The sequence below is a fragment of the Melanotaenia boesemani genome, chromosome 20, assembly GCF_017639745.1.
Source record: "Melanotaenia boesemani isolate fMelBoe1 chromosome 20, fMelBoe1.pri, whole genome shotgun sequence".
NCBI lineage: Eukaryota > Metazoa > Chordata > Actinopteri > Atheriniformes > Melanotaeniidae > Melanotaenia > Melanotaenia boesemani.
This window is the reverse complement of record NC_055701.1, coordinates 27,296,771-27,409,121: the sequence shown is the minus strand read 5'-3', so window position 1 is coordinate 27,409,121 and position 112,351 is coordinate 27,296,771. Positions and strand designations below refer to the sequence as shown.

Below are 112,351 nucleotides of genomic sequence, written 5' to 3'. Positions count from 1 at the left end.
GGAAACAAAATCTTCAGGATCCGTCCACATTAGGAGCCGCCTCACCAAGAACCACCATAGAAAACCACTGAGGTCCGAGCAGGCAGGGGCCTCACACCATAGCCAGGGCTGCAGTGCAGGACCCCACCACCCACCCCGACCAGGACGATCTCCACAGCAACGACCCGCAGACCGAGTAGACCTCGCCCCCGATGTGGAGGATCCCCATTAGATAAACTCTGAAGGTAACAAGTTAAAACAAGATAAAAATGAACCTAAAATCAGTAAGAACAAATAAGAACCATGAAAAAATAAAGGTAAAATAATAAGTACATAACAAATGAGTACACAATGGTGCGCTGCACGGCGGCTGCTGCCTCAGTCTGCTGCCTCAGTCTGCCTGATGCTGTGAAGGTTTGGACGGGTTTGTGCTGGAAAAAACTTTCGTTGCACCTGTTGGAATGACAAAGTTTTATTCGTTCATTCGTTCACAATAAGCAAAACATATAAATGATGATAAATAGATAAAAAACAAACTTGTGTAAACTGGGTTACTGTCCAAATGTTTCTGGACCTAACTGTATGTTACTACAGTAGCTCAGAAAGGACAAACCAAACTCTGACTCTGGAGAGTGACCATTGACCCTTTTACTATTATTATATAATTAACTGTCATCTCAACAATAAAAAAAACTGAAAAAACATTGATTCTTGTGATTATTGTCCAAAGGGAAAAAAAGAGCAAAGAAACATTTTTCTGTTGCTTTTTTTGTGAGAACTTTAAAGGAGTGAAAGACTGTTTTACATCAGATTAACCAGTTAAGTTGTTTGCAGAAGCGCCTCTGAACAATCATCCTATCAAACCTGCTCCATTTTAGATAAACGTTGTGATTGGTCCGGCACGAACGAGGCTCGGTGGCTCGGCTGGATTCATCCAGAGCAAATGAAGCATGAACTTTCAGAAGCATCCATTCCTCAGCCAGCACCGCTGAAAACGCGTTAAATAAGACAAAGTTTAAGATAAACTGCTCTTTTTCTGGTCAGCTTCCAGAAAACTGAGTCATGTAATTGAGTACTTGACTGTTTAACGAATCATGAAGCCCGTAGACCAAAAGCGGCCTGTCCCAGAGGGTCTAATCTGCAGGCCGAGGCCTGGAATAGCAGCTCTGAGCTGCTGGAAATCCTGCCCCGTAATCAGATTGTCCTCTGAACTCATGAGCTGAGGGTTGAAACCCTGCAAGCATCCCGGCCTGAAAGCGTGCAGCCATGGAGCGAGGACAGCGACATGGGACGCTACGGCACGCGACCGGATCAAAAGGAGGCGAGAGGGCGTGTGAGGCCAGCAGGTCTGCCTGGTGAGGAGGAGGAGGAGGAAGAAGAAGTCAGCCTGGTCATTGTTGTCAAACAAAAATAGCAACTGAACCAGTAATACAAAGACCACAAATTCTTACTTGTTTTAGTCGATTAAAATAAAATAAAGAACAAATGGAGACATAAAAAGTGTTTTTAACAGTTAAATAGTTTGATCACTGCCAGACTTCACTATAAATACAACAGATTACACCTCTTTAAGAACAGTAAATCCATGATTTTTGTTGCTCTTACTCTATAATAAGCCTTAAATTTGTGCCTTTGCTGCTATTATTTGACTCTGTGTGCTTTGCAGAGGCTTCTTGGGTTTTCTTTTAACCCTTTAATCCTGGTGGGACTAAAAGAGTCGGAGAGGGAGATTAGCGATGATCAGATTAGAGGCTGAGATGGGTAAAGCTGTGTTGCTGCTTGGCTGTTTGAATAAAGCTCTTACACAAGAGTCACAATCTATCAGAACAGCAGCAGAGATGGGTTTTTATCAGATCAATAACTCAGTTAATGTCAACACAAATTTGTATGAGGTGCTACAATTATGGCGAAGTGGTGCAGTCAGAGGTCGTCGTAGGCGCAGCACTGCCGGGTGTCTTTGCTCAGTCACCCATCAGCACATCATCTGCAGGCTTGACACCTGAATTAAGCAGATACAAGCTTTATCTAAACACGGGGTCAAAAACACATCCTCAATACAAACAAAACAACAGAGATTATTGTTGACTCCAGGAGGAGCAGGAGTAAATAAAACACTCTTTATATCCTGAGATCAGAGGTGGAGGAGGAGTACAAGTACCTCCGAGTCCAGCTGGACAATAGATTAGACTGGAAATGCAACACAGAAGAATCTAGAAGAAAGAAAAGAGAAGACTCTACTGCTGTAGCTGAGATCATGTCTGTACCAAGATGTTGGTTCTCTTCTGGTAAAAGATGTGGAGCTGACTGATCCGAGAAGAAAGACTGAACAAGCTGCCGAACCTAACAAACCATTTTCCTCATCAGAACACTGAGAGGTAAAAAGTGGCCTTCCTGTGTGGAGTTTGCATGTATGCGTGGGTTCTCCACCGGTACTCCGGCTTCCTCCCACCATCCAAACACACGCATGTTAGCTTAATTAGTCACTGTAAATTCTCCCTGAGAGTAAGTGTGAAAGGTTGTTAGTCTCTGTGTGTTGGCGACCGGTCCAGGGTGTACCTGCCTCGCCTACGTTCCACCCCACACCCCTCTCTGAATTAGACATATTTATTCTTATTTACAGGCCTCATCTGTCATGAATTCACTTTGTCTTTTCCTGTTTTTGTTTATTTCATGGTTCACACTTCAGTTCTTGCATTAAACAGGAAAATGTGTCCCAACCTTTGACTGCTATGTAGGATCATCTTTTTCTCAAACGTGAACCTTCAAAATGCTCAGAAAATAGCCTCCACTGCAAAGTCCTTCATGTTTTTCTTTACTGTTGACCATGACTGATCTACTTCTTCGTGTTATATATTTGAGATAATGTGCCCAAATTCCCATAGTAGGACCCAGATATGACTGGCTCCTTCTAAGGTAATGAAAATATAAGTTATTTTACAATCTGACTGGATAGAATAGAAACCTGAATTAATATTTTCCCATCGATCTTTCTTGTTGATGCACTCTGTAACTTGAAGGCTGAAAATGTTTTATGGTGAACACAGATGAAGTTGTACCGAGACTTTAATGCTTTTCAGGAAAAAAACTAAAAACAAAACGAGTGTAAAAAATGTTTTTTAATATGTGCTGTGAAAATAGAGAAAATCATCTAAAAGACAGTAACAGGATACTTTTAAAATATATCTTTTATTTTACCACAAATAACCAAGGATTTAACGTGTTTCCTCAAACCACCACTCTCATCAGGAGACTGGATTTAGCAGCTGTTTGTCAACGTTTTAGCAAACTTCAGCCACTCAGATGAATCAGGAACCAGTCAGTGAACGGGAGCCGGTGTCATTGACCTAAAACCCGTCTGTGGCCTGACGGACCACCAAATGCTCCAAACTTTTGCATATTAGCCACAAACTGATAACTTGAAGCACAATTTTCTGGGTTTTTGTGGACTCCCGAGAAACAAGCGCCCTCAGACGGGTGGCCTTTGCAGAAAATACAGTTTACAGCTTATAATTTCAGACGGGCGTAGGTCTAAAGTTACCAGTGGTTTTGGGCCTGTGTTTGTTTAAACAGTCATTTTTTTAATGAGCAGCTTCATTTGAACCCTTTCAGAGGTGCAGACACCCCCACATCAAGAGGTGCTGCAGAAAGACTTTGTGTCACACTAAGAAAAGTTTCAGAGAAGAGTCACTTTTGAACTGATATTCAATCAACTACTAATCAGAATAGAGCCCATTTCACTTTAAATTTTCATGGTGCCCTGAGGATGAACCCTCCTGTAGTGAAGTTAACCGGGGGCAGGTAGATCATACTGGAGCTCGGTACAACACTGTTTACAGTGTGTAAATAAGAAGTGAGACAGATTAGAAAAGAGAAAAAGTCTGACTGTGACGAGCAGCTCATCTAATCATACACCAGTTATAAAAGTCTGTGGCCTAGTTCCTCACACAGCGAGGGACAAAAGTTTCCATGCTGGCCTCTGTGATCTAATTACTTCATAAAATATTGATTAGAAAGTTTTTCCAGTCAATTCTTATGTTACAGTTTATCAGTTTGGACCGAAGCTGGTTCGGACACGCTTTGGACCGTGTGTATTCATCTAAATGTAACACAGGATAACACCATCTGTACACGAATGAATCATTTATCATGTTTCCAAGATGTCATAACCGTAAGCATGAAAAAATGGTCAGGATTTAAGCTGGGGGACGTTGTCTATCCTTTTCTAATGATAAAAAAAAAGATGTTTCTTCCTCCTCTGTGTCACTGAGCTCCATCGTCTTTCTGTAAAAGCATCAGTTAGCCGCACTGCTGACATAACACTTCATTAACATGAACACACTGTGTTTATTTTGCTGAAAATACTCATGAGTTTGAATTGATCCTCTGGTAAATATAACCTAAAATAAAAGGAACTGCTTCACAGCTTAAGGCATTCATTTTTTAATTGTCTTTGACATCCACACTAAAGTTTATCTTCAGTAGGAGGTGGATTACATGTATGAACTGTTCAGGTTGGAAAGAAAATTCAACAGTTATCATCCAAAGTCTCTTTAAGTTGATGCACTTGTTCTGTTAAGTGTTTAGATTGTGCATCACTTCACCCTCTAAATGTGCAGATGATGGTGTTTTTAGGAATCTGTCATTCACACCATATTGTGTTATAATCCCTTCAGCTTCCACAACCTGCAAGTCCTCTGCTCACACAGGTCACTCAGTCCCATCATGTGGACGTCAAGCTAAGCACTAAGGCACTGAAAGGTTTATGTAAGTTAATTATTCACATTTCAGTGGCATCACATACAGCTATGTTTGGACCCTTCTCACAAAGGGAAGTGTTAAGCATCCGTTTTTAATACAACACGTAACAGAAGTGACCTGCAGCTCTGCCTGATTATCCAACATGTCAGATGAACATAATGAGGACGTGCATTTCAAGCCCAAACGTCATTTTTATCTGACAGGAACCAAACAGTAAACACCCAAACCCAGCTATTCAGTTTGTAAAGAATAAACTAAAAGGTAGCTGCTTCTATTCGGTTCCCTGGTTTTATTCTACAGCACATGCATGTTAGGTTAATAAGTTTTTCCAAACTGACTGTAGGAATGAGCATGTGGGTGTGCATGGTTGTTTGTCTCATTTGTCTCTGCTTTGGTCTTGTGATGGACTGGCAACATATCCCATGATAGATGGTATAAATTCCTCACCCCCAACCCCCCTTTCTGTGGCCTTTATGGGACCAAATTTTATTCATTATTTTCCAATTTTTGGACTTGACCACAAACATTGACCCTCAATGCAGGACTGAATGTCAGCTGCCAGATCCCTCAGGTAAACTCAACCAACCTCATCTCCTTCTGACCATGACTTGTTGCTGTTAGTTGCAGAACCTCCACATGGACAGTTCTGGTTGGAAATGTGTGTTTCTGTACATAGAAAGGTAAGCTGGATGTTGTAATACCATTAATATGAAATTATAAGATCATTTGACACAGCACTGAATGGCATTTAAACACTTTCCCATCACACTAAAAAGCCAAACGTTAGTGGATGTTTTGAGTAATTTTTCCCAATAACAAACTAAACCAACCAAATTATCTCATTGAAAGAGGTTTTATGAACTACTGAAACCTTTTTACAGAAAATGCCTGCTTTTTGTTCTCCAAAAACATTTTACCATTAACTGTTCAAACTCCTCTGTTAATCTGAAAAGAAATTCTCGCAGTATATGCCCTGTTACATTAACAGAATAATACCTGAACAACAGAGAGACCAGCTGAACCCAATTAAAATGTTTGCTTGAACTGGTAACAGGTGATTGAATTAAGTTTATCCAATATTAGTTATTCTAATTTTATCCAGCATCGTTTCTATTCCCAGTAAAACATGTATTTTATTATAACACAATCACAAATTGTGTTTAATTTTCTCACATTACGATCAGAATAGTTCATTTTTGTTCTGGGTTACAGTTTTTGATAGAAGATCAGCAGATGGTGTAAAATAAGAGAAGGAAGTGATAATGTAGATAAAAATAGGCTGTCAGTAATTAAAAGACTGCTTCACCGTTTTAAACTCCCCACTGAGCTTTAAAGGACAGTTTTTGTTTCCCTGGGAACTAAGCTCATTAAAACTCAGCTCCACTCGTCCGCTCCACCAACGGCACAGTTTGGACACCAGCCAGCCATTTTAATGTGAAGTGTGGGGTCGCACTCAGAGGGGTACAACAAGGGAGGCTTAATCAGTGTTTCACTACAGCAGATGAAAAGGGAACTGGGGCACTCTGCTCGTCTTCCCTTAATGGAAGAAGTGTTTGGCAGGGGTCCACCAGCGAAAATGGGCCCTCAGCAGTGGACACACTGAGGGCCATTATGAGCCTGGGAAAAACGAGGGTGTGTTCGACAGACTCGGAAAAATACCGTGCAATGCATTTAAACTCAAACTAGTCCTCATTTGAATAATAAAGACCTCATTATCATAAAGTACAAATAAATGTTTGGATTAGTTGGTTTCGGTCAGGTTGTGCATCCGCTGCTCTGAAATGTGACGCTGAAGACACGAGGTGTCCACACCCACGGTCAGAGCAGGCTGGGGGTGTGTGTGCAGCACTATGAGCCTTTGTAAGTCAGGCAGTCCTGTGGTCACTATGTGTTATCAGTGGTTATTTCTCAGAGGTCGGAGGCGAGGCTTTGTTCTGCCTCGCTCTGACGTCACTAAGCCGTCAGCTGAGTCTTTGTCACAGTTTCTGCAGCTCTGAAAATGTCTCCTGTGTCCTGCAGTAACACTGTGTGGATCTGTAAGAGGATTTACAGGCCAGGAAATGAAATATCTCTGAAGCATATTTAGTAACATGCTTTTTAAAAACTGTGTCCTTTGAAATAAAGCCTGTTTCTCTTTTTCTGTTTCCACTGAAGGAATTTAATGAAACTGTGAAACTGTGTGGGTTAACCTGTCTTTTAGATCTCTTTTCCGATTACTTTAGGGTGTGAAACATAAATTCAATGATCAATGAGCCAATATTTGGTTTGTGACTCTGGACAGGAGTAAGGTCTATATTATGTCCTGGTTTAAAGCAAAACTATAACTTTCAATTCTTAAAACTCTGCTTCTGGCTCCTATTTATGGCACACTAACATCCAAACCTAAAAACTTCTTTTTTCCAGCCAGGGGCGTCACGTTACGGCTGTAATTTGCTTTAAGGCACAACGTCACGTGCCAGCAACTGGATATCAACACACTGGTCATTTTGAACGCACTATAGCTGATTCAGTAAAGAAACCCAAGAGTAAATTATCGGAGGAAGGGAAGAAAAGAAAGCGAGAAAGTGACAGATGAAGAGATAAGACATCAAACTGACTTTTACTGTCAGAGAAGATCCTAGAAAAGAGACAGGATGCAAGATGGATGCTGAATTAGCATTCGTTAAGGCCCATTTATGCTCGACACAGAAGATACGAAGACGGACAGACAGTTTTGTTCGTCTTCTGCCTTAGTTACGTCCTTTATTTGGTCTATTTTTCAAATAAATAGAAAAAAATCACAAGGGCAGTGCTGAGCATGCATGCGACCAGCGAAAGAAACAAACCAGAGAAGAAGAAGAAGATCAGGAAGGAAACAAAAAAGTAGAAGAAGAATGAAGATGAGGACAACTGTAGAAATTGCACAAGCTTTTGAAGAAAAACTCATGTAAAGGAGTCTTTAGGGTGTGCTGGGCTTCTGAAAACAACTTCACAGCGATGCGTTACTGCTGCCAACCGGTGTCTGAAACTGACATCGGCTCACAGGAGAGAACCCATGAACTTTGCACTGGAGGAGAAATTGACTTAACAACGATGGCAATGCAAAACACACATGGATGTATGAGGACGGCGGCGTATGACAACACTGGAAACGGACGTCGCTGTTTAAGGCAGCATAACTGGGCCTTTAGGACACGCCTCTGTGAGAAAACCTGCCACAGTTCAACAGTGAGGTCCCTAATTTCTAAAAATAGAAGTTTAATCTTTCAGTGAAAGATGTGAAAAGAAATCACATGATGTGAACCGTTTTCATTCAGAGAATAGATTGTTTTTCATTGTGACTGTGTTAAATCAACAAGCGATTTCGCTTCAAATCGATCACTGGATCCTGAATCAAAACGATATCATGACAGAAATCAATATCCACTGAACTGATAGGATATTGTATGATGACAGTAGCTATTTAACACAAATGAGATTTTTTGTAAATGCTGCTTTAAGGTCCATTTATGCTCAGCATTAAATACACATACATATATGAGTGGAGCCTTCTGTCCATCCTCTGCGCTCATGTCGCTGTCAGAGAGCTTGATGACACAAACCCAAACGCAGCAAACAGCCGGAAATCATGGGAGAGGTGTCGTGCAGGAAAGTTCACATGTGACCAGTGAAAGGAACAAAGAAGAGAACAGAAGTGGCAGGGTTTTTTTTAAGGAAAGATTTTGTGCAAATATCCATCCATCCATCCATCCACCCATCCATGAAGAAGGTCTCTGCAGGACCAAACTTGGACATGAACTCTGCACTGCCCTCTAGTGGATGGATTAACTTACAACTATGCCAAAGTAAAACAGCTACGTTTGACGTTTGAAACGGACGTGCTTATTTACATAGATAGTCATAAATGAGCCCTTGCAAATGAAAACACTTTTGAAATCGCTTCCATGAGGGTAATTTGAGTATGATAGTCTTCTTTAGATGTGTGCTCCACCCCTCTAGTTTGCATCTTTATGAAGAAGAGGATGGATAAATACATCAGTGAGCTCATTTATGGTATAAACTTAAGGCAAAGTGCTGCAGCCATCAGTATCTTATCTGAGCAGAGTGTAAATGTGAGGCCTGTCCTCCGGCTGCAGACAGAGAACATATGCAGCACGAATGCAGGCTGTTATCTTTGACTTTCTCTGCAGAGGTGACTGTGTGACGTCTGAGCCTGGGAAGGTCATTCTCAAATACTCAGGCTAAAATAATCAGTATATCCTTCTTTATTCTCATTGCTCTCAGTAGATTTTTTAATCTGAAAATGCTGCAGCCTTAAATGGAAGTTGGACGTTATTTTAAAGCTGTGAAAAAACTACTAGAGCTTTCTAAAAAAGTTGGGACAATAAATGCAAAGAGTTGCAAATATTAAAACCTTTAATTAATTTTAAGATGGAAACTATTAAACCCTGCAACAAATAAATTGTATTGTTTTAAAAACAAATAAGTATGTTTTACTGAAATTGTGAAGAAACCTCTGTAAGCTGAGGAAAAGACTGCAACCCAATGCTGAATAGCAAGCTGGGCCACTTTATGTGAACCAGAACTCAGGAAATACATTGAGGGCAAACCTAAAAACTACTCTGTAGTTTCTGGAATCACAATCTGAAATACATTTTCAATATTGTGGACATGGGAGCAGCAGGTAGCTCAGGTTTGAGTCCTTTCTTCAGCCCTTTGCCTGATATCTTGGATCACTGCGCTGATGTGACTTCCTGTCGCCTTTCAATCTCCAACCAGTCTGCCCATTCTTGTTGCCCAAATCCCTTTTCTCCACATTCAGAGGCTCAGTTTGAACTTCATCAAGTCATCTTGACCATGTCTACATGACAACATGCAGTGAGTTGCTGTCATGTGATTGGCTGATTAGATATTTGCATTAATAAGCTGTTGGACAGGAGCACTGTTAAAAGTCCAGCTAAAGGAATAGTTTGACTTCCCCAGTTAGTTTGACCTTGATTTATGTCTCTGTATACATGAATAAAAATAAATAACTTGTGTGTAATTTAAAACGTTGCTGTTGCTTCTTGTAATGGAAAATTTACACACATGTCTGTACTTTGTATTGTTACAAAACCTTGTCTTGTGAGTTACTAAGGAAGGAGGATGACTGGTACCCAGATATGAACTGAGTGAGCTCCATCTACCTCCCCTTCCAATCTTCTGATAACATTCCTTTGAAACAGAGGACTAATGATTTGTCTTGATGTGATCAGCTCATGCTAGTTTATATAAACCAAACCAAATGTATCTGTGCAGTCAAACCTCTTTGGCTGTGGGACTCTCATTGTCTGATCAGCTCTTAATAAAATACTTTGTTTGATTCTCACTTAGTGTGTGATCTTTGATAAATAAAATTCCACAACATTCTACATGAGCAGTCTGTCCTGCTGTGTCACCACAAGGTTGAACAGTCGGAGTTAACTTGTGTGTTTGCTGCCCAGAAGGCAGCGATTAGAGAGGCACTGAGCCAACATTCGGGTCAAAGGGTTCTCGTCTCATATCGCTTTTTTATAACTTAACTTCCTTGTTGGCAAAGGATTTATCAGTGTGACATCATCATCAGCCAATCAGCAAGCCTGTGACATTACTGCTCCATGGCACGATGAACTGTAGGTTGGTTAAAGCTAAAATGACTCTTGAGCTAAACCATCAACTCTTCAGTTCAAATATAACTTCATTTCCTTGTCACTCTTTTTTTTTTATCATGTTCTAACCTTGATTTTCTCATGCAAGTCACAGCTTTGTTCTGAGAAGCTTTGTTTTAACTACTCGCGCACGACTTTAGGCAATCCAAATCACTACAACAGCAGTCAAGAGATCACTGTGGCTGTTCTCAGTGTCAAATGAACTGACAGGATGTTTCCTCCCTGTGCAGTAACACTGAATCAGATTCACACATCTCCCCTCATCTGGGCGGTCACAGTTGTGCAGCCATGAGTTATAATCAGATCTATATTTTCCATGTGTCTGAGTACATGCAGCCTTTGTGTGAGTCACCGTGTCATGGGATGCAACAAGCAGCATCCAGAGCTTTGAGCTTTTCTCAGAAAATAGAAACATGGGGAGGAGTGCTCTGACTGAGGAACTGCAAGCAGAGGCAGCTGACATCTGGCTAACAATAGAAACTACTGTATTTAACCCAGCAGAGCTGAACTTTTATTTTGTGGCAGTGAGAGCAACTACATTAAGGTGGCTGATGCATAAAATCTATAGATTTATACTTTAGACTGAGTTTTTATTTCACTATCAGCATCAGAAGCTCTTCATGAACACTCACATTGTTTAATCTCACAAACTCATGAGGATTGCCAAAGATTTGATGTTAAGAAATGCTCCTTTCTTAAAGTCCCTTTAAGATTTAAGATCTCCATTGAATAAAAAATGAAAATGACGCCGATGTTTGCTGACTGTTGAAAAGTTGCATTAAACTGCTTTTGTGCTGATGGATACAAATTGTGCATTTTTGACAACGTTCAAGGTAAAGTGTTCCAGTTTAGGAAGGAAATTTTCACCAAATGTCCTTTAACACAAACTGTGGTGTTTTCCAGACCACAGACATGTAATAAACAGTTTTTCTGGTTTACACTCATGTCTACAACGACAGCAAACCTTCAGACTTGTTTACATGTTAAAGCTACCAGACAACTGCTGCTCGCTGGATATTTTTCTTCTTCATTCTCTGGAAACCCTGGAGATGGTTGTGGATGAAAATCCTAGTAAATACTCAGACCAACAACCATGACATGTTCAAAGTCACTTAAATCCTCTTTCTTTCTCATCCTGATGCTCAGTTCGAACTTCAGCAAGTTGTGTTTATCATGTCCACGTGACCAGATGTGTTTATTTGCTGCCATGTGATTGGCTGATTAGTTATTTGTGTTAATTGGCGATTGATCCTAATACAGTGGCCAGTAAGTGTTTATTCCTTTATGTATTTAAATCTTTAAAACAAAATCTTTATATGAATCAAAGATTTTAGTTGTTCAACAGGCTGGTTTCCTCTTCAAGGTGCTCCATTCATGTAAAAGAAGACAAATTCAGGCAGGTCATTGTGACATTGTCCTGCTGAAACAAGCATGGATCTCTTGGGGAAGTAAGTCACCTTGATGGTAGCATAAGTTTCTCCAGAAGTTTTATTTACACACCTTCACATACACTGATGCATCCCTGCAGAGCCGAGAACTGCAGGGATGCATATATATTCCTTCCTCACTGTTTTAATAGTCTCAGGTTACATTTCTGTCTAAAGCTGGACTTGTGTCTGCTGTCATTCTGTGTTGGAGTTTTGTAACTGTAGTCACCTGACTCTGCACCAATGTCATATTTCAGTCATAAGATCTTTATCAAAGCTACATAAAACATGTTTTATGGCTTTAAAGGTCACCTGGTGGATTTTCCTAAGAATCGGAAGACGACAAGAGGATGTACTTTCTCATTTTGCTTCCTTATTTGTTGCACATTATATTGTCCACATTTAACATTACAAATCGATTTTCAAACTCTTGGTTAGCATTTCAACTACACACAAATGCAGTCAGAAAAAATGAATTTTTCCTGGAGCATTTCGTGAACTAGTGAAACATTAATGTCAGCGGCCACATAAAGAGAACAAAAGCCTCCTCGTGCACGGAAAACAAACTCAGAAGATGTCTTGTTGAAGGTGAAACAGATCCGGCACGATGGTCGGCTGCCCCCTGCAGTTCTGCTGCACACATGCTGCTGCACTTTGTATCCTGACATAGAGACACCAGCTCAGTGTAGAGTCCATGTCTTTTTATAGCTTTATCTCATGTAATAACTCTGTTAGTAAAGGTTAATGGCTACATCTGGTTTTATTTCAGCAACAGCTGATTTTAATACCTATAATTACTTTACAACTAATATTTACAGACTGTTATACTCTAAAAATGATAATGATGTTAAGTAACTCTTTGCACCAGCCTCAGATTGTACAGCTGGACAAGTATATTGCAGATGTAATCCGTTAAAGAGGAGACACATGAAAATATCTGCAGGCTGAATGGAGCGCAGCTGATGTGGAGGACGAAGGAATTCCTGCCGCTGCCGTGGCAACCAGCCAAATAAGGCTCTGTCTCCTTCATTACCCATCAGGGTGAAAACTAATGTTGGTTCCTACACGTTATATATTAAATTCCTAACCACCTTAGTTTTTGTCTGTCAAGGGAAGGTCACAAATGAGGTCATAAACCTCCACGTAACCTCTCCTCTATCTGGTTTTTCTACCTCCAGACCTCCTCCCCATCTCCACTTCTTCCTGATAATCAATGAGTTTCAGCAAAAGTCTTCAAATCCTGCTCATCAACCACCAGGGTTTAGACTTCAGGAGATTTTGTCTTCATTTATATCTCCTCTCTAATAAGGTGATACATCAATCTGACTACCAAATATTTAAATATGACTCTTGTAGATCAATAAATTCTGTTCCATCCTTATTATTGATCTCTCCGTTTATTGAACCACAGTGGGTTAGGGTTAGCCTCTTCCTGTTTGTTCTGGTTGGCCTGTTGTTGTGCACCTCACACATAAAGACTTCTCCAGGCTCAGATAATGATGCTCCAGTCTCTGGGAATATGCTGAATTTAGATTAAAACCAGATGAAAACCGGTTACCGCAGTGGGAAAGTCTTTAACACAGCAAATCAATTTTCTAACTGCTGGTGGTCTTTGTATCCACCACATATATAACATTTTATTGTGACCCCCTCAGCTGTGCAATGGGAGCAGCTGACACCAATAATGCAGGCTTTTCTCTCTCAGGAGGCTCTGAGGGTATTACATAACTCTCCTCCTCTTCTGTTTCTGCTCTGCTGCACAGCTGAAGGCACCAGGGAGGCTGCTGCACACTGCGTGACATAACCCTCCTCACATCTAACTACACACCATCCTCCGTCATCGCTCAATGTTTTCCTCTCTGTTTTAGCCCTCTGGCTCTCTGTTCAGCCTTCCTCCCTCTTGTAATGTGTAATTATTTGTGATTTTACATAGAAAAAAGCAGAAAGATGCTCACTTTCCCCTTCAGGCTCTGCACCACCTTCTAGACTCGGACAGTTTTAAGCTTCATAGTTCTGTACATCGTGTTTTTCATGACATAACCCATCAGAAAGCACGTTGTCCTCTAAGTACATCTATGTGATTTTGACGTTTTCTTTCCTGGCTGAGCTGTTTTCATGGAGGGGAGTTTATATAAAGGAACGTTGCGTCATGTTTAATTCTGAAGGCCATCTGTGGTACGTCAGCTTGGATGGACTCTACCTGCAAACCTGGACAGTTACATGGTTTAGAGAACGAAGGGGAATCTAAACTATGAGGCTAACGCTAACTCAGAATTTGTAAAGCAGAAATGCCAAATTTTATAGTGCAACCCCAATTCCTAAAAGGTGGTTTAAGATGTATATTAAAAAAAATCTATTGATTTATAAAGGATTTACTAATCTCATAAACTCCTGATAGAACATAAACTACACATGAGAGGCTGAAACTGAGACATTTTACCATTTCATGGAAAATATTAGTTCATTTTTAATTTGATGGCAGAAACACATCCGTAAAAAGTAGGAACAGGGTGGAAAAGCTGGAAAAGTAAATGGCACAAATCAAAAACAACTGAAGGAGAAATTGACAACTAATCAGGTTAACTGGCAACACATCAGTAATATGACTGGAGCATTTCAGAGAGGCAGAGTCTCTCCGATGTAAAGAAGGACAGAGGTTGATCAATCTGAGAAAAAAAACTGTCTCTAAAAATTCAAAAGAAATTTGGAAATAAATTGTAATTGAAACTTACAAATAAAGCTTTAGATGGTTTATCAGTTACTTATTGTAGGAAAAAAAACTACACATCTCAATAAGCTATTTGAAAGCATCATCTTGGGCTCTGGAATTTAAAAACTATGTAAATAAAAAAGCTTATTTATTAAATGAGAAGAATTTAGTTTGCTGCAGTCACAATGGACTCATGTTCTTAAGCTCCTGCCTGGAGTTTCTGATGTATTACGAATTAAGAGCTTTTGTGCTTTGGGGTAAAAATCCAAAGAACTACCACATTGGTTAACTATGGTTAAAACCATGTCAGTGACAGAATGATCATTTCCTCTGCTATAGTGTGAAGCGTTTTAATTCTGCTATAGTAATGTGTGGATTGATACTAAAATATCAATACTAACAGCTTATTCTGTTCTAGAATCAACTCTCATGTTAGAATATTAATATTTTGTGATTTGAGGTAAAAATCCAGTTGATCATGAACTCGAATATGACGGAAAGTAACAATAATATCAAGATCTTCTCTAAATTATAGCCAGTTGACAGGAACTACTTTTTCTTCTGCCTATCAGTCATATGTGACATGGCCCAGAGTGGGGGCGCAGCAGCACATCTCTCAGGCTGTAGCATCACGTGTGGAGCTGAACAACAACAGGCCGATGTATGTATGATGTATGATGTGTGTGGTAAGACAAAGAGGTGCTGTAGCAACACCACAAACCTTCATAAACATCTGAGAGTCGACCATAACACAGTATATAATTAAATTATGATGAGGAAGAGGAAGAAATTAGTGGGACAGGTGCTGTAAGGGTGAGCCATCTCAGAGTCCTTTGATGCTGCAGGCAGGTACTAACCCCCATTCAGAGGGAGAAAATGTGGAGCTGTGGACCACTGATGCTAAATTTTGGGAAAGTGATTTTCATCTGTCTGCTAAGTTCAGGTTTTTGTGTTGGTGTTCAAACAACCAGAATTCCCCTCTTTCCAAAGACCATTGCTGCAATAAATATCTGTATGAGTTCAGCTTGGAGTGAAATGTGTCCCTGAGACCAGCTCACATCAATTCATTAGGCCTAGGTTTAGTCGGCAAGGATGATGTCATTAAATATTCTGATGCTACTTCCAGCAGGATAATGCACCATGTCACAAAGCTCAGATCATCTCCACCTGCTTTCTAGAACATGACGATGAGTTCACTGGACTCCAACGGCCTCCACAGCCACCAGATCTCAGTCCAGTAGAGCAGCTTTGAGATGTGGTGGAACGGGAGATTCTCATCATGGATGCAGCCGACAAACCTGCAGCAACTGTGTGATGCTGTCATGTCAATATGGAGGAAACATCTGAGGAAGGTTTTCAACACCTTGTTCAGTTTTTCACAACCAGAATCAACGAGGTTCTGAAGAAAAAAGGGAGATAAATAGAGAGAACAATACAGAAAAAAATTATACACACACATTAAAAGTTTAAATCTAAGTCTTGACATCAATGGATTACTTTGTTTCTGTGGCCCACAATGTCCAGAAATCCAGTTATTTCTCATTGAAAAAAACAAACTTTAATCATGACAGAATTACATTAGAAAAAAAAGACATAATTTAACTTTCTGAACTCTGTTTCCTCACACCATCAGTGGTTCCCAGCTTTCAGTAGTGAACTTATGTAAGAGTTTATCACCTCTGTGTAACACATAATGCAGTCAGCAGCCTCACACACACAGCTACAACTCTGGCTGCTTGTTTGTCTGCAGCCTCACCCTGTTCTGTCCACACACATTTCTGCTGCCTGACAGCATCTCTTTCATTCTGAGGGAGGAGCGCTCTCTAGTGTTCAAAAGCTTTGCATGCACTGCTGATCTTCAGCCACAAAACAACTATCTGAAATTAATAATAATAACAAAAATTATTACATCTAAATGCATATTTGTACCCTTCACAACCTGCTTATGCTTTCTAAGGCTGATAAGTTAGAGCGAAAGATGCAAAACAAATGCAAAATGGAATATAATCAAGAAAAAGATATACAAAAATCACACAAAGCTACCACAGAGATATGAAACTAACTTAAAGTGATGTATTATGACCACAAACACATGCTAACCCTGAATGCAAAATGGTTGGTATTGGGCACTGGATAAAAAAACACCAGCAAAACCTTAAAGAGACACTAAATGACCACAAAGAGAAAGAATGACTAAAAGCAAACACTAAACAATGGCAGAGACGAACTAAATGACCACAGCGCCACTACAGAGACAACTGGACCAAAAAGAGAGGGAAGCAAGAAAAAATGACTGTAGACACAATACAAATGTAGAGATCAAAAAAGCCCTAAAGACATACAAAATAATCAGCGTAAGAAATAAAATTACCACAAAGAAAAAAAATGACCAGAAAAAGACAAAGTTAAGACAGAGAAAAAAATCACAGAAATAAAAAGTAAAATAAAACAAAACAAAAACAAAACAAGAAATAATCTCAAAGACACAGAAAACAACACTGAGGAGAAGAAACAAAACTATAATGCATTAAAAAAAAGGTTTTTTTTTCTAACCTGAGCTTGTAGCTCTTTAAAAAAGTTTTATTTTAAAGCAGCACTCCATAACTTCAGACCTTAAAACTCTGCTTCTGACTCGTTTTGGTGGTACGCTGACATTCACCGTGGCCCTGCAGCGTCTCCAGGCTGAGAAGCTGCACGGTAGTCGTCGTTAGGGGGCGTCAAAGTGTAGAAATCTGAAACCTCTGTCACCATCTCCCTCATGCACAACCATAAAACATGCTCCTGTGTATTCGCTCAATTAAATTCAATTACATTTTCAGTTCAGTTCAGCTTTAATCATATAGTACCCATTCACAATGAAGCTATCTCAAGCCATTTTTCAAGATACAGCCAAAGTTACACCAATTTATTGCTCTCAATTTACAATTCAAATAAAAGAAACCCATTATATGATCCACATTAGTCCAAAGTTATGGCAGAAGTGGAACCAAATACAAGCCTGAGAAGAAAAAGATTAATACAGGTGATGGTCTTAGAGGTGTTTAATTAATCAAATAGATCCATGAATAAAAGAAAACAGCTGAATCCAAAAAGACACAAATAGCGTGAAGAGGAAAACAGTTGCAACATTTGCCAAAGTATAAAACATTTCCAAATTTTTCTTTTCTCTGTTTCTCATGTTCTCTTCATTCAAATCATTTTTCTTCTGCTTTGTAATCCTTCGTCCTGTAATGTCACGTACCTTTGCTAATTCAAATTCAAAGGTTTATTTGAGGTACATGGAGAAATAATCTGAATTATGATTTAAATTTGCTCCACATACTTTTTTTAAATTTTTTTAATGGTGAAATTATTATTGTTTTATTAAACCAAACAGTAAATAGTAGTAGTAACATGGAGGGACATTCCAGGACAGTGGTAGCATTCAACAAAGTACATGGAGAAAGAAATACGTGTGGAGACGTGTTACGTCAAATTACAGTTCAAATTTTATTCTAAATTTGAATTTGAATTGAATTTAAAATTTTAAAAAAACTGAAGTAGAAGTAGAATGTAGAAGTGAACCTACACCGCCACCACACCTCCAGCATGGCTGACCCTCGGTCAGCAACCTGGCAGGTGACAAATATACGCTGTTATTTTCTAATTTAACTAACCATGCTCTGATTCTCATGAGGATTTCTTATTATTCCACAATATGATTTTTCATTTTCTTCAGTAAAAAGGAGACTGACTCTGCAGTGAGACCTGGAAGCCTCAGGAGGAGAGTCTTTGTATCAGAGCCTTTAGATGCTTCACGGCTTTTGTCTAAAATGATAATAATGTTAAGATTTTAAAATAAATGTAAATTTAACTTTGGCTAGTTTAAATTCCCCTGGAATGGTCTACCAGCCACATTAGCTGCTGATCAGAAAAGTTTATTCAGAAGTTCTGCATTTATAGAACTAGAAGCCATAGAATGGATGCACAAACGCATCATTAAATGCTTTGAAGAACTTAAGAACTTGAGATTAAAACGCTGTACTGTCACCATCCAAGAAACAAAATGCTACCAAGCTGTTTATTTATTTTCTGCAGTTAAAAAAAGCAGATCAGTGTTAAGAAGATAATCTCTGAACTACAGCTAAACAGAGGAAAATTAAGATGCTGTATGTTGTGTATTGGGATGAATTCATTAATGAAACAATGTCCTCCCACAAAACAACCAACTGGCATAAATCAGTGTTAGCAAGCATGGATCACAATACTTTGAATTTTATAATTATATGTACACAGTCTGTAAATAACAAGAAGGAGAGAACACATTTATTTATTTATAAATTTTGATTTTTGATGGTTGCATGGGCCAAAATCTATGTCCCAGATCAGACAAAGTATAACTATCTTCTTCCCTGCAGCAGCCACATGTCCTGTCCAAGTGCCCTTGGGTGAGAGACACTGAACACCCCCCTCCCACCCTGCTCTGGAAAAGGAGAGCTAAAACTTTAATGCACATCTCCAGCAGGATAAGGCTTACGATGCATAAAATGTCTTTCATCCAGCGTCCCTTGGTGACACTATCTGCTCTTTTTAAAGTAAGTAGTTCTTTAAAAGTTTGCAATGACCTTTAAAGAATCCTGTCAGATCCTCACATGGAGAGCTGGCAAACAAAGAAAATGTAATAATGACACATTCAGAGCAAAGAGAACAAGACACTGTCTTTATTTTGCAGTGGGAATACAAACTCTAAACACAGCCATCCATGAAACATTCACACAACATATTTAATCCAGTATCAATGTGCTTCTTTTTTTTTTTTCTTGTACAAATGCATTGTATTGGAAAAACAAACAAACAAACAAAAAACATCACGAACCTGTCACAATCAGTGCAGTTAAAGGCTACGTAAGAAAATTATTTGGAAAATTAAATGAAAAGCAATACTGTATCCACCACTGAACACATTCCTCTCATTTGCAGAAAGAAAGGCAAGGCAGCAAAAAACTAGCATAACTAAGAAGCAAAAAATAAAATTAAATAATGTTTCGATTAACTTTGATCAAAAGCTTATCAATGAAGAAAAATCCCTTTTTTAATTTCCTCCTTTTTAAAACAGCAGCTTGTTGCAGCAACACTTTAAATGAGTTAAAATGTGAGTTAAAATATGCATTATTGTTTCAAAATCTGACCTGGGATCCATAAAAATGGGATAAATCTTGACCCAACTGAAGTTTGTGTAACAAGAAATGCATTTGAAATTGTAACAGCTGATCAACACCACATTGTGGCATCTGATTAGTTGTAGCTAAAAGAATTCAAGCTAACTTTTATGCATTTGTCTGATGATGCAAGTCTGCACAAGTTAGCTTAGCAGCTAGCTTACAGTAGGGGTCAAGACTCAGTTAGCTTAGCAGCTAGCTTACAGTAGGGGTCAAGACTCAGTTAGCTTAGCAGCTAGCTTACAGTAGGGGTCCACACTCTGTTAGCTTAGCAGCTAGCTTACAGTAGGGGTCCACACTCAGTTAGCTTAGCAGCTAGCTTACAGTAGGGGTCCACACTCTGTTAGCTTAGCAGCTAGCTTACAGTAGGGATCCACACTCTGTTAGCTTAGCAGCTAGCTTTCAGTAGGGATCCACACTCTGTTAGCTTAGCAGCTAGCTTACAGTAGGGGTCCACACTCTGTTAGCTTAGCAGCTAGCTTACAGTAGGGGTCCACACTCTGTTAGCTTAGCAGCTAGCTTACAGTAGGGGTCCACACTCTGTTAGCTTAGCAGCTAGCTTACAGTAGGGGTCCACACTCTGTTAGCTTAGCAGCTAGCTTACAGTAGGGATCCACACTCTGTTAGCTTAGCAGCTAGCTTTCAGTAGGGGTCCACACTCTGTTAGCTTAGCAGCTAGCTTACAGTAGGGGTCCACACTCAGCACCCCTACAACATGAGTGAACTGAAAGTGGAGTTTTAGCAAGCAATGTGAAAGCGTCAGTTTGACACATACAACCCTGTATCTAAAAAAACAAATAAAAGTCAGTCTAAAAAAGAAGGAAAACTGAAAAGGAAACATGATGGTATGAGAAAGGACACAAACCTTCATCTTATGGGTGAAAGTCCTGTGACTTAAACCAACACAAGATAGGTAATTCGACAGTTACCTGGCATAAAAATGTTAAACATCTTGACCAAAAATGCTAATCTGGCTGTATGTAGCTGCTAGTAGAAGCTTAAAAATAAGTAAAAAAGAAGGTATTACTGTAAAATAAAAGCAAGAGAATAGCCTTTCTTTAAAATATCTAAATTGAAAGCACAATTATTCCACTTCATCTACACAATACTTGGAAGCCAAAACACTTTTTCACTATCATAATCTTTCTGATGCCACCTTTTTATTTCTACTTATTTCTAGTTCTTATTCAAATAAACTTTGGTATTATGAATAACAAAAAACATTCCTCAATGACTACATTCACCCTAAAGAAAAGGAAACTCAAACCTTTAAACTCATCCATCTGCTAGTCACTCAGTTTGAGTGTGAATGCATCGTCCTGCCCTTGAATACCCACTGGATCTGAATCTTTTAAACTCTAATGGACTCCAGTGCCACCAACTTGAGACACTCTCAACAAGCCTGGAGCTGCTCTTTGCTTTTAGTCCGGCTGTACTCGGAGAAAACAGCAGATCGCCAGTGTCGGATAGAGGATTGAGTAACGGTTTAAACTGGTTTATTTAAATAATCCGTGCATTATTGATTATTTTCATAATCAATTAAGAGCTCTAAAGAAAATATGTTGCTTACAGTGAAAAAAAAAGCCATTTAAAAGAGCATCAGACCAAATGTTTATACTTAGCACAATTTAGACGAGATAATTTAGTTATTAGTTAGCAACTGTAGGGGAAAAAGACGTAATTATTAGTTTACGACACACTACAGTAGATTTATAAGCAGATAAAAAGTCTTGATTTATTTCATCCATCTATAGTTAAATGCAATCTGATTCACACCCACAGCAAATTGTTTTTAAATGCTCAAAGATTATTAGTCTCAACAATAATTTAACACTTAAAAATATATACGGATTGACTCATTTCCATTTAATTTCTGATTAAAAATCATTTTGGTCTCTTTTTACTGTGTAATTTAACTACTCTGTAAATAAGATGTAAAAAATTTAGCTAATTAACAAAAACACGTATTTGCAGCTGAATTCAAACCATGATATTATAGAAGCATATTATTGATAAAATATTGATATTGATCATTATTTCAACAATTAGCAGATAAAAGATTGTTTGTAATGTTACTCTATAAATATTAGTTTTAAAACTAATTATATATATATATATATATATATATATATATATATATATATATATATATATATATATATATATATATATATATATATATATATATATATATAGACAAAGATGTTTTGTTGCATGTGAACATGGATGTTTAGTAGAAATTATAACTTTGATACTTTGACAAAAACAGACATTGCTGTTGTGAACCAAGAAGGGCATCAAATATTTAGCATTTTACTTAAAACTGAAAAAGAATAAATAATTAGATAAAAAGTTAACTGTAAAACAAAGAAACTGTCGATTTTAGATGAAAGACTAATTAGACATGGAAACGAACAATTCTGAGCTCAACAGAATTACAAAAAATCTGAGCTTTTCTTCTTAATCTTAACATAGCAAGAACACCAATTTTAATCAATTGAAATAATATATTTAAAGGATACTAAGGGCTTTTTATCTGCTTATAACTACTTTATAATGTGTAATAAACAACTAAAGATAATCTGCTGCTCATCTTTACTTAAAAAATATTTAGATTTTTTCAGATTCTCAGAAACTGTTTTAATATTCAGATGGGATTAAATAATTTTAGAATTATCTCAATTTATAAAACATACATTTGGTAATGTTTTAGTTAAACAATTCTCATGGAACAAGTAGAAAGAAAAGCAACAAATATTTTAGCCTAACAAATATTAGAGGCTGAAATACAATATTCCTTCACACATGAAAACACACTTTTTAATGAACATAATCTTTAAAACAACAAAAATGGGCGAGTCTGCTGCTTAAACTGAAGATTTTTAAAATAAATAATTATATTAGTGGCCTGTTTTTAAAGATTTATGTCAGCAGTAATAAAGAGTTAAAGTGCAACTAGAATATTAGTGGTTACATAAAACAAAATTAAAATAAAAAAAGGATTAAATTAAATAAATTTACAAGGTATCTCCAACTTTATCCTTTTAAATGTAACAATGAGCCAACATTCACACTCATGCATCATCATTATAAGCAGAAATACTTCAATTTTAAGTTTTTGGATCCTCATTCCTCTTTTTTAACCCCCAAAATACATTTTCCCTTTCAGCATAAAGACAAAGGGTCTGTCACTCCTCCATAAAAATGCAACAAAACTGGAATTTGTGATATCTAAATCTAAGAAAAGCAGTGTTCATATACAAACAGCACAGTTTCAGTGAAGGAACCACTTCCATCAGGATAAAATTCTTTACTTGGGGAAAACGCTTCTTTAAAAAAAGGGTGTTTTACCTTCCTCATCCTCCCTCTTAAGACTGCATGAACCAGCGTACAAATTGGTTTGGTTGTATGGCTTTGAGACACTTAAAAGATGAATTATTCAAAAGGATGTTGGTACAGAAACAGAAGCGAATGTACATCTGTTCGAGTAAAAAAGTAAAAGTTAAGGTGTGTGCGGGTCGGTTTGGTCTGAGAGAGCGTATAAGGTTCGCTGTGAGGAAGCATCTGTTGCAGCAACAGCCAGGCGGGCTCGGCGATGTGTAATGAACGCTGTTTTAATTGACTTTTTCTCCTGTATGAGTCAGCTCCACACCCAGGAGGCCCGAGCTGCAGCCTTTTGAGCCAGAAGATGCAGCTTACAGCAGATGAAAAGGGTCTGTGGGAGCTCACGGGAACATGTTTGCAAAAAGCAGCGATACAGACGACGAAGTTTTCAGCTGTCGCCAGCTGGGGCGATGCACAAAGCCCTGAAGATTTGCTTAGGCTTTGTGGCGATAATCACTTGTGTGTAAACATCTGACCGTTTTAGTGTGCCTTCACTCTATGAGAGAAAAAGCCTGGAAACGACTGAATCAGATCTTTTCCAGCTGATGTATTTTTAATCCACCAGTGAGACGTGAAGCAGATACACAAAGCAAAGAGAAGAATGTGGATTTTCAAGAAAAGCTGCTGGTAAAATTCACATGAAATGCCTGAAAACTCCGGATAACAGCTGCCACTTCCTCCCGATCGGGACAACCACTTCTATTGATATCGGCCTCATGGGGAAGCTGTAGTCATTAAATTGTCTTTATTACTCAGTCTTGTCAGCTGATCGCTGCTTGATCAGCGAGGCTGTTCCCAGTGTGAGAGCATGACTCAAACCTCTGCCATCAGTCAGACAAAAATGACTGACTGGAGCTTTAATCAATTAATAAATACCTATTTTAAAAAAAGCCTCATTTTCTGACTAGTGCAAATTTCTTGTAGTGATAATGGCCAAGGTGCTCTCCATAAACACATTCAGGGCTTCAGTTTCCTCATTCTTGTGCATTTATGCATAAAAAAGCTTGCTTTCTATTTTCGCTGCGCCACAAGGCTGCTTTTTTATTTTCCTTTTATGAACTGATTCAAAAGGTGAAAATAAAGGCACAGAGATTCAGATTTCTAAACCTAGTCGTTTCCTTCCCGTCTTCTTCACCAGCAGCAGCTCAGAGAAGTTTCTAGGAGGCTCTGTCGTCTCCGATCTCCATCAGTACTTCGCTGCACAGGAGCCGACTGTGAGCTTCAGCCTTGATATGTCAATCCAATCTTCCTTCCTCTTCCTCTTCATCCCTCCAGAGACTTCTCACAATCACCCTCCTCCATCAGTAGAAAGAAACATGAAAAGAAAAAGCAGCAGCTAACTTTTGCCTCCTCTCGGGTCTGTGGGTTTCAAACCTGATCCATTTTTAGTTTGGTGCCGTCGTATAAAAGTCAGGACAAACACTGGGAATGCGATACAGACACAAGCAGGGAAGGGGGATGACGATAACTCTTCAAGCATCCTGCTCTCTGTTAAAGTTTTGTTCAAGCAGATTGATTCTTTTATTTTTGGGGAGGTTGTTTTGGGAGATTTGAGCTCAAACTAACTTGCTTGACTCTCTCATGTTTCACCTTTTACGAACATTTTGTGTTAATTTTTTTTCTTTTCTCTTTCAAAATCCCCATGTATCCCAATCTGGGCTGAACCTGTTCAACGCAGGAATCATCCGTCTCTGTTAGCGTCTGACAATCAAATGAATCTGAGAGGACACTTAGTCAGCCACACTTTGAGATTTTTCAGCATCAGCGCAGTCTGGGGATGAGACGAGCGTCCCATAGCGCCTCAGCAGAAGCTCCTACAACCACACACCAACCACCACGACAACAGATGACGACTCACACACACTCAGGAGATGTCAAAAGAAATCTCCAGAAAGCACACACACAAATAAAACTGTCAAAATGTGTTTCACAAAAGGATTTCTGTGTTGGCCATGACTACCACAAAGAGACCAAAGAAAAGCGCTGCTGCAGTGCATTCTGGGGATTTAAGTCAGTATTTACAGCCCATGGAATGATAATGTACCAGTGTTTTATTTACACACATTATCAGCTCCTCCTTTCCTGCAGCGGCGTCCCGTCCATCAATCAATACTCCCACTCGTCTGTCTTCATGTCCAGGTAGCTGAGAATGTTCTGGGCGAACTTCACCGCCTGCTTCCGTGCCACCTTGGTTCCCTCGTCGCCTTGTGGGTCCACGGCGTCCAGCGCCAGCAGCTGTTTGGTCAGCAGCTCCTCCAGGATCATGTAGCTCTTGTCGGCCCGCTTGCCGTCAAAGCCCAACACCTGGGCCTGGAGGTCAGAAAGGCTCCCCAAGACCATCCACACGGCCCGATGCGGCGGGTACTCGTCAGGGCCCAGGTGGCGGTGGGCTAAGGCCTCACGTAGGTCCAGGAAGGTGATGACGGCCTGGACCTCCACCACGGCGCGGCGGCGGGCCTCTCTGATGCACGGGTTCTTGGCCGTGTCCACCTGGTCCAGGTGCGTTAGGAGACTCTGAAGTTCGGCTTTGGGTCTGAAGCCGAGGTCGCCCATGGCGCAGTGTCGCAGGACGCCCTCTCGCAGGTGGGAGACGTGAGCTCGGATGGCCTCAATCTCACGGATGGAATTATTCTGCGCCAAATCGTACCTGCAGAAACAAACATGGAGTCAAACTCTGTAACTTCTAACAGTAACATGACTGGGTATAAAAGGAGCATTTCAGAGAGGCAGAGTCTCTCAGATGGAAAGATGGGCCCAATAAACACACTAAGCAGAAATTAAACAAAATTCTGAAATCCACTGAATAACACAAACTACAACGATCTGATGCTCATTTCAGAGCTTTGCCCTCCTTAAGACAAGAACTCTTATCAAATGGAAAGTAATAAATACAGGAGACAGGATCAAAGCATGGAAGAGAGACACACTACAACAAATTACAGCCAGTTTCCCACAGACCAGGTAGCAAATTGTGTGCAGTTGGCGGCGTTCAAACACACACTTTCTGAGCTGCCATATTAAATATAAAAAATATTAAATATTTATTTTTATTTATTTATTTATTTAATAGGGACAGTGCACATTAATGAACATCTTTTCAGTCAGTGACAGATGTAAACATGCTGGATTATAGCAACAATGCTAATTTGCATCCATAGTCCCTAGGCAGGTAACACAAAAACATGACAAGACAATGGACAGGACAATAGATCACAATAAGAGCACATCACAAGACAGGACATTATTAAGAAGTTAAAAGTCAGTGGTTACAGGACTGGTTTGCTTTAAACCACTGCTTGAGCTGAGTTTTGAAGGTAGATAATGTTGGACACTCCCTTATGGAGAGTGGAAGACTGTTCCAGATTTTGCTGGCCTTTACAGAAAGAGCATTTTGTCCAAAGGCTGTTTTTCTGTGTGGGACCTCACAGTCCCCTCTAGAGGAGGCCCTGGTCCTAAGACCACTGTGACCCCTTATTGTTCTTCAGTCACCTTCTGAGACTATTTTAAAGCTACAAGGAGCATTTGAAATTACTGAGCTCTTTGTGAGGACAGACACTGATGTTGGACGAGAAGGCCTTGGGGTTGTATTGGGTTGAGGTGAGGACTCTGTGCAGGACCTTGCTTTGTACACTGGTGCACAGTCATGTTGGAACAGGAAAGGAAAGGGTGATTCCTGAACTGTTCCCACAAAGTTGAGAGCATGAAATTGTCCAAAATGTCTTGATATATTGAAGCATTCAGAGTTAATTTCCAGCTCCTGGCAACCCCAATCCATAATCCCTCCTCCCTTTACACTTGGTCCAATGCAGTCAGACAAGTACCGTTCCCCTGGCAACCGCCATACCCGGACTCTTTGATCAGATCGCCAGATGGTAAAGTGCGATTCGTCACTCGAGAGAACGCGTCTCCACTGATCCAGAGTCCAGTGTTGCCGTTCTCTACACCACTGCATCCGGCGCTTTGCAATGTTTCTGGTGATGTATGACTTGGATGCAGCTGCTCGGCCGTGGAGACCCGATCCATGAAGCTCTCTTCTTGAGCTGATCTGAAGACCACAAGAAGTTTGGAGGTCTGTAGCAACCGACTCTGCAGAAAGGTGCCAAGCTTTGCAAACTATATGCATCGATATCCGCCGACCCTGCTCAGTCGTTTTAGGAGGCCTACCACTTCGTGGCTGAGTTGCTGTTGTTCCCAATCGCTTCCACTTTGTTATGACACCACTGACAGTTAACTGTAGAATATGTAGGAGGGAGGACGTTTCATACCTGGAGTTGTTGCACAGGGGGCCACCACACTGGAATTCATTGAACTTCAGAAATGTTTGTAGAAACAGTCTGCATGCCTCGCTGCTTGATTTTTATACACCTGTGGCCATGGAAGTGAATGGAACACCTGATTTCAATTATTTGGATGGGTGAGTAAATACTTTTGGTAATAAACTGTATTTCCTATTTATTTACAGGCATTGTCTTTGTTGCTCTGTCAAGTGAAGTAGATTTTATATTTTAGGTCCGGGCCCATATGGGACAGGTCCTGGTTCTGGATATGGATCCGTAGTCCATTTGTTAGTGACTTCTGCTGTAAAGCTTGTTACATACTCAGCAAGAAGCGAGAACTTTGTTCTTGCTCTTGAGGCTGCAGGAACAAGAAAAAAAGGTTTGTTTTGGTCCGGTCATTTCATACTCCACGAGAAGCTTCATCGGGGTGGGGATTACTGCCGTTTTTATGTGCAATGAACAGCTGAACAATTTATTTAATATTTAACAAGAACTTTGTCCATGGCAGCGAGGGGTTGTGCACACGGCAATGTCCGTGTCTTCAAATCCCGTGTGTGTTGTATACATCTACGTACTTTCTCACCACCTTGACCAGCTATGGGAACTGCAGAGCCACAACTTTCCTCTTCATTTTTTTCCACGTTAACAACAACCACCTCAATTGTCCAACCAATTATGCAATATTTCTAACAGCCCCACGAGAAGAAAGTTCTGCTCAGCCAATCGGTCGAGAACAGTATTTTTGAATAGTGAATTTCAGGCCCTGCTGAGACATGTCAGAAAGCCAGTCAGAGGCTTTTGAATTAGGAAGCTAAAAGAGTTTAAGACTAGTATAATACGCACCTCCTGTGTCAGGAGTCTGAGTTATTCCCCTCAGGGTGGCGCTGTAGAGCACCCCGCAAAGAAAAAGATATACAAGTTTCCTTCATCCCCATCTTAGTTGCTGTAGTCTGAGTTGAACATCAGAGTGAAGGCTGTATGTAGATGGCTGAATGTGTTTCTGTGTTTAATGAGGCTGACATTTGTGTTTTAGTGCGTATTGCATGCAAGATAAGTTAAGACCTTTATTTGTCCCCAGCATCGAGATTCTACTGCAACAGCAGCAAGAAAGAAAGGATCAGAAGAAAAGTCACAAAAACAAACAAAAAAGCTGCTTTTTCCTTCTTTTATGTACCTGTGTGCTGACCAAAGACAAACTTCCTGCCATGGCGAGACAATAAAGTACTTCTATCCTACTCTATTTTAGAACTTCCCTAAACAGTCCTTTAATTCACTGCCTCTGTGGGATGAATAAATGTCTAGTTAATTTTATTTTACCTCCAAATCCAAACATTAAAAAGCAGAAATTTCTCTCAAAGGGCTTCACAAGCTGCACAGTTAGCGATCCCTCGGAGCCTCTCCCACATATTCCTACCATAATTACAGCATTAAAAACGTCACTTCACAGCAGCATGATAAACAGAAAAACATCACTCCATCATCGTGATCTTTGCTTATCATCCAGCTCCAGGCGCTGCTTTTGCAAACATGATTTCCTAGTACATAAAACTGCATGGTGTCCATTTACAGCTCAGAGCACAGAAAGAAGAAAATGAAAGCATCTCATCTGTTTCATCAACATGTCAACATCAACATGAAGTTGGAGTATGAAGAACAACATGGCGGAGCGAGTTGAGAGGAGAAATGATTGGAAGTTGTACTCGAGTCAATCAGTCTACAAAATGTAGTTCTCTGTGGGATTGATGGGGTGAAAAACTCTTTCTATCTCTACTGTTATGTGACTGCTCTCCAGTTACTGGTCAGTCTTGTATTTTAAACCAAACATCCAGGCAGCTTAACAAAGGTCAGAGGTCTGACTTCATTTTAACTAAAACCACGTCCACACCAAGTTCTTCCTGTAAAGCACAACTATCTAGAGTTCACCAGTTACTTTAAATAAGGTGGACGAGAGAGTAGTGTATGTATTGAGAATAAAAACAAGATTTTGTGAATTATTTACAACATTACATACAGGCAAAATATTTAGATTTTTCAAGTTCATTTAAGTTCTGCAAATTAAAAAGAAAATCTAGTTAATTGTCCTCAGTCACTGTTTTAGAAATTAGTTTCCCTTTTCTTTTATTTTTAGGAGAGCCAACTTGTCATATTTTACAGTGTAGAGATGCGAGTCTAATCCACATCAATCGCCCGTCCACCCCCCTGTAAAGCGGTTTATGGATACTGAGGTGCATGTTTAGACCAAACAACATTCACAAGTTCATCCTTTCGTTGAGACGCCTACCTGCGCGTGTCGTCTCCCTCTCCCTCCAGGTCCAGGTGTTTCAGGAGCCCATTTATCTCCTCCACGACCTGTTTCCTGTAGTTTCTGATCACTGCATTCCCAGAGACGTCCAGAGCATCCAGCTCTACCTGCATCTCCGTCAGGATTCGTGACAGGTGGGCGCAGCTGTCCCTCCCGCTCAGGCCCATAAGCAGAGCTACGAGCTGACTGCGAGCCACGCTCACCTTCATCATCACCTGGTTGATGCAGTGCACCGCCTCATGGGTGTCCCCCGACAGCGGTAAGGAGAGGGTCTGCTGCTGCGTGCGTCCTTCCAGCACATCCTGTACGGCGCACAAGCGTGTTAGCGCCCGGTAGCGCGCTTTGCGGAGCGGCACCCTTCCTTCAGTCTTGATCTGGGTGAGCTTCAACACGAGCTCTTGTAGAGCATCCACCAGCTCATCGTTGATCTCCGCCACCCCGCCGGATCGCTGCGGGGCCACCACACGCTCGTCCACCAGCTGTCGCGCCTCGTTGCTCAGCTTCTCGATGGCCTGGCGGGACGGATGGGAGGCGTTCTCCTCCAGGTAGCGCAGGAGGCCCTCCACGTCCTGCGCGGCTCTCTTGCGCGCCCCTTGCAGCTCAGGTTTGCCCTCCGTGTCCACCTGGTCCACCACCAGCTGCAGCTGGGTCAGCTCGCGCTCCAGACGCTTGTATTCCCGGTCGTTCTGCAGGCCACTGAAGGTGCACACCTGAGGCCCCAGAGAGGACACCTCCTTGTGGACCTCGTACAGCCGCATCATGGCAGGGTGCTGTGAATGGTACGCCTGCTGCTGCTCCATTGGATGTTGCCGCTGATCCTGTGGGCCACCATGGTCCATCCTCTTCCCACCATCAAAGGGCTTGCCAAAGAGGCTGAAAAGAAAAAACATAGAATGAAAGCAAAGTCAGAAAATAGAGCAACAAGGACCAAGAGCGCCTCAGTGGAGCAATCGTTGCTTACTGGCAGCAATGGGTGGATTACTTCAAAAGCCTCTTTTCATATTTCACCAGCCTGTACTAGTTAATTAGGACCTCAGACTAAAGTCTGGCGCCTTGTCAAAGATGAACTCAGTAACCTCAACCAAGCATTAAAATCTCCTCTCAGTCCAGAGAAGGTAACAGCAACACAACTGGGAATGAAAGTCATCCGATATGTTCTCATAACGTATCTCTTTTTCATGAAGCCTATTTTTCTGCCTCCTATATGAAATAACAAAATAAATTAAGTATATCTTCACATCTACAAGGGATGTATGTATAATACTGGTCTCAAAAGAAAGCTGAGGCATGTGAGATTACTACAGAAGTGTCAGAATCAGGATACATGTAATGTGTCAGATTAAATTCAGCTGAAACACAGCAGAAAATGTAAATGATTATCTCCTCCTAGGAAAAAAATACTCTCAGTGAAAAGCAGAGGATAGCAGCCCAGTTCACCTAAGAACCTTTTAGTCATAGAAATTAGTAATGTCTGATGAGGAACGGTGTAAAAGTAGAAGCTAAAAATGTAGTTTTACAGATGTTTTAACCCTCAAAACTCCAAGCCATCCATTCCAGGGCCAACACAGTGAGACAACCAACCACTTATACTAGGGAGAATAACCTTATATGCATGTCTTTGGATGGTGGGAGGAAGCCGGAACACCCGGAGAAAACACACGCATACACGGGGAGAACATGTAAACTCCACACAGAAAGGCCACTGGTCAAACTTGATGTTTTCAGATGATGTTTTCAGGACAGCCTCAGCTGTCAGATCATGAGGCTAAAATGATGTAAAATGAATGTATGAATAGATTTAGCAGCATAAAGGTCGACCAGAAGAAGAAAGCAGAATTTATTACTAACAGAACTTTGTAGAAATAACACACAGATCAACAGTGACCAAACCTTTTCTCATCTCATCGTTCTCTCAAGTCTTGGCTTTCAGGAGAAAAAATATTGTTATTGAAACAAACACACAACAGAAACTATTTCCATGTTTCCACTTTTTCCTCATTTCCAGTTATTCCTGCTACTATTTACCTGCTATCCTCACTAAACCAACTCCAGCTCAACTGCTTTGTGGCGCCACCGTGCATCAGAAACGTCTTCTTGGCTTTATTCCAGCCATAGAGGAGCATTATTTTTCTTCTTTTCACACACACATAGAACTTTCTGCTCACTGGTTGATCTTTGGCTGCTCCTGATCGGAGTTTTCGTGGATCAGTCATTATGGGACAGGATATAAATACCTGGAAAACTTCTATAGATCACCCAAAGGTTAAACTATCCACCAAAATGAACCCCACAGAGTTAATCTATACCATACCTTAGAAATTGTTGACAATATGTGCTTGTGCTCGGGGCACCGGTGATTTAGCGTAGTTTTAAGGGTCAGTGGATGTGTCACGAAGGTCACGCGATGGTTAGAGTCATGAGAATCCAGGGATAGCCCCCACATTCAGCTTAGAAACACCATGAGGATCCAGAAAGAAGTGAAGCTCAAGACAGTCTATGATAGGAAGAATGAATACTTCACTATAAAACCCCCTTCATTTCCATGGAAACCAGCAGGACCTTCATGGTTCATTTCAAACAAAGGCAGAGTCATAGGAGAACACAGCAGTTTTTTAGAGCTGGAATCAAACTTTTCACCATAAAATACACAGTGATGAGACAGACGTGTTTGTAACCAGCAGTCTCTGCTTTCATGTGCCTCCGTGTTTGTGTGGACCGAGCTGCTCTCGTGTTTTTCTTACATTCCCATATAACTGCTTGGGGTTTGAACTGTGTTTGGTTTGGATGCCAGTGCTTGGTAGAGTCTTTTAGCTGAGTTTCTCCTGTCATGTTGGTAATCTACATGTTAGGACTGCTGCTTCCTTGCTTGTGCAAACATCTTCTATACTGCATGTATCTCATGCTGCTCCCTGTACAGGGGGCTGTCTTGATTAAGAGGTTAAATAATGTGCAGATTGTGCAGAAAACACACAAGACATGAAGATAATTATGATGCATTGAAGACAGATGCCCATGGATGATGTGCTGCTTCTTCTGTCTGCACGCAACTGTTAAAAAAAGTGCACGTAAAATGATGACTGACAGTCCAACACTGTGCTGTTCTGGCCTCCAGCTGCATTGTCTTCACAATCTATATTAGGCCCAGTATCACACAGTCACCCCTCACACGTGCTCTACTTTCTATTAAATTTACAATAGGGATAAAAACAAATAGTTTAACTGTGATTTATCAAAACACTTCATAGTTCATTTGATTAATAACATGTTTATTCCATTTTACAGTTATCTGCTGCACCCCTAAAAGTAGCGCTATGCAACTTTCTAAGCTTCGAAATATGTTTTTGACATGTTTTCATGGCACAATAAGTCAGGGATAATGCCCATTGGACGGTTCACGCCTCCACGTCGTCCATTAATTTATGATAATGGCCTCCTCGGAGGCGTTAATGTTGTTTTTACCTGTAAAATCGTATGTTTTTCACAAGAAGCGGCTGAGTGGACTTTTTCGCTGTGACGCGTTGCCAAGGTAACCGGCTCTAACACAGAACCTGCAGCTCGGTCGGCCGCAGTTATGTTACGTGACACACACATTTCAGAGGGCGGGATCAGCTCTTACAGCTGGTGTGTGTCCAGAGGATGATGCCACATGCCACAGTCAAAGTCCACAGAAAGTTTCCTACATGTTCAATAAGCTTGCAGGCTGCTCTGATCTGGCGCGTCTGCAGCCCAGCGTCTGAGTTTCTGTTGCCACGGTTACCAACTACCATTTAGTCAGTGCAATAATGTACATAATGAATTGAAAAGAATAACTGAGAATGTAATAAATAAAAGAAAAAATGTTTGACTAATTTGCTGTATAGTCCATTCATGTTATCTACTGTGAACCGACCCACCTGGAAAACAGCATCCTCATGGTGAAGTACGGTACAGGTAGCATCAAGCTGAGGATATGTTATTTTCTATTAACAGAGCCTAGGATATTGTTCAGAGTTGAAGATTATTTCAGACATATTCTTTAGTTAAATCTTCTATAAGTTTAAGGGGACACATTTAAATATCCTGAAACAGCAGTTATATTACAATGTGAGACAAAGCTGTATCACTTCAACATTGTTTTGTTACACCCTACTGCTGTTTTACATTATTTCTGACAGACGACCATTAAAAAGACATTTGTGAAATTTAATTAATTTAAATTTAGTTAAGAAAAACATGTAACGCCCAATCAGACATCACTGAAGCTGAAAAGACTCCTGTGAGGATGCACAGCTGTATCCTCGCTTAAAGCTACATCCCCTCCTCTCTCCTCTTCTTCAGGTGCATTTCTGGAGTTGAGACGTCCTTAAAACATTTGGCTGTGAACAATTTCTGGGTCACAGAACCTCCTCAAAGGGAGGAGGCAAGGAGGAATTAGAATTAGGAATTTATCTTTACTAAACAGCTAGTCTGGTTGCTGAAGAGAAGTAGGTGCAGTTAAGCTTAATCTTTTTTTTACCTATGGATTTATTAATTATCTCTTAATTTTTCTCCATTGATAACAATGAATAAAGGTTTTAACAGATTATGGGGTGCCACCCCAAGTTTAACAGGACGATCTTTTTTTTTCTTTTTCTTTGAAGTATACTTTCTTGAAATTGGGAAATTCTTCTCTGCATTTAACCCCTCCTAGTTGTTAGGAGCAGTGGGCGGCCAGATTCCAGCACCCAGGGAGCAGTTGGGGGTTAAGGGCCTTGCTCAGGGATCCACGGTGGTTTTTTGCCTCAGTTGCCAACCCGGGGACTTGAACCCAGGTTCTCCAGACCAAAGTCCACCTCTGTAACCACTAAAGGGACACATTTCTGCTCATTTAGATGAACAGTTGTATTTTGCCAATGAAAGATCACTACATTCATGGATGACCTTTTTAAACAAAACAATGTTAAAGCAAAAATGTTTTCTGACAATATCAGAGATTCAAACTGAATGAGCAGAGCTGACACAAAATAAATTCAAAAAGACAAAAGGAACAAAGTAAAGTTTACAGCAGGGTTTCATATTATTATGAAAACATACAGTATCAGTGTTAAATACTGCTATGGTGATATGATGTGAATTATAAACAAATCCTTCAATGTAAGGCGCCAATCTCAGGAACATTAATGAAGGCAGTATTCCATTTCTGCACCTATGCATGCTGGTTAGTAGCAGAAAATATACAAGATGCAGAGCTTCCACTAAATGGAATGCAGCCCTTAATGTTTCATTGGTGCTCGTTCCATTTTAAGTCAAAATGTCTTTGCAATGTGGAGACTGAGTATGTTGACACAGTGATAAAGACAAATATTCTGCATTTCTAGTAGTCAGCAATCACTCTTAAATGCTCCAATTTAAAATATGTTAGAAGATATTAGAGATGTCAAATTTGTAAGCACAGTTAGCGTAGTATTTATGTTTTAGGAAACTCTTAAAAGTGTGACTTTCTGAATTCTATATATAGAGATTTTTAAAGACATATTTATTAAATAAACTGAATCTATTAATTCATTCATACATTCTCTTGACTGCTTATTCCATATGGGTCGTGGGTAAGCTGGAGCCTATCCCAGCATTTTAACAGGTGAGAGGCAGGTACACCATGGAGGGGTCACCAGTCTGTCGCAGGGCCAACACAGATAGACAAACAACCATTCACACGCACACTCACTCCTAGGGAGAATTTAGAATAACCAATTAACCTATCATGCATGTCTTTGGATGGTGGGAGGAAGCCGGAGAACCTGGAGAGAACCCACGCATACACGGGGAGAACATGCAAACTCCACACAGAAAGGCCACTGCCCTCAAGGTTCGAACCTCCCCCCAGCCAAGATTCGAACCGGCGACCTTCTTGCTGTGAGGCTGCGGTGCTAACCACCAAACCACCTTGCAGCACTAAACTGAATCTATTTATACTAAAATCAATTGATCCATGGCATCATTTTCCAGATCATTTTGACAGGTCTGAAGCTCCACAGATGTCAAATTTGATCTGCATTTGGACCATATGGCTGTTAAATTGGGACAGCCATGTTAAAGCGTTGTCTATTTTAACGCTTCTTTTTTTTAATATCCATTTGTACCTATTTTATTCTCTGAGCAGCAGTTTTACATTATTCTGATAGTGTCCGGCTCTCCATGAGATCTGCTGCATCTCTTTTTAGTTTCTTTGTGCAGCTTTAGATAGAACAAGAAAATATTAAATTTTTGTGCTCTATCGGTTTTCGTTGCTAATTGTGTAATCTGTTTTAGTACTTTCGCATGTTTGCAGTCATTTAGCATCTCCTAGTAATCTTTTAGGATCACTGAACACATGCAGCAAAGCCACACAAACAATATGCTAAAACTACACTTGACACAGTAAACTCTAAAAGCAAGTAAGATGTGTGGCTTAAATATTGGCAGAGTTACAGCTGATCCAGCCGCCCTCTGAGCCCAGACTATAAAAAAATAGAAGGCAGGAGAGTGGAGGAAAGTGACTGAAGACATCAAAGTAAACTTTCCATGTCGTCTAGATGAAGACAGCTCATATGATTTATCAGTACCGATGTGACATTCAGCATTGCTCTAAGAGGTTGCATCACTAGCCAGAACACAGTGTATCACTTGTGTAGAAATACTGAAGCCACATTATAATGTTTTGTTATCCAAAGCATCAATAACGCTTATTAGAACAGACAGGATTATGTATCAGCATTCCCTAAAGTACTTTTATGTAAGAGGGCGAGGGGCTGGGCATTTCCAGAATAGTGGATGAGCGCACGCCAAGCCAAAGCTTCCAATTCTGAGTATTTATTAGGATAATCTCAGCAAAATCCAATCCAGCCTGGCAGACACCTCCTCCCTTATTTTGATGAAGGCAAACTAGGAGAAAAAAAAGAGCTCTGACTGATGATGGTCAGCCAGGAATAGGTTGGGGAGTAGCAAGCGGTCCTCCCTCCAGTGAGTCACACAGCATGAAGGAAAACAGGGCTGCAGGTAACATGCAATCCATCACCACCTGCTAACATCTCCACCAGGCACCTTCCCCAGCTCCAGGCAGCACGGCTTTGCGCATTATAGAGATGTACCAAACCCAGCTAACACCACACCTCTCCAGAAGCTGTCAGCTGCATCCCCGCGAGTACACAGCCACATCGTCACAGCGTCATGTCTCACCTTTTCAAGACTCCGAACACATTCGCGCACATTTTCACGAATGTCTGTTTCCATCAGCCGAAGGCGAGGCGGATCGTGGAGAAAGGGGGCATCTAAGTACCGAGCCTGAAACACAGGGATTTCTATGGTGAAGAGACGATGCTCCGGTCAGCTTCAGCACCAAACGACCGACTGTCACTGACTGACTGCGGTATGGCTTGTGTCGCCCCTCCCACCGCCTGAACGAGGGTCTTCCTCCTCTGTATTTTAAAACCACTTAGTTAAAAATAAATCAAATAAAAATGTAAATTAGGCTAACCAAATGTTTAAATACGGATGGTGAGTCCAGAGAAGTGGTGAACACGGTTGTCCCACTCTGTAAATGCCATTGTGTATGCCAGCGCTGTCGATGATCACCTGACTCTGACCCCACCTTGGCCAAATAACTTCGGTTTTTTAGGTTTAATATATCAGCACCACCCAAAAACTTAAAAGCTCCTCTCTTACCTGCATAGCCAACGTACAGCCATCTGAATTCCTGCTGAAAAGTACGCACCTCCTGTGATTAAAGCTGAACATTAGCCTACCTAGCTACCTTCTAGTAGTTACTTTCCTGTTCACTGTACAGACTTTCACGGAGTTAATCTTTTCTATACAAACCTCAGTTAAAACTCATTATTTCCGTTTATATAACGACTTAAGAGATATTTTACGACTAAATGTGTACTTCAATGACAATAACGGCACAATTTGTCTAGAAAAGCACATACACGCGTTTTTGTATGGAATAACAGTTTTAATAATTCATGCCTGGGGTTAGTTTTTGCCGTCCAAGCTTGGATGCGCTCAATTTATATGTACAGCTTGCGCGTAGTAACAAAAAGGCGGCGAAGATAACTTTAGTCATAACAAAAAAAAAAAAAATACTGTGTAAACAAATCACACCATTTAAAAAAGAAGCCCAAATTACAAAATCCCGGAAATATATAATAAATAAACAATGAGCACAAGAATATTTAATATAAAGTAATGCTTATTCCGTTTAATTAATTCAATTATGTTCTGTCATGCATTGTAATTTCATTTTTTGCATTTTTAAAAACAGGTCGTCGTATTTTTTGTTTTGAAATGTGATTTGAATGTTCATGCTCACTTTGTAATTAAAGAGCACAAAACATGAATGTTTTAATATGCTATATTTGTATATTTTGTGACTTGGAAACATCAAAACACATTCATTGATAAGTGAATATTTTGGCCAGTTTTTCACACGTGTAATGCTAATCAAATTTTTTTTAAACTAAGTAGTCATATTTAAAAGGTATTATTATAATCTAAACTTTAAAAAGCCCAACTTCTGTTTGATTACATCAACAATTTGACATGTAAATAACCTCTTGCCTCTGTTGTTTCTTTTTCTTTGTATTTTACAACAATGCATTTGTTAAAGCGTGTATCTCCTTTTCTGCTTGTTTCTATTTCTAACATTTGATTTGCTGTTCATCTGTATGTTTGTCTTTATTTTGACTTCACAATGTTTCAATAAAGCACAGAAAGAGCTGCATAACTCGAGGGCTGCGCCGGTTAATATTTTAAGCGTACCCATCTGCCTCCTGCGATCACGTGACCAAACGTCCGCTTACACACGAAAGGACATGAGCTCTGTTATCGTGAGTGTGGCTTGTTAGTAATAAGAGAGATTTCTGTTCTGCAACGGCCATTTGTCACATGTTTGATATCAAACGCTGCTTAGTTTCACTTAATAAAAATGGCCGCCAGAACAGCAGCAGCGAGACGTTCAACATGGAGGAGCGTCAGTAATTCTTTACTCGCTCCTCTTCGCCAAAACCTCCTGTCAACAAGGAGCTGTCGCCTCTGCAGCTCCAAACAGGCAATCCAACAGGACAAATCCTCAAAGGTCCGTATCATAATATATCTGAATCGTGTTACATCACCCTATTTACAGGCAGGCGTACGACAACCACGTGACCACCTGCACAGCTTTGTTTATAGTTTACCATGCTTGTTTTGCAGACATTTTCCATCTTGCCTATACAATATTTTTAGTAGAAAATCTATACACTGATCCTGTTTTGAGAAACCCCGACAATAGAAGCGATTCCCCCCCCCCCCAAAAACACATTTAAAATTATATTTATCTCATGTAATCATTTAAGTTTGTTTTCAGTCTGTCAGAGATGAAGACTGAAACAAACGAGATGCTAAAAGAGCTGAAGAAGATTGTATCAGATGTGACATATATTGAATAAAATAGGGTTAGCTACTTGTTCAGCTCATAGGTAGTTCTAATAATACATGATTTTTTTATATGAATTAACAGGTCTACATCATTTTAAATGTATTCCATGGATGTGGCCCTTTTTTTTTTTTTTGGACATCAGCCTTTTCACATCTTTGCTTGGCCCTCATTCTTATAACTGTGTTTACAGGATGTTAGTAAGTCCAAATGAACTACTTTTTAGCAGTTTCACTCACCTCTTCTTTCGTTTCTGAGTCCTGGCTGGAGTTGCTGCTCTTCTCATGGTGATGTCTGCTCAGAAATGATAAGCAGACTCCTGCAGGTCAGCTGCTCAGTCAAGCCGTGGTGACGTCTATAAAACTTCATTTTACAAAGCTGCGCGCTCTCCTTCAGTCAGTTTCACATCTTAATTATAATCCCAAGTCCTGAACAAGGAGTGAAAGGACAATTCAAGTTTATTTGAGCCTGATTTTGTTTTCTTTTTTTATTGTAACTTTAATGGCTCTTTAAGGTTTTTTTTTCTGACCTTATCTACAACATTTTGTCCACATGTTTGTTTGCATGTGTGAGGCAGACAAATTTACCGTGAAGGATGTGGACTGACTTAAGAACCTGGAAGACTTATGACCAACTTGACAAATATTAAATGTATTTTGGTACTAAACCAACAACAGCATTTTAAAATAAACTCTTTGGTGAACAGGAAGCCAGTGTAGAGACCCAGGATAGAGTGATGTGATTGATTTGACTGGTTTTCGTGAGGGCTTCAGCAGCTTCTGGATCAGCTCCAGTTTTCTGGTCCTTCTTTTTGACAGACCAGTAGATACACTGTTAGAGTCATCGAGCCTACTAAAGATTAATGCATAGACAGGTGTGCTGAGCAGGCAGCCATCAACAACAGCCCTGGAGGTCCACACCTGGTGAAGCGTGTTTTAGATTCTTCCCTGTTTCACACGCCTGCCTCATATTTATGGGTCTTTATCATACTTGTACAAACTTGACAACAAGTTGTTACCAAAATCTATTTAATTTGAATCACCTGTGTTGGAACAAAGAAACATTTTAAACATACAAACTTGCACAGGATGCATGCAAAGTTTTTTTTCTGAAGATACTCTACATCCTAAATCCAGGTCCTTGAGGGCCGGTGTCGTGCAGTTTTTTGGGAGTTTTCCTGCTGCAACACCTGATTTAGACTCAGACTTGTGTAGAGCTTGACGTGAAGCTATGCACAAGTCTGCTAATTATGATTTGATTTGAATCAGGGGTGTTGTAGCAGAGAAACCACTAAAACCTGCTAGACAACGGCCCTCGAAGACCAGGATTGAGGATCCCTGATATGCATGTTCAAGCTGGAGCACAAAGTTTAAAAAAGAAAATGTTACATTGGGAGCAATTTCCACTTAATATGAAACAGTCCAGTGGCTGTTTATGCATTGATTTACTGTGTGTACGAACATGCTTCAGTGGGAAGTGAAGTCCTGTTTTACTAATGTTGATGTAAACATATTGAAGAAATCAATGATACCCTCTACAATTATAATCTCAGGACTGTAAATTCTCCCGGTCAGCATTACGTACGTGTCAGACAACTTTCAGCAGCCCTACAACAAAAATCAGGCTGCCACAAACATCATACCAGGCATCTCATTCCCCGCCTCAGGTAACCAAGCCCAAGGTGGCTAGGAGGTTTTACTGAAAGGAAAAATGTGTATTAGTTATCAAAACTTTGTAATCATGCTGATTGTGCAGACTTGACCTTCTTTTTTATATATATTTCTAGAGATCTACCTTCAGACCAGATCCCAGCTCCACACATGACTGGATCGGTCCACCACATCCGCTTTCAAACCTGCGTCCGATTATTTACCACATCCCGGAGAATGAATCAGAGCTAGAGAGACGGCTAAGAAACCTGAGGCAGGAGACTGAGGACTGGAACCACGATTTCTGGACCAAGCAGAACGCCAGCTTCAGCAAGGTGAAGATTAATATTCAAACATTTGAGTGTGTAGCAGAGGTCAGCGACACTCTCTAGACTGGACTCGGTTGGTGTTACAGATAAAAACATTAGTGAGTTAGAAGCACAGTATCATTGTCATAACTTTAAACAAAAAACTAAGGTCATGTGTGTAAATTATTTTTACCACCAGAGGGCAACAACAACCTGTAATGTTGCTGTCACACACATTTAAAGAAATCACTGGAATTGATGAACAATCCCAGTTCCCCAAAAAAGTTGGGACGCTGTGTAAAATAAAAGCAGAATGGAATGATTTCCAAATCCCATCAACCCATATTTTATTCCCAGTAAAACATAAACAACATATCAGATGTTGAAACAGACATTTTATCACTTCATGGAAAATATGAGCTGATAGTGAATTTGACGGCAGCAACACGTCTGTAAAAAGTAGTTCCAGGGTGATGTTCGGCACGGTGTAAAAAGTAGTTCCAGGGTGATGTTCGGCACGGTGTAAAAAGTAGTTCCAGGGTGATGTTCGGCACGGTGTAAAAAGTAGTTCCAGGGTGATGTTCGGCACAGTGTAAAAAGTAGTTCCAGGGTGATGTTCGGCACGGTGTAAAAAGTAGTTCCAGGGCGATGTTCGGCACGGTGTAAAAAGTAGTTCCAGGGCGATGTTCGGCACGGTGTAAAAAGTAGTTCCAGGGCGATGTTCGGCACGGTGTAAAAAGTAGTTCCAGGGCGATGTTCGGCACGGTGTAAAAAGTAGTTCCAGGGCGATGTTCGGCACGGTGTAAAAAGTAGTTCCAGGGCGATGTTCGGCACGGTGTAAAAAGTAGTTCCAGGGCGATGTTCGGCACGGTGTAAAAAGTAGTTCCAGGGTGATGTTCGGCACGGTGTAAAAAGTAGTTCCAGGGTGATGTTCGGCACGGTGTAAAAAGTAGTTCCAGGGTGATGTTCGGCACGGTGTAAAAAGTAGTTCCAGGGTGGTGTTCGGCACGGTGTAAAAAGTAGTTCCAGGGTGATGTTCGGCACGGTGTAAAAAGTAGTTCCAGGGTGATGTTCGGCACGGTGTAAAAAGTAGTTCCAGGGTGATGTTCAGCAAGGCGTAAAAAGTAGTTCCTGGGTGATGTTCGGCACGGTGTAAAAAGTAGTTCCAGGGTGATGTTCGGCACGGTGTAAAAAAATAGTTCCAGGGTGATGTTCGGCACGGTGTAAAAAGTAGTTCCAGGGTGATGTTCGGCACGGTGTAAAAAGTAGTTCCAGGGTGATGTTCGGCACGGTGTAAAAAGTAGTTCCAGGGTGATGTTCAGCAAGGCGTAAAAAGTAGTTCCTGGGTGATGTTCGGCACGGTGTAAAAAGTAGTTCCAGGGTGATGTTCGGCACGATGTAGCATCTCTTCTTCTAACATGTCTGGAAACGTCCGGGAAGTGAGGAGACCAGTTGCTGGAGTTTTAGGAGAGGAATGTTGTCCCATTCTGGTCTGATGCAGGATTCTTGCTGATCTACAGTCCTGGACCTTGGTTGCCGGATTTCTGCTTCCATGATGCTCCAGATGTTGTGTGTTGGTGAAAGGTCTGGACTGCAGGCAGGCCAGTTCAGCAGCCGGACTCTTCTCCTGTGAAGCCATGCTGCTGTGATGGATGCAGGATGTGGTTCAGCATCATCTTGCTGAAATCTGCAAGGCCTTCCCTGAAAGAGACGTTGTCTGGATGGGAGCAGATGTTGCTCTAAAACCTCCATGTACTTTTCAGCATTGATGGAGCTTCACAGATGTGGAAGCTGCCCACACCATAGGCACTAATGCAGCTCCATCCCATCAGAGATGCAGCTTTTCACCTGTCCACTGATAACAAGCTGGATGCTCCCTCTCCTCTTTAGTCTGCAGGACACGCCGTCCATGCTTTCCACAAACTAGTTCACATCTTCATCCAGGTTTCCACTTTGCCCCAGACCATTTTAAATGAGCTTTGGTCCAGAGACGACGGAAGAAGCTGGATCTGGATCCTGTTCACATCTGGCTTCTTCTCTGCATGATGGAGCTTTAACCTGCATTTGTGGGTTTCAGGGTGAACTGTGTTCACAGACAGTGGTTTCTGGAAGTCTTCCTGAGTCCATGCAGTGGTTTCCAGTAGAGAATCATGTCTGCTTTTAATGCATTGCTGCCTGAGGACTCCAAGATCACCAGTTCTTGCCTTCAGCCTCGACCTATGCACACAGAGATTCCCCTTTATTTTCTGAATCTTTTGATGATATTATAAACTGTAGATGGTGGGATCTTTGAAAGGCTTCACAATTTTACGTTGAGAAAGATTTTCCCACAGTTTTTCTGAGAACCTCTGTCCACCTCTGCCTCCCTGAAATGCTCCTTTTATACTCAGTGATGTTACTGACCTGCAGCCAATTAACGTAATTAGTTGTCAAATGCTCCTCCAGTTGTTTTACATTTGTACCACCTACTTTTCCAACCTTTTGTTGCTCCTGTTCCAACTTTTTACATGTGTTGCTGCCATTGTTGCCCCTCTGGCATTACAATCAGAAGGCAACGGAGGTTTTGTTTTCTCAACGTGTCAAGCTGTGGTGAAGAATAGAGGAGACACACATGTTAGCTTCATACAGGAAGGTTTATATTCTTCACAGAAATCAGGTATTAACCATTTGACAGATGGCCATCATCTTCAGTCCCTTTTACAACCTGGCCATTTAGGACAATCTGACTTTAACATTTCATCGACTGAACATGTTTCCAGCAAGGTTACTTGAACACAGTCGCAATTAAACAATTAACACATTTTTTTTTATCTTAAGATAATTACTCTTATTCAAACTACATGAAATAGATTTTAAACATAAGCACTGAAAACCATTTTACTGCCTGCTTTGCGTACATAATACAGTATATAACAAATTTTACATATAATTAACTAAAAGCTAACAAGAAAATAAAACTGTATACTCACTCAATCACCTACAATATAACATTTCTGGTTTGGTATCAACCAAGAAGACACTTAACTTTGACATCGGCAAATATCATACTGCATGAACAACTTTCATAAGGTGCTAAGTAAATTAAGTTTAAAAGTGAGTCCACTAGTTTCTCAGTTGTTTTGGGATAGCAAACTAACACACTACTCCACATTTTTCAAATCCACTAGCATTAGCTAGCAGACGATCTTAATCGGTCTGTGTTAGACACGTGACCTACACGCCCCCCCGCGCCATGTTGGTTGCATCTTGGGTATCAGCAAGCAACACAACGAGCAGTATTTTAGTTAAACCGTTACCGGCAAACAGGTACAAACTACTCATTAAACAACAATTTCAACTAGTAAAGTCTGTCATATACACTTGTTTTAATGAACATTTACCGACCCGTGGTGAAGAATAGACGCGACACAAACGTTGAGCTGGCGTTAGCTTCTTACAGGAAGGTTTATTCTTCCTCTGTGACCTGCGCTACTCTTTACCACCAGCGCGATAGGCGCCCCCTAGCGACTGGATGTAGAATAGCGCTGCAGTAATAACAAATAAAAGAAAGCTTAATGAAAATAGAATTAAATAGGGGTGTCTGTTTTTATCCCCTTATCGTTTTGACCCTCTACAACATCAGATTCAACATGAGCTCATATTTTCCATGAAATGGTAAAATGTCTAATTTTCAACATCTGATATGATGTTTATGTTTGATTGGAAATAAAATGTGGATTTATTCATGTAAATCATTACATTCTGGTTTTGTTTACATTATGTACCTGGTCTCAGCTTTTTTGGAATGGGACTATAACATTTGTAATGATATGTTCTGTTGCTGAAAACTTAAATAAATGTTTTGATGTAAAGTTTTTAAAGTTCTGAAGAATTTTCTGTTTTTGCAGGAAAAAGAAGATTTCATCATTTCACAGCTGAAGGCAAAAGGATTGACTTTACGTGACAAGGATGGTGAGGAAATGCAGCCTTTTTGACTACATACAGTGAAACTTACAAAGTTTGATTTTTGCACAAATCCTAATTTATTTCAGTAATTCAACTTAAAAAGAGAAACTAAAATATTATTTATACTAATATCCAAAGTGAGATATTTCAAGCATTTATTCATTATAATTTTGTTTATAATTTTTGTTCATATATATTATGGCTTACAGCTTATGAAAACCCCAAAATAAAAATATCAGAAAATTAGAATATTACATGAAAAAGGGTTATCGAACACAGAAATGTGACCATCTGAAGAGTCTAGGCCTGCATATGAACTCAGTTCTTGGTTTGAGCCCCTTCTGCATGGATTGTGCCGTAATGCGGCGTGGCATGGATGTTGTCAACCTGTGGTCCTGCTGGAAAATAAAGTCAGCATCTTCAAAAAGCTTTTCTGCTGAAGGAAGCATGAAGTGCTATAAACTCTGCTGCATGGATGTTGGACCTAATCAAGCCAAGTCGACCAACATCCGCAGATGACATGGCTCACCCATCACCACTGACTGTAGAAACTTCATGCTGAGTCTTGGATTGTTGCCTCTCCAGTCTTCCTCCAGACTCTGGGACCTGGAAGTGGAATGTGACATGTGAAGTCCAGGTCCAGGATCCGTCTGTGTGGTGGCTCTGGAAGCTCTAACTCCAGCCTCAGTCCAGTCCTTGTGAAGCTCCCCCACATTTCTGAACAGCCTTTTCCTGACCATCCTCTCCAGCTGCTTCATTCCAATTGCTTGTTCCACCTTTTTCTTCCACTCAACTTTTTATTGATGTGCTTTGATGCAGCACTTTGAGAGCATCCAGCTTCTTCTGCAATCACCTTTTGAGGCTTTCCTTCCTTGTGGAGGGAATCAGTTATGGTTTTCTGCACAACTATCAGGTCAGCAACGTTCCTCATGATGGTGGATTCTACTGAAATAAACTGAGAGACCATTTAAAAGCTCAGGAGTTCTTTGCAGGTGTTCTGGATGAATTAGCTGATGAGAGTTTGGCTCTTAGAGGCTACAATACTGAACCTTTTCACGCTGTTTTAATTTTCTGACCTTTTGATTTTAGTTTTTTTATAAGCTGTAAGCGATAATAATCAAGATTACAACAAATAAATGCTTGAAATACCTCACGTTGCATGTAATGATTCTATATATTTGTTTACCTTTTTAATCTGAATTACTGAAATAAAAATAATTCACTAAAACTCAAATTCAGTTTTGCACAATATTCTAATTTTTTTAGTTTCACACGTATAATACATGCATATTAAATCTAATGCATAAAGCATAGAAGTTTTCTATGAGCCACATCATTATTTCAGCATGTGGTCGGATCAAACCTGCTGCAGAAGATGTATTTTTCTTTCCTCATCTTTCCTCTTCCTTTAGGTCGACGGCGGTCCCTGAACAGTGAGGAGATGGCTGTGTTTTACAAAAGCTTCCTGGACAGAAACAGAATACGACATGCAAGTTACAACAAGTGAGTTGTTCTTTGCAGTGTGGTGACTCCTGTGGTGCTGATGGGGGTGGGTGGATGAGCCTCTTTCTGCAGCAGCTGTGGGCTTTGACTGTGTGAGCAGAGAACGGCAAACACCACAGGCTCTGGATCGCTTTCTGTAAATTAGCAATGCAAAGTGACAACTTTTTATTAGGTTAGAGAAGTTTTCTTCCCGACTGCATTCAGCAGGCAAGCAACTCAAACATAAACTTTCAGTTATTCCTATTACTCCAAATCTCGTTTATTCACCCAGTGTGTTATCGTATCTTTTTTTCTGTATTTAAATCTCAAGAATAAACTTCAAGACCTGGTTTATTATCACACTTCACAGATAATGTTTAAAGCTAGCAAGAACTAGTACTACCACACAACATAAAATACCTTTTCAGCCTGAGAGATGGAGGCTATACTTTACTAGGAAACTCTTGCTTTTTGCGTGTCTGTATGTGAGCTCAAACTGTGGTAGAAGCTGAGGCATGAACACAAGCAATGCCCACATTCACATATGATTAAATCACGTATAAGGAAATTCTCAGATGGTACTGAAATAATATCAGTCGTTACAAGGTGACGATTAGTACTCTTAAAACATGGTGTTACATGTACATGCATTATATACATTATTGTTGAATATAAATTATTATTATTGTTATTAATATTATTATTATTATTATTATTATTACTAGTACTACTTTACAGCTTTACGATTATTACTTTATAGCTTTATTACAAATATGTCTTGTTCTTAAAGAAGATATTGATATATAGCAATCAATCAAATTTAATTTGATCAATCAAAGTGTTTTACGTAACAGCAATAATCAAATACTAAATTAAAATAACTTCAACATCAAATCAAAAGTAAAAGATGAGCTTTCACATACCCAATATTCAACCTAATTAAAAGCAGCAATAAGGAATATGCTGAGTATGAAGTATAAGCGTGGCTTGAGGGGGTGCTGGGTGGTATTTCTGGATTAGGGTGTGATGATGGGGGTGGGGCTGTCTGAGGTGCCTTTGTCGGCGTGGCAACTACCCCATCTGAATGAACTTGCCACCAATGAGATTATTGTTGTTGTTGTTATAATTGTCTCATAATAAGATGCACTGTAGGTGTTGCCTCATCATTTATTGGGGTGAGGAGAAAGGATGGCATTTAATAAGCTTTGGCGTTTTCCCACTCCTTTTGGTTTTGATTTTAAATTTCTTTGTTTTTGTTGCCTAATGCTTAAATAAACTGTCAAATAAAATTAATTTGCTATAATTGAAATCATGTTTTTCCACTTTTTCAGAGACTGGTATCAGCGTAACTTCACCATCACCTTGCTCATGGCCCGAGTTGTCCTCGGCAACATGTGGAGGGCCTTTACTGAGAGGCAGAGCAGAAAGAAAGACGGCGCTGCTCCCACCTGAAAATAAATGTATTTAAAATATAAAAATAAAATCCTCCTGTCAAGAGTTTGGCTTTATGTAGTGGCCTTTATGAACTGGTTTCATATCTTCTGTCCTCTGTAATTAATTTTGGTTTCATTTTTTAGATACTGTATAGCTACCTTATAGCCGCATTATAATACACATCTCACAGCTTTAGTCACTTTATAAAATTAACTCCTCACAAATATAGCAATATTAACTTGGATGCATGTGCTGCTTAATCTAATTGTTTTAGACATTCTTTACTCAATTGTTTGTTTGAGCCTTTGTCTCCTTAAAACCTGGGCATTAAAAAAGATTTAAGAGGTTTAGATGCTTCCAGGTGTGTGTCAGTCAGATATATGACTGGAACCTGGAAAAAGATTCTGGAGCCAGCGGAGATCCCTTACCTTCAGAAACTGGGACCGAACTCCATCCTCCAGAATGAGAATGGTCTCCCCCGAAGAGCCATCCATGAGAGGATGAAATGACCTGCTTCCATATCTCTACCCAGCTGAACACCTGTGGGATGAGCTGTGGTTTGCTGTACGTGTTATATTAGAGTGACCAACACAACCATGCTGGTTGACTTTCAACGGCTCCTGGTTGAGGAATGGGATGCCGTCTCTCTGCTAAATGTGACCAGACTAGTCTACAGCATGATGAAGAGGTACCAAGAAGTCATGGCTGTGTGTGGATCTTCATCCCGGACAGTGTAAAATAATAAAGTGTTGAAAGGCCTTTAACTTTTTTTTTCCAGTTATTTGTTTTTATTAGATTATATCAGACAATAGATAACAGCAACTCTGAGTAGGATGAAATTTTTATTACTTTATCACAGTTGTTCAGAGAGGGGTCTGGTTGCAGAGCTCCACTCTCAGGACACCTCCACCTTAGGACAGGAAGAAACTAACTTACCACGCCCACTCCTTCCCCACCAAACGCCACCTGGGAGACTAGATGAAGAAGAAGAGAAGACCATGCAGCAGTGGTGGGTTTCTCTACAACTTAATCTGTAAACCGTAAAATGTGGCTTTTCTATGCTTGTCAGTGAAGTTTGTTGTTGTAAATTGTGTTATATTTAAAGCAACCAAGGTTACAGAATATTACAGCGAGTTACAGGTTTGATTGGAGGTGGTTACACAAACGAGTGTTCGGTTTGATAAAACTCAACTCAACTCAACTTTATTTATATAGCCCTTTAAAACAACCACAGCTGAAACAAAGTGCTGTACATAAATGGACAAAGCAACACATAAAGTACAAAAATCAACCAGGAAATAAATAATATCATAAAATATAATAAAATAATTGTTCATTGTTTTAAAAACGGTTTTAAAACAATAAGCAATTTTAAAAGAACAAATATAAACAAATAAAACCAATAAGTAAAACAAACCACTGCACACTAAAACAGGGACAGTCTCACACTGGGCTGAAAGCCAAAGAATAAAAATGGGTTTTAAGATGAGTTTTAAAAATAGACAATGAAGAAGCTTGTCTAATGTGGAGAGGGAGCTCATTCCACAGTTTTGGACCAGCGACTGAAAAAGCTCGATCCCCCCTGAGCTGCCGTTTGGACCTCGGTACGTCCAGGAGCAGCAGCTCAGCTGAGCAGGAGCGTAGGGGTGGAGTAGCTCAGAGAGGTAAGGGGGCGCCACTGTTCAGCTTCAACTTGTAGTAGATTTTTTTTAACATTTATTTACAGTAGTAAATCCTATTGTATTGAAATAAATGTCTTAGTGTTAGCAAATGGCATTCCAGGTTAAAAAGAAAAAATCTGCAGGTCAAATATCAAATAACCACAGAAACACACACACATCAGAAAAGAACTGCTTAACACCCAGAAACAGTCTTAGGGCTAAAATCAAGACTAAAAAAATATCACAGATATTAAAAAAAACATTCACATTTTTGTAAGAAATTTACACTTTAGTTCCTTCTTCCCCACAACACCACACTACTGCTGAGCTGGACTACTGGCAGGGCCAGAGCATGAAGCATCACGGACCGGGACAAAACCCCCACTGAGACACCACACACTTATGCTCACACTTCAGCAAAAGTTGCACACAACCACGAATCAATGCACACACATATGGAAAGTAATCAACCAAAGATCATTATTCTATATCAAAATAAATTAAATTATTTCTAACCCATTAATACAAAACTAAGCCACCAGTCCAGCACTTTTCTCTCCTGCACTCATCAAAAGATTCAATACAACAGTCACAAGAGGCCTCGTATTAATGAACTAAACAACTCAACTATTATGTTGTCAGTGAGTTATTTCACTGTCATTTACTATAGTAAAACTAATAGAAGGGTTCCCAAACTTTTTCAGGCAGCAGCCCACCTGTGGAGGTACGTTTGGTTCGCAGGACCCACCAAACACTTCAGGCCATAAAATAAGCAGCGTCACAACAAAGTAAAGAGTAATGTGAATATTGGTTTGTGATCATTTTTAGTTCTTTATTCATTGATCAAATGAGACAAGTCAAGCAGTCAACTCAATTTAAATTTTAGTGAGATTTTAAACAAAAGAATAATTTCCACATATTTTTTACTTAGCAGGTGACACGTTTCAGGTATGGAAACTAACAAGGAAATGGTTATGAGGAAAATACAGTGCTTTGTAAGTACAATTAGCTCAACATAGCTTAACTAAACTTGGATCACTACCTCAGAAGGTCGAGCAGGTGCTGCATTTCAGCTATTTCATGCCAAGAATAAAAGAAAAAAGGTTGAGATTTGCATTTTAAATTAAATAAATTTAGCTTTACCAAACTTAAATCACTCTGTTAAGGTCAGCTGACAGCTTATTAATTCACCGGTCTCTGCAACCTTGTCAATAATGCCAAGGTGTCAAGATTCACGAGAACCTCTTTCTATGTAAACATTAGCAAAAATGCCTCTAAGCGGCTAATGGAGGTCCTCAGTCTGTTCCTGACTAATTTCAGTATAGAAGAAGTCCTTTCAAAGACCACTTGTGTTACAGACAGGGTCAGTAAGAACTTGTATGCTAGACCAATGACATGGCAGGCATCTGTCAACGTGCTATTAGGGTTGAAACTGAAGAAAAGGATGCCTAATGACATTAACAAGGTCTGTAATGTGTGTTTCTGCTCCAAATGAACTACACTGAATTCATCTGATTGGATTGTTCATGTTTTCCTCTGAGGACCAGGAGCAGCTGCAGGCTGTCTCACTCCATGTGGAGGAAACTGTGGAAATGAGAAGCTTTTTTCTGGTTGTATGTATTTATTGTTGCACCAATTTTATTGTAGAAGACTAACTTTTTCCACACTTTTCCATAGAACCACAAGGTGATTCACGACTGCAGGAAAGCAACACAGTGGCTGGGGGAAAACTAAATTTCTTTTTCTGGCAAGGCGGAGTGTCTGATGTTGATGATGGAGGAGGAGAAGGTGGCAGAGCTCTGAAAAAACTCTGGCAAGAAGACAGCGACAGTATTGATGAGCATGAGAGGGAAATGGTTTTGGAGTTTATTTTGAGTTTATTGTTGAGAACATTTGGATGTTCTCAACATGTGGATGTTTGTGGAGGAGGTGGTGGATCGCCTGGGTTATCTGTTATACTGCAAACACAGCGCTTCAACAATAAAGGACTTGGACACCAGAATGTTTGATTATTTTTATATTTTATATAACTGAGTATTGAATGATTCCCTGTTTGTACCATGATCAAAACTAAAGGTAAGTTTATGTGTTTCACAGACGCAGCACAGCTATAAATGAACAAATAAATGGCTCAATTTGGAGGGAAAATGAAAAAAAAAAAAAAATAGACAGTACTGTGCAGTATAAAATCAAGATGTCATATTAGATGTCATATTACATATTAGAAGCAATGTGTAACTTTTTCTGTAAAATGCAAAAACTATTGTGGACATTTAAAAGTTTTAATCCTGTCTGGATGTGTGTTAAAAACACACCGTTGCCTGATGTGGCAGTACATTTTATTTTGAAAAATGTTTTGATTAGTCCTGACATCAAGACGGAGTTAAAACACACCGTCGGTCGATTTGTAGGTGCATTAAATTTAGAAAAATCTTCTATGCATTTGTGAAATGCCATTTATTTTAAAAAAGGTTTAGTTTCTTCCTTCTCTCGGGTGGAGGCGACCTGAGTGAAGCCAGAACGGTCTGGGTTCTTCTCAGCCAGAGACTCTGGACTCGGCTGGTTAACTCTATTTCTTTTTTTTGTTTTAACTGCTGCACCGTATTTTTATATCTTAAATCCCATATTTTTTATATCTTATTTCTTTTGTTTTCATCTGGATATTTATTTGTAAATTGTAAATAGTATTTCCTTTTTTTCTTTTTCTTTTGATCTGTATATTTGTTAATGAGTGTGTTTATATATATCGTATTTTTGCACTATGTAGTTTACTTAATTTTATTTTATGCTCATTCTTTTTAATTATTTTATAATGGTAAATTATAAAATATTTTATAATGCAGCTACAACACTGCAGTTTCCCAGCTGGGATCAATAGAGTGTGTCTAGTTCTGATTCTGATTGTATAGATTTCTAAAAGTACTCAAATTCTTGAATTGAAGTTTTTACCCAAACATATGCAAATAGTTCAGCAGTCCACTGGATTCTGTCATTTCATGAATAAATTTACTTTCAGATAAACACACAAACTGACCAAAGAGTGGATGCTGATACTAAACTTTAGACTGAACGAAAGTGTTTTATTTTTATTTTAGTTTTATTCTAGTTTTGTTGTTTTTATTATTTAGATTTTATCTTTTTATTAATGTTATTTTTGTTTTTATTTTCATTGGTTTTTATTGTTTTATTGTGTAGTGTTGGATTTTCAACTGTGGAGAGTTTGTTCTATTGTTCAGCTGCTGTTGCAGAAAATACATAAATAAACTTGAACTTGAAAGTTGTTTAACTTTTCTTTATGGTTGGCTGTTATTGTGCTTTCTGTTGTTGATGTAAAGTTTGGATAATTTTGTCTTTGTTGGTTATTTGCTAGATTTCTGGTATCATTTTGTTTGTCTTCTGTCTCATATTGTGTCTAATTTTCTCTCTTACCTGAAACATTATTTGTGTTTTTTAGTCTCTTCGGTAATTTGGATGTTTTAAGTCTGACTGCAGTCAGTTGTGTTTAAAGATTCTCGTGGTTTTCTCACTTATAAGTCACATGTTGAGATCCTTGTGAAGAAGCTGAGTTTTAATTTTTAAAATAAGTTAAGTTTTTCTTTTGATGAAAAAAAAACAACAGTTTGTTGATACAACCTTTCTGACTGTGTTATGAAGATCTTCTATGAATGCTTGTGCTCAATGTTTTGGAACGATTGATTTTTCTGTCATGGTTCCTTGAGATTTATTACTAATTTAAAGATGCTGATGATTTCATTTAAAACTTTGAGAGTTCTTGAGGCCAAAACCACAGCATGCACTTTTTTTTAATAATCCTAAATGTAAATGTAATCCATTGCGTTCATATCTTTTTCATTTACTTACTGTATGTTTTAAGTGTGCAATTTAGCATCAGTGTTGTATTTGTTGCTGCCTGTCTGGCCTGGACTCTTGCAAAAATTGTTCTTAATATCATTGGGATACTTATAATAATTTTTTAAAGTGGGTCATTTTTGCCTATAAATTATGATTTTATGTCATTTTGATGATTGTGCAGGCTTTCTGTGATTGGTCATTATTTTTAATTTATGTTGCTTTGTGTGTTATTAGTTTTAGATTCATTCATTTATTCATTCATTTATATTTTGCAGGCCAGTGGTCTTTTTTCATGGGAAGTTTTTGCAACCCCTTGACCTCCTGTCAGTAACTTGGTTGTGAAGCCAGTAATTCCAACTAATACATAAAACACATAACACACATTGCAGTTTCCCCCTAAAATAAACTAAGTATTTAATTTCATTTCATTTCATTTCATTTCATTTAATAAACACACCTAATGTAGGGTATTAATACTGTTATGTTTTGTTATCTGAATACATAATCCTGATTTTAATTATTTTATTGGTCGTTTTACCCTGAACTGAGCAAACTTTATGTTTTCACCCTCCGCCTGTAAATAAATCTGGTTGCTTAACTCGCGGCTTCCCCTTTAATCCAGCAAGGATGACATGACATGTTGTAGTCTTTAGAAAAGTCTGTTGTGCATGGTTTCATTCCTGTCCACCAGGGGGCAGCAGCTCCCTCAGTCACCATAAAGATGATGCTGTAACAAACTGTTGAATAAATTAACTCTAGAAGACCTATGTATTATATTGTTTATATGTCATCATCATTACTTCTATCCCAGCTGTCAGTAGAGATTGCACGTCATGTTTTGCTAACAAAAGAAATACCTGGTGCCACTTTCTCTCTTTTTATTTCATTCCTGTCACATCCTGTATTTGTAACCATCAGGCCTTTAGTTTTCTGTAGTCATTTTTCATTTTTCAATAAAAGCGTAACTTCAGTAACTTTGTTGTTTTAAAATATGAAAATAACTTCCAAGTTTGTACTTTGTTGCATCCCAGTTATGATCATGTTGTGTAATCACATCAGTATCATTCAACATATTAAAACCATTGAAAAGCCAAAATATTCAGCTTATTCAGGAGATGTTTGCTGCCTTTCAGCTTTTTCACATTAATTAAACTACTAAAAATACTCAGTTTTTTTCCAGACATTTACTTTAAACCACCTCCATAATGACTCAAAGTACACAGGTCTCCTTTCACATATTCTCACCTAAAGACCCAGTTGGACTTCAAAATATTCAAAAGACATTGGACTGTAGATCAGGGCCCGTATTCCTAAAGAATCTGAGAATCCTCTCAGAAAGCCCCTAACTTAGCCTACAAATCCCTAGCAAGGAGTCTTAGCTTAGGAGTGATTCCAGAACGTTCTCAGAGAACTCTGAGCAAGGAATGGACAGAAACTCCTGTCTTAGTGAGGAGGTGTGGTTGACCCCAGCAGCTCGGTATGACTCATCATTTCAAAAGCTGTGATTGGTTGAGCCTAAAAGTGAGACACACCTTGGTGATAATGGGCATAGAACTGGATCGTCAAATCAATAACTTAATCATAGAATCTACTCTATATGAAAACTGTATAATTATGAATAATAATTTACATAAAAAGAAAATGTGTTAAATAAATGGTAAGCTACACTTTAAAATGATCCTACAGAAAATGTAGAAACCCAGACTTTCTAAAAACTTTTTGAAAAAAAGTCATTTGATTTAAAGCAGTGTTCGAAAAAAAAAATAATCACACATTAAGTTAAAGTACGAAGAGATGTTCTGCCTATAATAATGTTGAAATTTTACTATAATGTGTATTTCTTAACTTTTTTTTCAATATTTACAGCAGTAGGATAAAAAATCTAGAAAAGATAACAGAGATTCTCTGAAGTCTACATTCATCCGTTTCCTGACAAGAATTTTTACACAAATAATCATTTTAAAGATTTTTTTCAATCTTTGATGATGTCACTTGTAAAATATAATTAATTAAACTCCAGAAATAAATGTTTTCCCATGGTTCAACACCAGTGGAGGACTGATCTTTGGTTTGATTATTAACTGTTTTCTTTATGTTTTGTACAAAGATCTCTGACAGTACTGATCAGTCTACAGTAAACAGTGTCACAGTTATCTATGAGAAGATGGTCCTTCTCTGAGGAGTTACTCAGGATTTGCTCTGTGTTTTATTTTAGAGTTCTGACTGTTGTGTAAAAGATGTTCAACAGTCTGGTGGTCCTGGTTTTGATTGTTGGGTAACGTCGGCCTGACTGCAGTTCAAGCAGACAGTGAGCAGGAGGAGATGAGTTCTAAGGCAGTGTGAGGTGAAGGTCTCATCCAGAGCAGTGGATTCTGTGTCAGTGTCTCTGTAAAGCGGGTTGATTTCTGCAGATGGAGGCCAGCAGATGTTCAGAGTTTCTTTGTGTGTCTGTTGTTTCACAGAAGCTTCAAACAGTCACAGTTTCATGTGTGCAGCTGGGTTTAGGAAGCTCTTCATCAGCTGGGTTGAATCCCTGGTTTAGAGTCTGGGAGCAGGTTTGGTGCAGGAGTGTGTTCAGGGGATGGTGGTGCTGCTGAAGCTTCCTGGGATGTGTTGACGTCCACCATCAGGAGCTCAGAGGAAATTGGAAATGAGAAGAAAGATGCAAATTGCCATGATTTTTAAAAACAGAGTTTACAAAGTTTTAACCAACATAATGTTGAATTTAACTTCAATACAACTTTATTTCAGTTTGGCATCTTTTTTTGTTTTAAACAGGAGTTTGTTTCCTCACCGTTTTATCCAACTAGAGTCTGGTGGACGTCCACTCAGAGTCATAACCTAAAGTCAAAAAACAGTCATGAATATTTTCTACAATGTCAGATAAAATCATTTAAATACACTTTATGGTGTTATCTTTAGCTCATTGTGACTTTGGACTTACTTCATGTTCTTTCTTTGTCTTAACAGCTGCTGTCATCTGGCTGGGAACTCTTTATCGCCGTGGAAACCTTGGATGTACAACAGGAAAGTTGGGTCTCTGTGGTCCACCTTGCTTGTCCTTCAGGCCCACAGCTGTGTGTCATCTCAGTCATGATCACCTCAGTGAAACGAAGAAGTGAAACAAAAACTGTGTCAGCGACTCTGACAGTAAATGAACAAACAGATGCAACATTTCCATCTAGCATACACACTTTCTCTACAGTTTAATCTGAGATTATTGTAGGACACTTTCAGGACAGAATCACTAACTCACCTTTTTTGCACATCGTGTGAATCCTGGTTCCACTTTCTCTCATGTGGACGGATGTAAACGAGACAGACTGGAACCAGGATTCACATATCTGTGGAACCATTTCTGGTCCTCTGGATTGGATCATATGGGTCACCAACTCAAGCTCTGTGGACGTCCACTCAGAATCATGACCTAAAGTAAAAAACAGTCAGGAATATTTTCTATAATGTCACAAAAATCATTTAAATAAAGTTTGTAATGTTAAACCGAAAGGACTTACTTCACATGTTCGCTCTGTCTCTCTTGTCCAGTCGTCATCTGTCCTCTTTCTGCTTTGGGTTTGGACTTCTCTTTTCTTCCTGCAAAGATCACACAGTAAAATAATAAATCTCTGTCAGTTCTCTGATGCTTAATTAACAAACACAAACAGCATCTGTAAGCTAAAATATATGACTTTATGTATATTTGACTCTGACTCTGTATATTTGACTATATGTGACACTTTCTGCTCAAAGACTCTTTTACTCGCCTTTCTGCACATTTTGTGTCCAGCAGTAACTCAGGAGGTAAATCTGGTTTCTTCACAGACAGACACCAGCCTACATCAGAGGGCTTTTCAAGCCGTATCTCCTGGCAGGTCCCTAAGGTCCTGAGACCAGGGCCTGCTGATTCTTGTCACTGGCTGGCATTTTGACGTTACGTTTTATTAGGTTTGCCAACGTTGTAGCCAAATAAGGGACTTTTTAATTTTTTTAAAATAGTCTAATTATTTTGAAAAAGACTAATTCAACAATAAATAAATAAATAAATAAATAAAAAATAATCAACCCAACATTAAAAGGGTATAATTTTAGATTGAAGTGAATCTTTTCACCACATTTGAATCATTGAATACCATTAAGTTTAACGAGGCAGTCTTTGCTGTGGTAACTTAGCTCGTGTTACACTTTGTGGTACACATAGGCAGCAATTCTGTCATTTTCTGCCGTGGATGTTGCAAACAATGTGCTGATGTTGTAGGACCTTTAGCTAGCATGGCTTTCTTATGCATTTCTATGGCAGTGTTATACCAAAATCTGTGACCCACCAGAATCTCTGGCCACAGGGGCGCGACAGTGTACATTTCTCTGCATGTCTTAAAAGACAAGCGAAGGCTTGAAAACACTTGTACTTAAGTCTGAGTTCATTATAATGCAGGTACAGTAAAGTCACACATTCTGATGTCTATTAGACATGGTGACCTCGGTGATCCCATAATATGTGAGGGTCACATATTATGTTAAGAGTCCAGAGGGGCGACCTAGGTCACCATTTCTAATAGCCAGATAATGAATTTAAAAAGCAGCTGAGTTTTTAAAAGTATTATTTTAAAAGAACTATGCAATAAACTAGATTCATTATTGAATTTTGTAATTAATTCATATTAATCACAGGAAATTATTAAGTTATACATTTTTTTATAGTTGTCCAGCACTGTAAGGTACATTTAATTAGTAGTCCAAATGTAATATTTATTTCTGTTTTATATCTTTGAATGCATGCTTTAATCACTACATTTGTTTGTCTCAGATGTCAGGGAAGAAGCAACTCAACATTTTATCAAATGATATCATTTATCATAGCGACACTCGCATCTCACTCACTCACATAATATAATGTTCACATTTAGTAACAGAGCTGTAGGACTACAGATTGGACAGGGGTATTCATTAAAGCAGCCACTGAATGTGTGATGTTACATACTGTATAATAACGGTGGTAAAGAATGTGATCTAATGTTTAGTTTCTTTCTACCAGCACATGCCGTAGCCCTCATGGAGTCTCAGAGTGGAATACTCCAGGTCACCACAGGCTCGGCAGGACTGGGCAACATATCAACATTTTCACATATATCAACACTTTATCACATGCAGCACAGAATGAAGGAATAACGCTTGTATGGAGAAAGCTTGTTTTGACTTAAAAGTATCTTGTGTTTTTGCATTTTACACAACTGTATTTCTGTTATGGCCATTAAAAAGTATTTTTCATTCATTTTGTTTTAAGAGCATTTAATTTAATATGCAGCTACTTTAATTTCAGTCACTTGTTTTAATGCACATGTGCTGCTGATCCTTAATAAAAGTGTATTTAGCACTAAATGCTGTAAATTAGAGCTGCCTCTTTGGTTACTTGACAAAAAATTATAATAATGAGATATAAATCGTATATCTTGATTCAGGTTAAAAAAAATAAAAATGGAGATATGAAATTTAGTTCATATCACCCAGCCCTACAACACGGTCTTCTCCTCCTCTGCAGGCTCCCCTTTCCAGATCCACCGAGAGGATGAACAAGGATGAAGCTGTTGGCGTGCACCTTACACAGAATTCCAGATTTAATGAAGGACCTTAATGTGATCTGCAGATGCCTATTATTCTCAGAGTACACATACCTTGTCTTTCCTCTATAGTTGACAATCAAGCCAGCTGTTTTATACAGAGGGGAAAATAAGCATTTTGATACACCCCCGATTTTGCAAGTTTCCCCACTTACAAAGAATGGAGAGGTATGTAATTTTCATCACAGGTACACATCAGCCGTGACAGACAGAATCTACAAAATAATCCAGAAAATCACAAATATCAAATAAGATAATAAAAACCAAATAAGTTTATTTTAGTGTAATGTCAGGTGGGAGTCCATGCAATCCTGCAAATTCTTAAATTGATCCAAAACATTGTGACAAGAAAACACACTGATTCTGTCATGAGACTTCATATTTCTCCTGCAGGAACATTGCTCCTGTAAAATCTAGACTTTAAATCTAATTGAAATATTATTATAAAGAAATTCAAAGTATCTTTGAATGTGGTAACAGATAACACATGCATAAAGAGAAAACACGGGTTGGCAGATATAAAATAATTTAGTTTTAAACCACCTAACACTAACTTATGAATCAATTAGCAGAAAACGGGAATTCAAGGAATGAACCAGTCATGTCACCACCTAACAGTTTAGCAACAACTCAACTCGCGGCTTCCCCTTTAATCCAGGAAGGATGACATCACTATTGCAGGAGGAGGAGTGGGGGCGCCGGCTAACGCCATTTTCACTCTTCGCGCAGTCTGTCAGCGGACAGGCGAGCTGTCATTTACAGGACTCAACAACTTTTTCGTCAACCTAATGACGCTGCTGTCCGGGTAGTTCATAGGAACAGTTGCGGCCATGGAGGTAGCGGAGAAGAGGCCTCTCCGGAATGGCTCCGACTGAAGCCAGTGATTTGACAGATAGCTGCTAGGTGGCTAGCATGTTGCTAGCTGGACAATATTATCAGCGGTTGATGCAGTGAAGTCCAGCGTCAGTCACCAAAGATCCTCCAGCCGGTGCAGACAGCGTGAACACTCTGTTTCTAACGCAGTTTATTTTTCACACTCAGCAGCAGAAGTCGTTGACGGAATAAACAACAACCCCATCTCCAAGAAAGGGGAGGAACATTACAGTCGAGCTACATTGGCAACGAATGTCCCAGAGAACGGTGAGAATGGGTCCGTGTAATTCTTGGGTTGTTGCCTTTAGCTAATTAACCGCTTTAAAAAAAAAAAAAAAAAAGACTTATCAGCTGTTTATTAAAGTGTTATTTTGGTTTAAGCGGGTATATTGAATTTTTTGATTGTTGAATAATTTGGACAACCTTGATTCAGACAATTAACTGGTTCGTGGGTTGTCCATAATTACTCTAAAGTCAGGAATTAGATTCGACAAGCACATTAAATGTTGAGTGTTAGCTCAATGTTAGCATTGCGGTTTGACAGGAAAGTATAGGCTAACTGGTTCTTCAAGTTCATCCATTTGTAAACGAGATAATTTGGGCAGAGCAGCAGCCAGGAACTATAATGGCATGACTAAAATTGCCTGTCAGTCAGTGGGAAAACGCCTTTGTTGGCTGCTACAGTAGGAGAAAGTGTTGATGACTCCCATTTGTCATGTGATAGAAGCTGCGTCCTCTCATTGATATTCACAGCGGGGAGTGTGGTGAAGCAGGACGGCTTCTCAGAGACACTGGATCTCAGTGTGGGACTCACAGCTGGGGAGGAAAAACAAAAACTGAGTGGTGTCTATGAATATTTGAGATTGTTGGAAGCAAGCAAACCTATACTCTGTGTCTACACAGAATGATAAAATGATCCCCTTCTTATAGTATTTAGTGTATTATTCGCTCAAAGGAGCATTCACAACAATCTCCTGGGCTCCCTGCTCAGGTACCCCAGAGGCAGCATGTTGCCAGACACTGCCTATTGGAAAGAAAAAGATTAGAGGTGTGGTGTTCCTGCAGCAGATTTAGTTTTATCCTGAGCTTTCAAAGTGGTATAAAATCAGGTGTTAAGTTTTTGCTGATGGGCTGATAAATTGATTTACATGTCAACTAAAACAAGAAAGACCTACCTTAGAGATGTGCTCTGTGTGCACTCTTCTGTTTGATTGTTTATCGTTATACACACCATTAATGGGTGTTTTTCAGTTTTTCTTTTATAAAAAGTGTGTTTATAATGAAGAAAATCATACCCTCAGTTGTTTATGTTGTTAATCTTTCGTAAACTTTGTATATCACACATTTACAGGAAAAAATGACAAAGGACTTTAAATTTTCTGGCTGTTGCTGCCAATTGTGGAACTTCAGCCCAACCTGGAGAGGGCTAAGTGAGTCAGGGGCAGTGGGTTGGAGCAAGATTAAAGTATTTTTTTATTCTTTTAAAAGACTTTTAAAACTTAGAATCAATTCCTCAAATGAAGTAAAAAACTGTGCACGCCATGCAGATGTTTTGCTTTGAATTCATGTCTATAAACATCATTAAAACCTGAATATGGGTGCAGGCTAAACGCCTCCTGTTTGTAGTTGTTCACATGAGAAAATAGGCATGTTTTCATCTACTTTTAAAAAGAGTTATCATAATTTTTAAACTGTTCTTCAGTGTTCTTGAGGTAGTTTTTATAGAGTTGATGCACACCAGGGGATGGAAGCAACCTTAACAACTTAACTCTTGTAGCAGGAAAAAATAGTATTTCATACTGATTACATAGAGAATTGATATGGCTAGGATTCCCATAGATGGATGAATAATCTCACTTTACCTGGTAAAGGAATTCCAACAGAACTCTGTGTATTTCTCTCTTGTTTATAGCCAAGAAAACTGGTTTTGTTTGTCTTCCTCAGTTTTCTTTCAGCCATTTGTGATGTATCATAAGAAAGGATTCATGCTAGCATATATGTCTCCATCTGCTCTGTTCTCCCCTCATGTAAATGGGAGGATTATTGCTGTGAAGCCAGCATGGATGGCCCCTTGTCAATAGTTTGTCCATAAAATGGACAAAGTGTGAAAAACAACAAGGATAATCTCTGTAATTTACATCTCTTCCACAAGTTACAGCTAAAGAACTCATAGCAGCACCAAGATGAGCAAGGCTGGCCTAAACTTCCTATCCTGTTTTAAATTTTTTAAAAATTGAGTTAAACTGATTTAACCCTATGTGAACAACTAGGACTAAACCTGAATGTAAGATCTTGAATGTTTCTAAAATAGATAAAAAAGACTTATAAAACTCTTGAAGTTAAGATTTGCTCCTTTGCCACATATGGGTAGGTTTTGGTTGAATTCGAGCTTTCTGTGCAAAGGCATCATCATCTCTAACCTACTACTCTTGCCTCAGGTTGTGAAAATCTAAATATTTTTATTTATTTCTTGTCAAATGAATATTCAGATTAATAACCATATGACGAAATAGATGTGAAAGGTTTAATTGTGTACTTAATTTTTGACTTTCCCAAACTAAGTAGTATTAAATGTGATGGTAAATAAGACAAAAGTGCTGTAGGAAATGAGTATGTACTTTTGATAGTTAACTACAGGGACTAAACTAACAGTGAATTTTTTTAATGGAGTTGTAAATACAACAGCCTCTTAATATTATGGAGCGTAAATGGTTTATTAGTCACAGTAAGTGTAGTTGATTCTGCTGGTGCCAGTTAATCAGCCAACCTGATGCATCGTCAAAAGTTTTTCAGTTCATTGGTAAGATTATGGAATTAAGACCTACATTTCAGTGGAGAGTGTAAAAATGTTAAAAGCTACTGTCAGAATAAAAATATAGCCAGAATATTCTTTAGATATCTTTAAGCTCTTGGGGTAAGAGTGAGTGAGGCTGTCTCTGGATCAGATCACCTTTAAGTTCTTTACTGAATCAAATGATAGATGTAATCTCTGACCGAGGCATGCTTGTTAAAAAAGTGGGTTAGCACAAATGAGCACATCAGTCTGTAAAGACAGAAACAGCCATTCTCACAAATTTGAATCACTTGGCTTTCTCTTTTCCAAGTCCCCCAGACTCAAAGACCAAATCTGTTCATAATTATCACCAGTCACTCATGCCATTTCCCATGTTTCCGCCATGCAGTGTCATCTTGTGACTAGGTGATCTCTTTTTTAACCCTTCACCCCCTTTCTTTGGCTCTGCAACTAATGTGCATTAGTAACAGCCTGAGAGTTGAGAGAGTTATATTTTACATGATTAATGAAAGTGGGATTATGGCAGAAGATTAAAGAAAAAAAGGTAAAGCAAAATCTGCATAGAGTAAAAAATAACTTTTATAGTAACCAGCATTATTTTTCATATTAAAATGGGTCACATGACTAATTTGATGTGAAAGGAGTAACTTAAAGAACAAGAAGTATCATCTGACTGCAGGTTTTATAGAGTGACTGTCAGTAATAGTTATCTTTTTAGAGCTACTTATTAACAGCTTTGCTTTGCGCTCACTGCTCTCATCAGGCAAACTTTTTTACTAAGAAAACAAGCAAACTGTCTGCTCAGCGATAAACAGTCCAGATTAGAGAGAAGGAAGCTTAGAAAATGGAATAAATAATGCACTTTTCTTTACCCGTGTTAGGGTAACTCACAACACATTTGTGTTGTTTGTGAATTTTATTGTTTCAGTTTACATATTTTATGCATTGCACCATTAACCTATTTTAACAGTTGGCTGCCGTTAACCATCTTTCATTCATTCATTCTCTGTACCACTTAGTCCCTACAGGGTACACCCAGGACAGGTCACCAGTCCATCGCAGGGCCAACACACACTCACTCCTGTGGAGAATTTAGAGTACCCAATTAACCTAATTGTTTGGATGGTGGGAGGAAGCCGGAGAACACACAGAACATGCACACTGCATGCAGAAAGGCCACCACCCCCGCGGTGGAGGCTGCGATGCTAACCACCACACCACCGTGCTAGCCATAAACTATCTGCTTTTTTTATTTTAGATGTTTGACTATAAACTTAGCAAAAAGGTAAGGAAGTGAAGTGTTTGTAAGGAAATGCATGTTTGGCTGTTTATTTCTGCCCTATAATAATATAAATATTATGTTTAATTATACATTTCTAGAAAGCCTGATTAGTCAGCTTTACAAGGTGGTATAACCTGTAAAGATTATTCTTCTGTGTCTTGGTGGTTTTATGATTGCACTCTCACTGAAAGAAGGAAAAAAACAAAACAAAAAAAAACAAAGATTGGCTGGTATAACGCTTTTATTTTATACTGTCAGCGACCTCAGTTGTGATGAAGATCCATACACACCCACAAAATCTTAGTACCTCCTCATGCTGGTCACCAGTCCAGTCACATTTAGCTATATCGGGGCCCTCAATCCTTGTCCTCGAGGGCCAGTGTCCTGCAGGTTTGAGAGGTTTCCCTGCTGCAACACAGCGGACTCAGATTCAGACAAGTCTGTTAATTACCCTTTAATTTGACTCAGGTGTGTTGCAGCAGGAAAACTTCTAAAACCTGCAGGACATTGGCCCTAGAGAACCAGGATGATGACATCCCATTCTTCAACAAGGTCAACCGGCATGGTTGTGTTGGTCCCTCTTGCAAAACCAAACAAAAATTTCCTTATTTTTTCTGCTAATTTTATGTATTGTACAATAATTGTGACATTATTGGAGTCGTGGATGGAGCAGCTTAATGAACACTCCAGACATTTAAGCAAACATGTTGACAAAATTATCCAAAAAACGTTATTTCTAGAGGTTTTTCTTCATGTATCACAGACCCGCAGATTGCTTGCATGCAGTTGTTCTTCATGCTGTCGGCTTCACCTTCATGCATAAAGCCTTTCCACATCCCACCTTCACCATCCCATCTTCCTCACATGTCTCTGCTTTACTTGGCTTGTATCATGAGGCTGTAGTGTCCCCACCCATGCTTGATGTCAAGACACTTAAATTCATAAACAGTTTTCTCTGTCTTTCTCTGTGGTGCAGCATATTTGTTAGAAATAATTGGTTGTTGGGTTAGGCGAGGGGAAATGGCTTGTGTTTTCACTTTCATGGCCTGTAGTGATAATTGATGTTCGCCTGGCTCTGGTTTGACTTTTGACACTTTAAACAGGCACCTTGCTTTATGCTGTTGAGATAAAACCGGGATCATTAGGTGGTTTCCAGCTTCATTGTTTTATCCAGATTTATTGTGAGAATTGCATATTTATTTGATATATAAAGCACCTGCTTTGGTCTTATTCTTGGTCAGTTGATGATTTTCTACAATGTTCGTAATGTTTAATTATTCAGCTCACTTCTTTATTTGACCCACCGGTCCAGATTATATTCTGCACATTTGAAAAATTTCCCCTGTTCAATCCACCATCCTCCTCACCTGGAGCAGCGGTTTTTCACCTCCCCCCTCCACACGGCGTCCGCTTCCCTCTTCCCAGTCAGCTGATTGGCTGCAGGCTGGTTGCTGAGTCACATGCAGTGATCAGGGTTGCAGCCCCTCCTCAGTCAGCCTTGTCTTTTTTTAGGGCGGATGTCAGCTTACTGTTTTCTCCTCTGCTTTTAAATCAAAATGTGAAACCTGAGGCAGATCAGGACAAGTCTGCTTCTTCACCTGGTAACACGGCAGCTTTTATACTAACAGACTAACACAGGTCTATTGCACCATCCAGGATAAGACTACCATCAGCTCTGTCACACCCAGGAGTTTCATTTTGATCTTTTCACTGACTTGAGCTGTTAAACTTCACCTTATTCAGTGTTTCAGTGTGAACGCAGTGCAGAGTTTGTCTTGTATGCTTGCAGAGACTTATTAAGCAGTGCGCTTCAAGTGCTGCTGAACCTAATCCTCTTAAGTGTGTGTACATGTGTGTACTGAATATAAAGCAAAGAAAGCCAGGATGGAGTGGGAAGTAGTACACTGGCAGTAACTGTGTCAAGCATACCGATATTAAAATGGATCGATTATCAAATATACTTAGAGAGAGTCCATTTGACCGGTCACACTTAAGATTGTAGTTCTTTAATCACCAAGACAGATTCAGGATCTGATTGTGTTCTACGACTGCATTATGTCACCACTAAGAAGCTCGTCATTAGAGAAGATTTAATCATGAATAAGAATTTTTTAGCTTCATTCTTTGATTCATGCTCGGTCTGGGAAAGATCTCACTGTTTTATCCCTTTCAGTAATGATTAACATGACATAATTGTGCTCTGGTGAAAGAATTTTAACGACTGGAAACCTGGAAGTAGTTTTTTTTCCAATCTGAATTTTATTACTTTCAGAGTTTTTCCGTCTGACGATCCCTTAAAATACATCAGTAAACACGTTTCAGCGTTTCATCGTAGATATATCCGTTCCTCACGTTTTCATAAAGAATCTTTTTTCATCAATTTAAAGTTTTTAAGAGAACCTTTTTAAATTAGTAAATTTTATTTGTTAAATTTTTACATTTTATTTAAAAAAGATTCAAATGAAAAGTTATTTTTATAAAATATTTTTTATATATATGTTTTTTTGTTAGAGAAATGGTAAATAGAACAAACAAATGTAATGCTTCATTTATTCTGAGCCAATCCTGCTGCTCCATGCCTCATAAGCCTGTACTGAGCTTTTAAGATAAGTGGTTCAGTCAGTGTCTTGCTCAAAGGCGCCTCCAGAAGGAAACATGAACATGTTCTTTAACCTGAACCACCCAGGACTTCTGAGCCAAGAAGCATCCAGTCAGACACAACATCTGTGCAACCTTTTGTTTGATCCATCGTTGTTTCCCACCTTTAGCTAGGTATTGATTAAAGGAGGCGAATTACTGGCAGGGTAATAAAAGGCTGTGAGACCAGAAAAGGTTGGTGTGTGTGTGTTTTCATTACGCCATCTTTATACTGGGTGAATTCCCTTTCACTGATGGCTTTGCCCTAAATGCATGTTTCTTTTGGGTGTAAACTAAGTATGACCTTTAAAAGACGAGTTAATATTCATGTTCAACAACTTGAGTCTTTACATGATGAACAATTTCCAAAACTGATATTTCTCAAGGTTGTATGAGGTAATAAAAAGGCCGAATTGTCTTTTTTTTTATGATATGCAAATAATATGAGGAACAAAACTAATTTAAAACATGTTTTATTTCCTTTTTGTTGCCATTGAAATCTGCAGGATGCGTGAGGACATGTCCACCATGGTTTGCGTGAAGGAGGAGGAGGACCCAGGGGAGAAACTGTCCCAGGACGAGATCATCTCCCGGACAAAGCAGGTGATCCAGGGGCTGGAGGCCCTGAAGCAGGAACACCACTCAATCTTGGAGGGCCTGCTGGGCACACTGCGCTGCCTAAAGCAGGATGAGGAGGGCGTCCTAGTGGAGGAGAAGTCGCACATGATTCGCAAGTCCCTGGAGATGCTGGAACTGGGACTGAGTGAGGCTCAGGTATGCACTGAACTGTCTGAGATATTTGACTCGTGACATACTGATGGTTTGGAGGAGGAAAAGATTAACGGTTAAGTGGCAAATATGTTTTGATGTACATCTTTATAATCAGATAAAGACTTGCCTGGATCAGTGACCGGATGTTTATGGGCCCTCTGTAAAACCGTGATGCAGATGGATGATGGGGAGAGGTAGCAGAAGCTTTTAGAAGCAGAGCCAAAGATATGAGGCCATCCATTTGTCGTGCAGGTTGAAAAATTTAACAGATCTGTAGCTCTATTAACGACATTTATTATTACAGAAGAGCTCATTTTATTGTATATAAATAACATAATCATCATCAGCGGACAGCTTGAGCACATGTGCATGCAACGTCTGATGATTCAGCACCACCTGTTAGTCTGAATCTGCTCCGGATGTGAGACTTCAGTGTGGCATAAGAACTACTGAGGGGTTCATTCCTTCAATGTACAAAGACATGGAGACCAGCAGGTGGAAAAGATGTTTTTACCTGCATGAAAACAGCTTTTCATGACTGGTTTTTTAAGTTAGTTGTATTGAGTGGAGGTGGTGGTAAAAACACTAAGAAGTCCTCCAATAAAGGAGAACACAAGTGAGAATGTTCTACAGCCCAGAAGGTAAATTTCTTGTTTCTAAAAACAAAGTAAATAAATAAAAAACTGAAAATTACTTAAAAAGTAAAAAAAAAAACTAACAATTGCTCATGATGTTTTCCTCATTGGCCAAAATTGGGGTGTGAGTTTGAAAATCGCTGAGTCATTGTTGGTGTTTTGTCTTCTCATCTCCATCTCCCTGCAGATTTTGTCTAATGAATATACAATGCAGTAGATACGCACTGCGCTGACTGCTTATGACTTTTGCGTGGTGATATTTTCCTGAACTGCAAAGCCTTTATATAATCATCTCTCCCAGCCTACCATCTCACACTAGCTGCTCTTACTGAAAATGCCTGTGTTCCATTAGGCAAGGCAGTTTATTTGTACAGCACATTTCATGTACAGGACAATTCAAAGTGCTTTACATAAAACAAAGGATTTCATGCATAGACGCATGAGAAAAGAAATGTTTTTAAACTGGATTTAAAAATGTCTACATGTGGTGAAAGTTTAATCTCCACTGGCAGTTTGTTCCATTTGTTTGATAACATAACAGCTAAATGCTGCTTCTCCATGTTTAGTCTGGACTCCGGCCTGGACTCCGGCCTGGACTCCGGCCTGGACTCTGGTCTGGACTCTGGTCTGGACTAGTTGACCAGAGTCTTTAGATCTAAGAGCTCTGCTAGGTTTATATTCTCTGAACACATCACAGATGTATTCTGGGCCTAAACCATTCTGGGATTTGTAAACAAGCAGAAGGGTTTAAAATCTATTCTGTGACTGACTGTAGCAGACTTTCTTAGTTTTTCTGTGGAGCTTAAAGCTGGTGGTTTTAGGACGGTGTCTTACACATCGTGGTGTCTGTAATAGAATTTTCTAAATGCTTCAAATGAGCCTAATTATCACAGCAGCTGACACTTTATCTGTTTTTGACTACTCCCTCATATTATTATGGGATTCTGAACCTAAGTGTAAAACAAGAGTGCATGTCATTTAGGTCCTTATTTTTGCTTAGATTATGTATTGAAACCTATATATTCTATGTATAAAATAACCCCCCTGCCTTCGTTCAGGTGATGATGGCCCTGTCGAACCACCTGAGCTCAGTTGAGTCAGAGAAGCAAAAGCTTCGGGCTCAGGTACGCCGGCTTTGCCAGGAGAACCAGTGGCTGAGGGACGAGTTAGCTGGGACGCAGCAGAAACTACAGAAGAGTGAGCAGAGCGTGGCTCAGCTGGAAGAGGAGAAGAAACACTTGGAGTTCATGAACCAGCTTAAGAAGTATGATGAGGACCTGTCCCCCTCGGTAAGCGCTCTGGTCTTCTTTTGTTCGTGTGTGTTAACATTTACAATCTGTTTGTAGGTAGAAATGGGAAAAGCATCTGCAGTGATCCTTTTTGCATATTGGCATGCTTTACCGAAAACTACATTCCAAGAATCAGAACTATATTACACCAAGGGTGGATTTTATTAAAAACTAAACCTGGACTATCTGAACCTCAGCGTGCACCAAGCAAGCGAACTCAGACTCAGATATTCATTTGATCTTGACTTCTCTGGTGAGGTTTGATTAAGATATGACCGCAGAGTGCAGACATACAAACACACAGTACTTGATTCCTAATTTCAAGCTGATTTTCAAGCTAATCTCCTTCTTCTGTGTAATGAGCTGTGCTGCTTATTACAGTCTGGTACAGGCATCCTCCCCTCAGGTTTCCAGCACCCTGAAAATACCTAAAGCAAACACAATAAATCTGTATTTGGAGGTGTTTGTGTGCTTGTGTTTAAAGTACAGACAATGTTCCAGTAATAAAGATTAGCACAACATCCTTTTTTTGTTCTCTCCTGTCCGTTTGTCCTTCATCTCTCAGGAAGAGAAGGATTCTGACTCTAGCAAAGAAACTCTGGATGATCTCTTCCCAGATGACCAGGATGACCAAGCTCCAGGCAGTAAGTGTTCCTCCTTCATATTAGACTTGCTCTGAGCGACTCTTTTCATGCTGAACTCAGATTTTGATTTTGTAGGTAGCAGTAATTATTACATGGGTTTGAAATCGATTCTTTCTTTAGGAACAAAGCTTGTCATGTAGTATGATACTCAGCCTACTCAGTGGATGCACAGTATGTCATAAAATGTTTGATTGTTGGTTCTTTGGAGATAACCATTTCTTTATAAAGCTTATAAAGCTCCATCTTCTTATTTATTTAGCTACAAATTCATGTCCAACTGGGTGGTTTTGGTGTGTGCTTACATGATGGTTAAATATTTGAGATGCACAGAAAGTAAATCTTTTTACTTTAAAGGCCCAGCTCTGGCTGGGTGGAGAACACCTCACCATCTCCGTGGCTGTAGACTGATAAAAACCAAGAGACCGCAGTGCTTAGCTCTGCTAAATGCTCGGATAACATTCAAATGACAAACAAGACTAAATGGATAAAAGCTTAAATTTGTGTGAAACCTAATATAGAAACATTAATACAGTAGATGGTATAGCTACAGATATTTCAACTTATTCCTACAGGGAGAAAAGGGCTCCAACACACTTCTAAGGAATAGGACTGTGTTTTTGCTATGCTTCATGTAAAAAAGTGCCTTCATTATTCTGCTGAGTTTAGCCTGAGGCCTAAATTCTAACTAGATGGTTAGAGACCATCTGAAAACACGAAGCTGTCAGGGAGGAATTGGTTGGGAAATAAGGGAAGCAGAAGATTGACTTCCTGTTACATGAATTTAAATGAAAGGGGTGTCACTTTAAAGGCCAAAGTTGCATGAATATAAAGTAAGAATGATCTGACATGTCTTCTTAGTTATGAAGAAGCCAATAACAGCATAAATAAATCAGTGTCCTGAAGTTTCTTTAGATTTTGTATTTAACTTGTTGACATCAAAGATAATTACATTACCCTTCTTTAAAGATTATTACTCACAGATGATTGTGGAACCATTAATGTACAGCACAGTTTATTGATAAAGTTTAGTTGTGAGACAAATAATGGGTGCAGACACCATAATTACACATCAGCTTTCATTCACATACCCTTTCTGCCTAAATGTGAGAAATGAACAGCTGTAACAGGTAATTACAACCAGGTTGCTACTTTTCATGATGGTATAAATCTTAAACATGAGAATAAGAAAAAAACTGCTGGTTGACTGGTTCTAAAGATAATCTCCCTCCATTTCATTGCATCAAATCAGTGTTGGAGATAAAAAAAAAAGTTGTCAGGTTTCTTTAAGAGAAGCATTGTGTAAGAATAGATTAAATAAAGAGACATTAGAAAAAAGTAAAGACAGAGAAATTAGTATCTGTTGAGTTAGGGATGGGCTGTGTTTATGGAGAAGCAAGACACCGTGGCATGTCTCCTCCTCTGGCATTAATCCGCTCTGTGTGAAACGGCGTCGCCTGAGGCTCTTTGTGTGAGTGTGGTGGATGCTGGGAGAAGATTAGATGTCTCTCCTCCCTGAGCTTATTCAACTTGCCTATAAAGCTTTTGAGGTTTTGGTAAATTGCAGTGTGGAGGATGAAGATAATGGTGATGACAGATCTGCTGTTATTTGAAGATTTACACACATTTTTGTCAGCAAATATTTACACCTTTCTCACTTAAATGTGAGTTAATGGATGAGCTTCTAAAACTGCAGCATATTCCAGCAGTTCAGTATTTTATTTCCATAAATGCCATAATGTAGGGAAATATGGATTTGATGTCAATGTCTAGGTTAAAAACATAAAGTACTTTATATAATGCTTTTAAGGATAAAAAATGTGTAATGTTTAATAAAATCAGTTGATCCTGATGATTTCATCTGATAGTATTAAAAGCTATATAAACTCACCGGCCACTTTATCAGGTTCACTTTGCTCAAATCAGCCGGGTTGGACCCATTTTTCCTTCAGAACTGCATTAATTCTTGGTGTAATCGAGCCAACAAAGTGTTAGAAACATTCCTCAGAGATGCATGACAGCATCACACAGTTGCTGCAGGTGTGTCAGCTACACATCCATGATGGGAATTTCCCGTTCCACCACATCCTAAAGCTGCTCTACTGGATTGAGGGAGGGTGGTAGGTAGGTAGGTACTTTATTAATCCTGTGAGGGAAATTTTTCTGTTACAGCAGCAACCATCAGCTTAAAATAAAGAACAGATATAAAAAGTAAAGTCAGAGTGTAGGTGGAGAATGTCTTCTGGTGGGCCTTGTATCTGGACACTCTTCTGTGGTCGGTGTTGGTGGTTGACTCCCACTCAGATCAGCCACTGGCTCTCTTTCAGTGTAAGCTATAGGGATGAATGCCTTTAATAAGAAGCTCTATCAGGGCGTCTCCTGATCCTTTGCTCTTTGCTTTCATTCATGCATTCTTAGACACTCACTCACACAAGGACAGAGAAACATTATACATATCTTAAGTAATGCCCTCGTTCTGGAAGCACTCTGCTAATGTGCTGGATCCCGTGGTTAATAGGGTCATTTTTCAAGCGTTTGTAGGACAAACTGGAACAGCTAGCCAATACTTGTTTGCTATGTCAGCATTGACCCATTTACTGTAGATGGTAGATGAACTCTATAAACGCAGGTTTAAAATTACTTGTGATATTTAGACGAAAACCTGCATTGGATATTTAATATTTTTGGTATCCAGAGTAACTTCATGAATGAGCCTATAATGATTTTTGGCCTCTTCCTGTTGATGAATTATCTGCAGTTGCAGCTGAATCTGCAGCATGCAATAAAGGCAATGCATTATTTTCCAAAAATGAATTGGAAAAGATGAAAGCTTTGTTTTATTTTATGTGAACTTTGTCATTTTTATTTTTATATGATTTCTTGCCTGTTGTGGGCACGTTCAGTTTTTGGTAACAACACAGTCTTTAGTGCTCACATATGAATATTTAAATATATCTGTCTGAATGTTTTCAATAAAAATACAGTGCATAAACGGGTGTGTCCTAATATTGTAACGCCTTCTGTTTTTTGTTTTTACTCTTGCATGTTCAGTCCAACCTGCGCATGGTAGCGCTGCAGCCGCGGCGGCCCAGCAGGGTGGCTATGAGATCCCAGCTCGTCTGAGGACCCTCCACAACTTGGTGATCCAGTACGCCTCCCAGGGCAGGTACGAGGTGGCTGTGCCCCTCTGCAAACAGGCCCTGGAAGATCTGGAGAAGACCTCCGGCCACGACCATCCAGATGTAGCCACCATGCTTAATATTCTAGCACTTGTTTACAGGTAATCGATACCAGTCTGGAACGAATCACTGATTAACTGGGGTTATTTATGTCAGTATTGATCCTAAGAAGGTTCAGTGGTCTGATGCCTCGAAACGAGGATATAGGTAGTTTGTTAGGCCACTATGTAAGATGATACAGTCTTGGTATATTTTACAAAATTTAGTCTATTTTTAAATAACTTGGAGAAACATGTTTCTTCTTTGGTATTTTGGCTGTTTTTTAAGCCATCCCAGAATTTCAGACGCCACTTAATGAATTCCTTTTAGGGGTGTGCAATAGATAGAATAGCACAGTTGTACAAATCCCCTTTTTTTTAAACAAGACAGAAGCATGTGATAGTGACAGTGCTTTTAGCCTTTTTGTCACCCTTACAACACTGTGGCATGTCCCCTAAAACCTTTGGTGTGCACCCCCAGAGCATTGTGTGACTGGCCAGTTAATGAGAGCTCGGTGCCTCCATGTCAGACAAAGCCAAACATAGCCTGACACAAGCAAAGATTTACAGTACAGCCGTTTCACTAGACGAGCTTTAATTTCTCTGCCCAGGAAGACGAAAAGAAAAGAATGACACACAAGAGCTGGACAAGTATTTTACAGGACTGTTCCCTTGTGTTGTACATGTATAAATCTTAGTTGAAATAGTCACTTCGGACTTTTGATTTGCTACAACCTGAAAGAATTAAGAGTCTGTTTAGCAGTTTGGTGCGTTTTCTGTGGGAACTGCAGCAGAACTATTTTAACCATGTCCGCTAAAAATAATGGGCTGCCAGTTTAAATTGTTGCCATAGTTTCTGTCTCCTGTTTGTCTTTCAGTCCGTCTTGGTCTGAGTCATTTTGCTTCTGTCTGTCAGGGATCAGAACAAATACAAGGAGGCTGCTAACCTGTTGAATGATGCTCTGGCCATCAGAGAAAAGACTCTTGGCAGGGACCACCCAGCTGTAAGTACAGCTCTGTTGTTCGGACAGTTGTCTGATTCATACAGATGTCCTCACTGATACAAGGAAAGATAGTTATTAAATTCAGAAGATGGGAAAATGTGCAGAAAATATTCAGTCAAAACTGGATTAAATGAAAGGCGTTAAAGGTATAGTAAGCGCTTTAAGAAACATGTTAATTGAAAGAAAAATCAGAGGAATTATATAATACTCTTGTCTGAACTGCTAAGAACAGAGTATAAGCTTGCAGCTACTTGGCATAAAAACTCCATCCAACAAAATGAGAACACCACATCTGAAGCTCAGTAACACGTCTAGGTGTTTCCATACTTTTCACTAGTGCTGTTAATAATTTAATGCAATTTAATTCAAGTTAAGAAAACTGAAATTTAACCTTTATGCTATCCTCAAGACTTTTTTTTTTTTCCATTTTTACCAACTTTTTTCTTTTAGTTGGTGATCATTTCGGCTGTGTTGCAGCAAGTGCCATGAATTTTTGCAATAACTCATCTTTTTGTACAGATTTTTTGTCTTTTTCTGTTGGATGTCTTTTATACTCTGTTGAAGACTTTGGCTCGCTCTGGTGACCCTCGTGGCCAGAGGTGTTCACGCACAAAAACAGCTATAAAAGCGTCATGCCTCAATATTTGTTTCTGCTTATTTTTTATCTGCAAAATCCTGCTCAAAAATACCAAACATTCAATCATTTTTAGGCTTTTAACCCTTTAAATATCTGAATTACTGCTTCATTCAATACAAGAAAAACAAAACCAAAAACTTGATTATTTTCAGTATAATAAGTATTAGGGATATAAGTCTTTGTTGGTGATTAGACACCTGCATATGTCAGCGAGTAGCAACAAAACTGATTTAATTTCATTTGTATTTTTATGTATTGTCAGAAATTCCTTCATGGCAAAAATGTACAAGCATAAAACGCTATAAAATCATTAAAGGGGGCACAAGGGTTAATTAAAAAAGCAATTAAATAAAGTTATATTTAAGAAAGTGTAAGAATATTCATTTAATTAAGTTGTGAAGTCAACGTATTCTCATTAAACAGATTTTTTTTATTTGTGTTTCTAATCTTGGTCTGCTGCTGCTTTTCCATCTTCATGGTCAAATATCAGACCCATCATCATGGAAAAGCTTTTTTACAGAGCAACTTCTTTTTCTACGAGGTTAGAAATTTGCAAAGCTCCTTACAGCAGGGTTGAAAAATAAAACCATCAGAAAAACGTTAAACTTATTGAAAATTATTTTAAAAAACAACAAAAGACAGAATACACATTTAAAATGAGACCTTTTATAATAGGTAAAGGCTGTGATGAGCAGTTTGGGTGTCGTAACTATCTGATCCCGACGTCTCAGATCCGTTACCTTCTGTTTGTTGGTGTGACCGTAAACTAAGCAGGTCAACTAACTGTGTTAACCCCAGCAGGCCTGTGTCTCCCCTGTTTGGACCCCCAACACTCTGCATTTTGTCAAACTGAGGTTAGCCCTCCTATCTCGTCTTCCATCCTCTCAGGCCCTGATCGGGACGTGATTTATTTATTTCGTTTCCCAGTGATTTGTTATTTGGAAAAAAATCTGATTTGATCTGACACTGATTCACAGTTTCCTGGTTTTTACTTTCCTCTTTATCTACTTGCTTTTCTCTTAATCAAAATTCTGATGTTAAGTTGTAAGAATATCAAGTGGCTTCATCTCTTAACTCAGTAAGCTGCCCCCCTCCCCCCATAGCCAGAATAACTGGAGCATTTAGGAAAAAGCACCTCTGTTAGCAGACACAGTAAGACTGTAGATTTTTGTCTACTCATCAGCCAGGAATCTGAAGTATCCAGGCTTTGAGCTTCTCTCTTGGATGCTGGATGAGTCCAGTTCCTGTTTGATAGAAGCCTTGACTGAGATGTCTGTGAGAAACTGGCTGTCTGATCAGAATCTGGACCATCTTCTGCTTTTGGATTTTACTGTATGCCTTGATGTTCCTCCATTCGAAGCTGTGACCTTTTATCTTTTTATGGTGTTCCTGTAAATGAAGTGTGGACACAAAAAAAGTAAAAAAAATATATATATATATCTGAAAGCAAGAAAAAGGAACTGGAGCACTCTCCTCCTCCTTGTCTTGAATGGTCGTCCTTCCTGCTGCCACTCCACCCCTCCTCCATCTTTTCTCCCACTGTCCACGGGGCCACCAGAACATGGTGTGAATCAGAGATCAGAGCTGACCTGCAGCAGCCTCTGCAGAGTCCGTACTCCTTAGTTCACGTTTACGATCACGAGAGCCATCATTCAGCTGATTTGGATCAAACTGCAGCTCACCACAATCACTTCCTGTTTCTGCACATCCTTTTACTCATATCAATGACTCACTAAATCACTGACATTTCACTGCTGCGGCAGAGTCCTGCATACTGTTAAACATGGGTGAAGATGATTAAGGTTTGAAAAACATGGTAGAATAATTAATGTTATTGTGTCCCTGATAGGTTGCTGCCACCCTCAATAACTTGGCTGTCCTCTATGGGAAGAGGGGGAAGTACAAGGAAGCGGAGCCTCTGTGCAAGAGAGCGCTGGAGATCAGAGAAAAGGTGGGTCCACCCTGATGGGATTCAGCTAGAATTAAATAATTAACCCTTAAAACTCCGCTAGATGTCCAGTACCCCTGAGCACTATCGCTTATACTGTCAAGTTTCAGTGGGGGGTAAACTGTGACCAGTAACTTACCTTTTAGGTGATCTTTGGAAGTTTTCCAGGGATTTATATCCCATCCAGGAGGTTTACAATCCAGCCACGAAATGGTGTTTATTTAGAGACTATATGGTAAATTCACTATGAGTAAAGATTGAGCTTCTACACAGATTTTTACATGAAAAAGCAAAAAGGCTTAATAGAAAGAAAACAAATTCGCTGTTCAGCTTTTTGAAAAAAATTAAACTGAAGGCTTTTCTTTTAATTTTTCTGACAGGCGTAAATTTCCAATTTGAAACTTTACATTAGACCATGACACCTATTTGCTGCAATAACTGTGATGGATAAAGCTCCCCCCCCCCCCCCCCCCCAGCAAGCTGGCACATCAGTCCTGGCTTGAAAGTCAAATGTGAAATGGCCTCATGGCTCATCATCTTGGGGGTGGGCTAAATAGGCTAAGGCTTATTTAGGCTCATCATCATCATCATCTCCTGTAGAACAGTAGTTAATGTGTTACAGGAAAGCTGCAGACAGTGCTGGACCTTTTTATCTGAACATTATCCAGAGTTTGTATATGAAAAGGTCTTGGTTGGTTGTTGGAAAATTTCTAAGCAACTCACATGTTTGACTAGATAATTAAATGTTTTTGCCATTAGCAAAACCTCTCATGGTCTTAATGGTGCTTGGGTTATTCCAACTCCTTCCGGTATAGCCTGGTAACACAGAAGGTTTGCAGTCCATCGCTGGTAGTGCTGCTCTCGGCTTTTTCCAGGCAACAGGATCAAATCTGTGAAACGACTTCATGAAGAGTGAAATCTGCAGACTCGTGTCCCCTCTCGTGTTTTTGATGAGACACATAGACACATTGGGTAAAACATGAAAACTTCCAAAATCTGCTTTGCATTGTATGCTTTGCCAGCCAGAAGAAAACGGACCAACTTGTTTCTCCACCCAGCTCGTGCTACCTTCTTTATAACTTCCTAGCACTGCACCCTGTAAGTAGCCAGGACCGGCTGGTGCTGGTTCCTCCAAATATTCTGTGTAGGTTGAGGGTGTGGCTCTGCTTTGTGTTCTTGGCTGATTTTGCTTGTGATAATTTTTGTGACATAAAATGAGCCTGTGTATCCAGAGTGTACTCCATTTTTTGGTTTCACCTCTTATTTAATGCTCCAGCAAAGCTCACAGTGCAGAAGACTTTTCCGGGTGTCTGTTCTCGGTTTTTGCTTTTAAACAAATCCTCCACCTCACTTCTCCTACTGCTTAGAATAAGACGTCAGTTTCATTTAAGCTAAAGGAGCTTTTTATAAAATACTATTTTAACTGGGATGTTAAGCTGCACGACGTGCTGCTGAGTTTTCCTGCACTTGCATGGCACTGTGGTGTGACTGCAGCAACGCTGCTGAATCAGAAGAATTCTTTTAGGAGCTCAGGAAGATCGAGTTCCTGACTGTTAGCATAAAACGAAGCTGCTCAGTGAGCCTTGTTCTGTGGTAATGAAACATCAGTTTGAAATGAACTTCTAATGGTTTTTGTTTGTGCGATCAGAGAAATGTTAACGTAACTGATCGTCTGATGGGGAATTATTTGCTGAATGTGGAGCTGAAATGGAGACTCATCAGACCAGCAACGTTTCTCCATCTTCTATTGTCCAGTGTTGGGGAGTGTGTGTGAATTGTAGCCTCAGTTTCCTGTTCTCAGCTGGCAGGAGGCACCCGATGTTTTTTAGTTTTCTTCGTGGTGTGTTTTATTTCTCTTTAAGGCCTAAATCAGTTCTGCTGCTGCTAAAAGTGTTGGGTTCATTTAATTCCTGCTATGCCGTATTGATCTGTGCCCGAGCCGGACTGATACACAGCTTTTTGGAACTGTTTTCGCTAATGCATTGATTGGTTTGCTCATGAGTTTTGGGGGCTAAAGAACAGTTTAGTTAAAATACATTGTTTTGCTTTGTGAAGCACATTTACTTTAAACTACACTGGACATTGGTTTTATAATTTTTTTTTTGTTCTAATTAAACTTTTTAAAAATTTCTTGGCCAGATTAATTCTTTATAGGATGATGAACCTTTGTATTGACTGCGGTGGGTCAGATGTTAAGAGTTAGATTTTGAGTTGAGCTTTGATTCAGTTGATATAAGATGAAGATCGTGGTCCTGAAGGCTTCCCAGAAACCACCTCGACTGCAGCACTTCTGGTGTTGAAAGCTGTCAGTAAACACGGTCAGTTCCTCAGTGACCGTGCTGTTTCGTGTCATTTGTGGCAATCCTTTTTCCAGCTAATGATTTTTAGAGGGAAGCTGTTAGATGTGTTAGGGTAGCAGGAGGGGAGGCGGAGGCCAGGACTGAGTGAATACTCTGGTTAACTTTCCTTTGATAGTTGGTGGAGATCACAGACTCTGAGAGGCTGTGTGTTTTCAGCCAGGAGAGAGTAGTGTTCAGACCTCCCACACTCTTACAGTGCTGTAAAATGAAGACACAAAGTCCCCAGAAGACAAACAGCAAGCTATTTGTTTCCAGATTTGAAGCTAAATGTGACACCTAATATGGCTTTCTCTCTGGGTCTTCCTTCCTTTTTTTAGTGAGCAACACAACAGCAAGAGCTCTCTTCCCCTTTGACGCGTACTGTTATTGTTTCCATAACACATCCTTTTTCTTTTCCACACTACTCTGCATTTTCATTTTCTCTGCCCCCCTCCCTACCAATGTTCTTCTTTTTTTGGGCAATCAGACTCAGGCTAAACTCCCTGCAGCTTTCTAGGTTTAGCCATGCAGTCCCTAATGATCCTTCAGCATCTCTTTCATGCTCGCTACACTCGGCGGCGATGGCTTTAAGCCTTCTCAGCACACAGGAAGAGCTTACACTGCCGTCACATCCACTTGGATGCAAATGTTCACTTTTAAAGATTTCTTCTCAAATGTTTCTGCTTCTGCTGCCTTAGTGCAGAAAAGCAGATATTAAATTCTGTGATAACTGCAGTTTTGTGCTATGCTGCTGTTCTCAGACTGGTCAAAAACCTCAGTATGGCACAGGATCAGATGCTAATGGATTAAATCTCCTTATGAAGACCAGAAATCAGCACCAGCTTCAGATTTATTTTCTAATGTTATGTTAAAGATTGTGTGCATTTAACATAAGCCCAACATCAGCGTCATGCCTCATGACAAACCTCTCCGCCCTGTTTGTTATCTAAAGTTGCTCAGTTAGCCATGAAGGTTTAAATCACATCAGATTGAAGTAGTGTCCTATTCAGACAGAAGTACCGTACTGTTGCTGTGTTGTACAAGAAACATTAACCACAGCCTTGATCGCAGTGCTGGCTAACCTTGTGGGTATTTTCTCACCAGAACTTGGCTGTAGGTTGGCTTTAACTTCTTACCATGGCTAAGACTTGGACCAGCTGTCTGAAACTCCTCACTGTTGTTTTAATCCCTGTCTCTGTCTGGCTTCTGTCTCAGGTTTTGGGAAAGGACCACCCAGATGTAGCCAAGCAGCTGAACAACCTTGCCCTGCTGTGTCAGAACCAGGGCAAGTATGAGGAGGTGGAGTACTACTACATGAGAGCACTGGAAATCTACCAGACCAAACTGGGCCCCGATGACCCCAACGTGGCTAAAACTAAGAACAACCTGGTGAGAGATTATGCTGAAAGAGAGAGAGAGGAAAAAAAAAAAAAGCTGCCTCAACCTGGAAAACCTGCATCTCACTTCTTTCTCTCTGTGTCCTGCTTCTATAACTCTTTGTAATGCTGATTGTGATTGTTTGCTCTGTGTTCTGCAGGCATCCTGTTACCTAAAGCAGGGCAAGTTCAAGCAAGCTGAGACTTTGTATAAAGAAATCCTCACCAGAGCGCACGAGAGGGAGTTCGGCTCTGTCGACGGTAACGAAGACTGAAACTCAAACTCGCATGTGTTCAGCAATCCTCAATCTCCTTTAATGTAAAGGTTAAAATGTTCAGACTGCTGTTTTCATATTAGTGAAATGCACACCTATAAACCGAAATGACCTTTCAGTCCAACATGAAAGCTGCATTTCCGAGCCGCTGTGACTGTTAGAAACTCTTTCCTGCTGTTATCTGAGTTTGGCATTTCTTTGCAGATGAGAACAAACCAATCTGGATGCATGCTGAGGAGAGAGAGGAGCAAAGCAAGGTGAGAGCATGTTAATGTGAGTTCATTTCAGGCTTATTGGGTTTCTAAAAACAATGTTGGTGACACATACTGAACAGAGAAAGCAGAAAGTAAAAATTGACTTCATTAGCAGGTAAATCCTCTGTAAAAACTCCCCATTTCTAATAGTGGAAGTGCACACATTTACTAAGTGGGGTTCATTTTATCATATTTCAGTGGCTTTAGTTGTATAGAGGAAAGGATCCCAACAGTATAGTAGTACAGAAATATCTTCATTTCCATGTTGTTGGGTTTATTTCCGGGATCCTATTAATTTGTTCCTGCTTAGACTTGACTGGAACGTTTGTGTTTCATAAAAGATTGTTGTGTAAGCTGATGCCTTTTCTCTCAGGGGAAGCAGAAGGACAGCTCACCATTTGGAGAATATGGAGGCTGGTACAAAGCCTGTAAGGTCGACAGGTCAGTTTGTGTCCTGAAATATATATGACGCTCTCGAGAGCAAGAGAAAAAAGTGCCAGAAAATGTATTCAGATGAGGCAACAAATCCTCAAAATTATACACATTGAAAATATTGATTTTTAGTAACATCTTTTTTTCTTGTTCTTAGCCCCACAGTGACCACCACCCTGAAGAATCTGGGGGCCCTCTATAGGCGGCAGGGCAAGTTTGAGGCAGCAGAGACTCTGGAGGAAGCTGCCATTCGCTCCAGAAAGCAGGTGGGGTCACTGGCTGATAAACAACCAAACTTTGTGTAGATAGCAGTTGATAACTGGTTAGTTTAAGAGGCAGAAAATGTGCTGCCTGGTGTAAAATAAGGAAAATAGATGATTCACTCAGGATGCTGTGGAGCCTGGGGTTTTGTTTTTAACTGAGTCTGATGATGAACTATGTATCAGACATAATGGGGTCTCCTGTTGAGATGACAAGTAGGAAGCAGTGACAAACCCATCAGTTCTGTATCAAAAATTAAGATTTCCTCACAGGATTTAATGCCATATGTCTCAGTAATGATACAAACTGGATTCCTGCAGTTCTGCTGCAGTTCTAGTTGTAAAATTACATTTTCGGGTAAAAACATGTGCAGGATCCTGCGTTAAATAGGATCTTTTAAGGATATGTAAAGATGAAACTGAAGAAAATTGACTTGACAAATGCAGAAAACTTTTTCTTTGGAGCCTCGTCTTCATGAATGGATAAAGTGTCATGTCCTCATTATGTCAGTTCGATCTTTGAAAGATAAAAAAAGCATGACTTACCCAGTAAGAAGAGGACTGTAACATCATGACTGTTCCACTGTTGATCTTTGTTTTTCCCTTTTTGAATAATTCATTGCTCGGGCAGAGTCACAGGAAATGGACCACATCTTGGTGTGATGGGACCATCAGTCCACATTTAACTCAAAATTTCTTCTTGCGTAAAAATGCCAACATTTTTAGCTTTGCATAGTGCTGTGAAAAGTATATGCCTCCTTACAAATCTTTGTCATAGTTAAATGTTTTAGTTATGTTTAGTTAAAATTTTATCATCGGACAGACAATCTACAGATAATCTGAGTAAATATAGAAAGTAGTTTTTAAATCAGGACTTCATTTATTAAGGGAAAAAAGCTATTTGGACCCCAGTGAACCGCAGCGTGAGCCATTATCCACAAATGGAAAAAACTTGCTAGTGAACCAGGACCAAGATGACTCCACATCGACGACTCATCCAGGAGGTTGCGAAAGGGCCAGAACAACATCTGATGCACTTCAGGTGTCATTTGCCTCAGTTAGGGTCAGTGTTCACGGTTCAATAATCAGAACAAAACGTCCATGGAGAGTTCCAGGATGAAAACCACAACTGACAAAGAAGAAAACACAAAGTCCCACATTAGCCAAAAAAAAACATTGTGATGATCCCCAAGACTTTTGGGAAAATATTCCGTGGACTGACAACACAAAAGTGGAACTTAGAGCATCTCGTTACATCTGGTACAGAAAAAGATGGTCATACTAACAGTTAAACATGGTGGTGGTAGTGTGATGGTCTGGTGTTGCTTTAACAACTTTAACTGATAGAACCATGATTTCAGGTTTCTTCAAGAAAATCCTGAAGGAGAACGTCCCGCCATCAGTTCATGACTTTAAACTCAAGTGCGCTTGGATCATGAAGCAGGACAGTGATCAGCAGCACACCACCAAAAAAATGGTTTTGTGTGGCCTTGTCAAAGTCTGAACTTAAATCCCGTTAACCTTAAACAGTCTGTTCATGTTCAAACTTTCCAATGTGGCAGAATTAAAACAATTCTACAAAGAAAAGTTGACCAGAATTCCTCCACAGCGACGTAGAAGTCTCTGTTATATCAAACGCTGGGCTGCAGGGGGTTAAGGGGGTGATTACTTTTTCTCATAGGGCAGGTTGGTTTAGATCAGTTCCTTCCCTTAATAAATGAAATAATGTATTAACTGATGTTATCTTTGATATTTAATGTATTTTATGATCTGAGATATTAAAATGAGACAAAAGTATCAGTAAGGGGGCAAACACTTTTTGCACCACTGACATGAAGAGAAATTTAAACAAACTATTAGAATATGAAACATCTCCTGTCAGACATTGTTGAAGGTCTAACACTCCTGACTGCTGGTGTCTGATACGAGGTATTGATGTCCGCCAGGGTTTACAGCTGCACATGGTGGGAGTCTCTAGTGTTCGTGGTAATTGGATTGGATGAATTGTTACTTGCTGCTTTTGGCTGCACTTGTGTTTTGTTTCATTGAGCTGGAGCTGCAGGTGGCACAGGTGCTGAGCTTCTGCTTTAATTGGATTAGCTGAATTGGCATCTATTGTCCTGCCAACATCTGTGTGCACGTGCCTTTCAGGGTCTGGACAATGTGCACAAGCAGCGCGTGGCCGAGGTGCTGAGCGAGCCGGAGGCCCGCGAGAAGCAGCGGAGCCGCGAGAGCCTGACGTCTGACACGGTGAAGTATGAGAGTGGGCCGGACGGTGGCGAGGAAGTGAGTATGAGCGTGGAGTGGAACGGGGTAAGTACAGTACACAGCCCTCAGCATGTTACTGAGAGTCTTCAAATCAGGGATGCAGACAGGTTTACATGATACACCATCTGTTTCTTTATGGACCGAAGCCACCATTTTATTCACACACAGAGATCAGAGCTGAATTTTAGAATTAGGTTTACAATTTACTCACATGTGCAAGCTCTGGTTTGTCTTTTTAATGTAGTTTGGACAAGAAAAACAATTAGATCTCATCATCATCATGCTGCATGGGTAAAATCTACAACCAATAATGTTAAAGGCTCCAATATTCTTGTACATTGAAGTGCTTTTTGTATATTAAAGTCACATTTTGTTCCTGACTGGTAAAGATGGCTGAACAGAGTGTACTGTCCAAGCAAAAACAGTAGTAAGAACTGCATTTAAAGCTCAATTAATTCCCTTTATAAATACACAACCATGCTAATACTACTTTTAAATAGCAATATAATGTTTTACAAAACAAAATTACACCAAAATAGAGTATTTCTAAAGTTTTATTATGTTTTAGTCTTTTTTTGTATCTAGCATGTTAAAAACAAACTTAAACATATTAACAGAAGCATTATAGAAGTTCTAGAAAAATAAAATACTATTAAAAAATAAATAAATGTTTATTGTGCAAAGATAATAACAACAAGCATATTTCATACTTTGTCTAAAAACTCCCAACATTGTAGAGAATGACTGAGCCCGGGGTGCCCAAGTCCGGTCCTCCAGATCTACCATCCTACAACCTTTAGATGAAACCCTCCTCCAACACGCCTGAATCAAATGACTGGCTCGTTACCAGGCCGCTGCAGAGCTGAATGCCGATGACATCTGATGACTGTGTTGGAGAAGGGTTGCATCTAAAAGTTGCAGGATGGTAGATCTCGAGGACCGAACTTGGGCGCCCCTGGACTAAACATTATCTTCACACTTTGATGCTAATGTAAATACTGTAATATCCTAGTGGGGTGTTTAAGCATCATGTCAGAATATGTTCTTTCATACGTAATAAAGACTCGGTGGCCTCTGTCAATAAAGAAGTTATTCTTTAATCTATTAATGAATGAAAAAATCTCTAATCAGAATCCCTTTATGCTGTCAGATCTGCTCCAGTGGGATCATTTTTTATGAGTCACACTGATAGTGCTGATTGACTGTGACCCACACAGTAGTTGTTCTTTGCACATGGCTTTCATCTGTGACTGTAGTTGAATTATAGCGTAGTGCTAACTTCTTCTAACTAACTCTGAACACGTTTTCACAGCAATAAACCTTTCTGGTCTCACATGTTGACGCCACTTACTCGACTCCTTCTGCAGAGCCACATTTCTAACAAAACTGGTGCATTTCGGAGCATCTGCAATATTTTTGCAGCTTCTAGTGACTGCAGTGGTAGAACATGCAGATGTAGGGTTGCTGTAAGTCGCTTGCCACCTCATTTCTAAAAGGCTTCTGCAGAGCTGGTCTTCTTACATAGCAACAGTAGTCATAGCACCCCGAACAACCAATCAGCATCTAGTCCTGTACCTTCGATTGGGGCTCTGGGAGGTTTAGTGTGAGACACTGATGCCGTATGGTGTCAGCCAGTTATCAGCCTGCAGCATCCTGCAGAGAGCCACCAGCTGATCTCCGCACCGTTTATATCAGGAAACTGTCTCATCTGGAACGAGCTGCAGTGGGAAGAGTGAGATGATTGTCTTTTGTCCTTAAATCTGATTTTATACAATGGTAAATAAATGGGTGAAAATATGAAAACAGAACTTGTAAATCTGAATAGATTTGCATTTAATTACCGCACAAAAAGTTGTATATAAATATATTTTGATGTCAAACCACATTTTGGTCAAACGAATCATCATTTCCACTTCGGCTCTTTCCACAGGCAGCTGTGAAAAAACAAAGACTTTTCTTCTCACCTCTGAAAGAGTCTGACTCATCAGTCTGTTCTGACTCAACATGGGCTCTGTACTGTACTCCTGCTGTGTTTATTGTTCATGATCTGCATCTGTTTGTACTGATGTATTTGTCATTTGCATATGCGTGATGTGCTGCTACCCGAGAGTGTAAACTGTGACCTTACTGATCTTCACTGTTTCCCAGATTTTCTTGGTCCGCATGTTTGCAGCCGGATGGGGAGAAACTATGAATTAGACATATATGTAGCTTGTGAGGCAAAAATCCAAACACAAGACAGAAAATTGGAATAAATTCAGATTATGAGATTTTCAGTGTGCTTGATCAATAATTTTGCTTTAAATAGTCAAATTGTTGAACTTGCTCTTTTCATTACATATTTTAGGAAGCAAACAATGAAGGAAGGAACGCATGCAAACATGCAAATAGCTTGTTTACAAGGAAGCAACCAAATATGTAGTTTCAGGGGGAATCTGGCTGCTCTCATGTGTCTCCTTCCTGCATCGAAGTGTAACCCTGGTGATGTAAGTGTACAGGCTGCCTCTCACTCGGACACAGTGAAGAAGCTCCTCCTAGTGGCCAAATTGAAACACTTTTCCACCCAACAGCTGACATTATGAGGTTTCGTAAGGAGTGATGAGTATCTCAACCTAATGTGTTGGGTTTGTTCAACCCGCCGAGGTGTTTAGTAAATTTTTCTGTCACACCTGCAGCAGGAATTAGTCAGTCTGACTCATCCATTCTCTTCTACGTGGTATCATCTTTTAGGTTAATCACCTTTTTAGCTTTAGAGGTTTTAATAGGACGGTAGGAAAACACCAGCAGCTTGTGTACCTGCAGTTAAAGCAGACTGGACTTACACACTGTGTCTGACCTGAGAAACCTCTCATCACGCCTGCTGTCCCTTCCTTTCCTTTAACTGCTCTTTGAAAGTGTGTATCCGAATTTCATCAAGCTTTTTTCTCCTTTTCACTGTTTATCTTCCCTTCTTTCTCTTCTCTTCCTGCTCTGTCCGACCGGCAGGCATAACTCCAGATGCCTTGTACTGGTTCTAAAAACTTGTCTTCTGCATGATGGATGCCTCGCCTCAACCCCTGCAGCTTTGCAGTTTTCTTCACTTCTGACTCCTGCTGTCTTTTTCTCTGGCGGGACGCTTCATGCCGTGTTAAACCAGAATAATAATGTTGCTTTGAAACCCCTTGAACCTGTTTGACTTTGCATTTGTTGTGGGTGAGGGGGAATGGCAATGTTTCTTTTTGACAACATAAAACTTGAGCTTCTCTTATTTCTTTCTGTCCTTTAACTCTGCTCCTCTTCTTCCCCTCTTACCCTCATTCTCCAGCATCATCAAATTGTGCTTTACTTCATGCCTGTAGACTGATTTTAATAGATTGTTGGGCGATTGACGTTATGCCCATAAAACAATATTCTTTACCTTGTTGTCCAAACTACTTTTTAACTCTCACCATTTTTGACTGGACTCTAAAATGCTTTGAGTGTGCATTTAAAATGATCTATTTCTGATTCAGGTGGAACATACTATAAAAAGAATTTGTTTTTAGGGTATATAACGCTAAGCTTAGCCTTTCAGAGGAGCTAAATAACTCTGCGACCTTGATTAGAAGAGCCTGATTAGTCACGTAAAATTAAGATTTGAGCAGAAAATGAATCTGTGACTTATCTAATGATGGATTTGTCACATCACTGAGTAGTGGAGCACAAACCTCAAACTGGTGATAACTTACTGAAGTGTTGTTAATGAAACTAAACATTAATGTTGTCATTGTCAGAACACAATTAATTTGAACACACAGTTGCAAATGTTCTGGTATCGTGGATGAAGACAGTTGACTGCACTGCAGCACTGGGCCAGTTTTACTGTAAGAAGTCACGTTTCCTTAAATGAAAAAACCAGATCAAAGAGCTAGAGTGCTTCATGGATTCAGGTCCAAAAGTTACGAGTCAAAACAGCCACGAAACAGAAAGAAAACCAGCACAAAGAGGCTCAGAATTACTGCAAAATGAATAAAAACAAACTTTCGACTAAACATAAAAGAAGAATAGACAAATTGAAAACATTCACTCTGAGAAGAGATGGAAAAAAACTTTTATAGAGACACTTAGAAAAAAGCCAAGATTAGAAAAAAAAACATCCCTGATATAAACACAAAACTTTCTCAGATGCACAGTTCAGGTTTGAACTGGTGAGAGTTAAGATCTCCTTCCTGTCCTTTATCTTCCAGGAGGGGTTGAAGCTTCTGCCCTTATTTTATTAATGCAGTTTAAATCAACAGTAACATCTGTAGTGGTGACTCTAAACATGTCATATAGTAGTGACTTAACACACTGTGAATAACATCAACGTAACTCATCAGCATGGTCCAGAGCACCGTTAACTGTAGCTCTGTAGGTTTCAGCTCCTGTTAGAGAGGAGTCACTAGTGTCACATTGTGCAGATGTCAGAGTAAACTAAACGTCAGTACGAGGACACTTACTTACAGGATTCCTGACCGATGGATTTGAATAACTGTCAGTGGATTTTCCGGTAATTGTAAGACTGTATTAAAGAAAGTGAAGCATTTTGTTTAAACAAAGAGCTTAAACTTTGTGCATCTTGCCTGTTTACTTGCTGTATATCTCTGTATATAGATGTAAGTGGTGGGGTGTTTTTTTTTTTGAGGGGGGGTTATTTTGATCTAAAGAAGCATTGTTGTGTTTCCTGACAAAGTGGTGATTTAAAAAGTCTCCATCAGCCTGTTTTCTGCTCCTGCTACTAATCTTCTGCGTGTCCTGTCTCGTTTGTGCATCTTATAGTTTGTCTTTCTTAACTTCTAATAAAAGCTAAACTCTCTGCTCACCTGAACCTGTTCCTGTTGTCTCTTTGTGTCTTCCCTCTCTTTTTCTGTGTGGCTCCATAACTGAGCGGGCTCTAAACCTTGCCATTAACAGCTGATTGTAAGCATGTTAGCAAAAACAAAAAAATCTACATTTTCTTCAGTTTTTAGAACATTTTAAAAGTTTGGACTAAACAAAATAAACTTTTCTCTGGAAAGTTTTTCCAGCTGAACAAACAACAAATGTTGAATGATTGAGGTGGCAAGTTTTCTTATGCTGCTAGGACTTAATTAAACATTAGGTGTCGTGTTTCAGGTGAAAGGGGGAAGATTCCTACAAAGACACCGTCTGCATATACATACATTATACGTCTGCAACGTATAGCACTAGAAGAACTACCTGAAATTTTCTATGCAGCCTCACCAAGTACAGCTAAAAAAAAACTACTATTCCCAGAAAAGAATCTTGGATGTAAAACCTTTGAGCAATAAATTCACTGCCCTTCACATCCATACAGGTGTTTTTAATTATTCTCTCGTTGGGGCTCTTGTGATTATAAAGGTAGGTGAAGCTTTGCTGGACATGCAAGAAGGGTGGTGTTCTCTGTCACACATGAACTCAAAGTCATGCTTTGATCCACATGTATACTAATCAGAACTTGGTTTGCTGCTGAATTTGCTGGCTGATGGTGACTTCTGACTTTAAACATCCACTTCACAGCATCTGACAGAACCACCCTGCTCAGCATAATAAACCTGCATCGCACTAAAAAAATCACCTGTGAGGGCCAGCTCCTTTTAAAGCTGTTCAGAACTGAAGTGGTGTCCACATAAAGGATTTAGCAACCTAACTGGTTTGCAAATAAGTGCACAACTGCATTTTTGCATCATGTTGACGAGTGTTTTTGTTTTTTGGTGCATCTGTACAGTTAAATTCAGTCTCATAGCTCTGCTGTCATAGTTGGCACAAAAGAATGGGAAGGACCTCGTGCTGAATCCAGTCCAGTACAATAACACTAAACATAGTTTCTGAACTTTCTGTGCTTCGTGAGTCTGACTGCATTAAATTGTACAGGTGATGACTGGAGATTTGACCAGTGCTGCTGCTGGTAGGGTTTTTCTGAGTCATTCTTGTAGTTTCAGCCTCGTTAGTTTAGCCCAGGAATGAATGAAAAAGATCACAAATCTCTGTGTTCCCTTTCGTGTGCATGTGTTGATTGGTTTCATGACTGAGTGAGAGTAACGCTGTGACGTGTCCCACCAGGACGGATCTGGATCTCTGAAGAGGAGCGGCTCCTTCAGCAAACTACGAGCGTCGATCCGTCGCAGCAGCGAGAAACTCGTCCGCAAGCTGAAAGGCGGCGGCGGCTCGTCACGAGACAGTGAGCCCAAAAACCCAGGGTAACTATCAGCTCCCTCACCCACCCTGACACCTGCCCCTAACCGCTGCAGGTGACTCACTTTATGATGCACTGGAGGCCCGGAGGACGGCGCCCACCTCTCCGTACACTCACTCGGTGGTTGGCATACTAACTAAAACCAAAAGAAGGGCTTTGCTCTGCTTTGCTGGTGGTGAAGTGGTGTAACTCTAAAGCTGTGTTTGCACATGAACTGAGCTTCTGTAGTCACACACGCTTTGGTCTTTTTCCCCATTGCATTTGTTTACCTTTCACAGCGGCCGGTGCCTTAAACGCACCGTTTCTGCCCACTGTTGCATTTTAATAATGCAAGAGTTGAAGAAATGGAGAAATAATTTTAGATATGCGAGTAATATAAACAAAAATGTGGAGTATTCTCAGAGAAAATCTTAAATAGCTTTTAATATTTTAATTATTACTGTTTACATCTTAAAGGGAAAACTGTATTTTCCACAAGAAGAGAAAAGGGTTATAAGCAGAAAAAATGGTTTATCTCAGCAAGTTGTATTGTTTTTAAGTGTTTTGAGAAAACATTCATTTCATTCTCAAATTTGGGAATACTTAGAAGTATTTATATTAGAAGAAAAAGGAATAAAATGCAATATTTTTATAAAGTTTTTTACATTAAAACATTTCTAGAAAAAGATGCAATATTTTAAGATCAGTATTCATGATAAGCTGATCAGAAATGAAAATTAAAGTATTTTTAAGGAGAAAATGGTCAAAAAGTTACTATCATTAATAAACGTGTTCATATAAGGAGCAAACACTAATACCTTCTTTTTTTAAACCTGTTAAAAATATTTTTAAACAAGAAAAAATAAATTAAAAAATGACATTTTTATCTTAAATCCACATGTTTGCTTTCATGTGGAGCCCCGTCAGTGTAGGTATGCATGTATATATACATACAAACTGATTTTATTTACATATAAAATCACAAATGGCACTTTATGGGACCAAATGTGAACATTTTTACAGCGGAAAACCAAAGGAAAGTAATAAAACGGGAATAAATAAAATAAATAATCACACACACACTATGTTGTGATATCCTTGACGAAGAATATCTGCAGTGAGACACAAACTACTAATGTCTGCTTTGAGTTGCCTTCAGCTTGTTATGCCTCATTTATCACTAATAATTCTACATTTATTTATTGGAATTTGTGGCTTTTGGAAACCTTGCTCAGTTTCACACAGCTTTGGATTTTATTTTATTTTTTATTTGGAAAACAACATGTCTGCGTGGCTGTTCTTGTGTAGAATTCAATGCTGTGCTGAATTTCTTTTTTTTTTCTTTTTCCATTTATGAATAAATGTTTTTCTTTCCTCTCAACTTGCATGCCTCATCTGTGTGCTCACTGGTGTCTTATTTTCCTTTTTGGTGCTGCTCTTCACTGCGGCTCATGAGGCTTGATGGACACGACCTGGTTGTCCTCATCATCCTCATCGCTGAGACGTCAAACCACTGCAGAAATGTTTCTGTTTGAGTGTTTTCTTTCTTTTTTCTAATTCAACAAGACAAAACAGAGGTTAAATGCCTCCAAAAGAAACTAGAGGAACTACAGTTTTCATCTTCCCACCAGCAAAGGAAGCAGGAATCCACAATATTTAATAGGTACAGTAGGAGATATGAAGCATTTCAATTAAGGGATGCATTTAAATGCTTCATATGCATCCGACCCATACATAAAGGAATCCTACTTTTCCTCAAGACTGAGCATTGAGAATATTTTTACAGTAAAAAAACAAAACAAAAAACTTTATCATTTAGATTAAAACAAAACTGCATTTTTTTTTCTTTTTCAAACTCATTGTGATAGTTTTATCTGGATATTTATCCTGTAAAATTTCCAGATTTTCTACTAAAACAGAACAAGTACACTCACCAGCAATCAGGTCCAATTTACTAGCCTCAGGTTGGACCCCTTTCTCCTCCAGAACTGGGTTTAATTCTTGGTGTCATAGATTGAACAAGGTGGTGGAAACCTTCCTCAGAGGTTTTCTCCATATTAACATGACAGCATCACACAGTTGCTGCAGGTTTGTCGGCTGCATCCATGATGAGAATCTCCCGTTCCACCACATCCCAAAGCTGCTCTACTGGACTGAGATCTGGTGGCTGTGGAGGCCGTTGGAGTCCAGTGAACTCATCGTCATGTTCTAGAAAGCAGGTGGAGATGATCTGAGCTTTGTGACATGGAAGTAGCATCAGAAGATGCTCCACTGTGGTCATAAAGGGATGGACATGGTCAGCAACAATACTCTTCAGACCATTCTGTGTAAACCCTAGACATGGTTGTGTGTGGAAATCCCAGTAGATCAGCAGTTTCTAACAACCGTGCCACGTTCAAAGTCACACGAAGGAGCAATTTGTAACTAAATAAAAAGATCAAAGAAAATTTTACTATATCATTAAAAACAGTGTTGTATCTAATCACATTACTAAAACTAGAATTACACAGAGAGCGCAGACCTCCACCACGCCTCCACCTCTGAGCTTTAAAACTGCAGTACTGGCTTTGTTTGACGCTATAGCACCGTTTGGGATAGGTTTTGCATTAAAAGGCACCATAGAAGAAGACGGTTCACATACACACAATGTTGAAGTAGTTACTTGTCTGTGCTGCACTTCATTCCACTGGATCCGCTTACAGATGAAAAAATGTTTATGGTTGGAAGAAATTTGGCCACTGACGGCCACCGTCCATTTACCATCGTGTATTTGAAGTAATTGTTATTCCCATCTTTACCACTAGATGTCAGTAATTCTTACACACGGTACCCTTAGATCCCTTTCTTCCTCGTTCTCATGCTCAGTTTGAACATCTTCATCATGTCTACCTGAGCACGTGCATTACGTATCTGTCGTGTGATTGGCTAATTAAATATTTGCGTTAACAAGCATTTAAACAGGTGTACCTGATAAAATGGCCATTAAATGTATGTTTTTGAATTTTAAAACTTGCTCAGTGACTTTTAAGATGGCTGTTTTCTGCAGTGCCACTTTTCTAAAATCAGGTCTTGGTTCATTTAGCGTTTAACAGACCAGAGATATCTGCACCCATCCTTCATTAGTAAAAGGACGGTGTCAAAGTTTCTAATGAAAGCTTGAGATGTTTTTCACAAACTGGCAAAATGTCCTCATAATGAATGAAGAAAACCTTTTAGAAAGGGCTACCAAAGTTTTACTGTTAACCTTTAACAGGGTTAGGGATAATTCAACACGTGAGATGTTGTCTTACTAACCTTTGTGTGACAATATCATGGACATAATTAACCTCCACATAAACCTCTACTGAGCTCATATCCTCACGCCTGACTCTCCACCCCCTCACCTCTGACCCCCTCACCCTGCCTCTCTGCATGTGGGCGCAGCATGAAGCGAGCCAGCTCTCTGGGGGTTCTAAACGTGGCGGACAAGGCAGCGAGCGACCACTACCAAGTAAGAAGCCTGATGTCACAACACCAAAAGTACCTGCAGTCGGCCATTTTTGTTTTAAAGGCTGCTTCTGACCTGTGATGGATGGTTGACAGTTAAAACCAGGAGGGAAGGAGGAAGAGAAATGCTTAGGAGCTTTTGTGATCTATAAGTTGTAATGCAAATGTGTAAATATCTAAAATGAATATGTAAATAAATATGTAAAAATAAGTTAAAACATAGATGAAAATATAATGTATATAAAAATTTAGAATACATTTCATATATATATATATGAAGTTAATTAAATTTATTTAAAAATAATATACATTTTGAATAACATTTATTTTATAAAATTAATATGTAAAATATATCTAAAACTGAAGTAAAAATAAAATAAAACATGTTTAAAGGACAAAATATTGTTGAAATTTTACTTAATTTTCTGAAGAAATTTCAGGTTCATAATGTTTTCTAAAAGGATAATTGATTAAACATCTTGATGTATTTCCTTGCACTAAAGCAAAGGGTGAAATCAGGAGTTTTTATTATTTATAGGTCATGTTATTGTACTGGTGCAGCCTTCACATGAAGGAGGATTGTACTGGAAGAGCCACTGCTCTAAAAAACAAATTCAGATCCACCAAATTCTGCCTAAATTCTAGTTACGTTAAAAGAACATGGTACGTTCTAAACTATGTTGACCTGTTTACGGTTAAGAGACATGAGAGGTAAAAGTTAAAGAATTTCAGTTGTAGAAAATTGTGGGTGTAATTAGAGAAAAACGAGGAAAAACTATAAATAAAGGAAAAAGTGTATTAGTAGAAAAAAGGTAGAATCTTTAAAAGAAAAGTTTAAGAATAAATAAATATTTTTAAATATTCAGGGAAAGAAGTCATAACATGTTACTGTAAAAAATATTCCAAAGAAACAAACCTGAAGATGAAAAAGCTGCGATAATGTAATAATACTGGATTATCTTATGGTAGCAACATGTGACAGACCATCGGTGAGGTAAACGGTTATGTTCCCAAAGAGTTTCCTGTCCAACGAACATCTTGAAGCACTTTTGGTAAAATAAAAGTATTAAGAGAAATTTTAATATTTCAACAATATAATCAAAATATGTCAAGAAAAAAGTTTGAGAAAATGGTGTTTGGACAAATTAATTAAATTTCTTATTTTCTAATGGAAGGAAACTGGTTAAGATGTCTGTTTACATGACCCTTGTCTTTTATTACTTAAACTTTTTTATTATTATCCTGTCACATCTGACCGGCTGTCCTCGCTACAACCACTAATTACAGCATCACTAACTCCATCATCGTAACTAATCATTACTGTATTAAAATACAAATCAAATGCCAAACTTTAAATTACATTCACATAGACTAGACATTTGTGTGTAGCCACTTTTTAGGAAGTATTTATTTCTTATGTAAATATAATGAATGGTTTAAACTAAAATTAAAAATACACATTTATTTAAAGGCTTTTGAGCAAGTACATTGTTTTCTTAGTAAAATATTTATTTGTAAATATTACAGATCTTGTATAGAACTTTTTAGAATTGATATTTTCTGTCCGTCCTGCTCAGAAATGAGCTTGTTTCAGGCCATCGACCCGGAGTTTAATGAGCCGGAGTTTAATGAGCTGGAGTTTAATGAACACGTTGCATAGTTTGTTTGTTGTAAATAAAGCTGGTTTCATACAGCAGTGCTGCAGCAAAGGCTGCTGCCAGCAGCCATGTTTGCTTATTTATTTTGCTTGAGTTGTTTGTTCCTCAGTATTTATGATTGTTTAACACATTTGTTTGTTTTTCCATCTAATTTCTTGTCATTTTTCCGCGTCCAGGAACGAAATTATCATCTGAGGAAGAGTCGCGACCTGAGCGCCAGCAACACGGACCTGGCGCGTTGACGGCAGCGAACACGTGCGTCTGAAAGGTCACGGAGGACCGGACTGACCTCTCGGATCGCCCTCGTTGTAAATATCCACTGAAAGCTTCATCTTTCCACTTCATGCTTCAGCATCACACCAAGTGCTCATCGCACTGGTTCTAAACTTTCATGGCACTTGTTGAACTTCTGCGCTCTCTAAAGGAAGTAGGTCGTATTTAACAGTGCATATGGAGGAGGAACGTGAATGTACATGGTCTGTTTCTGCAAAGATGCATTGTCTGTAAATGTTTTGCTGATCTGAGTGACCCACTTAGATTAATCTTTGTTTATATTTTTCGCTATGCTAGCGCTTACTTGAAGGCAGAGTTAAGGTTCACAAATGTTTCTGATGTAGAGGCTGGTCCAGTTAAACCCAGGAGCTGAAGGATGACTTCAGGTTTTCTTTTGTTTTAGTTTAGCTTGATGTTGCACTGAGGGGAGCCAGGTTACAACCCGTCACTTTAATTCCAATCCAAGGCTCCGTTTAGTTTCAGAGAGACTTTATTTATTAGCAGCTTTGCTGAGCTAAATGATACCAGTTTCTCCGGCGGTGGAGAGGGAGTCAAGCAGTTCTGCAGCGCAGAGTAACGGCCAGTTAATGACATTTTACTCTTAGTAATCATTTTATTAAGAAAAATGTTCAGTTTTAAAATCCAGCTCTAAAAAAGTTGCCTCTCGTTTTAGATTGTGAATAAAAGATGGACATAGTCACCTGATGTCATACACGGAGGCCATTTAGATGAGCCTTAGAGGGAAAGTCCCCTTTTTCCTTTCTCTCCTATAAAGTGATGTGTTCTGAAGAAGTTCTGAGTATGGAAGTGTCAGACCTTCAAAAGACGGGAATCGGAGCACTCAGGGAATTACGCTTGTTACATGCTCTGTAAGAACAGAGAACTTTGTTTTTGTTCTCGAGGTGGCAAGCACAAGATAAAGGTTTGTTTGAATTTTGGTCCGTGGCGGCGCGTGTGTGCCATACACGTGCATTTTCATACGTTCTCACCATCTCGATCAGCTGTTCATTAAAACTATCTGTCCAGCCTTGTTGAATCTTTTCCACCAGCAGACGCGGTAATGACGACCTTCAGCTTCACCCGTTTCCATAGTAACCACGCCCACTTAAAATGTCCGACCAATCACACAATCTCAGACGCCGCACGAGAAAAAAATTCTGATTGGCTGATGTGTCGAGATTAAACCGCAAGAACTCCCAAACCAAGGCCACGGAAACAAAATGACTACAAGTAAATGTCCATGCAACAAGTTAAGACTAATGAATTATGTCAGTTATTCTCGTTATCACTTCATTTTTTCCTCACTGAAGGAAGTCCATCTTTGTAAAGTGGATGAACTCCAACAGGAGTTGTTAGGCCTCAGGGAGACTTGCTGCTCTGCAGATTCATGCATATAAAAGATGTTCTTATTGTTCTTGTTTACCCTCATAATTGTTGTTTTAGGGTCATTCTGACACTTAAAAAAGTAACAGCTCTGACAAAAAGATCAACTACAGTTAATGAGTCCTGTGATAGACTGACTGCTGTTATATTGGCCTCAGGCCTTTAACTACCTGCTCCACTGTTTGGTAGAAGAAATTTTTCCATGACTATAAAGAATCTTATTGAAATTGTAAGTAAATGTAGGTAAGTTAGTAAACCTACCTGAGCCATCTCTAGCACTTGGTCTCAGTTTGTATTTTTTAAATATTGTCAATTTAGGGTCCAAATAGACCCAAAATAGATTTTGGTAACCACAAAATCCTAAATTTGAGTTTTTAAAACAGAAGAGTGACGTCACACTGGCTATGTCTACTTTTTATGTACAGTCTATCATTTAAAGCTCTGCATCCACAGATGCTTGTTCCTCCGCCCAGCTAGGACCTCGTATCTCTGAACCAGTTTCCCAGAGTTCAGACAATCTACTGGTTGAAGATATTTAGCTAATGGAAGCTTAAACTGGCCTGAATGACCTCAGATGTAGGTGCTGATGGATGCGGTTCTGGGTTTACATTTGGATTTAATATCTTTTTAAATGCTGTTTTTCCGTCCTGGCTCTGCTCTGAAGCTTTTCATGTCTCCTTTATCAGTCTGCTGAACATGAAGGTTGCAGTTTCACACAGTCTGCTAAGATTAAATCACTCCAGGTGAATAAATAATACTCCATGGAATAAATAATGAATATTCAAAGGACATTTAAAGGGTAAATGAACAAACAGCACATATTTGCTCTTACCAAAGGAACAGTTATTCTCCTGTTGCTTTTAACAGCAATCAGGATGTAGTTAAATCAAAATATATCACTTTAAAATGTCGATTTGACTTGAATTTTATCCTAAAAATGTATATTTACTGAAGCTGGACGTTTTGAGTCACACTAATAAAACCCAGTTCATAGATTTTACTGGTTTCCAGCTTTCTAGTGCTTTAATTAGCTTTATATAAAGTGGTGAAGCTCATTGTGCATCCATACAAAGTCATTTTAATATATTTATGGTATACTGGGGAAATGCTTGAAATGCTGAAACCTGCATTTGGTTGATAAAGTCTTAATTAAGACATCTTCAGTTTAATTTCCAGCAGTGAGGGTCTTGCTTCGGGACTGAATGTTGGTAGACCGAAGTGAAAAAAATAAAGACAAAAATAAATAAATATAAGTTTACGGAGAAGTTATTGTACCACGAGGGTCCATCGTTTAAAGAGTGGAGGTTGAAATTCATTCCTTTGGATGAATCAATTTTTTACATAAAGTTTTATTATAATGTCAAATAAATGAAGAAATAATTCTGTAAATTACATATAGAAATAAAAGGTTGTCCACAGCCATAAATTCTGTCCCAAAGGAGCAGATTTTTCAATTAAATCAAGAAATATCTGATCAATAATAAAATATATTAACATTTAATATACCTTAACTAAAGAATATCAAATGTTTAACCTTTTAAATGTTCTGTTAAACAGTTTTTAATCTAACACCACCATAAGTGCTTTTAATGGAATATAAACCATTAAAACAAGGTAAATGAAAACAAAGGTTTATTTAAAATAAATGCATAAACACAATTTTAAGAGTAAAATGTGATTTAGCAAGACTTGAATGAAATGTACCAAATATAATATTAGAGGAAGTTAATAAAAGGGCACAAATAAGAATATTAAGTAAAAATGCAGTTTAATCATTCATCTGTGGAAATAAGTGGCTTAAAGGAATTTTCACCAGAACAACAAACTGATTTTAACGAACCAAAAGACAGAATAAAAAAATAAAAAAAGAACATTCTTTATATTTTATTGTTCTGATTTGAGACTAAAGCTTGTGTTGCGTTGTGTTTTTTTACATTACTAAAACTTTTAAAATGAAAACTCTGAGCACAGATTTCTCTGGAGGCGTTCCCAACATAATGCTAGAATTATGGTTCTTTTCCCTCCATTTTCTTGTTTTTTTTCCTCAGAAATAAAACCTAAGAAAAAAGGAAATAATTATAAAGCCTGAACAGATCCGACAGCCTCGGTTATTTTTGGTGAAATAATCTGAATAGAAATGTTTTTATGGTCCGACTGCTGAACGCTCTGCTTTTTATACGGAGACTCCAGGAAGTGATGAAGCACAGAGGTTTGTGTGGTAGCAGCGATGAAAGTGGAAAAGGAAAATTAAAAATGTGTATAAATGATTTAATACCTGCAACGATGGTGACAAATAACCACTACTTGTAAATTTATATTCAGATTTAGACTAGAGTCACCAGGTTGTTCATTCAGCCGTTTTCTTTTGTAAACAGGGGAAAACAAGTTTTTGTTAAATATATTTTTAAAAAGTACATAAAACACTTGAATCAAATGGCATTTCTTCCAGTTCTATCACAAATATTAACTCCTTTTTCATTTGTTTTCTTTTGTTTTATTCTTTCAGGCACAGTGAGATTTTAATTTTCTGTCCTGACACTTTAACGTCTTCCTCGGTTGACGTGTACGTTTCCCATTCACAGCCTCACTTAGTTTTCATTTGCTCCAATTTTTAGTCATAGCTGGTGGAAAAGAACTAACATCTACTGCAATGTCTGCATAAATTACCTTCTTTAAAGAAGCCTAAAACAGGTCTTTTACAACGGGGATTTATTTTAAAAAATTCTGCTTTCATTGCACATTTTATCTGAAAATGTAAACTATTACAAAACGTAATGACAAAGTCGGGATGTTCAGCTGCTGGATAAAAATGAGTTTATGTTTTTTCTACAACAGAAACCATCTGAAACGTCATCCTAAGGGTTGCAGCGGGTGCTGTAAAATGTTTGATACTGAATAAATGTGAAGGGCATTTTTAGAGCTGAACATTTATTTCAGTTTAAGCGACTCAAACATTTTATTAAATCACAACTATTTTAAAAAAAATGAAGCTGCAGACAAAGCAGTGTTCGTGACACCTTGCTGCACATTTCAGTCAAACTTATACAGCTCCAGTTATGTATCTATACAAAATATATGTTTTAAGTTTCCCACGTTAACTCAGTATTGAACAAAACTAACAATGAACTTCCTTGGTGTTGTTACAGGCTGTAACAACTAAAACAAAAGTTTTAAAATGAAAAAATCTGACATTGTTATTTTATTGACACAGTACAGCTGTTAAAATGTACAGATTCACATTTGATGTAACTAAATCAAAGCTACGCTGAAGTCAAGTTGGTCCAAACTGTTGCCCTGTGTGTCCCTGCTGTTACATTTTAAAGGACAAGCTGTCCAGCTCTGTCATTTTTGCTCTTTTTTTTGTTAGTGTAACTTCTGCTCACTGCATGTGGGTCATGTTGATGTGTAGTGGCAGTATGGGTGGTTGGATATACAGGTATATTCTCAGGATAAATATTAGTGAAGGACATAACTGAATGGTTGGACCTGATTGGTGATCAGATTTCCACACTTAAAACCCACCAGCTCCAGATCTAGAGAAAAAAAGGAGAGCATAACCTCAAGCCTAAGTACTGAACATATTCCCAAATTACTTTAAGTTTGAACATTTTTTCAGTCAGCTTTGTTTTTGTACTTTTTGTTCAGTCCTGTGACACTAATACAGACTCCATTTTTTCCAAAGGCATCAGTTACATTAGGCTGTGTTTTTAAATGTTTTTTTTCTATTCTAATCACAAAAATGATTGAATACACGCTTGATAAACTCTGGCCTCTTTGTTAAACACAACACACAACCATCTTTATGTCTTGTGTGTATAGTAAACACATGTTCCTGGTTTAGACTGGCATTATACTACTAGTTCATGTAACTGCTGCTCATGTTGTGGCTTTTCTCATCTGCATTGTGTGTAGAGGGTTATGAGGTGTTACAGAGCACTGCTGCACAGAGGAGAAAATGTTAACGACGAAGGAGTTGATGCAATTTAAATAAATCTCATGTACAAACCTATGTTGTTGTTTAACTCTTAACTGCACTGTAATTGTGGATAAATTTGTTTTTGTCAAAGTGATTTACTATCATATCCTATGTGAGTGGAAATTGTTTGTCTTAAATAATCATAACTTTATTTGAAGAATAAAATCGGTATTGAATTATGCACTGTTTACTTCTCACATTCAAACTATTAACTATTAAAAGTTAAATACTATTAAAGTTACTTCATATATTAATAATAATAATAAATAATGACATTCAATATCATGCTTTTTTTTGTTAAATTACATTTCTTTAATACGAATATTTTTTTTATTAAGCATTTAGTTCTATCATTAAAGCTGTCATTGATATACAATTGTTTTTAGTTTTTTTTTTTTTTACTTTTTTTTCTGTATCAGAAATAAGTCATTTTTGCGGAAACGTAAAAAGCCAAACTAGTTTGCCCAGGACGTCACGTGATCTCGTTTGTGTGTCCTGATTTGTTGACTGTCATGTCAATCATTATGGGGGCGTGTCCTTATGGGAGTTTGTTGTCGAAGAAGACTCCGTAGAACAGGAAAGAAACATCCACTAAAGGAAAATGTCTTCAGTACCTGACGGGAAGAAACTCGTCCGCAGCCCCAGTGGCCTTCGAATGGTTCCGGAAAACGGAGCTTTTAACAGCCCCTTCTCCCTAGACGAGCCGCAGTGGGTCCCGGATAAAGAGGTGAGACAAGCAGATCAAACAGCGATAAGCTATTAGAGTCCTTGGACACCAACCAGGAGCTAGCTAGACATAGATATAAACAGAGCGCTTCCGGTTGGGTTTTTCACCGTAAGTTCCGTAGCCTGAACCATGCCCGTAACCGATTAAGTCTTTTGATTGCCTTTTACGCCCACTTATTTGTGTATTTTGCCAATTAATCGTCTTTCAATTTTACAGCACACGTCTTAGTTTTCACGAACTTGTGTTATAGCTATGCTGCGTTTATTTATAGTGTTAAAACTCCAGTTTCCGGTTTCTGCCTCCTAACTGCAGTCAACTTGACGCTGGTTGGACATCGCAATTTGTCCCTGTACTGGGCGTTGTAAGCTGCCATGGCCAGTCAGGCAGGTTACGGAGCGTGCCAGAAAACCACATTGTTGACATCTAAAGCTGTCTGTCAAACTTATTTTCCATTTTTATTTGCAAAAGTTCTCCTTAAAGTAACATTATCCCTTTTGTTCTGTGTTTTAACCATCAGTCACGTCACACACTGCTGATAATGTTTAGCTAACTAGCTGCAGGAGCTGCTTTGCTAGCTCAGAGAACTGTGTAATATTATTACACAGACAACAGGTTGTTTGTGCAAGTGCCATGAAACTACATCAGGAGACACGGGCACTAACTGTATATCTGAAGTTCAGGCACACAGAGTAGATCATTTATCTTTAGCTGACCTCTAGGTTCACTATTAATCTGTAAACTATTATTGAATTAGCCAATCTTAAAAATATCGTGCTTTCACCTCCTTAAAGCTGTTAAAACATGGTTTTACAAGCTGCAGTTAATGATAAAACTCTTGTGTTGCCACATTATCCTAAAATGTACCACCCATGATCTGCAACAAGGCTGACCAGCCGTTGATACTTGTGCATGATATAAAGTAGCACATAACTCACATTTCTGTTGAACTAGAATCTGCCCAGCTCAGCATGTTGTGTAACATCCTGTTTTTCTTCTCTTTCCCTCATCCAGTGCCCAAGATGTATGCAGTGCGACACCAAGTTTGACTTTATCAAAAGAAAGGTTTGTCATGTCACAGTCTGCCTTTTTTTAGACTGAGAAAATAGACTGATGAGCAAGAAACTGAAGATTTTGTTTAACTTTGGTTTTCTGTTTCTACATCTGCTCATTTTTGGCATGAAAACACAAAGAGGGTGGTGCCATGAATGCTTTTCCAATGACTGCTGACAGCACGGTGGCTCTACTTGTTCTCGTTGTTATTGTAGTTCTTTTATTTGCTTGGAAAGAAAAATATCCCTGTGGTGAAGCTGCTAGTTGATATTTTCGTCTTCCCTCTTGCAACCCCCCCTTGTCATTCATAAATAGCAGTTTTCATGGTAAATGTCCAACATAATAGATTCTGTGTGAAGACTTTTCATTCTCTTGATTTAGTTTCTATAATCTGCTGCAGACCTCAGAGGAAATGCAGAAGATCCAGGCCTGAAATAATCTCTTAGCTCCATGAAGAAGCTTTTGGCTGTTCTTTTGTTGATCAGCAACAAAGGTTCAAACACTCTTTACATCCAGAGATTTCTGCTTGAAAATAAATAACGAAACTTTCTGGCAGACTTCCTGTCTGCACATTAATCAGATAAAAACAGAAACTGCTGAGCACAGTCATACGTACATGAACCATCAAAAATAGGGGAAATGCTTTTTTTTTTTTTTTTTTTTACACATAATTTACTTTTTTTTTAATTATTATTATTTCTTAAACTGGTTTCCCACCTTTTTTTTTTTTTTTTTTTTTTTACCTGGAAGTTGTATCCACAAGACATGCACTCTCATCCCTTTTGCTTGTTCGTGCACCCAAAAAAGGTTCATGTGACATCATCCACTTAGAGGCCAGATGTTTGTAGCACTAATCGCCCTCAAAGTATGTCTCAGCATCAATTAAACACACGACTCTTTTTTTCCTTTGTGCTTAAGCACATGCAAAGTGTCACTGGACAGTTTTGGCTGCACTGGAAACTGTTGTGGCTCCTTGTTTGATATTTTTTCAAACTCTGTTCCGCTGTTTGTCCATAAGAAGTGTCTTTGTACTGGATGATGTTTGTGTTTGGAAGGAATGCTGTATTTATAGAAGATAAATTGGTGTACAGCAGTGGTTCTCAAACTGGGGGCGGGCCCCCCGGGTTGGTGCGGCAACATGACAGGAATGTCAAACACTGAGATGAAAGAGGGCAGATATCTTGCTCTTAACAGTAAATGTGTTTCTTGTTACATCTTCCTCATGTCTGTGATGAGTATAGTAAGGTGTGTATATATATATATATAGATAGATAGATAGATGTCCTCTTCATATCCCTCCTCGGTCCCTTTGCTCTGTGTATATAATATAAGGGTGGGGGAGCCTGGGAATGTTTATTCCTCCAAAGGGGGTCGTTGTAGAAAAGGTTTTAGAACCACTGGTGTACAGAGGTATTGATGTGCTCCAGTACTTGTTTATGCAAAAACCAACCTGTGTTTGATGGGCTTCATCCTCATCACACTGACTCTTAAATATGTAGTAAATGAGCGATGATATTAATTTATTTATATTTTAAAAGATTTCTTGGGTAGATCTACTTTTGAAAACCACTGCTGAGTAAAAACCTTACAAACATACAGACTACAGCTGTAGAACTATTTCCATGTTTTACAACAACAGTTAGATAACTCGTGATCACACACCAGAAACTTGGGGAACTATCCATGAAATAACTTGTAGCTGTCTGAAACTCGCGTGCAGTATCTTATGATGATAAATAGTGAAACAAGGATGTTTGAAGAACTGATGAAGGCAAAATTTGGATAATTTCTGACAATTGAATGTCTCAAAGTCTTACATTTTGCTACACAGTATTTAATGCACAACAATCAAGTGTACAGGTTCTATGAAGTCAGAATATTTTACTTTTTTTTATTGAAATGTCTTTTCAGTCTTAAAAATCTAAATGATTAATTTGAAGGGAACTGCCTTTGTCAAAGAATCTTTTTTGATACTGAATGCAACTTTGGAATCCAGCCAGCCAGCCAGCCAACTAGCCAGCCAGCCAGCCAGCCAACCAGCCAGCCAGCCAGCCAGCCAGCCAACCAACCAGCCAGCCAGCCAGCCAGCCAGTGTGTCTCTCAGATGTATGATGATGTATAAAATTGCTTTTGATGAGCAGTGTTTATGATGCATGTTAAAATATATCGGCCCCTTTCATTTGAGTTTAATAAATATGCAGATTTTATTTTGTCCTTTTATTTACTCACTTTTCTTTTGCAAAGATTTCACTGCGCGGTGAAAGATGGCTTCTTCATCTTTCCCGTCACAAGCTGCCGCTGCATACAGAGATGAGGCAGGACTGTCTCGGTGTAATGTGCCAAGTTCAAGCGCTTCAGCATCACTTCAGTGTTGTTTTTTCAGGCTTGTACAAGCACAATGGAGCCAGTGTCACACGCCATTTTGGATTCAGGATTGTTTTCTGTAGTTGGTTGTGTATCCGACAAACATATGTGTGATGTAGGCCACACATTAGACTTTACCCTCAGAATAATAAATACCTGTTGATGTGAGGGAGTTTTTTTATCTTCTCCAGCATCACTGCCGGCGGTGCGGCCGCTGTTTCTGTGATAAATGCTGCAGTAAGAAGGTGGAGCTGCCGCGCATGTGCTTCGTCGACCCGGTCCGGCAGTGTGCCGAGTGCAGCCTGGTCTCCCAGAAGGAGGTGGAGTTCTACGACAAGCAGCTCAAAGTGCTGCTGGGAGGTGAGATGCAACAGTCACTTTGGCGTGATCATTTCCCAGCATGCTCTGTGTTTCGTCACTTTTCATGGCTTTGTACGTGTAAAAATATATATTAATGAAATTTTCATTGAGAATTGTTTTTGTTATAAGGAGCTGCAAATTCTTTAAAAATTGTTCTTTATTATGGAGACAAACGAGAAGCTGGATCTAAAACAGGGGTCGCTGTGACACTTCCTGTGTTTTTCCTGACATTTTGGAAACAGAATTAATTTTCAGGCTTTAAAAAATGAGCACTGCTTTCTTCCTGGTGCTGGTGGTAGTCTGTACCACTAAGGGTGTGAGCAGTGATGAATGTTTCCTTCATGTTTCCAGGAAGCACCTTCATCGTCACTTTGGGAACGTCGGAGAAGTCTGAAACCATGACGTGCCGTCTCTCCAACAACCACAGGTAAGTCTGAGCGTGGTACGCCTCCAGATTTCTCCTGTCCTGATTTCACTTAATGTTCGGATGATTTGAGATCAAGTTTGACTTCTTGCACGTGAATTTAGACACTTTGTGCTCTTCGTGTTATTTACCAGACTGAATCTATCTGCTCCCTGTGTTTTGGGGTAAATCAGAGAATCGTTTGCTCTGTTACCGAGCGGACGGTGTGTAACATCGTCTCTCGAGCTGGTGGAGCTGTGAGCAGAAACCAGTTAAAACAATTGAGCCTAAACCCACTGAGATCTGAGCAGGATCAGTGGTTGTGTTACTTTTTCTGTGTTAACCTTTGTTGATAGCTTTTTGCTGTAAGTGTTGATTCTTTATTTTGTTTTTGCTTTCATATTATTTTTGCCTTTATTTAGGTTTTGCTTCACTTTTTTATTTTAGGATGTTATATTTTACAGTCTGTAGAAGACACATCTTTCTGCAGCTGCTCTTCACACTGCAGGAACGTTTCCAGCAGGAGGCGCGTTCGTTCGCTCAGCTGGAAACAATAAAGTTTTGTTTGCAGCACGTTGAGATGGACCAGTTTATATCGAGCATAGTGAGTGGACGCAGCAGTTTTTAACAGCAGGAACATTAATGAACCTGTGGGTCTTTTTCTAGCTGTGACTTGGTAAGTTGATGGAATGTCTCCACAGAACACCTGGAGCTGCTGGCGTGGACTTTCAGAGCTGCTGTACATGTGTGAAACACATCAGTTAGTTTTCATTGGGGTTGTTTCGTCAGGCAGCCTGAATGGATGGTTTTATCTTTTTTAATTCATTAGAAAACTTTATCTTAATTTTTTTATTACACTATTTATCTTAGAATATAAGTAAACAGGGTGTCAGGTAGCTGAAGTGGTTGAGTGGATGGAGCTCCTCATTACAGCCGATCCAGGTTTGATTTGTCACCATTTGGTCCATATTATCTCCTCATCTCCACCCCTCTGTCCATTTTCCTCTTAGACCACCTTTAAATAAAACCACTAGTGCCCAAAATACTCTGATAAGAACAAAAGAGGTTATAAGTTATAGCAACTTACTATAACTTGGAATGATAAAAATTATAATAATCTAAAAGTCACATCACATTTTCAGTGACAGAAGGCTCAGGTGTTGATGCAGGTCTTCTATGATCAGATATTTTACCAGACGTTGTTATGAGTCCCCCAGTGTTTATTGATCACGTGTCTCTATCTTTTTATTGGACCTGATCACCAGGTACCTGTTCCTCGACGGTGAAAGCCACTTCGAGGTGGAGCTGTCTCGGATCTCCAGCATGCAGATCTTGACAGATGGGACGAGTCCAGGAGGTAAGACTGTGTGTATTAGAAATACTTTGGAGTAATTTAGTTCTAGAGGTGTTTCAAACCACAAAAAAAAATTTAAATAAATAAATATCTCAATTTTCTGCTGTTCATAAATGTTTAGTCAGTAAATAACTAAGAAATTTCTCTGATTAACACAGAATCTGTTTTTCTGCTCTAACACCTTGTTTTTTCCGCTGCTTTGACTTTGCTGGGCGGCTCTTCTTCCTCTGGGCTCAGAGGATGACATTCACACTTACACCAGTCTGCTGGACAGTCACTGTGTCTCCGAAGGTTGGCTCCGCCTCCCTCCACACAGCCTCCACCCGTCCAGTCGCTCATGTCCTCACGCCATCCCTGCATTTCTTTTCTGTCTGCATGACACGAAGCTTCTGATTCGTTTCTGTTTCATCACACCTCATGTTTTAAAGCCCTGAAAGTATCCCGAAGGAGAAGGAAGCTGCTCACATTTCACAGTTTAGATAACAGATAAAAAGTCCATTATTTTCCAAGCAAGAAGAGGAAAAAATCCTTTAAATTTAAAACTTGTCAAGTTGTTTATTTTCATTTTATAAGCCTTGTGCAGCCTTTTAGCCTTTGTACAAAAAAGTATTAAGTCTTTAATCCTCATCATAACTATTGAGCTTATTTATGTATTTCCTAAATAATTTTAGCCCTTTAATGTCAGTTTGGAAATATTTACCTGCATATTTGTAATGATTAAAAACACAGAAAATGAAATATTTTCCGTTTACGGAAAGGAAACTAAAATTTTTAGGGAATTATTGCACCTTTGCACATGTCAGTCATTAACAATACCAGATTTTAAATTATTATTTCTTTTGGAGAATTTTTAAGTGGAAAAATGTAAAAAATGGACCAAGTAGTAAGTGGTTCTTAGGTCATCAGATTAAAGGCAACCATGACAACAAATCAGCTCAGTTAAACAAGGTTTTACCTCGAGCAGATTACTTTCATCATGTATTATTTTCATTGGTAAACAAACAGAATTTAAGCTGAACGTTGAATCATTAATTAGTAATCGTTAGATGAGTAATTCTAACTATAAACGATTTCTCCACAGAATTTACTCACCTTTCACATGTTTGCACCTTTACTTTGTTCTCTTGGATAAAGACGGTTTTATTAAAGAAGACACAGCTTTGTATTTACACTATTTAAATTTGGAGTGTGAAACTGCAGAGCTGCAGGTTTTAGATGTTTCCTTGCTCCAACACACCTGATTCAAATCAAATAGATCCAACAGCTTGTTGTTGAAGCAAGAACACACCTGCAACCTACAGGACTGCCGCCTTCAAGGACCAGAGTTTGACGTCCCTGATTTAAAGGACCATTTTGTTTTATTTTCACCTGAAGCTTCTCATCAGTCCTGCTTCCACCAGCAGGTCCATGTCAGTGGGGACGGTTTGGTTCAGTAAACCCTGATTTCTGCTGGTTTCCTCGGCCAGCAGCACCTTTACCCGGTAGCCATCAGCTGGTTAGTGTGACGTCACAGAGACGTTAGAATAAAACATGACACAGAAACAAACAAAAAAAAATGCTCTGTGCATTTAAACATGGAGCTGTTCCTGCTTTGTTCTTAATGCCGAGTGAAGACAATCAGTAGAATACAGCGTGTCCGTCTCCACCTTTTGGATAAGATTGGTCCACAGAAGTGGGGCGATTCGTGTCGGATATTCACGCAAACACACAAAAGAAATGCGCACTGACCTGTTCTGTCCTGACTGGGACACGTTGGTGGAAACGGGACATAATTTAGATTTTTTTTCTATTTCTCACAAAGCTAATGTTGCTATCGCTCAAACAAAACCACCAGCAGCTGCAGGTTTGACAGCAGGCGCTTACACCAGGACGTGTAAATCACTAGTTTGATCGTCTCAGTGTTTGCTGGTATCATACATTTTTCTACAATATGATTTCAGCTTGATTCAGTTTAGGGTCCAGAGATCGATATGAAACGATACCACATGATTTAGCACAGTCACTTCCTTTCATATCAAATAAAAACAACTAAATCATCAAAATCATCAATCAGACATTTAAATGAAAAAAATGTTTTACATTAAAATCTTCAAGGTAAACAGAATAAATTCGGGATAAAGTTTAAACCTTCCTCCTATTTAAAGTCTCAAACTAAATATGTACACAGCTCGGTAACAACCAGGCTCCTTCAGTCTGACGTCACACCGTTGGATTTAGAAACAGTTCTTTCTGAAGAACGTTGACGATCAGGATCAATGCCGTTGGATGAGTGAACTGATGTATTGTTACACCCATAATGTGCGCTGCATAGCTGCTCATTGATCTTAAAATGACCTCCAAACATGATCCTGTTAGGATCCTGAAACGTTCCTGCTGCATGTTTTCTGTTTCGGTCTTTAACATCAAACCTTTCCGGTGCTACCGGTTCTTTGATTGTAGCTTCTTTTTATTTTATTTTAAGCAATATTTCTCCTTTTGTTTTAGTTTTTCTTTTTTTTAACTCCGTGTCTCTCATTTTGAGTTTAGTCTTTCATCTGTGTGTGTGTGTGTGTGTGTGAGAGCAGAAATGTTTAGTCTTTTTACCTTCTTGTGGTTCTTGATGTAAAGGATCTTTGCATTTAGGTTTTTCTTTTCCTTTTAATTAGCTCGATGTTTCATTGATCACTTGAAATACTCTAAGAAATAAAGTTTTATTATAAAGTCTCGATAGTAATAGATTATTTTTGTCTTACGTTCTCTCTTGTGGTTAGAAAGTGTAAAACAGGTTTTTAAATAAATCTTATCTTTAAGGGGAGAAATAAAATGTGTTTTGCATGTGTGTGTAGGGGGGACGTCGCGGGCCAGCGGCATGCTGCTTCATTACAAGCCAATGGGCTCTCAAGATGCCCAGCAGCTCCGCATGGAGGTTACCGATGACAAGAAGTTGGCCTCATTCTGGCTGGCTGCGATGCACAAGGTACAATTACCATGACTCCAAACCTCTGGACCATCAATAACCTACCACTTTATCAGGTCCACCTTGCTTGTGCACCACATCCCAAAGCTGCTCTACTGGACTGAGATCTGGTGGCTGTGGAGGCCGTTGGAGTCCAGTGAACTCATCGTCATGTTCTAGAAAGCAGGTGGAGATGATCTGAGTTTTGTGACATGGTGCATTATCCTGCTGGAAGTAGCATCAGAAGATGCTCCACTGTGGTCATAAAGGGATGGACATGGTCAGCAACAATACTCAGGTAGGCTGTGCTGGTTAAACCAGGCCACGCTGGTACTAAGGGGCCCAAAGTGGGACAAGAAAACCTCCCCCCACCATTACACCAGCAGCAGCCTGAAGCTTTGATCCAAGGCAGGATAGATCCATGTTTTCATGATGTTTCCAGCAGATTCTGAGTCTAGCATCTGAATGTGGAGCTGAAATGGAAACTCATCAGACCAGCAACGTTTCTCCATCTTCTATTGTCCAGTGTTGGTGAGTGTGTGTGAATTGTAGCCTCAGTTTCCTGTTCTTAGCTGGCAGGAGGCACCCGGTGTGTCTTCTGCTGCTGTAGCCCATCTGCTTCAAGGTTGGACTTGTTGTGTGTTCAGAGATGCTGTTCTGCAGATCTTGGTTGGAACCAGTGCTTATTGGACTTCCTGTTGTCTTTCTATCATCTCCAACCAGTCTGTCCATTCTCCTCTGACCTCTGACACCAACCAGACATTCTGGTCCAGACAACTGCTGCTCGCTGGATATTTTCTCTTCTTCAGACCATCTCTGTAAACCCTGGAGATGGTTGTGTGTGAAAATCCCAGTAAATACTCAGAGCAACAACCATGCCACGTTCAGTCGCTTAAATCCTCTTTCTTCCTCGTTCCGATTGTCAGTTTGAACTTCAGCAAGTCGTCTTCACCACGTTACATGACCGTTTGGAGTTGCTGCCGTGTGATTGGCTGGTTAGATATTTGTGGTAACAAGCAGTTGAACAAGTGGACCTGATGAAGTGGTCGGCGAGTGTGTGCGACTTTCTCAAGGTTAATGCTTTTCTTCTTCATCTGCTTCTTCTGTCATTTTTAGTTTCCTGTGATATTCTCACCATTTTAAGAGGAATTTGTTTGGTTTGTTTGTGAAACCACAAAATGTTGATCTATGAATCAATAATTTCAACACAAACAAACAAGTTGAAACTTTATCTGCATCTTCTGACATGAAAATGGAAACACATTCATGCAACATCTAATATATGAAAATGACAAAACTATAGATGATGAAACCAAAAGAAAAGGACAAGTTATAAGAAGATTAACAAATAAAATCTCTCCCATTTCTCCTGACAGGCGGCCAAACTGCTGTATGAAGCGCGGGACCAGTGAGGAGCTGGACCGAACCTCCAGCCAGCGCACACCCAAGTGTTTTCTGCCCGTCTCATCGGGTTTGGTATCGTTTGGATTTTCTTAACATCAGCACAGATTCTGCTTATCCATCTGATTCCTTACCGGTTCTTAATTCCAGCTCTTGTCACGGTAATGTTTGCAAGAAATCTTTCTATGAGAAACATGTTAATTACCTCTAAAAGCAGTACTTTATACGTAATGTTTACCACCAGTAGGTCCACCGCGGCTTCTCAACGTTCATGGTTTTCTTATCTGGTTTGTTTGAATCACAAATCAGGGCAACGTCAATAACTACAACATTAATGTTTCCACATCAACATGTAAGGGGAAGAGAGGTTTGTTAAACGGTTAATTCATGACCACACAATAACTTTATGAGCTGCTCTTTACTTTTAGTTTTTATTGTGTCGTTGAAGATTTTATTTCCTGGTAGAAGTGACGACAGAATTGCCAAAGGACCTTCAGCAGATTGCAGATCTTCCAGACTGAGCACTGTCAGGCCAGTTAAAGGACAGATCCACCGTACAACCCTCAGAAATGAAGGGAAAAGGACCTACTTGTGATTTTTTTTTTTTGTTTTGTCAGCTGATTTTCTCATAAGAAGCCTTAGATTATAAAAGGTCCAGTGAATCCACTGCCATGTTTATTCTTCTTTTTTTTTTTAACTGTTTTTCAAATATATTGATCAGTCAACACACGTTGAAGCCAGTATGGTTTCATTTCTATCCCAGAAAGCTTTTTTTTTTCCAGAATAAAAACTCCGACTGGCCACTTGATGCTACCAAAATA

General features: G+C 39.2%; 4 protein-coding genes and 1 long non-coding RNA gene across 15 annotated transcripts; 3 read left to right on the top strand and 2 right to left on the bottom strand.

Moving 5' to 3' along the window:
- Positions 1–24,646: 24,646 nt before the first annotated feature.
- On the bottom strand, positions 24,647–44,567 carry bag5 (BCL2 associated athanogene 5). 5 transcript variants are annotated; one of them, XM_041971893.1, is made up of 4 exons: positions 44,452–44,567; positions 43,537–43,651; positions 29,681–30,574; positions 24,647–25,769 (listed from the first exon to the last, which is right to left on the bottom strand). In XM_041971893.1, exons 2-4 carry the CDS (start codon positions 43,587–43,589, stop codon positions 25,229–25,231), a joined length of 1,488 nt encoding a protein of 495 aa, XP_041827827.1. In that variant the 5' UTR covers positions 43,590–43,651; positions 44,452–44,567; the 3' UTR covers positions 24,647–25,228. The 5 variants fall into 5 exon arrangements, with proteins under 5 accessions (XP_041827827.1, XP_041827830.1, XP_041827828.1 ...); XM_041971896.1 differs by lacking the exons at positions 43,537–43,651; positions 44,452–44,567 and adding exons at positions 36,875–36,979; positions 39,350–39,365; XM_041971894.1 differs by lacking the exons at positions 43,537–43,651; positions 44,452–44,567 and adding an exon at positions 39,350–39,513.
- LOC121631183 (cytochrome c oxidase assembly factor 8) lies at positions 38,466–47,979 on the top strand. The gene is made up of 5 exons (XM_041971898.1): positions 38,466–38,771; positions 40,897–41,094; positions 44,955–45,018; positions 46,425–46,515; positions 47,826–47,979. Exons 1-5 carry the CDS (start codon positions 38,622–38,624, stop codon positions 47,944–47,946), a joined length of 624 nt encoding a protein of 207 aa, XP_041827832.1. The 5' UTR covers positions 38,466–38,621; the 3' UTR covers positions 47,947–47,979.
- Positions 40,540–40,995, bottom strand: LOC121631184. The gene is made up of 2 exons (XR_006008694.1): positions 40,905–40,995; positions 40,540–40,808 (listed from the first exon to the last, which is right to left on the bottom strand). It is a non-coding gene; the product is annotated as an uncharacterized LOC121631184 (long non-coding RNA).
- An 11,775-nt stretch (positions 47,980–59,754) lies between the features above and the next one.
- On the top strand, positions 59,755–101,117 carry klc1a (kinesin light chain 1a). 6 transcript variants are annotated; one of them, XR_006008653.1, is made up of 17 exons: positions 59,755–60,196; positions 67,149–67,416; positions 69,107–69,337; positions 69,903–69,981; positions 73,030–73,258; positions 74,112–74,199; positions 76,686–76,787; positions 80,339–80,512; positions 80,661–80,760; positions 80,979–81,031; positions 81,402–81,469; positions 81,618–81,726; positions 83,872–84,033; positions 90,049–90,185; positions 93,584–93,650; positions 95,481–99,169; positions 99,203–101,117. XR_006008653.1 is itself a non-coding variant. In XM_041971650.1 (16 exons), exons 2-16 carry the CDS (start codon positions 67,150–67,152, stop codon positions 95,544–95,546), a joined length of 1,905 nt encoding a protein of 634 aa, XP_041827584.1. In that variant the 5' UTR covers positions 59,755–60,196; position 67,149; the 3' UTR covers positions 95,547–101,117. The 6 variants fall into 6 exon arrangements, 5 of the variants coding, with proteins under 5 accessions (XP_041827584.1, XP_041827583.1, XP_041827585.1 ...); XM_041971650.1 differs by having other exon boundaries at positions 83,872–84,006; positions 95,481–101,117; XM_041971649.1 differs by having other exon boundaries at positions 95,481–101,117.
- Positions 101,118–101,456: 339 nt separating this feature from the next.
- Positions 101,457–112,106, top strand: zfyve21 (zinc finger, FYVE domain containing 21). 2 transcript variants are annotated; one of them, XM_041971655.1, is made up of 8 exons: positions 101,457–101,663; positions 102,675–102,725; positions 105,269–105,437; positions 105,789–105,864; positions 107,106–107,197; positions 107,432–107,485; positions 110,020–110,150; positions 111,506–112,106. In XM_041971655.1, the coding sequence occupies exons 1-8, from the start codon at positions 101,538–101,540 to the stop codon at positions 111,539–111,541; spliced, it is 735 nt and encodes a 244-aa protein (XP_041827589.1). In that variant the 5' UTR covers positions 101,457–101,537; the 3' UTR covers positions 111,542–112,106. The 2 variants fall into 2 exon arrangements, with proteins under 2 accessions (XP_041827589.1, XP_041827590.1); XM_041971656.1 differs by lacking the exon at positions 107,432–107,485 and having other exon boundaries at positions 101,460–101,663.
- The last annotated feature ends 245 nt before the right edge of the window (positions 112,107–112,351 follow it).

Coding starts and splice junctions, on each gene's coding strand:
- LOC121631183 (XM_041971898.1), top strand. CDS start 38,622: ATGGCCGCCAGAACAGCAGCAGCGAGACGTTCAACATGGAGGAGCGTC. Junction 41,095..44,954: donor AGAACGCCAGCTTCAGCAAG/GTGAAGATTAAT, acceptor CTGTTTTTGCAG/GAAAAAGAAGATTTCATCAT. Junction 46,516..47,825: donor CGACATGCAAGTTACAACAA/GTGAGTTGTTCT, acceptor CCACTTTTTCAG/AGACTGGTATCAGCGTAACT.
- bag5 (XM_041971893.1), bottom strand. CDS start 43,589: ATGGCAGCAACACATGTAAAAAGTTGGAACAGGAGCAACAAAAGGTTG. Junction 30,575..43,536: donor AGCAACAAAAGGTTGGAAAA/GTAGGTGGTACA, acceptor TTTTCTTTTCAG/CCTCTTTGGCAAGCCCTTTG. Junction 25,770..29,680: donor GAGGGAGACGACACGCGCAG/GTAGGCGTCTCA, acceptor TTGTTTCTGCAG/GTACGATTTGGCGCAGAATA.
- klc1a (XM_041971649.1), top strand. CDS start 67,150: ATGCGTGAGGACATGTCCACCATGGTTTGCGTGAAGGAGGAGGAGGAC. Junction 81,032..81,401: donor AGAGAGAGGAGCAAAGCAAG/GTGAGAGCATGT, acceptor CTTTTCTCTCAG/GGGAAGCAGAAGGACAGCTC. Junction 81,727..83,871: donor CCATTCGCTCCAGAAAGCAG/GTGGGGTCACTG, acceptor CGTGCCTTTCAG/GGTCTGGACAATGTGCACAA.
- zfyve21 (XM_041971655.1), top strand. CDS start 101,538: ATGTCTTCAGTACCTGACGGGAAGAAACTCGTCCGCAGCCCCAGTGGC. Junction 102,726..105,268: donor TTGACTTTATCAAAAGAAAG/GTTTGTCATGTC, acceptor TATCTTCTCCAG/CATCACTGCCGGCGGTGCGG. Junction 107,486..110,019: donor CAGTCACTGTGTCTCCGAAG/GTTGGCTCCGCC, acceptor ATGTGTGTGTAG/GGGGGACGTCGCGGGCCAGC.